The sequence below is a fragment of the Cuculus canorus genome, chromosome 20 (genome assembly GCF_017976375.1).
Source record: "Cuculus canorus isolate bCucCan1 chromosome 20, bCucCan1.pri, whole genome shotgun sequence".
Classification (NCBI taxonomy): Eukaryota; Metazoa; Chordata; class Aves; order Cuculiformes; family Cuculidae; genus Cuculus; species Cuculus canorus.
In genome coordinates this window covers 12,406,723-12,545,521 of record NC_071420.1, presented here as the reverse complement: position 1 = coordinate 12,545,521, position 138,799 = coordinate 12,406,723, and the positions used below count along the sequence as shown (strand labels likewise).

General features: G+C 57.3%; 3 protein-coding genes across 21 annotated transcripts; all 3 read right to left on the bottom strand.

Moving 5' to 3' along the window:
* Positions 1-26,639: 26,639 nt before the first annotated feature.
* Positions 26,640-41,078, bottom strand: SEPTIN4 (septin 4). Of its 6 annotated transcripts, XM_054085157.1 has the most exons (14): positions 40,990-41,062; positions 36,976-37,064; positions 35,031-35,162; positions 34,490-34,789; positions 34,164-34,257; positions 33,966-34,052; positions 32,989-33,112; positions 32,663-32,797; positions 32,457-32,574; positions 31,998-32,099; positions 31,449-31,545; positions 31,154-31,316; positions 28,734-28,833; positions 26,640-28,464 (listed from the first exon to the last, which is right to left on the bottom strand). In XM_054085157.1, the coding sequence occupies exons 2-14, from the start codon at positions 37,009-37,011 to the stop codon at positions 28,405-28,407; spliced, it is 1,548 nt and encodes a 515-aa protein (XP_053941132.1). In that variant the 5' UTR covers positions 37,012-37,064; positions 40,990-41,062; the 3' UTR covers positions 26,640-28,404. The 6 variants fall into 6 exon arrangements, with proteins under 6 accessions (XP_053941132.1, XP_053941134.1, XP_053941136.1 ...); XM_054085159.1 differs by lacking the exon at positions 36,976-37,064 and having other exon boundaries at positions 26,642-28,464; positions 40,990-41,060; XM_054085161.1 differs by lacking the exon at positions 35,031-35,162 and having other exon boundaries at positions 26,643-28,464.
* A 3,974-nt stretch (positions 41,079-45,052) lies between these two features.
* LIMK1 (LIM domain kinase 1) lies at positions 45,053-59,299 on the bottom strand. Its single transcript, XM_054085303.1, has 16 exons — positions 59,141-59,299; positions 56,661-56,757; positions 54,455-54,593; positions 53,948-54,057; positions 53,679-53,870; positions 52,855-52,960; positions 52,613-52,779; positions 52,344-52,527; positions 52,122-52,208; positions 51,797-51,928; positions 51,630-51,689; positions 51,466-51,531; positions 51,212-51,368; positions 50,689-50,744; positions 50,386-50,543; positions 45,053-50,273 (listed from the first exon to the last, which is right to left on the bottom strand). Exons 1-16 carry the CDS (start codon positions 59,196-59,198, stop codon positions 50,120-50,122), a joined length of 1,923 nt encoding a protein of 640 aa, XP_053941278.1. The 5' UTR covers positions 59,199-59,299; the 3' UTR covers positions 45,053-50,119.
* Positions 59,300-61,370: 2,071 nt separating this feature from the next.
* Positions 61,371-86,661, bottom strand: ELN (elastin). Of its 14 annotated transcripts, XM_054085039.1 has the most exons (34): positions 86,473-86,660; positions 79,965-80,018; positions 79,488-79,514; positions 79,326-79,358; positions 77,844-77,888; positions 77,149-77,241; positions 76,488-76,553; positions 76,355-76,402; positions 75,226-75,297; positions 74,986-75,012; positions 74,707-74,778; positions 71,765-71,791; positions 71,220-71,288; positions 70,155-70,199; positions 69,900-70,019; positions 69,740-69,811; positions 68,509-68,613; positions 68,368-68,418; positions 66,454-66,594; positions 66,315-66,374; positions 66,063-66,182; positions 65,913-65,954; positions 65,215-65,358; positions 64,952-65,002; positions 64,598-64,744; positions 64,366-64,413; positions 63,731-63,772; positions 63,430-63,489; positions 62,994-63,032; positions 62,868-62,894; positions 62,426-62,467; positions 62,218-62,247; positions 62,064-62,114; positions 61,371-61,955 (listed from the first exon to the last, which is right to left on the bottom strand). In XM_054085039.1, the coding sequence occupies exons 1-34, from the start codon at positions 86,549-86,551 to the stop codon at positions 61,906-61,908; spliced, it is 2,199 nt and encodes a 732-aa protein (XP_053941014.1). In that variant the 5' UTR covers positions 86,552-86,660; the 3' UTR covers positions 61,371-61,905. The 14 variants fall into 14 exon arrangements, with proteins under 14 accessions (XP_053941014.1, XP_053941025.1, XP_053941016.1 ...); XM_054085050.1 differs by lacking the exon at positions 66,063-66,182 and having other exon boundaries at positions 86,473-86,661; XM_054085041.1 differs by lacking the exon at positions 62,426-62,467.
* Between the last annotated feature and the right edge of the window lie 52,138 nt (positions 86,662-138,799).

The window sequence follows — 138,799 nt, the reverse complement described above, 5'->3', positions numbered from 1 at the left end:
CCTTCCTAGGCTGTGCCGAGGGAGTGTCCCAAGAGGAGGCGGAAAGTCTGGAACAAACCCCCTGCTGTACGGTGCCGCTGCTGCTGGGGGAAATGCAGATGCACACATCAGAGCATCCCTTTTTCTGCTGCCTGTGTGCTCCTGCAGCAGGGTCGTCCCTAACCTCCCAGTGAAAACGGGCCTTAACCCAGCTGCCTGTCCCATGCTGTCCACCCTCCTCGTGCTCCTGGTACCACCCCAGTTCAGAGAGCTCATCTGAGCTCTTTCTGAGGACGGGGAGGCCAACTCACAGCTGAGGTTTACGTACTGGAAACTAAAATAACCCCTAGAAACACCACGATCTTCCCAGTGCAGCTGCCCCCCCAGGCTGTCCCATCCCACAGCAGCATACAGGAAGCCTTACACAGCGTGGAGAGGCCTTTCACAGGGGCACTGAGGTCCTGCTCTGTGGTAAGCAGCATCGCGGGGTTGCTGGGCAGCTCCTCACATAGCTTTTGGAGCTGTTGCCTCTGGTAAGCCATGCTCAGCCAGCCCTGCCCCATCCCCAGGAGAAAGGAGAGAGAGAAGCTCTTGGCAAAGGTTCAGGTCCTTGGCACGGTGGCCCCAGGCCAAGATCGGCAGGTGAGGGGGTATTTGCCTCATGCAGATGCTGCTCCTGCTGCTTCAAGTACTGCTGCACGACCTCCAGCCTGCTCTGCTGCTCCGACTCCATCCTGCATGCTTCCTGCATGCTTCTCCCCCTTCATCATACTTCTGGGGTGAGAGCTGCAAGGCAGAGCGGCTGGGGATGGAGACCCTCACTGCAGCAGGTTAAGAGGATGCTCCTTTGTGCATCCTCTTAACCCCATCCTGGGACAGGATTAGGATTCACAACTTTGGGAGGGGTGCAAAACCCTAGTTTTGCTGCCAGCCTGTGTACAGCTGTGAACTACAAGCACAGATGCTGCACTTACGTTGGTCATGCTTTTATTCTTCTCTTCCTGCCGCTGGATGCACAGTGCAGACCTGTTCACCTTCTCCTTCTCCAGCCTCAGCTCCCACCAGGCCTCATCCAGCACCTCCCTGTCCCTTGCCAGCTGCTCCTCCTTGGCTTTCAGCTCATGGCTCCAGATCTTCAGGTCTGCCTGCTCCTAGGATTGGTATTGGGGAAACTAAGGCATTACCTGCACACACCATCCAGCGTTTTGCCAAGTGATGGCAGAGATCTGCCCTCGTTGAGCTTCTAGCGTGTGCCAGTTCAGAGTCAGAGCAAAACCACCAAGCAGTGCCCTCACTCACCCACGAGGAGGTTTTACTGAACCCACCATGGGGGTTTCCTCCCTCCAGACTTTCAACAGAAAGCAGCTCAGCCTGGTCTGGCTGCCCAAACTCCTCCCAGGCAAAGGTGGGGGACAGAGATGACTGATGCTTCAGTCAGCAGCAAAAACAGTCTGGCGGAGGCTGTTCCTGGAGCAGCCCGATTCTCACCACCTCTGTCCCACGCATTCCCAGCAGATCAAAGCACTCATGGACAGCAAAAGAGAAGCATGCAAGTGTACACACCGCCAAAACCTCTCTTGGGTTTTGCAGCCTATGGAGAAAGACAAATTCCCTCGTTAGAAAACAAAGCAAGTCTGACCTGGACTTTCTCAAAACACTAATGCCAGAGGAAGGTTCCTCCAGAGAACCCCACAAGGAACCACAAAGCCACGCTGTTCAGAAAGTGGTCTGTGAGACACAGAGGAACCACTGAGATCCATACAACTTGAGAGACACTGGTGAGCACAGCCCGTCCAACTTCCCAACAGAGGTGCCAGAGCATCACATTGGGATTTCACAAGTGCTTTATCACACTTTATCACACTTACCATCACAGGATCCCAGCCTCCTCTTGCTCCAGCAAGTCCATTTACAGATTCTCCCCACGTCCAGTTTGCAGGGGACTAACACCGCAATCACACTCACGTCAACCTCCTACCTGCAGGGACAGGAGGAGTCCTCAATCTGCCGTTAACCAAACTTCCCTGTCCCGCCTGGGGCCGCTCTGCCGCTCTAACAAAAGGCTCTGTCTCCCGGTTCCCCAGAGCAGCCTCGAGCCCCTGCAGCGGTTCACGTGGGGATCGGCACCCCGACACTAAGGAACCACTCTGCAAAGCCCGGGAGGCAGCAAACCACCCGCCCCACGCCACGCCGGGAGCGGCTCCTGCCCTGCCCCGACCTGGAAAACGCCCGGGGGGAGGGGGCGGGGAGGGGGCGGAGGGGGAAGCAAGGAAAAGTCCGGAGCGCGCAGGGAATCGCGAACACGGGGAGCGAAACCAAAGCGGAGCCGGCGGCGAGCGTTGTCCGCAGCTCGCGGGTTACCGCGGCAACCGGCGCGTCCCGGACCCCGCGCGCAGCGACCGGTACCGCGGGCTCCCCCCGCCCCTGACCCGGCCCATGCTCCTGCCCCCGCCCCCATCCCTTAAAACAGTAAAGAACCCAATGCCAGGTGATAATTTAAAAAATCCAGATATCTTGCTTCCATTTAGGAACATCACCTCTATTTCACACTACAGCCAGGCAGAAAAAAACCACAATCCAAGCCAAAGGGTATCCCGCACATGACAGAACTAAGGTACTTGGCATTCAGACTGCTCTATCACCACTCCAGTAGTTTCTCCCAGGCAGCTTTGCTCATCCCTTCTGTGGCTTTACAACCACGGACAACAGTCGCTCCTCGCCTGCTGCATCTATGGCTGCTTGTTCTACCGTGCACTGTATGCCCCTGGCCTACAAGGTCTGGGCACATCAGGCGCCAAGGACCAGGGATGAGTGTTTCTTTCAAGTGTTCCTGTTGTTTGGGGAGTTGCTATTGTTTGTGGGGAATGAGTGGGGGGTGGGTGTTGAGGAGGGAGCAGTTTTAGCGACCTTTTTGTTCTTGTTATGTCATTAAAATCTGTTGTTTCTCCAGAGCCTTTCCGTGTCTGCATGGGGTGGGCAGGGAGTGCAGGGGCACCAGGACACAGCTCCCCAGAGGGCCAAAAGCATCGCCCAGCCCCACATCACATCCCGCCAAGTCCTGAAGGGCACGGAGCTGCCCCCAGGGCTCAGCCAGCAGCAGCCGGGCAGGCAATCCTGGAGGGGACGGGGACTCCCCTGGCCCCTGCCCCAGGCCGAGCAACCCTTTGGCAGGGGAGCCAGGACAGACGCGGCCCTGCAGGACTCACGGACATGGCCCCACGCCCAAAGCACTGCTGACCCCCGCCACCCTGGCCATCCATCCTCCCACCCCGGGCTCTGGCAGGGGGCTCTGGCTGCTCCCCACCACCCCACCGCGGCCCCACGGCAGCCCCTCAGACAGCTCCCCCAGGCTGCCCCACAGCAGGAGGGCACGGGCCTCAGGGAACGACGGGGGCACCACAGCAGAGGCCTCCCCCCAGCCCAGGCAGATGACAGCGCAGATCTGCCCTCGCCTGCTTCTGGCCCTGCTCTCAATGGCACTGTTCCCACCAACGTCCAAGTGCCCTTTTCCCTGCAATCCCTTTGCAATTCCATCCCTACAAGAACACCACTAGCGGAGTCGCCACCCACCACATCTCCTCCACCATCTCACAGAAGATCCTCTACGCTTGCTCTTTGCCAATGGGCCCAGCTTCTCAGCTGAGCTCTCCCTGTGTCCCGTGCTCTGCAGCAGCACCCCTGCGGCCCGGGCCCACTTTTCCTCTCCTCTCCACCCACTCCACTCCCTCTGCTCCCAACGGTTCTTTCCAGCACGGCTGATGGTGCTGGAGTCCCCCCAGACCCCAGCAGGCACGGCAGCACTTGCTTTCCCACGCTGTCTGCCCAGCGCAGGCCAGCCACTCACAGAATCACAGAATCACAGAATCACAGAATCACCAGGTTGGAAAGGACCCACTGGATCGAGTCCAACCATTCCTAACACTCCCTAAACCATGTCCCTAAGCACTTCATCCACCCGTTCCTTAAACACCTCCAGGGAAGGCAACTCGACCACCTCCCTGGGCAGCCTGTTCCAGTGCCCAGTGACTCTTTCTGTGAAGAATTTTTTTCTGATATCCAACCTGAACCTCCCCTGGCGGAGTTTCAGGCCATTCCCCCTTGTCCTGTCCCCTGTCACTTGGGAGAAGAGCCCAGCTCCCTCCTCTCCACAACCTCCTTTCAGGTAGTTGTAGAGAGTAATAAGGTCTCCCCTCAGCCTCCTCTTCTCCAGGCTAAACAACCCCTGCTCTCTCAGCCGCTCCTCGTAAGACTTGTTCTCCAGCCTCCCCACCAGCTTCGTTGCTCTTCTCTGGACACTCTCCAGAGCCTCAACATCCTTCTTGTGGTGAGGGGCCCAGAACTGAACACAGTATTCGAGGTGCAGTCTCACCAGTGCCGAGTACAGAGGGAGAATCACCTCCCTGGACCTGCTGGTGACCCCATTTCTGATCCAAGCCAAGATGCCATGGGCCTTTTTGGCCACCTGGGCACACTGCTGGCTCATGTTCAGTCGGCTGTCAACCAGCACCCCCAGGTTCTTCTCTTCCGTGCAGCTCTCCAGCCACTCTTCCCCCAGTCTGTAGCACTGCATAGGGTTGTTGTGCCCCAAGTGCAGGACCCGGCATTTGGTCTTGTTAAACCTCATGCCATTGGTCTCGGCCCAGCAGTCCAGCCTGTTCAGATCCCTTTGCAGAGCCTCCCTACCCTCCAGCAGATCCACACTTCCTCCCAGCTTAGTGTCATCTGCAAACTTGCTGAGGGTGCATTCAATGCCTTCATCCAGGTCATTGATAAAGACATTGAACAGAGCTGGACCCAGTACTGAGCCCTGAGGAACTCCACTTGTAACTGGCCTCCAGCTGGAGTTAACTCCATTGACCATCACTCTCTGGGCCTGGCCATCCAACCAGTTTTCAACCCAGGAGAGTGTGCACCTGTCCAGGCCAGAGGCTGACAGTTTCTGCAGCAGAATGCTGTGAGAAACTGTGTCAAAGGCTTTACTGAAGTCCAAGAAGACTACATCCACAGCCTTTCCCCCATCCAGTAGTCGAGTGATTTTGTCATAGAAGGTGATCAGGTTAGTTTGGCAAGATCTGCCTTTTGTAAACCCATGTTGACTGGGTCAGATCACCCAGTTCTCTTGCATGTGCTTCATGATAGCACTCAAGATTACCTGTTCCGGCACTCAGGTGAGACTGACAGGCCTGTAGTTCCCCGGATCCTCTCTGCAACCCTTCTTGTAGATGGGCACAACATTAGCCAGCCTCCAGTCTAGTGGAACTTCCCCTGTCAGCCAGGACCGCTGGAAGATGATGGATAGGGGTTTGGAAAGGACATCCGCCAGATCCTTCAATACTCTTGGGTGGGTCCCATCCGGCCCCATAGACTTGTGGGAGTCTAGCTGGGCAAGTCTCTAACCACCTCCTCTTGGATCATGGGAGCCTCATTCTGCTCCTCTAACTCTTGGGTTTGTAAACAGAAGGAACAACTTTCTTTGCTATTAAAGACTGAGGCGAAGAAGGCATTAAGTACCTCAGCCTTGTCCTTATCCCCTGTCACCATTATTCCTTCTGCATCCAATAGGCACTGGATATTCTCCCTCGTCCTCCTTTTCCTGTTAATCTATTTGTAGAAAGACTTTTTGTTGTCTTTCACAGACTTAGCCAGTTTGATTTCTAGTTGGGCCTTGGCCCTCCTGATTTTTTCCCTGCACGATCTCACTTCCTCCCTGTAGTCCACCCAAGATGCCTGTCCTTTCCTCCAAAGCACATACAACTTCTTATTATTGACACATCTTGAGATCTCCCTGCTCCACCAAGCTGGCTTTTCCCCCCGCCGGCTCCTTTTCCGGAACACAGGGATGGCTTGCTCTTGAGCTGCTAGGATTTCATTTTTCAAGAGCACCCAGCCCTCATGGGTTCCCTTGCCCTGAAGGACTGTTTCCCATGGGACTTTGCTAACCAACCTTCTGAACAGGCCAAAGTCTGCCCTCTGGAATTTTAATGTGATAGTTTTGCTAGTCCCCTTCTTTATCCTACCTAGAACTGAAAACCCTAGCATCTCATGATCGCTTAGTCCCAGGCGTCCTCCAACCATCAAATCCCCAACAAGACCTTCTCTATTCACAAACAGCAGGTCTAGGAAGGCACCCTCCCTTGTTGGTTCACTAACCAGTTGTGCGAGGAAGTTGTCTTCCATGCACTCCAGGAACCTGGCTAGCCTGTTTCCTTTCTGCTGTATTGTACTCCCAGCAGACATCCAGAAAATTAAAGTCACCCACAAGGACAAGAGGCAGAGATTTAGAGACTATCCCCAGCTGTTTATAGAAGAGCTCATCAGCTGCTTCTTCTTGGCTGGGTGGTCTGTAACAGACTCCTATCACAAAGTCTGCCTTCTTGTGGGCTCCTCTGATTTTAACCCATAGGCACTCGGTCCCATCCTCACCGTAATCCAGTTCAAGAGTATCAAAGCACTCTTTAACATAGAGGGCTACCCCGCCTCCTTTCCTACCCTTCCTGTCCCGCCTGAAGAGTTTATATCCCAACATAGCTGTACTCCAGTTATGTGAGTCATCCCACCACGTTTCTGTGATGGCAATGACATCGTAGTCACCTTGCCCTACAACAGCTTCCAGCTCCTCCTTCTTATTGCCCATGCTGCGTGCATTGGTGTATATGCACTTCAGCTGGGCTGATGAACCTTCAGCCCTTGTAAAGGGAAGAGAGTTCATTCTCAATTGACTGGTCCTTGGAATAACTAATTCCACAGACCCAGTTTCATCCTTACTGTCCCCACTTGTACTCGCCCTCACTTGCCCTGTGGTGGTGTACTGGTGGTCCTCTTCCAGCACACCATTTCTCAGTCAACGGTGTCCCACTTCCAGGCTCATTCCCAACTAGCCTGGTCTCCTCCCCTTCCCCCTTCACATCTAGTTTAAAGCTTTATTTAAGAGCCTAACTAGATTTGTAGAGATTACTTTAGTCCCCCTTGGGGACAAGCATGACCCATCCCTAGTAAGAAAACCTGGGGGTGGGTGGGTCACCCCATGATCAAAGAAGCCAAAGCCTCTCTCCTCACACCAGGCTCAGAGCCAGGCATTAATCAGTTGTTTGTCCCTGACCTCCTGTTCCATATTCCTTAGTACTGGGATAGAACTAAACACCACTTGTGCTCCAGAGCCCTCCATCATCCTCCCTAAAGCCCTGAAGTCTCTTTTGATGGCTTTCAGCTTTCTGCGCTGTAAGTCATCATTGCCTATTTGAAATACTAGCAGGGGATAGTAATCCATTTCCTTCACCAAGGAAGGGAGTTTTCTATTGATGTCCCTCACTGATGCCCCTGGTAAGCAGCAGACCTCCCTGTGGAGCGGGTCCGGTCTGCAGATGGGTCCCTCCACTCCTTTTAGAAGGGAATCCCCTAAGACGATCACTCTCCTCTTTTTATTGACAGAGGATGTTTTTAGGGCCCTCTGAGGATGCTGGAGCCTAGGGAATGTTTCTAGTCTGTGGGGACCATCTTCTTCTTCCTGGGGGATAGGTTCCTCCTGCAGCGCTTCATATTGATTTCTGAGGGCTATCTGTGGGTTAGTTGTCCGGGTGGAGGGAGCAGGTTTCCTGCGCTGGACAGGAACTTGCTGCCATCCCCCATCTCTTGTTCCCCCTGCCTCACAGATTGTAGGATCGAGCTGCTCTACCGCACTGGCTCCAGCAGCCTGCTGGGTTTGTGCGAGGGCACTGCTCCAAAGATCTATGTCCCTCTCACATTCCCTGATGGTCCTTAATCTGTTCACCTCCTCCCTCAGCTCTGCCACCATGTGAAAGAGTTCTCCGACTTGCGCACAGCTCCCACAAGTGTAGCCGGTACCAGAGGCACGGGCTGGTGTGGGAGGGGGGCACTGCCTACAGCCCAGGGTCTCCGTGGCTGCATGGACCCACTGAGGCTCTGTCTGGGTGGCAACATCCATCCTGTTCGCTGCTGCTCCTGGAGCAGTTTTAATCTTCTGCCTGGTAGCCACCATGGTCCACTGCCCCGTCTGATCCGCCACCAGCCTCTCCCTGAGCCCTTCCTGCTCGCCCTGTCCGCTTGAACTGCCGCTCAAACTGCCCCTTTGTAATAACGTGCTGCGCTCCTCTTCGCTGCGCTCCCGGTCGCCGTGCTCCCAAGAGACCGTTTAAATCTCCCGTTGTAGACGCCGGGACCACCTCCTCCCATCAGGCACCGTGCGGGACCGTCCGCTGCCGTGTGTCAGGAGCTGAGCGCCACCCGTCCTGCTCCCGCTTAGGTTTTCCTAGGCTTTTCCCATCTCAGGGAAGTGCCCCACCACCTCAGATGGCCACCCCACCGCAGTACTCACTGTCCTGCTGCTGGATGTCGCCAAAAAAAGCCACTTGCACTCCTCCTGCCCAGGACGGGACGAGCCAAAGGGGGTGAAGCCCCCGCACCCCAACTACACAATTCAAGCCAGTGCACAACTCTGAGTACACCAAAGCCAACCAGCGCTCGGGCGGTTCCAGGCCTTTATTCTCTTCTCTCACTCCCCAACAGCTCAGCCCTGGGGGCTCTTGCCCAGCCGCCTCCTCCCCTTGAAGGCACTGAGAGAAGCTACCAAGGCAGCAGCTTCCACCCTGGAGGCACTTGAGGACCAAGCGGGCAAGGAGAACGTGGCCAGCGCTCGACTCCAGGCCCTGCTCCCTGATCTCCTGCCCTGCTGCCGACTCTTCTGGAAAGGGGGCAGCACTGCTGGCAAAGAACTCCCCGCGCCTCACACGTAGATAGGCTTTGACCTGGAACAGGAGCTGCTTCAAGCTGAAGGCAAAACCAGAGACATGGTGGGCTGAGCCCTGTGACGGCCAGGCTGCTGTGCAGGCTGTGAGCTCTTCCAAAGGGATCGGCAGGGAAGGGGAGGCGAGGGGGCTGTGTGTGTTGGGGAGGGGTTTGGTTGGACACACCTCCATGGTTGTGATGCTGAGGTCGAGAGCTTATGGGTGAGGATGAGGGTGAAGGCCAAAGAGACAGATGTCCTGCTGGGGGTCTGTATTGGCCACCCAACCAGCAGGAAGAGCATTGCCCAAGGGACTGGGGACTAGGGATATCAGGTGGAAATACAACACTGCAGAGAGGAACGGGTCCAGGAGGTTCCTAGAGGGCATGGAAGAGAACTTCCCAACAGAGCCAGTAAGCGAGCCGACCAGGGGAGGGGCCTCGCCTGACCTGTTGACCTGAGAAGGACTGGTGCGAGATGTGGTGGTCGGAGGCCATCTTGGACTTAGCGAGAAACTGTGATGAGCCGAGCCCAGCCTCTGGCTGCCACCTTCACCATGGGCCACAACCTCACTGCTTTGGACATCTCCGTCACGCATTGATGTCACATCCCGCCCTTGCACATCTCTGTGGGCACAGACATCCCAATGGAAGATGACATCCAGTCCTGGACATCAGCGTTGCCACTGACGTGCCCATGGAACAGAACACCACCCCAGACGATACCAACTCTCTAGGCACTGGTGTCCCTGTGGGACAAGCACAGCCTCCCGGCCTAGAATAGTCCTCCAACACTGGGATGTTCAAGGGAGGCACGCGCAGGGCTCTGGAAGGCGCAGGAGCTGGGCCAGGAAGGGGGATCAGAGTCTGGGGGCCAGGGATCTGATTGTTTTGGCAGTGGGAGAGGGATAGGCGGTGAGAGACAGGGGTGGAGGTTTGTCGAGTGGGGGTTGGAGGTTGAGGGATAGTTTTAGCAGCCCTGCAGGATGCACAGACACGGCCGCCACACTCAAAGCACCGATGACCCCCTGCCACCCTGGCAACCATCCTCCCACCTCCTTGGAAAAGCAAGGCTGGGGGATTTTAAGGCCCATCCGCTCCAAAGCCCCCTGCTAGCGGGCGCGGACAGCTTCCACCACACCGGCTTGCTCAGAGCCACCATCCTACCAGGCTCTGAACAACCTCCAAGGGATGGGGCAGCCGCAGCTTCTCTGAATATCCTGAAGAGCCTCCCTAACCTCAGCAGAGAAAAGAATTCTTCCTTAGAACTTGGCTGAATCTCCCCTCTTCCACTTGAAAACTGTTGGCCCTTTTCCTGTCCCTACAGGCCCCTGCTCAGAAGTCTTTCTCTATCTTCTTAAAGCCTCTCTTTTTAGTACAGAAAAGACTCGAGTAAGGTTTCCCAGAGCTTTCTCCGCTCCAGGAGTTGCCCTGTCCAAGGAGGCAGGAGCCTCACACTTGTCCTTCCCCAACCACACGACGTTCCCTTGCTCCCACTCCTCCAGTGTGTAATGTCCCCCGGATCGCGTCCCCCTCCCCAGGGGATTGAATCCACTGTACCAACTCAGCTTGGAGCACCCGCCAACTGGCTGAGGGGTCCTGCTCCATCCACCATACCCACCAGTGATGAGGCCATTAGACAGCTCTGGTCCCAGAACAGATCCTTGAGGGACACCACTCAAATCACAACAGTTTTAAGAAGACACCATTAACTGGGAGTTGCTTCTCTAAAGCCAGGTTCAACCCTGGGGTGGAAAGAGATCCTCACCAACAGGGAGTCGCCCCGAAGCTGCCTGCCCCATGCTGACCCAGTGTGGCCGCAGCAAGGCCAGAGCACACGGAAAGCCTTTCAACTTCCCACCCTGGGGCTGAGCTGCCACTAAAAGCCTCCCGTCCCCCGGGCTGAGCAGCATTGCAGCACCAGCGCAGCCATGGAGTATTTGTCAGATGTGAGCGGAGCCAGCGAGCGCCTGCTCTAACGAAGGAGAAAGCCCCTGTTCCCTGGCAAAGTCCAGAGGGAAGAACGGGGCAGGTGGACAAGGTCTCTCAGCTGGAAGTGGAAGCAAACAGATGAAGAGCAGCCAGCCCCTGCCATTTCATACCGAATAAAATCTTTGCATCCAAGGCCACAGCGGTGAGAAATCAGCATTAACAACCCCTGGAGGCAAGACCGTTGAGAAACTTTCTACCACCTTTTTTTGAAGGATGATTTCACAGCGCCAGGGAAGGCCCTGTGCATCCTTGGCTCATTCCAGTGTAACAACCCAGATTTGAGAGCTCATTTCCGGTTCAGTCAGACCTCTGTGGTAGCAGGAGGGAGCCCCAGGCAGTACCATCTTGTCACCTCACAGTAAGATTGTGTTCAAGAACAGGAAATACCTCATTACGGACAAAACTTTTCTTTGGGCAAACCCTGGTCTGACACCCGGTTGTGTGCAGAGGAAACAACCCCCAGCAGGAGATGAGCATCTCGGGTGCTCAGCATCCTCATCTGCAGAGGGGAGGACAGAGAGCAGCACAGCACTACAACAGAAGGCAGCAGCTTCTCAGACTGGGCTGAGCAACTTGGCTAGCAAGAGCCTTCATGCCTGACTGCGAGGAAGGAAGGGAAGGGGAGAGATCTGCTGCTCCAGGGCAGACTGAAACCCCAAGAAAAGGGGCTGACCAGCAGCAGAACTGCAGGAAACAGCTGCCCCTGAAGGGGAAAGCTCTCGGAGGCCAGAGCTGTGGGGGCAAGAGGGATTTCCCCCCTTGTGCATACAGAGCGCATGGGGTGTGAGAACTCACCCCTTGAGGGAAATGAGCCTTGCGTGGCTCTTGCCAGGCATCAGCTGCTCCTTGGATCCTTTCTCAAGGCTCCAGATGTCAGATCTGGTTTTTTGCTTTGGAGAGTCCCCACGCAGCCACAGAACCCACAGTTCCCAGGATGCTCAGGAGCGCTGGGAGAGGAGAGTGCACAAGCAGAGAACCACTCAGTGTGCCGGGTCTGGAGCCCAAGACTGGGCACGGCCACTCCCCAGCGTTAGCCAACAAGTGAGAGATCAGCAGCTTCCCTCAACGACTAGGGACAAGAGGGAGGAGGGAGTTAGTGCCAGATCGCAGGGAATGGGCCTTATCCCAAAGGACACACACGCATCCAAGGCAGAGGAAAGAAGGAGCTGCGGGTAAGGCCTCCCCCCAGCCCTCCCTATCCAAAAAGATCGGCCTCTGACACAGCTCTGTAATGAACTCCGTTGAACGTCCTCAATTTAGAGCCCAAGCTGGGACCGAGACCCCACGAGCAGCGCTCGCCAGGCTCACCTGCAAGGATCAAGATCCACGTGCGGCCTTGACTCCTCGAGGCGCAGAGCCCTCCAGCACAGGTCTTGCTGAGGCCCCTGGGAGGAAAGAGCTCCCAATTTCCATCAGGCTCCCCAATTTCAGCTGTGGGGAAGTGTTCAAAGCAGGTCTCCAACCCCAAGCTGCAGGAGTTCCCAGTTAACCTCAAGAGTGCCAGAGGCCTCTCTCAGTTGATGCAAAACCTTATCAGAGCACCTCTGGTAGCCAGGAGGGCAACTGTGCCCTGTGCTGGAGAAGAGGAGACTGAGGGAAACTTCATAGCAGTTCTCTGCTTCCTCACAAGGCAGGAGGGAGGAGCAGGCACTGAGCTCTTCTCTCTGGTGAACAACACAGGACAGGAAAGGAATGGCAGGAAGATGCCAGGGGGAGGGTTAGGTCGGACACTAGGAAAGCTTCTTCACCCAGCCGGTGGTGGAGCCCTGGAAGAGCTCCCGCGGAAGCAGTCACGGCACCAAGCCTGACAATATTCCAGAAGCCTTTGGCCAACACCCTCAGACACATGGGTGTGAATGTTGGTGTGTCCCGTGGCAGGGACGGAGCTGAGACTCGATGATCTGGGAACTGCAGCTCAAGGGGAAAATCAGGCAATGTTATGAACACTCCAAGCCTAGACTGCTAGGAGGAGCTTATGCCACTCCTACAAATTGAGATTGTCCTATAATCTGCCAGGTACATCCAGGTATTCCGGCAGCAGGCACGTGACAGACAAGCATGGAGAAGGTGCATTATGAATACCAGAGGCCAGAAAGGACATGCAAAGTCCCATGCATGATGAAGTTATTTCTAAAGCTAGTTTTCTTTTGAGGAAAGAAACTGTGATAAAAATCTAAGGAAAAAGTCAACACAACTCAGGTAATTGCAACCAAACTGCAGCTCATCTCCTCACCTCGCAGCTGAGCTGGTGCAGGTGTAGATTGAAATAAGAGGGTCTCTCACGACCTGCAGCAACCACCCTCCTCTCCACATCCATGGTGCCCACAGACAACTTCAGGGTAAGGGAAGCTGGAACAGCACTTTCAAGGACCTCAGACAGACAACAGGGCTGTGTCAAAGGATAGATCCAGAGCACATGGAGCGGAGCCCACACCTGCGCCTCCAACAGACAGCACAGCCCCGCTCCATAGCGGGGTGACCTGGGTGCCCTCAGGGCTCCACTCCTCAGGCATCACTTAGGTGTCCTTGAAGCTCGGCTCCTCAGGGGTCACCTGGGTGTCCTCAGGGCTTGGCTTCTCGGGGGTCACCCGGGTGTCCTCAGGGCTCGGCTCTGCTGAGGTCGCCGTCCCACAGCCACACACGTCCTCGCCACCAGCGCAGTCGGGATGCCCATTGCAGAGCCACTGCCGGTGGAAGCAGGGAGCGCTGGGCTCGCACTGGAGCTGGTTTGGGCGGCAGCGGGACAGGGTCACTGCGGGCAGAGAGGGGAAAGAGGAATGAGGGGAAAGAAAGGGAATGACGGGGGAGAGGAGGGCAAGAAAGGGAATGCCAGGGGAGAAAGACAGGTGAGGGGTGAGAAACGGGAGTGAAGGGTGAGAAAGGGAATTAAAGAGAACACGGGAGGGTATGAGAGAGAATGAGAGGGGGATGAAGAGGGTGATGGGGGAAGAGTGGAATGAAGGGTGGACGGGGATGAGGGAGCACAAAGGGAACGGGGGGGAAATGAGGGAGATGCCAGGGGATGAGTGGGACGAGGGGGAACTGAGGGATGTGGAGAGGAAGGACCCAGAGGGGAGCAGGGCTGGGGGGTGAGTGATTCCACGGGGTGTGTGAGGGCGCAGCCAATCGGGCCGCAGGGCGAGCAGGGGCAGCCATTGAGCTCCCAGGGCACCCGGCAGCCATGCTCCCTGCCTACCGGTGGCGGGCGGCGGGACTGGGGGCAGCGCCAGCACCATGTCCACCGCGGTGCGCTACGGACCGAGGGGCACCCGCTGCCGTCGTGCATGCGCACTGCGCAGCCTCAGGCAATGGCCATGGCGGGCCGGGGCATGGCCTCCATTAGACCCTGCCCACCCCATCGGCCCAGGAGGGGGCGGGCCTACATGTGACATCCACGAGGGAGGGGGCGGGGCCTCGTGATAAGAAGGAATGGTCTCGAGGAGAGCGCGGGGCCTAGATGTGACTGAGTCAGTAGGGAGTGGGCGGGGCCTCATGGAGGGGGTGGAGCCTCGTATGGGGAGGGGGCTCAGGGCGGAGCCTTGGAATGAGTAGCGGGGGCTCGGGGGCAGGGCCTAAAGGTGGCTGAAGCTCGAGGGAAGGGAGAAGCCTCGGCATGGGGCGGGGGCGGGGCCGTGTGGAGGGGGCAGGGCCTGAAGAGGACTGAGCCACGAGGGAGGGGTGTGACCTACAAGGAGGGGCGGAACCTTGGGATGAGGTGGGGCCTTGGGGGCGGGGCCGTGGGGGGGCAGAGCCTCGATATGAGGAGGGGCGGGGCCTCAGAGAGGGGTCGGAGTCTCGGGATTGGGGAGCATAGAGGAGAGTGTGGAGCCTGAAGGTGACTGAACAACAAGGAAAGGGGTCGGGCCTCGATGGAGGGGGCATAGTCTCTGATGGGGAGGTGGCTCAGGGGCGTGGCCATGAGGAAGGGGCGCTGTCTGAAGATGACAGCATCTTGAGGGAGGTTCCCTTGGGAGGAGTGGAAGGGGGCACAGGATTTGTGGCTGCCACTTTAACAGGGACAGAGATGCAGCCATCAGGGGAATAAGAGAAGCCGTAGCTGGGGGACGGAATGCCAGTGAGGTATTTGACAGTTGACAGAATAAGGAGGAGACTCCAACAGAATGGTTGGAGAGAGTGAAACATAACATGCAAAAATATTCGTGGATTGACCCAGAGTCAAAGGCAGGGGGAGAAGTGAAGCACATCATGAAGCACATGCAAGAGAACCGGGTGATCAGGCCCAGTCAACATGAGTTTACAAAAGGCAGATCTTGCCAAACTAACCTGATCACCTTCTATGACAAAATCACTCGACTACTGGATGGGGGAAAGGCTGTGGATGTAGTCTTCTTGGACTTCAGTAAAGCCTTTGACACAGTTTCTCACAGCATTCTGCTGCAGAAACTGTCAGCCTCTGGCCTGGACAGGCGCACACTCTCCTGGGTTGAAAACTGGTTGGAAGGCCGGGCCCAGAGAGTGGTGGTCAACGGAGTTAACTCCAGCTGGAGGCCAGTCACAAGTGGAGTTCCTCAGGGCTCAGTACTGGGTCCAGCTCTGTTCAATGTCTTTATCAATGACCTGGATGAAGGCATCGAGTGCACCCTTAGCAAGTTTGCAGATGACACTAAGCTGGGAGGAAGTGTGGATCTGCTGGAGGGTAGGGAGGCTCTGCAAAGGGATCTGAACAGGCTGGACTGCTGGGCCGAGACCAATGGGATGAGGTTTAACAAGGCCAAATGCCGGGTCCTGCACTTGGGGCACAACAACCCTATGCAGCGCTACAGAATGGGGGAGGAGTGGCTGGAGAGCTGCACGGAAGAGAAGGACCTGGGAGTGCTGGTTGACAGCCGACTGAACATGAGCCAGCAGTGTGCCCAGGTGGCCAAGAAGGCCAACGGCATCTTGGCTTGTATCAGAAATGGGGTCACCAGCAGGTCCAGGGAGGTGATTCTCCCTCTGTACTCAGCACTGGTGAGACCACACCTTGAGTACTGTGTTCAGTTCTGGACCCCTCACCACAAGAAGGATGTTGAGGCTCTGGAGCGTGTCCAGAGAAGAGCAACAAAGCTGGTGAGGGGGCTGGAGAACAAGTCTTATGAGGAGCGGCTGAGAGAGCTGGGGTTGTTTAGCCTGGAGAAGAGGAGGCTGAGGGGAGACCTTATTACTCTCTACAACTACCTGAAAGGAGGTTGTGGAGAGGAGGGAGCTGGCCTCTTCTCCCAGGTGACAGGGGACAGGACAAGAGGGAATGGCCTGAAGCTCCGTCAGGGGAGGTTCAGGTTGGATATCAGAAAAAAATTCTTCACAGTAAGAGTCATTGGGTACTGGAACAGGCTGCCCAGGGAGGTGGTCGAGTCGCCTTCCCTGGAGGTGTTTAAGGAACGGGTGGATGAAGTGCTTAGGGACATGGTTTAGGGAGTGTTAGGAATGGTTGGACTCAATGATCCAATGGGTCCTTTCCAACCTTGTGATTCTGTGATTCTGTGAAGTGCTTCAAGTCACTTTTGTGACTTGGTCATGGCTACTGTCCAGGCAGCAAGAAAACGGGGAAAGATTCCACCTCTGGGGCCGCTCTGGGTGCAAATGCAGTATTTAAGTTTTATTTCGGCATTGCTCTGGCCCTGCAGTCTTAGCGTTTGTCCTACAGGAAAGCTAAGCTGCAGTGGTAGAAATCTCCCAACACATGAACCCCTGTGAGCACTTCATGTGTTTGAAGCAGACTTTCACAAGTTCGACAGTTGTTTGACTACAGATTTATTTGACTGTTTAACAACTATTAAGCCTGAAACCTAGAAGGTACAGGGCAGGAATTTGACTGTGCACATTAACATCTTAAGCAAGTTCTTCAGCAAATGAAAATCAGGGAGTTTGCCTGAAGTTAAGGGTGTAAATCATCTTGCACAGCCATATATGTCCATTGGGTTTGGTTGCTTCCCATTTTATATGAAGTACACCAAGGATCTGGAAACTCCAGATACTGCAAGAGACTGCTCTGATTATTAACATAATTAAAATTCTTTGACTTTGAACAAAATGATAAAGGCACAGTTGAGGAGCAGAGGGAACCTACAGGAGAAGTGGAAGACGCCTTAAGTTTTTCAGTATCTGGGCTATAAGGAGCCCCCGAGGGGCAAAGACCCCTGAGGGCACTAGGTTTGGTTGTGACATGTTTTGCCTTTTTCCTTCTCTTTGCAGTGCCAGAATCAGCCTCAGGTTGGACAGAGAGGAAACAAAAATGCAGCTAGCAATTGGGAGCTGATTTGATGAGGATGGCAGAAGCTCTGTGCCAAGATGGGCACTGGGCAGGGACAGGCAGATGGGGAAGGGGACGTGAGCCCCAGGGGTGGTGGTGACCCAGCGAGGACACACATGCACACACACACACACGTGCGCGACTTGCTGGGTGAAGCAGGTGCTGGGGTAGGTTTGGGTGGCCTGGCCTTGGAACACTTCCAGGGATGGGGTAGCCACTCTGGGCAACCTGGGCCAGGGCCTCCCCACCCTCATTGTGAAGAATTTCTTTCTAATGTCTAATCTAAATCTTCCGTCTTCCAATATAAAGACATTCCTCCTCATCCTATCACTCCATGTCCACAACCCCAACTCTCCCAGTCTGTACTTGTATGGGAGGTGCTCCAGCCCTTGGATCATCTCTCTGGACCCGTTCCAACAGTTTGATAACATTCTTATGTTGAGGAATCCAGAACTGAACACAAGACTCCAAGTTGAGTCTCATGAGAGTAGAGCAGAGAGGCAGAATCCCCTCCCTCGCCCTGCTGGTCACGCTTCTGTGGATGCAGCCCAGGACATGATTGGCCAGCAGGGCTGCAAGCGCACATTGGTGCGTTATGTCAAGCTTCTCACCCACGAGCACCCCAAGTTGTAGAGATGTGAATGTGTATGGCTCCAAGGCAGTGGAGGAGGAGTTGAGGATGAGCTTGCAGAAGGAGCGGGCTCGACTGGAGGAGATGCGAGCTCAGATGCTGAGGAAACAGGAGCTCCTGCTCAAGTTTGAAAATGCCATTGACAACCTCTTCTTCCATCTGCACGGCATCACCATGCCCAAACAGGTACCGGCACAGCACTGAGATGAGCACAGGCACAGCCACTGCTCTCCCCCCACCCCCCACCCCCAAGGGGCTCATTTTCTCCACCGAGGTTGTTGTTCTCTCTCTGACTGCAGGAAGACTCGGTCAAGGCTGGGACAGTGGACGACAAGCTCCAGCACTGTACACTGATGCTGCTGTACCTGATGCAGCAGGTGGCTGACTTGCCCCCCCGACAGGCAAAGCCCTGAAAAGGACAAGACGGTGGGCAGAGTCTCCATCCCTGCTGCGGTCTTTGGGGACCCACAGGGGGCTCTCCTGCCTGGCCCATCTCAAGCTGTCCTCCCAGCTGGGAGGATGGAGGTGGCCACCAGGAAGAGCCACACAGCAGCTCAGCCCCGGTGGCCCTGGACACTGTGGGGTGTCCTGCCCAGGGGGACATGGAGGTGGGGTACCCCACCCGCCTCTCCTTCAGCGATTCACCCAGGGCTTCTTCCACAGGGTTTTGCAAAGCTCAGGGATTTCCTGGAGCAAACGACTGCAAACAATCTGCAGAACCTGAAGATTTCCTTGGAGGATGTAGACAGTGAGGACCAAGGTAGGAGAGCCAAGTGGAGACACGTCCCACAGTAACTGCCCTAAGCCCCTGCTTGCTGGGTTGTCTGGGTCTCCTGTCCTGTCTCCCGCTCTACCAACAAATCCCAAACTACAAGCTGTCTCTAGACCTTGGGGCTGACCTTGGCTGTCTCCAAGTCTTTGAGCATTTTAGGTGCGGCCATGAATGAACAATGGCAATCGGTGGGGTGCTGAGCGTCAAAGCACAGCAGGAAGAAGAGATGCTGTGGGGCAAGGAGGAGCCCACAGCCTCTCTTCAGCTTGCTCCTCCCTTCTCTCTCCTCCAGATCCCATTGATTTTGATGATGATGGCCATGTCCTCACACGGGAAGACATCAAGAAGCAGGGACTGCACCTGATCAAAACCAAGAAAAAAAGCAAAAAGAAGTAGCAGTGGTCACTCCATGAGAGTTTTGGATGTCCCAGACCACAGCTTGTGCTTTGAGAAACTCAGACCTATTGCACCCTTTTTCATAGAATCATAGAATAAAAGGACCTCAAAGCTGATGCAGTTCCACACCCCTTCCACGATGCAGGGACATTCCCACTGGATCAGGGGCTCCAAGCCCCATCCAGCCCAGCCGTGAACCCCTCCAGGGATGGGGCAGCCACCACTGCTCTGGGCAACCTGGGCCAGGGCCTCTCCACCCTCACAACAAAACATTTCTCCGGAAAATCTCATCTTAATCTCCCTTCTTGCAGCTCAAAACCATTCCCCTCATCCTACCCCTGCCCTCCCTGATCAAGAGCCTCTCCCCTCCTTTTCTGGAGCCCCTTTCAGTACTGGAATCTGCACTAAGATCTCCCCGGAGCCTTCTCCAGGCTGAACAACCCCAACTCCCTCAGCCTTTCCAGACTGTTTGACAGAGCGGATAATTTTCATTCCTCCCAAGCCTGCGGTGAAGCCGATGGTCCTGGGTCACATCTGCCACCCGGGATGTGCTGGAGACAAGTCCTGGGGGGAGCTGATCTGGATTTGAAGGCAGTGCCATCACCATGCCTCGTCCCCCAGGCCAGAGCAAAACTGGGGGCAGGCTGGCTTTGTCCCCCTTGATTCTGTGGGGCCAATACCTTCCCAGGACCTCTGCCCCCTGGCAGCTCTGGGACCCCAATGGGCTGTCACATGTTCGAGGCAGCTACGGGGAAATGTGAGGCAGGGTTTGAGACCCACTCGGCTATCGGACCTCGGCGTGGCTGTCTTTGTGTCCGTGTGTGGGTGCGCATGGGCAGACCCTTCAAATCGAAAATGAAACCCCCTGGCCTGGGTCTGTCTGACCTATCCGTGGGGACCTCGTGTCACTCCCCTCCCCTGGTCCCCGTGCACACGTGCAACTCATTATCATAACCTGAGACTCGGCGCAAATGTCTTGCCCTACCTCTGGCCTGCAGGGAGGTGCCTGGAGGTGAGGTCTAACCCAGCGCGACCTGGGGCAGCAGAGCACGCTACACCAAGCCCGTGGCTTGGGGATGGATCCTCAGCCCTGCTACTGGGCCATGGACATCCACCCGTGGATGCCACAGGATCTTCTCTACAAAGGTAGTCATGAAATAATTCTGCAAATAGATGGTGCTGTTTGCCCAAGTACAGCAAACGCTGAGAGCTTCTGCCAGGACCCGCAGTCCTGGCTGATGACCCAGACAGTCTTTGAAGGAAGCAGAAATCATAGAATCATAAAATCATAGAGGTTGGAAAGGCTCTGCAGTCTGTCAGCCCAACCCAACTGTGCCCAATGTCCCAAAGAGTCAAATCAATACATATTTTGAGTCCCTCCAGGGATGTAGACCCCACCACTGCCCTGGGCAGCCTCTGTCAGTGCTTCACCACTCTTCTCATAAAGAAATTTTTCCAGTGTCCCATCTAAACCTCCCCTGGTGCAACTCGAGGCCATTTCCTCTCATTCTATCACTTGTTACTTGGGAGAAGAGACCAATACAATTCCCTCAGGAACGGGAAATAGCACAATGTTCCAGCGAACTCATCTGATGGAGCTTCCCAGAATCAGGTTTTCTGCAAGTGAATACCACACTATACACACATCCATCCATCTCCTGCCCCATTCTTATGTGCCCACCACAGCTAGAATGTGGGCTGGAGTCTGGGCCAGGGAGTCCTCTAATGTGCGGAGCTACCTGGCTGTGGCAGCAGCAATCTGAAAACACTCTGCCAATCAGAGGGCCAAGTGGACAGCATGAATTATACTGGGCCACTGAAACTGTCCATGGCCAACACACCTACGGTCTGCAGAAACTTAGCCCCATTGAGTAGGCTGTCTTTGAAAAGCTGTCATTATGGAAAAAAATACGAGCGCACCAGCATCTAAAGTCACTCTGAACCTTCTCGTGCTGTCTTGAGCAGAAGCCAGCTTTGCTTTTGGTGCAGAGGTCACCAGGCTGATGTTTGCATTAGTGCATCCCCAGCTCTTGATGACCCCTTGGCACCCTGGAGCAACACAGTTGCAGGGATGTCAATATTGACCAGAAATCATGGAATATTTGCCTGCCCACAGGCTTTTGGGCAAACGATCGATCCTTTCTCTCTTTGAAGGCTGTCCGCAGCTGCTGCAAAAACAGTTTTAACTCCAATGAGGTTGTAGGAGCCAGCATGAGCTCCAGTGTTTTCCTCTACAAGGTCTTGTGCAGCAGAACTGTGGAGCAGCAATTTTGTCTCAATTTGCTTGGAAGCATCAGCTCCAGGACCTGTCTGTTAGGCAGCATCACCACACCAGGGAATTAATATGAGAGGTTTGAAGTCAGCTGACAAAACAGAGACACTCGAGCTCTGTACACGTGGCTGTGTGTGGGGTGGCTTCCTCTTGTGATGGCCTCAGCACCTTCCGAATGGCTTTGCTTCCTCTCTTGGTGATGCAGAAACAACTCTGAGGGTGCTGCAAGGTGGAGCAAAGGTTTCCATCTCTGCTTTTTAGAAAGAATGCCAGCTCAGGTGGAGGGCAGCCCACAAATATCTGCCGATGCCTCAAGTGGCCCAGAGAACCACTGCAAGATCCAACATCTGTTCCTCAACAATGAATAATGCCCTAGTTCCATGTATTCTGGCCGCCTGAAAGCTGAGGAGAAAAGAAAGAGCAAACAATGAGCATTTTGTGGCTGGTAGAAATGAAGGGCAACTTTTTAGAGTGTGATGGTGGTCCTTTGTTTATTCCCTGCCCTGCTGTATAGAGGAGCAAGACACTGGAAAATTTGGAGAAGACTTCCGTATGCTGGGCTGTTTCCTTCCTCTTCAGCCTCTCAAAGGTGTTTGGTGAAGAGCAGAACCACTGTCCTTCAGCCACACTGAGGGTTCTCATCGTTAGAATGAACCCTGAAAATATGTTTCAGGCTCTTGGTCCGATCTTTCCTCTTTGGCTGTGTTGAAGGCTTCTGCCTGCTAGAGCTGGATGGACAGTCGGGTCTGGGGCCCATCTGCCAGGTAATTCTGGGATGGTTTAGCTGCCTTTAAAAGATGGGAAGAGCAACAGCGTGCAGCAACTTAGGGGTTTCCAGGTCTACTGCAATCATCAAGTTGTGAGCAGGGGATGCAAAGGCTGTCTGCTTCATCATGAGCATTCGCTGAAGGCATTCAGACACAGTGCCCCAGATCCTCATCACATCGGGAAGGTGAGTGCCAGGCATGTCATCCCGATAGCTTGCAGCTCACAGCCATGCCATGGGCTCCTGCCTAGGCAGAGAAGCTGCGTGTAATCGGACTGACTGCTGCTGCCTTACCAGGATGCAGGAGAGGTGGTGGTGGAAATGGATGTGACAAGTGGTGAAGAGGTACAAGAGATGGTGGGGAGAAACCAGAGGCAGTGCCTTGGTTCCTGGATTTTATAAAAACATCAATCAGGTGCTCCAGGCAGGCAGCAGCAGCGTTAGGAACCCAACCCAGGCATCCTCCTGCCCAAGTGACACCTGAGCCCTATGGGACCTCCCTGTCCAGGGCAAGCTGCCCGCAACCGGGGCATGGTAGTGCACTGTCCGTACTGCTCAGGAGGGGCAGGAGGACTCCCCGGGCTGAGCCTCACCCCATGCACACAGCCTCATTGGCTGGAAAAAGAGATGAGGCTGCATGGGGCTCTCCAGTATGGGGAAAGATAACAGACAATGTGAGGAATAAATGAACAAACACAGGGAAGGGAAGGCTGATGCCAGCTGGGCTTTTATCAGGTGAGAGGCATGGGGTGGCACGGCCCAAGGAAGGAGGGGAGCGATTTCCTTCTCTGCCCTGGGAAATCCTCATTTCCTTGCCCTGTGAGTGTTGCCAAAGTCTCAGCAGGAGCTCTAGTGTGGATGTCTGCAGGCAGAGCCAGCGCTGGTGAGAAACCCAGAACAGGACATCGGAGAATTTGTGTGGGAGCTTTTGTCATGCGGAAATGTCTCTGCCCTCAGAAGGCTGGATTTGAGTGGGTTTGGGATGTTTTATTTTTGAAGATGTGATCAAAATCACGTGGAATGAAGCACAGGAATGGTAGGCATGGGCTGGGACTGCCAGCAGAGCCTCAGCACTGGGTTTGATCCTCCAGGAAGAAGGGGAACCAGGCTAAATCATCTCATTTGGGGCTGAAACAAGAGGCTCTGTTGGCTGTTCTGGGAAGGGAGATGCAGGCAGGGCCACCACCATGTGTGTCTGTATTGGAGTGCCAGGACCTGCAAGGGGAGGCCGCAGGAGAAGGCAGGTTCACACACCCCAGCCTTTGGGGTGAGAGCTGCTTCCACCCAAGGAAGCACAAGCATTTTCCATCTCCTTGTTTTAGTGGGTTTTGGCTGGATAAACCACCTGAATTGGCATTACCGGCCGCAGATGAGGCTCAACTTCTTAGTAAAACGAAGGAGGGAGCAAGGTGGGACTGAGGCAACTTTGGTAAAGGATGGAAGGACCCCATGGAGGTGGTTTCCTGCCCCAGCTCTGACCCACAGGAAGAGGAGGAGGTGCAGCGGGTGGTGGATGGGGCTGGCAGCTCCTCCCTAGCAGAGAGGTTCCAGCCCTCAGACTACTGTGGTGGCCTCCTCTGAATCCACTCTCTCAGGCCTGTGACTTGTGCTGCGGACCCCTGAGCTGGGCGCAAAGCTAGGGGGTGTGAGGAGAGTCAGGCAGCGGGGGAGCATTTCCTCCCTCCAGCTTCTGGCCATGCTGCTGGTGATGCAGCCCAGGAAATGCTTGATTGATGTCCCATTTGTCACGCACCAGTATCCCCCAGTCCTTCTCTGCACAGCTGCTCTCCATCCATCCATCCATCCATCCATCCATCCATCCCCCAGTCTGTGCTGATAATTGCCCTGACCCAGGGGCAGGACCTTGCCCTTGACCTGGTTGAACTTCTGGAGGTTTACAGAGACCCACACCTCCAGCCTGTCCAGATCCCTCTGGATGCCACCCCTTCCCTCCAGAATATCAACAGTACCACTCATCTTGACCGAAAACCAAAATCAGCATGTCTGGGGTGATGCAGAGACCAGAGAAACACAGCATGTCCTTAGCTCTCTGCTGAGGACATCTGGAGAATCGTTTTGGAATGCTTGAGCTGCTTTAGCAGAGAAAAATCATACAACTATAGAACAACGGAATGGTTTGGGTCAGAAGAGACCTTAAAGCCATGGGCAGGGACATCTCCCACTGGATCTGGTTGCTCAAAGCCCCATCCAACCTGGCCTTGAACCTCTCCAAGGATGGGGCAGCCACTACTTTCCTGGGCAATCTTGGCCAGGGTCTCCCCACCCCCACAGGAAAACATTTCTTCCTTAGATCTCATCTCAATCTCCCTTCTTTCAGCTCAAAACCGTTTCCCCTAATCTGTTCCTACCCTCTCTGATCAAGAACCCTTCCTTTACACCAGTGCCAGTTTGGGAGACGTATTGATGGGAAATAGTCTGTGCTTTGTGATGAAGAACACAAGTAATGAACAGAGCGACTGCTGAAACTTCTGCGCTAGCCTGACTGGCTCAACCTTACCTTGGGAAGGAGGCAGCTGGCACTCAGCCTAGCCTGGCCATGCCACTGCCAAGGGAGCAGCCAAAAGCAGAGCCCCTTTCTGGGCTCCTTTCCCTAAACCTATGGGGCAGAGTCCCACCTGTGAAAATGCAGAGGAAAGGGCAGAGTAGCCTGGAGGCCCCAGAGGGGCTTGGAGCAGACCACAAGAAAGGCATAGAAACCCAAGGAGGGTTGGGGAGGCAGCAAGCACATGAATTCAAGAGGATTCAGACATAAACGGAGAGGGGGAAGGGGATAGGGCATACAAGAAAGCTGGGGAGGGACTTTTCACAAAGGTGTGTAGTGATAGGATGAAGGGGAATGGCTTTAAATTGGAGAGGGGCAGACTTAGACCATCCATCCGTAGATCCTCCTTTCCATAAGGAGGAAATTCGTCACAATGAGGATGGTGAGGAACTGAAACAGGTTGCCCAAGGAAGCTGTGACTGCCTTATCCCTGGAAGTGTTCCAGGCCAGGTTGGATGGGGCTTGGAGCACCCTGATCCAGTGGGAGGTGTCCCTGCCCATGGCAGGGGGGTTAGAACTGGATGGACTTTAAGGTCCCTTCCAACTCAAACCATTCTATGATTCTATGATTCTATGATTCTATGATTCTATGATTCTATGATCCTGTGACAGGAGCATACATGGGGTGTCACGCAAGGGTGCAAGTGGTCGTGGAGAAGACCAGTGCCAAGCTGAAGGGGCTTCATGGGGAGCAGAGGTGCTTGAGCACAATGAAGGACCTGATGGGAGCAAAGTCCTGCAGAGAGGACCAGAGCTGACTGGGGTGAGTGGGTACACAGGAATGGGGGGACCTGGGCAGAGGAAGGCAGGTATGTAAGTGAGGGGTGAGTGCCAGCAGAGGGGAGCAGAGGAGCTGATGGTGTATAGGTTCCGAGGGACTGGACAGAGAAAGTGGAGAAGAAGGGGTGAGGGGGCATGGAGGGGGGACAGAGAGGGGGAAGGCTGTTTTTTCCAGCCATCCCACAGCCACAGGCTTCCTACCTGTGGGGCACCGGGGGTGCTCTGCACAGCAAACGCCCTGGGGGCTGTGGGTGGCCCCACAGTCACCACCCCAGGGCAGCAAGTGGGGCTGGGGCAGCAGCAGGTCCTGCTGCCCATCCAGGGACCATCGGATGCTAGTAGAACAACACCTAAGGGGAAGTCAGAAAACCGAACAAGCAAGAGAGTGGGCACAGAGGACAGGGCTAGGCCATGGCCCAGTTGCTGGTGAGTTTAAATGGGTGCCAAGAGTGCAGGTAGGGGCCAGGCAAGTGTGCTCAGAGTGGCTGAGGTATTGGAGCAGAGATGCCCGTGGGGCAGGGGATGTGGTGGTGGACTCAGGGATGCCTGGGCATGTGCTTCCCCCAGCACCCCATAGCCCAGCCTCACAGGGTGCTGGGGGACAGGTCCAGCCCTGTGCTATCTGCATGATGGGTGCTGCTGAGTGTCATGGTGGGAGACCCTGGGTCACCCCAACAAGCTGCCCTGGGCTGGGGCCAGAGCTGCACGAGTGCAGCTGCCCTCCCAGACTCCTGTTCTCCACTCCTGTGCACCCCCTTGCTCATTGCCACCCTCCAGCTAGGCACAGTAGGGCTGGAGGGGCCAGGACCTGTTGGGTCCTGGCAGGACTGTGGAGATGGGGGCGGTAGGGTGAGCCAGCAGGGACCCCACTGGGCTGGGTTGGATCAGTCCAGCACGGTGCAGAGGGTGCTGGGGAGCTGCAGGGGGGCAGAAAGGGTAGTAGGGTGCAGGAGCAATACAGTGGGGTGCAGGACAGGACAGCAGGGTGTAGGGAGGGAGAATGGGGTGCCAGTGGATGAGGACCACTGGAAGGCAGGTAGAGACACATCCTGGTACCACTCTTTCCACCCTTCCTTCCCCTTCACCCTGACAGCTCCTGGTGAAGCCAAGATGGGGGAATACTGAGCACACAAGTGCCTGGTGCCTGCCAGGTGCCCGTGGCGCCTCCCAGCAGGGCTCACCCCACTGCGGGGTTGTGAGGATGCCCAGGGACAGCATGTGGAGGGCAATTCCATCCCCTGGCTCAAGTTCCCGGCTCTAGCCCCAGTTCCCATCACAGCCCCAAACTCAGCAGCACTCGGGGCCAAGGCAGCACGAGAGGTGGACAAGCCAGGAGCTGGCAGGGGAAACTCATCCTCATGTCCCCTCCATCCCCAGAGCTGGGTCCCATGGAACTCTCCAGCCCCACACAGAGGTGGGTGCCCCTGTGGGTGCAGCACAACCCCCCGAACATCCATTTGGAGCCTTTGCCAGTGAAATAGGAGGCAAGAGCAAGAGGCTGGAGTGCCCACACCCACGAGGAAGCTACGCGGGGTTGCGAACAAGCTGGGTCAGCCATATTTATTGAGAATGGTTGTGGAGGGATAAAAATATTTCCACGAGCTCTATAAGAATTATAAACCTATACTCTACTTATCCGTTAATAAATGCCTCTACGACCGCCATGCGAAGGGAGGTACCTCTGTAAGAAAATAGCAAGATTTAAAAAAGGAAAGCTCTAACGCACCCTGCCCACAGGGGTCAAAGGACCCTTCGGGTGGCCCAGGCCAGACCCTGCCCCACACCAACGCTGCCCACCCTCCTCTGAGCCACATGGAGCCCTCACCAGCCGAGTTGCCTGGATGCAAACCCCTCTTCCAGGGATGAAGCCACCAGTGGCTCAGACAGCCCCACTGGGGAGGGAACACATCGCCCTGCCAACAAGCTCCTGCTGATCCCAGTGCTCTCAGTTCTGCCTCCACCCTGCAGCTGCATCTTTCTCCGTGCCCGAGGGGAGCAGGGAGCTGGCAGGGTCCATCTCCCCAGGGTGCCCTGTGGCCACTGGCCGGGAGGGGCAGGGCAGGACTTGCCTCAGGGACATGCAGTGGTGCTTTTGCCAGGAAGCAACATGGATAGGGACATCCTAGAGAGACACCGGGACGTGACATAATGCTCTGTGGGAAAGCAGCAGTCCTCTGAGGAAGGGGGAGGGGGGGCACAGCATAGTAACACAGGTGGGGACACTCTGCGGGGGGACAGGCTGTAGTGCTCTGCAGGGCAGCAACACCGATGGGGACCTCACAGAGCAGGATGGGGACACACAACGGTGCTTTGCTGGGAAGCAACATGGGTGGGGACATCCGTGAGGGACACACAGGGATGCTCTTCCAGGAAGCAACATGGGAATCTTGGGGACATACAGGGACACCATAGACAAACAAGTGGCACCAAGGGCCAAAACAGCAGTGAAGGCTGATGCTGATGCTGCACGTCAGAAAACACTGGTGGTCCGGGGACAGTCAGTGTTGCTTTACAGGGCCAGCATCAAGGGGTGACCAGGCTGGTGACCTAGCCTCTGATTTGGGGTTCAGGGGACTTGCTTTGGACACTGTTGTTCCCCAGTGCTCCAACCGCCCCGGGACCCAAGAGACTTCCAAGTGGACACACTCAGTGGGGACAGGGTCCCTGCTGAGGGCAGAGCTGGACACCATGGAGTTCAGACCCTCCTCAGAGCAGGGCTGGCACGGAGGCAGCCAAGAAGGGGCTGAGCTCCAGCTGCCATCACAGCCAGGCTGATGGCTGCCCCTCCACCCCCTGCAGTCACCAGGAGCCGCTGTCCCTCTGTGCCAGCCAAGACCAGAGGGGAGCAGATCTGTCCCCCTCAGCGGGGAGTCCAGCCCTCCTTTTCCTCTTCCCTTAAGCCAGGGCCAAGCTGAGCACAAAGGTGGCTTGAGGGGGTGCAGGGACAAGAGCCACACTGTGGGGAGCAGGCGGGCTGGGGTCCCTCCCCGAGCTGCAAGGGGCACAGGGAAAGTCAAAGCTCAGGGGACAAAGCTGTCCCCAGCCTGGAGGGTGGCAGGGCAGCAACCTGGGTGCTGAGGCTGGGTGCCCTGGTCCCTTGCTCTCCCTGGGTATTGGCCGATCGGATAAGGCGGAACCGCAGCAGCTTAAGGTGCAGGTGTGGTGTTGGTAACAGAGTCTGACGGCGAGGCTGGCGCAGGATGGAATATGGTGTAAACAGTTCTGGTCTAGGGCCGGGGAGCAGCGAGGAGGAGGAGGGGGCTAGTGCGAGTCCTTCATCTGCTTCTGGATCTTCTGGAGCATTTCCTGCATTCGTCGCAGCTAGAAAGGAGTAGAGCAGGGACCATGGAGGGCAGCAGGGGGCCTCGACCCCCCCCAGTCACACCAGCTCCCTTGCAGGTGTACTGGGGTCAAGCATCCCAAGCAGCTGGGGGGTGGGGGGGGAAGCTCTGCTGCCCCTCCAACACCTCCCCACCCTGGCTAGAGGAGAAGCCGCCACTGGGACACTGCAAGAAGGGTGGCCCCTGAGGGCTACATCATTGCCAGGGTTGGGAGGGTACATGGTGGGGCTCAGTTCTCCCCGCACTCACCTCCTCATCCTTCTCCCGGATGAGCTTCTCCGTTTCCGCATCTGACACCGAGGGGATGACAGGGATGGGGAAATCCGTCCCGCTCTCCCGTGTCAGCTTGCTGCAGGCAGAGAGAGGAGGTGAGGATGCTGCCACAGCCCTACCGCCCTCCACAGGGGTCGCTCCCCTGGGCACCCCAAACCCTGCAGGTACCCAGTACCCATCTGTACAGACCCTGAGCCCTCCTGCCAGCATCATCCTGGGCCTTTCTGCAAGAAGGGGGTTAGAAGTGGCTCCAGGCACCCCCCGAAGTCCTCAGCCACCCCATCCCAACCTGCCACACAATAGTTTGGGAGATCCAAGCAGATGCACCATCATAGCAAGGGATGCAGGGACCCCTCCAGGGCACAAAGCCCTGCATGGCTCTCTCTATGCACTCCCACTTTGGGAAGCATCCTGCTGGGTGCTTTGACCTGGGGTTGGGCTCTCCTCACCAGTATTTTCTCTGCTGCTCTAAAATATCTTAAACTCGGCATGTTTCTCTCTCCCCCACCCACAGCCCCCCTGCAGGACAGGCTTCCTGAGCACCCTGCTGTTCAGCCAGCCCCGGGGAATGCTCTGCACCCCTTTTTCCTGAGGAGCAGCTCCTGTCCAAAGCCCATCCATGCCAGAGGGACCCATGGGTGTCCCCCCCAGGGCCACCCCATTGTGTGGGACCACAGCCAGCTTCTCCCATGCCAACAGCAATGGGGAGGGACCAGGTCTCCTGGCCAGGGAGGCCACGTGTCTGGGACACACTCACTGCGGCTGGCAGAGGTCACGCATGTTGCCACGTGCCACTGCTGGCACAGCCCCACTGAAGGCCAAGGGGTGATGGACACAGCGGATGTCACACAGGCAGGCTGGGCCACTCCTGCCCTGCAGGGTCCTGGAGGGCATACCAGTGTGCCACAGCAAGGGATGGAGTTTGTCCACATCTTGAGCTGCTTTGGAAGTCATTGCCCATTGTCAAGACTACTTGCCATGGGGGGACCCAGTGGGGAGCGCATTGAGCTCCTTCCAACCCTGGCAGCAAGCAAGGCTTGAGCCAGGCATCGGCAACAGGCCAAGCAGTGTCACCAGCCTAGGCAAAGCTGCCTGCCCAGCAAAGGCCACAGGGCTTGCATATTGCTGCCTCCTGTGCCTCAAAATCATGCTCCCACACCCCATCCCCCCAGGGAGGGCAGCAGGATGGGGGTGCCTGCCCTGCAGCCCTTCCCTTGGGCAGCATTTGGCTGGGAACAGCCTGGTGCCACCAAACAGTGACACCCCCCCCCCCACTCCCACCTTGTCTGGGTGAGCCAGGGTGATGCTGCTGGTGCACAGCATACTCCCGGCACCACCGCTTGTGCCAGCACCCCAAGGGCACCTTGTGTGGACAACAGGCAGGTGGCCACAGGGTTTGCTCTCCATGAGACTGGCTGCCTGGCCTTTGTGTGGGCACAGAAGGACCAAGAAAGCATTGGGTACCAGCAAGAACTTTATCTTGAGGCCAGGCCGGGGAGAAGGGCAGTGGGAGCCCAGCACACCCCGGCCATGTCCTGGCTCAGTCGGCACAGCAGTCGGCACAGCACAACCTCAGCGTAGAAGGATGTTGCCTTCTCCGGCCACAAGTATGGAGAGACCAGCTTAGAGGCACCTCTCGTGGCCACCAGCCCCCAGGCACCGCTTCTTCAGCTCCCCATGACCCACAGTGCCTTGGCTCGCTCCCACGCCACGCCAGCCCTACAGCTGGAGGGTCCCACCAGGGACCCCGATTTGGGTCCCCCACAGCATCTTGGGATGAGTAAAGGTGATGGAAGGGCAGGGAATCTGGCTGCTACCAGCAGCAGAGCCCCTGCACCAGTAGCTTGCTTGGCCCCAGAGCCTGCAGGGATGCAGGGACTCCTCCCTGACAGAGCCCCCCCTGACAGACCCAGCCCAGGCAACACACTGGGACCCAGCCCAGGGGACACAGGGACCCCTCCCTGACAGAGTATCCCCAACAGACCCAGCCCAGGGGACAAAGGGACCCCTCCCTGCTGGAGCACCCCCTGTGACAGATGCAGCCCAGGGGACACAGGGACCCCCTTGCTTTTGGAACAGTCCCTCCAGCCAGGGGCCAGGGGGACAAAAGGTCCCCCCTCTCTGCTAGAGCATCCCCCTAAGTCCTTGGGAGGATGTGGGGTTCCCCTGACTGTCAGAACATCACCCCAACACTAGTCCCCACCCAATGGCATGGGAAGGGCCCCCCACTGCACTGCCAAGGCTTCCTTGCCCAGCCCACCACAATGCCTGGCACAGACACTCACACAACCCCAATCCCCTGAGCTCACCGCTCACAAAGTGCTGGAGTCGCCCTAAAGAAAGAAAATGCTCCCCCACCGCACCCTAAGGCTGTCACCCCACTCCCAGCCCCATACTTGCGGTTCCTCTCTTTCACCACCATGCGGGTCATGCTCTGGATGCATTGTGTGCGGTAGTTCTCATAGTGGGTTTCCCGGGTCACGTCCTTGAGGTCCTGCATGTGGGTCCTCACCAGCATCGTCCGCAGCTTCACGAAGTCACAGTGGGATGGGTTCTCTACTGCAGGGGAGCCTGGGGTCAGGGGGCCACCACAGCCCTCCGCATCCCCCAGGCTGAGCAATGTGGAGATGAGGCACGCGATGTCCCCATCCTCCAGGCTGGTAGGACGCCAGTGACACAGCCCAGCATTACCTTCCACAATGCCCCAGGGGTAGAGGCGCCCGCGGATGCGCCGGCCTTTGGCTTCCACGATCGTGTTGCTGCCGATGACAGCAAAGGGGATGCTCTCCTGCCAGACGACAGCAGGGGTTAGCAGGGCTCGGTCCTGACCACTGTGGCCCACGTCCCTCATGTACATCTCCTCCTCAGCCATATCCAGCACCCATTTACCAGGATACCTGGAAGCTTTGGCTTTGGAGAGCCCCAGGCAGGATGGCAGCGGCGATGGCATGGGTTTCTCCAGCCTAGCCCCATTCCATCAAGGGGGCACCTGTGAGGTCTTGGTGACACACCCAGGTAGTGTGATAGTAGTGACTGACCCCACCATGCTGGGGCTGCCAGAGGGCTTATGTGGCCCCAGATTGTCCCACGGATATCCCAGCAAGATATGTCCTCCTGGCCATGGGGCTCTGTCACCCCAGTGGTCAAGCTGAAGGAGCCAAACCCTTTGCATGGGGGTTGTGCTTGATGATCTTGAGAGGTACCTTCCAACCCAACCCATTCTATGATTCTATGACCCACCTTCAGTGCCTGGTCCTGCAGCTTGAACTCCTCATCCTCATCAGAATCACACTCAGGGAACTGGTAGATGCGGATGCCATACTGGTCGATCTCCTCACGGATCTGGAGGCAAATAGCCCTGCTGAGAGTAGGGCTCTGGCCCTTGGAGATGGGGTGGGAAAAGACATACAGTCCCAGTGTTCCCCCAAGGACCCACAAACCCTGTCCCTGGCAGGAAAGCCCAGACTAGATGTCACAGATAGCCCCCTGCACCCTTCCAGACTCTTGCTGAGCACCAGGGAGACACGTCCTTGATGGCCACGTGGGCAACACGATCCTTTACATGTCCTTTGCATGAAGGATGACCCACAGCAAATTACAGACAGGACCCCGGAGAGAGCTCCCAGACAAACAGGGACCCGATCCCCTGGGCACTCACACCCACTGGGATGGCTCCAGGCTGGGTAAACCTCCCTTTACCTTGTTCTTCATGCGCTCCACCTCAGCGGGTGTCAGGGTGTCAGCCTTGGCTAGCACAGGTACGATGTTCACCCGCTGGTGCAGGGCTCTCATGAACTCCACGTCCAGGGGCCGGAGTCTGTGGAGGGAGCCCGATGAGCACCGTCCCACCAAGCCCCTTCCCAGCCCCCCTTGCTCCTGACAGCACAGGCAGAGCCTGCCTGTACCCATGGCCGAAGGGTGAGATGAAGTAGATGCAGCAGTGGACTCGGTTGTCCTGGATGTTTTTCCGGTTGAGGCCACTTTCATCACGGAAATACTGCTCGAACTGCTGGTCAATGTAGTCTGCCACTGGCTTCCAGCTGTGGAGACAGGAGGTGGCCATCGGTGTCCCCCGCGGGACCCCTGGGCTTTTCTTGCATCCCCAGTCCAAGAGCTCCTATGGTTCAGCATCACAGGCTGAGGAGCAGCAGGCACTCCACCCTTGGAGTCACCAGCACCCCTGCTGGCACTTCCAAGCCCTGGGGAGACCCCACCCCCCAACAGGACGCACCACTCGGTGTTGTTGACAGCATCACCAAAGCCTGGCGTGTCTACGATGGTCAGGCGCAGCTTGACACCCTTCTCCTCAATATCCACCACGTGCTTGGTGATCTCCACTGTCTGCGTGATGCGCTCTGCAGTGGCAGGAGGCACAGAGACAAGGCAGGGGACACCCCAGGCAAGGGGTGACAGAGAGATATTGGCAGCCCCAAGTGTCACCCTCTCCCCAGGATGCTGGAGGAGCCGTGGTACATCATCAAGATGAGACACTCCACACCGCAGCCTCTCACATCTCAGCATGAATGTGCAGCCACCCCTTGGTGGCACATGCCACCAGCACCCCGTGGCAGCCTGGGTCCAGCAGCACAGGGGTTTGCTGAGACCAGGCATCACCGCAGGAGCATTTGCAGCTCCCTGTACTCCATGTATGACCCCACAGCTCAGGGACCGCGTGTGCCCCTTTTGTCCCCAACCCCTTCATCCCCCCAGGACACGATGCCTTTGTATCGTGTGCACGTTGCCACGCGCGGTTTGGCTTTTGCTCTGGGCAACGGAAACAAATCAAACAAAACGCCTCAAAACAAATCAACTGGCCTCGAAACCCTGGGGATTTGGGCAAGTTCAGGCAATTTGAATTAAAAAACTGGCCACAGATGACCTGGCACTGTGCCCTGGGGCCTGAGTGGCTCCAGCCTCCCGGGTTTGTTGCTGCTCTAGCCGATCCCCAACAAGCTGGGACTTATTTTCCAAGCAGGGACAAAGCCCCCACGGTGGCAGGGGGGTCCCCGTGCCAGACAGGGGGGGGGCCTGCTGCCTTGGAGTGGCCCCCAGTACCGGCAGGCAGCTGGCAACGTGCCCACAGCCTCAGAGAGCTGGAGGAGCCTAGGGGGCAGGGAGTGGGTCTGCAGCCCCCCAGGAGTGGCATAGGGCTCTGTCCCTCCCCAAGACACCAGGAACACCCCAGCACTGTGGCTGTGCCCCCCTCACCTTCAGCGTTCAGCAGCTTGCGGTCTCTGTACATGTCAGTCAGGAAGAGGCTGTTGACCAAGGTGGATTTGCCCAGCCCCGATTCACCTGGGACAGGGAGACCCGTGTCACCGGAAGCAGCTGGTGCCCTGCCCCTACTCCACGGCTTTTGGATCCAGAGTAGGGTCAGTGTGTGCCAGGCTCGCCCCTGCCCCATACCTGCCACCATGAGGGTGAAGTCGAAGCCCTTCTTCACTGACTTCCGATGGACCTGGTTGGGCAGCGTGGCGAAGCCCACGTACTCTTTGTCATCCTGTTATCAAAGGGTATGTGGGACAGGGAATGCCACCATCCCACCCCCTCTATCCTGGCAGGTCACCCCTTTCCCCCCCTCCCTTAGATGGGTTCCCCAGGGTTGGAGCACCACAGGATGTGGCCATGCCTACCCAAACCCTTTGGGTTCAGAGGCTGGGAACATCCTCCACCGTGGTTCCTGCAGCTCCTGCCCTATGTCCATCCCAGACCCCTGTGGATGCATCCTGTACCTCTGAGGAGTCATAGGGGTCCAGCTGCCCCCAGGGGCTCCGCGGGCGACTGGGGCTCGGGGGCAGGGGGGCGGCGATGTGCTGCTGAAAATCCAAGGGCCGAGACCGGGAGAAGGTCCTGGAGTCCCTCTCATCGTCAGGTTCATCAGGGGGGACCCTGCCCACGCTGCAGAGTGAGTGGACAGGCTCCTGCCGGCTCTCTGGGGTTTCCACCTTCCTGGGGCTGTCAGTGGTTGGGCAATCCTGCAAGAGCTGGGTGAGCTCAGCCTCCTCCGAGTCCTGCTTCAGGAAATGCTTTATCTGGGGACCAAGGGAGGAGGTGACAGCAACTGTGGTAGTGCCAGCCCAAGGTGGCATCACCCAACTTGGCATCACGAGCTCCCATGCCACAGCAGCCAGACATGCATCCCAAAAAGAGCAGGGACAGGAGATGGGTTACACAGCCACTGCAGGGGACCAGCCACCACCCTAGGGACACCATGGGGACACCATGGGGATGGCAGAAGGGATGGCTATGGTCCCGTGCACCCTGGGCGCTTACAGCTTGCAGTGTGGGGACAGCAGCCAGCTCCTGGCACTCCAGGGCACAGGGATGGGGACCATCCCCCTGGACAACCCATTGCTCCTTGGGGTCTTCTGGGGTAGCCAGGACCGCCACACATCCCATGGCCTGCTGGGAGGATGGGGAGGGGACATCATGGAGGGAGGAGAGACATCAAGAGGAGTTGAACAGCAGTGTTGGAGGAGTTGGCAGTGGGGCAGGACCCAGGGAGGAGGCAGATGGGGGGAGAGATCTCCCTGTGCCCCCGTGCCTGACCACTTGCCAGGTCTCAGCACAATCAGTGGCACGAGGGGCTCCATTCCTGCAGTTGCAGGGAATCACAGAACCATAGGATGGTTTGGGCTGGAAGGGACCTTAAAGCCCATCCAGTTCCAACGCCCCTGCAATGGGCAGGGACACCTCCCACTGGATCAGGGCCTCAAAGCCCCATCCAACCTGGCCTGGAACACCTCCAGGGATGGGTCAGCCACCACTGCTCTGGGCAACCTGGGCCAGGGCCTCATTACCTTCATCATGAAGAATTTCTTCCTAATATCTAATCTAAATCTTCCCCCTTCTAATTTAAAGCTGTTCCCCCTCAACCTATCACTCCAGGCCCTTCTAAAAAGTCCCTCCCCACCCTTCCTGGAGCCCCTTTCAGCACTGGAAGCTGCTCTAAGGTCTCCCCACAGCCTTCTCTTCTCCAGACTGAACAACTCAAGCTTCAAGCCCCATCCAACCTGTCCTTGAACCCCTCCAGGGATGGGGCAGCCACCACTGCTCTGGGCAACCTGGGCCAGGGCCTCCCCACCCTCACAGCAAAACATTTCTCCCCAAGATCTCATCTCAGTCTCCAGCCAGGGCAAAGGACCGACTCCCACATGCAGAGGGTCAGGGCCACAGAATCTGCCAGGCAAAAGGGCTACAACCCCCGTGGCAACGCTCTGGCAGCATCCTCGTCCACACCAGGACCCCAGCAGCCCCCCACCCTAGCTCTGCTCTGGCTCTGCGGGTGCAGAGTGGCCCCCAACCGGGGCTGGGATGTGGGGACAGGGACAGGTCCACATTCTGTTTACAAGCACTGGTGGGAGGAGACGCATTCTCAAGGACATCAGGCAGCAACTCCCACCTGCGCGAGGCACTAGGGTCCCCAGTGCCTCAAAACAGCAACTGCCATGGGCAGGAAGAACCTCAAGTGGGGGGCACCCAGGGTGCAGGGGAGCCCTCGATCCTGCAGGTCACACCTGGAGGGGGGCAATGCCTCCCCCTGGATCAGGGCCTAGAGGTCAGAGCTCTCCATCGGGACACGTGTCCTCCCCATCCCATGTCCCTGCTCCATCGGCAGGGAGGGCAGCTGTGCCGGAGGCAAGATGAGATACACAGAATTAGTGGGCTGGAAACAAGGTCACAGCGCTGTTGGGGCTGTGCGCTTACACGCCTGCTCCCCGCTGCCCAGGGCCCCCAGTGCCACCGGCATGGGGGCCACGGAGCCCAGCTTGGGGGGCAGCAGGTGCCCCCATGGTGGGGTCTGTGGGGCCCCCACACCCCTTCTCCAGCAGCTCAGTAGCACTCAGCAAGTCCGTGTGACTGCAAACTCCTCTTCCTCACCGACCTCAACCTGGGGGGGCTCAGCACCAGCCCCCACCGTGGCACAGCCCATCCGGGGGCCACACAGGGCTGGGAGATGATGCCAGAACCTCCATGTCTCCTGTCTCTGCTGCCACTCCATCCTCAGGGACATCGATGGCCTCAGCAATGCTGTGGCACGGGTGGGTTTTCCACCACAACCTCAAGGGTTCCTGTGGCAAGCACAGCCCCAGCAAGGCTGTCCCAGGGATGGAGTGTTGGCTTTGGCATCTCCCTACAGCACTGGGGCCTCCGGGACCCCCCCCTCATCCCCATCTGCCCCTCTCTGGCCCATCGGGGAAGGATGCAGCATCCATACCTCTTGCCCAGGCTGCAGCTCGGGGCAGGATGCCATGGCAGAACCAGTGTCGCCCGTGGCTGGAAAAGGATGCGAGTGAGCGGCACCAGCTGCGTGAAGGGATGGGGAGTGGCATTAGCATAAACTCCACCCTGGGCAGGCCCTGTGGTCCAGCACCCACAGCACCCAGGCACAGCTCCTGCCGGTGAAGGGGGCAGGAACAGTGAGGGCGGCACAGAGCGGAACAGGGAGCCCTGAGCAGAGCCAAAACCAGCTCCTGTCCACTCAGCAAGATGCCAAAATGCTGTTGGCCAAGAAGGTGGCAAGGCAGGTCCCAGCGAGCTTCATCACCATCACCACCACGGCCACCCCCACCTTGGACTAAGCGCACAGCTCGGCTCCAGCCCAGGAGGACATTCAGCCCTGGCAAACCCTTCTATCCCAGGACAAAGGCCTGCTCTGTCCCAGCGCACGCTAGGTCCTCTCCCACTCACTACCCAAAGGATCCTCCAGCCACCCCGGCATTGCCCCTCAGCCTCTTCAAGGGGAGAAATTCAGTTTCCCATGAAAGGCTCTTTGAAAACTCAATACTTTTGCACCAACAATTAAAGATTCCCAACACAGCTTCAAAGTCACTTCTCTGGCTGGGTCTGATGTGTTCTGCTAGGAAGGACCCAGCTCTGGGCTGGGAGAACCAAGGAAGATGCCCACAACAGAGATCTCTGGCAGGAGCTGCAGCTTCCCTGGCTCATCCCTGCAGAGGCAAAGGGTTAACAGTGCCTCAGGAGGAGCCTCAGGAGGGCACCTGAGCTGTCAAAGTGCAGGGCGGCCCAAACCATGATTCACCTTGAATGCACGTCAAAATGCACCAGAGCAGCTCAGCCACAGAGCCAAGATCCAGTGGAAGGGCTGTCTCCCCCAGGTAAGCCCTAAAAAGCCCTCAAGCACCGGCTGGTGCCAGGACAGGTCCCAGGAACCACAAGCCTGCCAGACACGGAGGGGCTTGGATACTTCTGTGCGGGTCCACAGCAACCCTGGTCCCAACCACGCTCCTAACCCAGTGCTGGATCTGCCCACTCCCAGCTTCAGCACTGGTGGCAGAGCCCCTGGCATCCTCCTCAGCCATCGCCGCTCAGGGCCCAGGGAGCAATGCCACTACCCTTGGCTGAGCTGCACCTCTCTAAAGGAGCTCCCCAATGACTTTGAGCCCCTTTCCCCACTACAATCCCAGGCTGCAGCACCCACCAGCCTGGCCAAGGTCTGCACTCCACCAGCAGTGCCCCCTCACGCCCCAAATCCCCATCATCTGGTGCAGGCATTGCTCCCTACAACACACATCACTTCCCTACCCCACAATTCTGTCAGGAACAAGGATTTATGGCACCGAGAGCCCCGGGCAGCATGGGTGCCCCCATAAGCAGATTACACGCCCAGCTGCATGTGAGCCAGCACTCAGCACCAGGACTGCCATCAGCCTGGCAGCTCCAGTGAGGTGACATGCATGCTGCCTCCTCCCTGCCTGTCACCCTGCATCGCTCCTTCCCCGCACGGTGACAGCCCAGGGACTGGGGCAGTGCAGGGCACAGGGGCAATGAGCAAAGGCTGAGCTGGGAAAACCCCTGCCTGCCCTGTAGCACCTTTCTGCCTGGCACCACTTTTCCATGGGATGTGTTTTCCCAGACCAGTTCTGCAAGGAAAATGAAGGGAGCATTCCAGTGAGTTCCTGTCCTTAGCCAGGTTGGCCAAGGCATCTCCAGTCCACCCAAAGGTGACATCCAGATGAGTGACACATGACACAGCACGCACTGCTGCACAATAACTGGGCATCCCAGATACAAAACTCAGGCAGGACAAGACACAGGCAGGGACTCCACAGGGGACAAGGGTACAGTGGCCCCCACCAAAGTGCCGCTCTGCTGGGACCAGTCGGACTCTTTCCAGTACAGCCGGCACTTGTGCTGCTCCAAGCTGGCTCCAGATGCGTGCCACTTTCCCATTGCCTGCTGCAATCTGGTTCTTATCCTCAGCTGCCTCCTCACACCTCACCAGCACCATCCCAGTTGGAAAACTGAGCTGAATCATAGAATGGTTTGTATGAGAAGGGACCTCAAAGCTCATCCAGTTCAAAACCCCTGCCATGGGCAGGGACAACTCCCACCGGAAGAGGTTGCTCAAAGCCCCATCCAGTCTGGCCTTCAACACCTCCAGGGATGGGGCAGCCACCACTGCTCTGGATGGCCAGGGTCTCCCCACCTTCACAACAAACATTTCTTCTTAAGTTCTCATCTCAATCTCCCCTCTTGCAGTTCAAAACTGTTCCCCCTCATCCTCTCCCTGCACTCCCCGATCCAGAGCCCCTCCCCAGCTCTCCTGGAGCCTCTTTCAGCACTGGAAGCCGCTCTAAGGTGTCCCCGCAGCCTTCTCTTCTCCAGACTGAACAACCCCAACTCTCTCAGCCTGTCCTCGTATGGGAGGCGCTCCAGCCCTCGCATTGTCTCCATGGCCTCCTCTGGACTCACTATAACAGATCCATGTTCTACAAACAGCTTTAAAAGGAGCAGGTGTGGGGCATCCTATGGCAGTGGCACAGGTCCCTGCTCCGGACACGGTGTCAGCACCAAGTGGGCAAGCATGCAGTACAAGACCCTTCCTGACACATTCCCCGGCACAAGCTGCAGGGGATCCTCCAGCTTTCAGGACCTGCAAGTGCTGGTGCAGGGACTCCGGGATGTGAACACACATGGTGGCTTCCTGCAAGCTGGGAAGTGACAAAGTGACAGCAGGGCCTGTCCAGGCTGCAAACAAGGTGGCATCTCAGCAGGTGGGGATCAGTGAGAAGATTCAGCCCACTATGAAGCAGAAGCAGAGATTGAGGGGGACCACTGCTCATCCTGCTTCTCAGGGCGAACCATGGACCACTGTGGAGACAGAGGGATGGGGTACTGGTGTTGGAGGGCATTGGCTCCACCTCTGCTGGTCCTTCTGGATGCATCCACGTGCACCTCCAGCCCCGGCTCACCCCACGTCCACAGCCAAGGGAGCTCCCCTCCCTTCTGGTTCCCAGCTACTCCTGTCATCACCCCCCACTCCCCCCTCGCCCCCCACAGATGCTTCCAAGCCTGGATCTGTCCATCCCCAAAGGCATGGTTTTGAGCTTTTGGAGAAGGCGCTCGCTGGAGCCGGTTGAGACACACTTCACCAGCCACCCTCCTGCCTGGTTTCCCTGTTCCGGAGGAATGTGCCGGTTCTGTTCACACGGTGGCGGCCAGGGAGGGACAGCCACGACGGTCCCCAAGGACAGGCATCCCAGCGGCCGCAGCCCCTGTGCCACATAGCCCCATGTCCCCGTCCCCACCGCGGGCACGGCGAGCGCCCCGGGGTCCCCTCGGGGATGCGACCGGGATCCGGGGGACCTGCCTCCCCCGAGGAGGGATGAGGGAGGACGAGCGCTGCAGGACGGGCCGCTGCGGAGCCGGGGAGGCCCTCTGCCAGCTCCGAACCTCGCAGGTGACTGCAGAGCCGGCTCCCAGGCTCAGCCCCGCACCGGGCGTGCGCAGCTGCTCCGGAGCGCCCGCACCCCGGCACCGAGGGCACCGCGTCCCGAGCACCGGCCGGCCGAGCGGTGCCCCGGGAGCAGCAGCTACACGATAAAACCTACAACTCCACCCACGCCAGGGTCCCGCGGGGCGCGAAGACGCGCAGGTGCCCTTGCGGGAAGCGCCCGCCCCGATGTCACGGTGAGGGGCGGCGGACGGGCGGGAGGGACCGGCATCCTCATATCCCCCCCCACCCGGGACTGGAACCGGGATGCCCCCGCATCCCCGGGGCCGGAACCGGCGCCCCCCTCCCCTTCTACCCCGGGGAGGCAACCGGGATCCCCCACATCTCCCCGGGGCTGCGACCGGGACCGCTGCCCGCCTTCCGCCGCTCCGCCCCCGCCGCGCCGTCTCCTTCCCGCAGGACACGGAGGCCCCGGGAGCGACTGCAGCCCCCGGTGCCGCCGCCCCGCCCCGCCCCCCCCCTTCCCGGCCCTACCATGTCTGAGGGGCGCCGGCCGGGAACGGCGCCTGCGAGCGGCACGGCCGGGCCCGCGGGAGGCAGAAATAGCGGCGGGGGCGGGGCGGGGCGGGGCGGGGCGGGGCGGGGGCGGCACCGGCTCCGGCATCACCGTCAGGGACCGGCACCGGCACCGGCACCGGCATCACCGCCAGGGACCAGCATCACCACCAGGCATCAGCATCACCACTCACACCGGCACCAGAATCACCACCAGGCATCAGCATCACCACTCGCACCAGTACTGGCATCACCGCCAGGGACCGGCACCAGCACCGGCTCCCGGCACCAGCATCACCACCAGGCATCAGCATCACCTCTCACTCCAGTACCAGCATCACCGCCAGGCATCAGCATCACCACTCACACCGGTACCGGCATCACCACCAGGCATCAGCATCACCACTCACACCGGTACTGGCATCACTGCCAGGCATCAGCATTCACCACTGAGACCGGTACCAGTATAACTGCCAGGCATCAGCATCACCACTCGTACCAGTACCAGCATCACCGCCAGGGACCGGCACCAGCACTGGCACCGGCATCACCACCAGGGACCAGCATCACCGCCAGGCATCAGCATCACCACTCACACCAGCACCAGCATCACCTCCAGTCACCGGCATCAGCACCAGGTATTGGGCACGGGCATCACCACCCAGCACCAGGCACCAGCACCGCGCACTGGGACCAGACTCTGGCACTGGAGTCAGCACTGGGCACCAGCACCAGCAGCCACCACTGGCCCTGGGGTACTGGTATCATCACCGTCACTGGGTACCAGCCATGGCACCCCACGCTGCGCACCAGGCACCAGCGTCATGCATCGTCTTGTGGGCACTGGGACTGCCCACAGGATGCAGGGTAGCAGGATAAGGCAGCAGCACCAGGCACGGGGCACCAGCCTCCACCTGTGCCCCCAGTACAGGGTGCTAGGGACCGGGAATGGGGGCACCTGCTGTGCGGTCCGGTGCAGGTAGCGGGTACACAGCCCCAGGATTGGGTGCTGGTACAGCCGAGAGGGACCAACTCCAGCACCAGAGCCACCTCCTGGCAGTGGTCATTGCTAACAGGTGTTGCTTGGCAGTACTGGGCACTGGGCAGGAGGCACTGGACACCAGTTACTGCACACCAGCCACTGCCTACTGGGAGCTCTGGGCACCAGTTACCAATTAGTGAGCTCTGGGTACTGGGAATCACATACCAGGCAAATATGCTGGTACCACATACCAAACACTGGGCGCCGTGTGCCATGAACCAGGGACAGAACCAGGTTTAGGGCACCAGATCTCAGTCTTTTCCAGTGCTTTCTCTGCAAAATCCCAAATTGCTTCTGCTCAACGAGCCTTTCCCAGCACTGGTATCATCTGGGCAACCCTGCTTGCAGCCCTGTGAGCCGTGTCCCCAGCCCTGGCCTCATCCTGTGCCAGGAGTTGTAGCTGCTTCCTGGGACCTGCACGCCCCAGACCCACACTTCCAGAGGCAGCAGGCACTAATGGCACGGGGCCGTATCCTGTCCCCTCCTGTCCCTGCTGAGAGCAGGGGAAGGCGCTGGCATGGCTGGCCAGGGCAGCACGCAGGGCTTGTGTTCCCACTGATGAAAGAAGTCAGGGGGGTCCTGGCCAGCCACAGCCATTCCCGGTGGTGAGTGGTTGGCAGAGGCTCAGCCACCCACTGATTTCAGCCTCCGGTTCAGCCAGGGCTGCTCTTGTCCCCCCCAAACACACTCTGCTGCCAGAGGACTCAATGCCATGTGCACTCCCAGAGCACCCGCTCACAGGCAGCTCCCTGTGCCTCAGTTTCCCTACTCACAAGACAAAGCCAGTAGTAATGTTGTAGCAGGAAAAAACAGATCCAGACCCACACAGCACAGACTCTCCCGCAGTGGCTGGGTGACTCCACAGGGACCATCTCAGCCTTGTGCCCAACCTTGCCACTGCCAAGGGCCTTGTGCAAGCACCCAGGATTGCTCCACATTCATAGAATCATGGAATGGTTTGGGCTGCAAGGGACCTTAAAGCCCATCCAGTTCCAATGCCCCTGCAATGGGCAGGGACACCTCCCACTGGATCAGGGCCTCAAAGCCCCATCTAACCTGGCCTGGAACACCTCCAGGGATGGGTCAGCCACCACTGCTCTGGGCAACCTGGGCCAGGGCCTCATTACCTTCATCGTGAAGAATTTCTTCCTAATATCTAATCTAAATCTTCCCCCTTCTAATTTAAAGCTGTTCCCCCTCAACCTATCACTCCAGGCCCTTCTAAAAAGTCCCTCCCCACCCTTCCTGGAGCCCCTTTCAGCACTGGAAGCTGCTCTAAGGTCTCCCCACAGCCTTCTCTTCTCCAGACTGAACAACTCCAACTCTCTCAGCCTGTCCTCAAATGGGAGGTGCTCCAGCCCTCGGATCATCTCCGTGGCCTCCTCTAGACCTGTTCCAACAGACCCCTGTCCTTCTTACGTTTTAGATTCCAAAACTGGACACAGGGCTCCAGGTGAGGTCTCTCCAGAGCAGAGCAGAGGGGCAGAATCCCCTCCTTCATCCTGCTGGCCACACTTTTTGTGATGCAGCCGGGGACATGGTTGGTTTCTGGGTTGTGAGTGTGTGTTGCTGCTTGTATAAATAACCACCCTGCATAACTGGTGTGGGGAGAGCCCCGATGCCCTCCAGGTCCCATCTGTCTGGGGTGGCCAGGAGTGAGCCTGGCAGCCTGACCTCCCCTGCCGCAGGGGAGCAGGCAGGGGCAGGTAGGTGCTGGTGGCCATTCGCATCCCTAATCCCCACAGCAAGCGCTTTCCTCCGAGATTAGTGGGGATTACAGTCTCAGGGGCTCCAGGAGCTCAGCCCCGTCTCCCCCTGCCCTTCAAGGAGCAGCGCTGAGCCCCGCAGCGGGCAGGAGGGCAGGCCAGGTGCTGCTGGGATGACCTGGGCATTCTCAGCCGTGCATCCGGACACAGCGTGGAGCTGCTGCTGGCTTGCCATGGCCTCACTCCAGTAGCCCAGCGCCCATCGAGGCCAGTGAGCTGCAGCCTGGGCTTTAAGTAGAGCATTAAAAGCTGAAGGGATCAGCTGCAGAGTGGGAGGGGTGATGCACAGGCTGTATTTTTCTTGCCCGAGGTGACATGAAGGGAGCGACAGTGACACCAAGGAAGGGCGGCGCTGAGGCATTCTGGTCCCCTCGGCCCTGGCTGGCAGCAGCGTTACTGGGTCCCAGCCTGGTAGGGCCAGGAAGCCACCAGTAGCCACTGCCCGGGACCAGAGCTCTGTAATTACCATGGGAGGCTGAGTTATTTTGGGAAGCTGCTACAACACTGCCAAATCTTTTATTCCTACAAACCAAAACAAGACAGAAAGAACCCAGCCCAGGATGCTGCATCAGGCGGGCGTGGGGAGATTAACCTCTTGCCTCCTCACTGCCTGTACCCAGGGGGCTTCATGTAATCATGGAATGTTTTGGGCTGGAAGGACCTCAAAGCCCACCCAGTCCCACCCTGTGCCACGGACAGGGACACCTCCCACTGGATCAGGGGCTCCAAGTCCCATCCAACCTGGCCTGGGACCCCTCCAGGGCTGGGGCAGCCACCACTGCTCTGGGCAACCTGAGCCAGGGCCTCCCCACCCTCACAGCAAAACGTTTCTCCCTAAGATCTCATCTCCATCTCCCCTCTTGCAGTTCTTTCCTCTTTCAGCCTCCCCTTGCCTGCACCCAACATGCCCCCAGTGGTGGGGCAGGTGCTGGTGGCTTTGGTTACACCGGTGGGGCTTCCAAGGGGGAAGCGGGTTCAGAGCCTGCCTGTTCGACTGCTTCTCTGCATCTGTCTTGAAAACATCCCAAAAGCCACCCCAAAGTACAAGTAGAGGTGGTAGCCAGGCAGAGGTTGTGTTTTCCAGGCTTTGAAGCAGAACTAAGCAGATTCCAAGCTGGGAATAAACTCATTTTTTCCCAGCCCAGAGAGAATGAGCCACACAGTGTGCCCCCACTCCCTCCCCCCCCACCCAGTGCCCCCCAAGCACAGGGTCCGGGAAAGCTGAGGATCTGTTCTCAGGGTGGTACCCCAAAAGGAGGGATTGCCCCCTGTCTTTTGCCTTCTTTCCTGGACCTGAGCCTGGAAAAGGTGCCTGAGCCTGGGTCAATCTGCGTGCTGCAGGGCAGCAAACAGACCCAAACTCATGGGCTGGAGCCCCATATCCTGACCCCCCACACCAGGGGCTCCCAGCCCACCAGACCCATGCCCTGGGCTCTCCCAAGCCCTAAACCCCTGCACCAGGGTCCCTCGAGCCCCCACACCAGTGGGTTCCATCCCCACGTGCCAGGATTTCCCCCTACTTGCGTTGTCTCTGCAGGTGGATCCAATCCTCTGTGAGGGTTGAGGGGATTTGGGGGCTGTCAGGGGCCTCTCTATCTCCATAGCCGGCTGCTGCCAGCCCTTGGGGGGGGGGCTCTGGTGTGGGGAGAGCACTGTGGGGTGGTGGCAGTGCAGCAGGGATGGAGAGGCTCAGCCACCCAAACCTGCAAGCCCAGTTGATCCCATCCTAAGCCCTGGCCTGACACTACCACCCCAACTCCCCCCTTGTCCCTCCAGTAAAATCTTCACAAAGGTTCCCCTGGCCAGTGCTGCCCATCTCTGGTGGCACTGGTGTCACCCCCAGCTCCCACCCATCGCTAACCTCCTTCTCCAGAGCAGTGGCCAGGAAGGGGCTTGCGCTGGAGCCGGGGAAGGGTGGCAGTGGGACTGAGGAGAAACAAGTTTTCCCATCAGAAGTGGCCAAGGTTCTCCAGGTCCCCTCAAGCCCTGGCTGTCCCTCCCCAGGTCCCTGTGTCCCCCCCTCCCTATGGCCACCAGCTGGGTCAGGGATGGACCTCCACGTCCTGGCTGGCAGGAGCAAAGGGATGGGGGTGAGGAGGGAAGGCAAGGATGCTGTGGGGAAGCCGAGGAGCCACATCCCCAGAGCTGTGTTTATGCAGTCGCTGGCAGACCAGGCAGTGGCCTACGGGATGTCCCTGCCCAGCTTTGCAGGGTGAGCCTCATCTTTTGAGGACCAGAGGATATCATTGTATCTCTCGACGGCCCCGGCTACTGGGGACAGGGAGCTGGAGCAATGGCTCCTTCTTCCCATCCTCACACCCAGTACCCCTGTCCCACAGCCCAGCAAGAGGGGAAACTGAGGCAGGCGGATGCCAACCCACCAGTGTTGGTCTCAGCACCCTGCGAGGCTTGCTGGGGTCTGGATCCACCCCATAGAGCCACCACATTCTCGTGGCCCAGTGACATGCATGACCCAAGGAGGTGGCTCCTGTCCCAGCCCAGGTTGCTGCGGGACATGGGGCTGTGACAGTGACACTTCTCTGCCCAAATCATGGAGGGAGGGCTCAAGGTGCTCATTGACCACGCAAAGTGCCCAGGCCTGAGCTGGAAGTGTGGACACTGTGCCCAGGGGACTCTGGGGATGGTGCCATCTGTGGAGAGAGTCCTCACAGAGGGAGGCACCAGGTGTGAGATGGTGGATCAGAGAGGTATAGGACAGGAGAGATCCTGGGGCATCTCTAGTCCAGCCTCCAGCTCAAAGCAGGGACGGACAGAGCCACAGAAATACCGGTGCAAAGGGCTCTAGAGGTCCCTGGTGCCACATCCTACTCACCACCAGAAAAGCATGGGCAAACCCTTCTACAGCCAAGGATGGGGACCTCTCCTCATGGAACTGGATGGCCTGGCTGGACCCCAGTGACCCCTCTCCAGGTCCCCACATCCCCATGGAGCAGGGCACGCTAGTGAGACCTCAGTAACCATTCTCCAGCTCCCCACATCCCTATGGAGCTGGGTACACTGGAGGGACTCCAGCAACCCTTCTCAGGCTCCTCACATCCCTATGGAGATGGTCATCCTCATGGGACCTCAGCAACCCTTCTCAAGTTCCCCATGTCCCTATGAAGTTGAATGCCCTCCTGGACCACAACAACCCTTTGACAGGTCCCCATGTCCCTGTGGAGCTGATCATCTGCGCGGGACCCCAGCATCCCTTCTCTCCACCTCCAGACATCCCTATGGAGCTGGGTGCCCCAGACAGACTCTAGCATCTCCACTCTGTGCATCTCCTCAAGCCTTATGAGGACCCCACTCACTCCCCTGCCCGCAGGCAGCTGCTGTCCCCCTGGGAAGGACCCCCACCACTGGTGTCCACCCTGCTGAGATGCTGGGGAAAGCAATGCTATCCATTCCACCTGGCTGACCAAACTCACCCATGAAGAAGGTTATAAACCTGTCAGCTGATGGCTCATCCTCATCATAGCTGCTGGAGCCCTTGGTCTGGGTCTCGTGGACGACAGTGAGGGAGGTTCTACCAAGCAGAGCCTTGACAGAGCCATTGCTGCCTTTGGTCACCACCTTGGTGGCACTTGGCTGCTGGTCCATCAGCAGGGATGTGGCACATGGGGACACCTGGTTCTCTGCCTGCACAACGGCCACCGTGCTGAGCCAGAGCAGAGCTTGGGCAGAGCCCTGCCAGGGATGTCCCTGGGGGTCACCATGGGTGGGGACAGTGTGGGACCCTGGGGGGTGCAGGGGCAGCTCTCGGTGGCCTGCAGCTTGGTAAGGGTGCTCTTCTCCCTCCTGGGAGGTGACAGCTCATGGGGACAGCTGGGTGCTGGACACAGGTGTGCAGAGTCCCTCATGCCAATGGTGGGACTGGTTGCAGGGGACAAGGAGCCCTGCCAGGATGCCACCTGCTGGCTCAGGGCCCGGGGGGCTGTTGGGGTGCCGCCTGCACCGGTAGCCAGATTTTAGCACAGGGTGCAGCACCCACCTTGGGGATACGGGGGCCTTGAGTGGAGGACAGTCACAGCGTGGGGCCACCAGGGCTGTGCCAGGGCCACCTCCCTGCCTGGGGACGTGGGACTCCTGGATGATGGCTGGGGCTGGGACAAATTGCTGGTCACAGGGGCGCTGGAGCAGCCACCACTTGGGCTGTGCTTGACCAGCATTCCCCCTGCCCAGCACCCAGGGTCCCCTGCAGGGGGGAACCTGCACCCAGCAGCTCAGTGGCACCGGCAGCCCCATCCAGGGGGGTGAGTGGTCCCGTGGGGCTGGGGGGCTCCCGCTGCCAGGTCAGGGTTCCCCCAAGCTCCAGCACTACTTGGGCGCGGAGGCCATGGCACTTCCCTAGGGTGGCAGCTGCTGCAGGTCCCTTGCCACCCCCATGTTCCAGGGAGCACGGGTGTCACCTGGAACAAAAAGCCGTGATATCACCAAGGGCACTGTGACAGCTGGGAGAGGGTGTGCCATGGTTGTCCCTCCACTGGGGTGACATGGGACAGGCATTCAGATAAAAGAGTCGCCCCAGGAGGGGACAGAGCCACCATGACCGCCCCAACCCTCGGTCCTTCCTGGGCTGAGCAATAAAACATGAGATTTTTTCCAACAGGGATGTCCAGCCTGGATCCTGAAACCCCTCCAGGCCGTGCTGTTCCCCTGTTCTCACCCAGCTGCAGCAGCCCTGATGACATCCTCAGGGACATCCTGTACCTTCCCTGTCACCCCTCCATGAGCTCCCGGGGGCCCAGGTTTTCTCCAGCCCCTGAGGACAGAGATGCCCCAAGTTGGGGACCTTAATTTGGGTTAGGAAGGTAATGAGGCGAGAGAGACAGCATGGGACAGCCACGGGCACCACCATGTGGGGTGCAGGACACCTCTTTGTCCCCTGGGGCTTATTTTACCTTCTCAGCAAAGCTGCTCCACAGCACCCACAGTCACACCGCCCCTGCTTGTCACCGCCATGGGCTCTGCCATCTCACGAGGTGACAGCGGGCACAGCCGGGCAAGCAGGAGATACAGGACCTGGGGTAATGCTGGCAGGGGTGGCATCAGCCTCAGGGCTAAGGGGGGACCCACAATGGGGTGGGAACAGCACCAAATGGCACTGGGGACGCCACCGGTTCCAGTGCCACCGTGCTGCCCCGAGTGGAGCATCCAGCCCCTTGTGCCTCAGTTTCCCCATGAGCTCCCAGCCCCCCGCAGGAGGCGAGCAATTGCCAAGCAGGCCGGGCAGCGAGAGGGGAAGGATTTATTGACTCACGGCTTGGGGTACATCACAGTTTGAGCTCCCTTCCCACCTCCAGAGAGGACGTCGCCTTGGACTTCCTGGGCAAAAGTGCGCGGCGAGGCTTCACAGTTTCATCCCTTTGGGAAAGCAGAACCGAGGCAGTGACAAATGGCAAACGCTACGTCGTATGAAAAATAATACAAACTCTTCTCTTTAAATATCTTACAGAAAAATGAACCTGAATAAAGAGCATGAAAAGCACCGCGCAGTGCAGTCCCCCTGCACCCACCCCGGGTCAAGGGGACTGAGAAGAGCTGCATCCCTGCATCCCTCAGGACCAGCCGGATCATTGCATCCTTCTGCATCAGCTGCATCCCTCTGGACCAGCTGCAGCCCCACATCCCTCGGGACCATGCGCTGTCCCAAGGGATGCATGGTCACAGATGAGCACAGGCAGCAGGGATGTGGGGACAGCAGGGACTGCTACGTGCCCATCCCCACGCCCCGGAGGTGACCCCCATGGATCCCACACTTGGCTGGGGGTTCCGGCAGCCCCCCAAGTGTCGGGCGCAGCAGGGGCAGCGTGAGAGGGGCCAGCTGAGGCCATTGCTACAAGGCTGCTCCAGGACTTGCTCTCCCCTGGTGGGGCTGGGGGTCTCCGAAATCCCAAGTGCCCTCGCTGTGGCGCAGTGCAAGTTCATGGAAAGCCAAGGCACCGCCGCGAGGCTGCGGCTCTGGACAGGGAAGCCCACAGGGCTGGTGCGGGAGCCAGGCAGCCCCTGGGCGTGCAAAGGCAAAGCAAGCCAGAGTGGATTGTGGTGGCGAGGGATCAACACGGGTACAGTCCCCGTGGGGCAGCCAGCCAGGTGTGTCCAGTGGGCGACAGCTACTGCATGGGGAGGGCGCAGCCCCGGGGGAGAGCCGGCTCTCCGGGACGGGGTGGAGACAGTGTGGGGTGCGTCTGCGGAGCCCCAGGATCCAGCCCTGGGGGTGGTGGCAGCCAGAGGAGACGTTGGCGTCGGGTGCAGCTCCTTCTCCCACAGTTTCAGAGAGGGTGCAGGGTGGGGGTCTCTATCGGGGGGGTGCAGGCAGCCCACCCTCGCCCCACCGGTGCATCTCCCTGAAGGCTCGGTCCAGCTGCTCCAGCTGAGAGCTGAGCGGCAGGTGGATTTCCAGGTGCATGCGGAGTGTTTCCAGCCACTGCTCCAGCTTGCTGAAGGACGGCCTGAGCAAGAGGGGGGGACACATGGCAGCTCTGCTCATCCTGTGTCTCCCCTACCCCACAGCAGCCCCCCCAGCCCCAGTGGTGCCCCAGGGCAGGGGTCCCAACCACTCACCGCTTCTCAGGGTCCAGGTCACAGCAGCAGGCGGCAATGGGGAAGAAACTAGGGGGGCAGGAGGGAGGGCAGTAGCGCTCCAGGAAGCCCCTGACGTTGAGGCCAAAGTCAGTGGTGCGGGGCAGGTAGTCAGGGTCAGCGCTGACCCGGCCGATGATCTGGGCGAGAGCAGTGGGAGGAGCAGGTTCAGCCCCAAAAGCGGAACTGAAACCCCAGGAGGACCTCAGCTCCAAGGAGACACCTCAACCCAACAGGAAGATCCCAACCCCAATGGGAAGACTCCCAAGCCCCAAAGGTACTTGCCTCGCATAGGACAATGCCAAAAGAGAAGATGTCCACCTTCTCATCATAGCTCCTCCCTGCGAGGAGAGATCATAGAATCATGGAATGGTTTGGGTTGGAAGGGACCTCAAAGCCCACCCAGTTCCACCTCCCTGCCATGGGCAGGGACACCTATTGGATCAGGGCTCCAAGCTCCATCCAACCTGGCCTTGAACACCTCCAGGGATGGGGCAGCCACCACTTTTCTAGGCAGCCTGGACCAGGGCCTCCCCACCCTCATCGTGAAGAATTTCTTCCCTATGTCTAGTCTAAATCTTCTTTCCAATTTAAAGCCACCCCCGCTCATCCAATCACTCCAGACCCTTGCAAAAAGTCCCTCCCCAGCTTTCTTGTAGCCCCCTTCAGGTACTGGGAGGCCACTATAAAGTCTCCTTCGAGACGGCTGGTGTTGCACATCCAGTCCCTGCCCTATCAAGGGCCCCGTGCTTGGGGACAGAGCCCTGGCTGGCCATGTCCCCCCTCCTGGCACTGCAGCCAGGCTCACCATTGATCATCTCGGGGGCCATCCAGTATGGGTTCCCCACCACTGTGTACCGCTTCTTGCGGTCCGGTTTCTTCAGGTTCTTGAGATGTTCGGGCTGGTTCTTCTCATCCACCATCAGCCGTGCCAGCCCAAAATCAGCCACCACCACGCTGTTGTTCTGGGGGGATGGAGAGGAGTGAGACACAGAAGGAGCCACACGGGGTCTATGGTCCCCACCCAGGCTGGCAGAGGGACATCACTGAGGTGGGACTCACCTCCCGCACCAGGCAGTTGTGAGAGTTGAGGTCTCGGTGGATGATGTTCATAGAGTGGAGGTAGGCCTGAGGGAGGGACGGATTGAGAGCAGGAGGCACCCTCACACTGCAGACCCCTATCCACCAGCACCCATCCCACCCACCCATCCCTCAGCAGCACCCACCATGCCAGCGGCGATGTCCTTGGCAAAGCTGACCCGCTGGCTCCAGGGGTAGTGGCTGTCCTGAGGGCAGGAGGGGGGATTTGCCAGAGAGGAGGAGAGAGGAGTCACCCAACCCCACCGTGGCTGTGGAGTGGTGAGGGGCCCACCTGCCCACCCCCAGCGCTCACCATGCTCTTGATGAGGCCCCTCAAGGTGCCCCCTTTGATGTACTCCGTGATGAAGTTGAGCCTCTTCTCCTTATAAAGCACTCCGATAAACTTGAGCACATTGGGATGCTCCAGACAGCGCATCACCTTCACCTGTGGGGCCCCACCATGCCCATGACACCCCAAGTCACCCAGCACCCACCCAGACAGGCCCACAAGTGTCCTCCATCAAAGAGGCAGGGCTGCCTGGCCACCCCCACCATGCCTAGCACTCCACGTCAGGGTCGAGGACAGGATGGGGCAGCCCCATCCCAAACCAGGGGTATTAAAGAAAGGGGACGCTCGCCTCTTTGAGGAAGGTCCTCTGCGTCTCCTCATCAAAGCGGATCAGCTCCTTCATGACCATCACCTCGCCTGTCTCCCGATGCGTCACCTGGCAGGGAGGATGGGCTGAACTACCAGCTCCCTGCTCCCACCCCAGGGGGGACAATGACAATGTCTCCCGCTTCCTCCATCCTGAGAAGCCGAGACGCTCCTGCCTGTGCCGCTGGTGGCCCCCCAACCCCACCTTGATGGCCTGGCCGAAGCAGCCCTTGCCCAGCACCTCGCCGTGGATCAGGTCAGAGGGGCGGAAGATGCGATGGGCACGGGAGACGACGCGCAGCGACTCGGAGCGCCCAATGTCCTTGCGCAGGGATGCAGGTGAGCCCACGGAACCTGAGCCTGGGGACTTGTCCGTGCTGCAGCTCCTCCTGCGGGACAGACAGACACATGGACAAGAAGGTCAACCCCAAGGAGGGGCACCAGGTGGAGCTGGGTGCATGCCGGTGGCCTTACGTGACGGCACGCTGGCGCATGGCACTGGGCTCAGGGGAGTGCAATGGGCTGCACAGGGCAGGCAGGGGGCTACAGACGGGGCCCGACTCCACGGTGAGGGGCTCATGGGGGTCGTGCTCGATGGTCAGCTGGAGCAGGCGGCTGGTCTCCTGGATCAGCAGGTCAATCTGGGGGCAGAAAAGGATGAAGGGTGGGTTTGGAGTCACAGGGGTGGGACAGGGGACACCCTTGGCACAGCATACCTCATCCAGTGGGACATGACTGATGGGTGTCCCGTTGATCTCCAGGATGCGGTCACCAACGTGGATGGAGTTCTTCATGTCAGGGCTGATGCAGTCTGGGTCCACCCTGCAAGGTAGAGCAGGGCTCAGACCCACCACCCGAACACTGTCAAGCAGGGGAGGTTCTGGGACACTGCCCATGAGCCACCCACAATGGGGACAAGGGTGTCATGTCCCTGCGAGTCAGCCTGCGAGGTGGTGACATGCTTTCATGGCACCAACAAGTCACCCCCGTGAGGTGGGGACACAGGAACGCTGCCATGGGCCCTTTGTGAGATGAGGACACAGAAACACTGCCACGGGTCCCCTGCAAGGTGGTGACACAGGAATGCTGCCCACAAGCCACCCTTGTCTGATGGGGATGCGCTGTCACGGTACCCATGAGTTGGCCCTCTGGGGAACACAGGAACACCCTGCACATTGCGGACACGCTGTGATGGTACCCACGAGTCACTTCCTGGCTGGGGACATGCTGCCACAGCAGCCATGAGCCACCTCATGCAGGGACAGCCTGGGACCCATAGCCCTCTCTGGCAGACGAAGTGATGTCAACGTACCACCCCTAAGCCACCCCCGATGGCCAGGGACACACCAAGACAGTCCCCACAAACCAGCTCAGCAGCCGGGAACGTGCCACCATGGTCCCCACTGCCCAACAACAGCTGATGGGGACACTGCAGCCTCATCTCACACCTTCCCACCTCAAACCACCTCAGTGGGGTGGGTGCCACCAGCAGATGGGGAGTAGGGATGTCCCCAGCCCTGGGGAGGGGACACAGACTCACTCTCGGACACGAACGGTGCGGGAGTGCTCAGTGCCGCAGCCCTGGTCAACGGAGACGGAGAAGCCACGTTTGCCATCAGAGCAGGCAGGGATGGAGACGAGGGTGACGGTGTGCGGGATGCGGGGAGCCGGCGACTCTGGGAGGATCTGCTCGATGACTGGGGTCACCACCATCTGGTAATAACAGTGCCCGCTGCACGGCCAGAGCGGTGTGTGGGTGGTGCTGCCAGGGGACGCACCCCCACCACCACCCTTGAGGCTGGCACCTACCAGTAGAGCTTGGAGCGCTCCACCAGCGCGTAGGTGTCCCCATCCCCGATGAACGCATGGCAGTTGAGGCAGCTGAAGCACTCAGGGTGGTACTTGTGCTCCCCTGCCACCTGCGGGCAGATGCCATCAGCCCTGGGCACCCAGGGGTACCAAGTGTGGGGGCCAGGGCTCGGGTGGTGCTAGAAGCATCCACTGGGGCACCAAGAATGGATGCCAAGGCATGGGTGGTGCCAGAAGCACCCGTGGGGCACGAAGCATGGGTGCCAGGGTTCGGGTGGTGCCAAGAGCCAACGGAAAGGCAGGCTGAGCCACGGTGCAGGGCAGACAGCCATGCCACCAGGCTGGGAACAGCAGTAGGGACATCTCCCTACTACCCTGAGCCCCCCTCAGCCCCTGTCCCTTGTCATCTCCCAAAACCAGAGAGGAGCCCTCAGCTAGCCCTGCAACCCAACCCACACTGGGGGTCTGCACCCCCTCGCCCGCCATGGTCCCTGCCCATGTGCTCACCATGATGAGCCCTGTGGTGATGTGCTCAGCGCAGCCGTGGCAGAGCTCGCCAAAGCGCGCCCAGTAATCGTGCCGGCAGAACAGGCGCCCATCCCGCTCATAGTACTGGTGCGACAGGGATGCCCCGCACTCGCAGCACCTGCGGCCGAAAACAGGGACCCTTGTCACCCTGTCCCCTTGTCCCTACGTCCCCTTGGCACCCTCAGGGACAGCTGGTGCTGTGCTGTCCTCTGCTGCCTGTGCTCGCTGCTGCCACTGGTTGCCCCCTGCTGTGGGGCCACCACATCCATGTGTCACCATCCGCAGGTGTGCCAGCACAGGCTGGCAGTGCAGGTGCAAATGGGGACACCAGGATGGACAGGGTAAGGGACAGGAGATAGAGACAGGAAGAGGGTGATGCCAGCCTGGTCATGGACACACGGAGAGATGTGCCACCCTGGTCATGGACAGAGGGACATGTCAGCCTGGTTGTGGACACACCGAGGGACGTGCCAGCGTGGTCACACATGTGCCACTGTAATCATGGACAGGAGGACGTGCCACCCTGCTCACAGACACATAGAGGGACATGCCAGTCTGGTCATGTGCCTGAGGGATGTGCCACTCTGGTCACAGAAAAACAGAGGGATGTGCCAGCGTGGTCATGGACACCTAGAGGGATGTTGCCAGCCTGGTCACAGTCACACATATGCCACCCGAATCACGGACAGAGGGACGTGCCAGCCTGGTCACAGAGACACGTTCCACCCTGGCCATACACACACAGACTCAGCCACCCAGGGGTGCCAAACGCCGGGTGACACAGGCCGGGGGTGCCAGGGGGCAGAGGAGGCTGTGGATTTGGGGTGCACAGGCAGGGACAGGGGGTGCTGAGCAATGTGCGGGGGTGGGGAAGAGGGAGGTGGGAGTTGAGGTCCTAAGGGGGTTGGTGGGTGCAGGAGGGTGGAAGCATGGGAGTCCTATGGTGTAGGGGGGTGGGAGTAGGGGTCTTATAAGGGGTGGGGAGTGCAGACGGTGGAAGCAGGGGGTCCTACAGGTGTTTGGGGGTGCAGGGGGTAGAAGCAGGGGGTCCTATAGGGGTTGGGGGGTGCCATAGGGGGTCTGCAGGTGCTGTGAGGGGCACAGTCACCACCGTCATCCCCCTCCTGCTCCCACTGTCCCACACCGCAGGTGGGCACCAACACCATGAAGTCACGGCACGGAATTTCCCACTACATGACATCACCGTGCGAGGGCTCCACAGCTTGGGGGTGCAGGGAAGGATGGACCCATGGGGGCAAGGTGGGACACAGTGGCCATTGGGGTAAATGGGGGGGACACGGTGGCCAATAGCGGGGACACGGTGGCCAATGGGGGCCCAGCTGTGGCGCTGCCATGGCTTATAGCCCACGGCAGAAGGGCAACTGAGGTTTGGGGGCCCTGGGGGGGGCATAGGTAGAGCAGCTCGGGGTCAGGGGATGAAGAGATGGGGCGTACAGGGATGGGGGGGGTGCCAGAGCCAGGGAGTGCAGGGGCTGGGGGTGCAGGAATGGGGGTGCAAAGGCCAGGGAGGTGCAGGCCCCCCCACACTCACTTGGCTCCGGTGCTCAGGACGTGGTTCTTGCTCAGCACTGCTGCCAGCATCGTGTCCGGGCAGGGGGGTCACCTCGCTGAGCTCAGCGCCCCAGTCCCACCAACACCCCCCTGGCCACCCCTGCACCCCCTGGCCCCGCACCTTCCTCCTCCTCCTGGGTCTCAGCTGACGGGAGGTCTCCAGCGAAAGAGGAAATGGGGAGGGAGGGGGCGGGTGACATCAGCCTTGTGCGCCTGTCACGGGGGACATGGAGGGGGGGCAGGAGGGGACACGGGGGGGGGGGGGGGGGGGAAACAGAGCACAGGGGGACAGTGGGGGGCAGGTGGCAGGAGGGCACATGGAGGGGACAGCACAGGAGGGCACGCAGCAGGACGGGACATCAGAGGGGGCAGGCAGCAGGAGCGGACAGCACAGGGACCTGGGAGACAGCTGCCGGGAGGGGGCAGCACGAGGGAACACTGGGGGAGGGGGGGCAGCAGGGGCCAGGTGGCAGGAGGGGCACCGTAGGGGGACAGGAAGACCTCTGCCCCTGCCACCAGTGCGAGGGCCTCACATAGGTTCCAGCCATAGCCGGAGCAGGGGTTCTGCTGTCCCTGTCCTTGTGTCCCTGTCCCTGCCGTCCCCAGGTCCTACCTGAAGCAGTCAGTGTGCCAGTCGGTGTTCAGTGCCTGCAGGTATCGCCCGTCGTAGATTCCCTGCCCGCAGCTCGCACACACTGGCAGGTCGCTCCCTGTGGGGGTACACGAGGGGACAGGGCTGTCACCCTGCTCGCTGTCCCCAAGATCCTCAGCAGCCACCCCCCCACACCCGGGGCACAGATCCTCCCCACCACGCTCATCGCCCGAGGGCACAGCGGGGACAAGTGGAAGGTTTAGGGGTGCAGGCTGGAAGTGGGGTACCAGTGGAGATTTCAGGGTGCATGTGTGGCAGGCTCGAAGGGGTTGCAGGGGGAGATTTGGGGGTGCAGGCTGGAAGTGGGGTACAGGTGGAGATTTGGAGGTGCATGAGTGGCAGGCTCGAAGGGGTTGCAGGGGGAGATTTGGGGGTGCAGGCTGAAAGGGGGGAACAGGCCGGAAGGGGGTGCTGGGGGACATTTGGGAGTGCAAGGGGGGCTCAGGCTGGAAGGGGGTGCAGGGAGAGATTTGGGGGTGTAGGGAATGCACTCTGGAAGGGAGCTGCAGGGGAGATTTGGGGGTGCAGGGGTTGCAGGCTAGAAGGGGGAAGCAGAGGAGATTTTGGGGTGCAGGGATTGCAGGCTAGAAAGCGTTTGCAGGGGAGATTTGAGGGTGTAGGAGGTTCAGGCTGGAAAGGGGTGCAGGGAGAGATTTGGTGGTGCAGCCTCCCACGTTCATTCCTTTTCCTGGGGCATGAAGTCCCCCGGCCCATGGAGCCTGTAACGGAGACAAGGTTGTGGCGCTGGGGCCAGGGTGGGGGCTCAGCACCAGGGTGCCCCCCAGAGCCTCTGGCCCTGAGCCACTGTGGGGACGACGATGGGCAGAGCGGGGCAGGGGACAGTGCTGGGGACCCAAGGGGTGCTGGAAGGGCTGCAGGACACGGCCAGCGCAGGGGACAGCAGGTGGGGGGCTGCAGGGGTGATGGGGAAACAGCAGGGAGCTGAGCAGAGGGACAGGCTGGGGAGACGCATGGAGGCAGGAGGGGCGCAGGAAGGGGTGGGATGGGGGCACCCGGCATGGGGGGGGGGTGACAGGGGGCAGGAAAGATGCGAGAGCGCAGGATGGGGATGAAGGGAGGGATATGGGGGTGCAGGATGGAGGCAGAGTGATGCAGGGAGGATGAAGGGGCGCAGGACGGATGTGGGAGCATGGGCGCAGGGGGAGCCAAAGGGGTGCAGCATGGAAGGGGTGTAAAGGAGGGAACCAGTGGGACACAAAGTGCAAGGCAGGGCTTAGACGGGTGCAGGATGGGTGCTGGGGAGACATGGAGGTGTGTAAGATGGGTGCTGAGGGATTCAGGATGATGGGAGGACACGGAAGGGTGCAGGATGGGTGCTGGGAGACACAGAAGAGTACAGGGAGATGCAGGGTACTGGGAGGGCATGGAGGGGTGCAGGATGGGTGCTGGATGGGGCAGTGCAAGATGGCAGGGGGTGCAAGGGCACACAGGGAGTGCAGGAAGGATGCGGGGGTGCAGGGGCAGTAAATGATGGTTGCAGTGGCATCTGGGGCACAGATGTGATGGGGGTGCAGGGGTGCAGAATGGCTGGGAGGCCCAGTAGGGATGGTGAGGCAGGGATGGAGGCAGGAGGAACTAGGGCGAATCAGGGGGCAGGGAAGGAGGGGGGCTGTAGGGTGCAGGGAGGGGCACTCAGGGGGTGCAGCAGGTGGATGTGGGGTGCAGGGGGAGGTGTGGGAGTGGGGGAGGTACAGAAGGGAGATGTGGGGGTGCAGCAGGGATGCAGGCTGGATGGAGGGAGCAGGGAGAGATTTGAGGGTGCAGGGGGGACGCAGGCTGGAAGGGGGCTGCAGGGGGTGATACAGGCCGGATGGGGAGACCAAAGTGGAGATGTTGGTTGGAGAGAGGGTGCAGGGCGTGCAAGGAGGATACACGCTGGAAGGGGGGTGCTAGAGATTTGGGGGTGCAGGCTGAAAGTGGGGAGCAGGAGGAAATTTGGGGATGCAGGGGAGGAACGCAGGCTGGCAGGGGGATACAGGGGGTGCAAGGAGTGTGCAGGCAAGGATGTGGGCTGGACAGGGGTGCAGGGGGGGATGTAGACGGGGACACAGGCTGGACAGGGGTGCAGAGGGAGATTTGGGGGTGCATGTGGATGCAGGCTACAAGAAGGGTGCGGGGATAGGATGCGGGGAGTGATGAGGGCTGGATGAGGGGTGCAGGGGGAGATTTGGGAGCGCAGGGGGGATGCAGGCTGGAAGAGGGGAGCGAGGGGGATGTGCGGGGCGATGTGGCCTGGTGTGGATGCGGGGGTGCAGGAGGGATGCGGGAAGGATGCAGGCGGGGTGAGGGTGCAGGGGTGACTCAAGGAGGGATGCCGAGATACCGGAGGGATGCTGGGGTGCGGGGGGCGCGGGAGGGGCTGCAGCTACCGGGCGGAAGCGCTGAGTCAGGCGAGGGGGGGGGTGGGGGGTGTTACGCACCTTCGTCCTCTCCCATAGGTTCGTCCCTCCAGGTGCAGCACAGCAGCATCAACCTCATGCGGCCGCGCTGCCCGGCGCCGCGCCAGGCCCGGCCCCGCCGCAGCAACCCCGGCCCGGCCCCGCGCTGCGGCTCCGCGGGCGGCGGAGGGGGCGGAGCTTCGGGGCGTGGGCGGGGTCTAGAGGGGGCCTGGTCTGGAGGGGGCGCGGTCTAGATGGTCGGGGGATGGGGCCCGCAGAGGGGTTTGGGAGGGGCGGGCCGGGCCTAGAGGGGTGGGGGCTAAAGGGGCGGGGGCTGGGGGGGGCAGTGGGGCTGCGGTCCCCACCCGTCCGGCGCTGTGGCTGTGGGACAGGGACCGGGGGTCTAAGTGACCAGGGGCAGGATGAGAGGAAATGGCCTCAAGTTGCACCAGGGAGGTTTGGATGCGGTATCAGGAACAACCCTGTTCAATGTCTTTATCAATGACCTGGATGAAGGCATTGAGTGCACCCTCAGCAAGTTTGCAGATGACACTAAGCTGGGAGGAAGTGTGGATCTGCTGGAGGGTAGGGAGGTTCCAAAGGGATCTGAACAGGCTGGACCGATGGGCTGAGGCCAATGGCATGAGGTTTAACAAGACCAAATGCCGGGTCCTGCACTTGGGGCACAACAACCCCATGCAGTGCCACAGACTGGGGGAAGAGTGGCTGGAGACCTGCATGGAAGAGAAGGACCTGGGGGTAATAGTTGACAACTGACTGAACATGAGCCAGCAGTGTGCCCAGGTGGCCAAGAAGGCCAATGGCATCTTGGCTTGGAACAGAAACAGTGTGACCAACAGGTCCAGAGAGGTTATTCTTCTGTACTCGGCACTGGTGAGACTGCACCTTGAGTACTGTGTTCAGTTCTGGGCCCCTCACCACAAGAAGGATGTTGAGGCTCTGGAGAGTGTCCAGAGAAGAGCAACAAAGCTGGTGAGGGGGCTGGAGAACAAGCCTTACGAGGAGCTGCTGAGAGAGCTGGGGTTGTTTAGCCTGGAGAAGAGGAGGCTGAGGGGAGACCTTATTACTCTCTACAACTACCTGAAAGGAGGTTGTGGAGAGGAGGGAGCTGGGCTCTTCTCCCAAGTGACTGAGGACAGGACAAGGGGGAATGGCCTGAAGCTCCGCCAGGGGAGGTTCAGGCTGGATATCAGAAAAAAATTCTTCACAGAAAGAGTCATCAGGCACTGGCAGAAGCTGCCCAGGGAGGGGGTCGAGTCACCTTCCCTGGAGGTGTTTAAGGAATGGGTTGGCGAATTAGGGACATGGTTTAAGGGTGTGTTAGGAATGGTTGGACTCGATGATCCAGTGGGTCCTTTCCAACCTGGTAATTCTATGATTCTATGATTCTAATTCCGTCACTGACAGAGCGGTAAAGCCCTGTCAGAGGCTGCCCAGGGGCAGCGGGGGAGGCTTCAACCCTGGAGGGGTTCAAAGACCCTATGGATGTGGCACCTAGGGACATGTTTTCACAGGCATGGTGGGGCTGGGCAGCCGGTTGGACTGGACGAGCTTAGAGGGCTTTTCCAACCTCAATGATACCATAATTCTCTGTTTCTAAGATCCCCCTCATTCCCCAGGCTGTCACAGCAGGACAGGGCATGGATGTCCCACTGGATCTCTGGGCTGTCACTGCAGGACAGGGCACAGACCTCCCCCTGGGTCCCCAAGTTGTCACAGTGGGACAGGACATGACCATTCCCATCATTCCCTGGTCTATCACCATGGGATAGGGCATAGATGTCCCAGTTGCTCCCTGGGCTGTTGCTGCAGCACAAGGCATGGACACCCTTGTCATCCTTTTGTTTGTCACCATGGGAAAGGGATGTATCCCTTGTCACCTGTCACCAAGGACAGGGAACAGACCTCCCCCTGCGTCCCTGAGTTGTCACTGTGGGACATGTCCACCTCCATCACCCCCTGCTCTGTCAGGCCAGGGTGCTGCACAGATGTCCACCTCATCCTCTGGGCTGTCCCCATGAGGCAGAACAAGGATGTCCCCCCATCCTGGGTCTCTGTCTGTGGGACAGGGCACAGACGTCCCCCTGGTCCCCAGCCTGTCCCCTCATCCACCCCACGTTCCGGCGCTGTCACTGCACAGTGGGGCACATGGTATCCCCAGACCAAGGACCACCCATCACCACCACCAACATGAGAGGGGGACAGGGACATGGGAAGGGGAAATGGACACGGGATGGAGCCAGAGTCCTTTAAAAACTTGTCCTTTATTTGTCTGTTGGAAGCGAGGCCCTCGCAACAGGGCGTCCCACACAGCAAAGTGAGAAATATGAGGAGACCAAGCCCCTCTGCCCGCGTCCCACCGGACTGGGGCAGCACAGGGAGCTGGGGGGGTAGGGGGTCCAGGGTGATGGGGACAGCCCCCTCGCACAGCCCCCCACTGCCAGGACACACCTCCTTCCAACACAGGGTGCGCCTCACCTGCACCACCCCCCCCGGGTCAGCTCTGGGGCTGGGGTGGGGGTGACACCCCAAGGACCCCCCTGGTCCCCCAGGGAGCGATAGCACCAAGCAGGGCAGCTGCTCCCCACCGTTTATTCTGCGCTCCCTGATGGGACGGAGAGGCTGGGAGGGGAACGGGCCCTCCTGGGAATGTGGAGCTGGGAATGGCCCCGGGATGGGGAGGTCCGGGCTTTTTGGGAAGGGGGCTCTCTCAGCTTTGCTTGGGTTTTTACATTCTGGACCATGCAGTAGCACCAAAGTTCATGAGGTCATCGGTGATGGCAGGATTACTTCCGCTTCCTCCCGCAGTATTTCCCTTGTGCGCAGCCCACACCGCCTGCAAGGGCAGAAGGGATACAGGGGGTGAGCCCCCTCCTGCACCCCCGACCCCTGGTGAGGGGCTGTGAGAAAGGTGCAGGAGCTGGGTTTCCTCAGCAGAGCTCACCTCTAAAGCCCAGGGCACCAAGGGCTCCTCCGAAGGTCTTGGGGGGCTTCCCTGCAAGGAGGGAGGCAAAGAGAGGTGAGCGGGACCCCCACCCCGCTTGAGGTCACCTCACCCCAAAAAATACCACCCCCCTCTGTGGGGAATGGACACTCACCACCGAATCCCAGCTGGCCGGCAACCCCACCTGCAAGGAGAGTGAAGCTCTCAGAATCCACAGGCACTCACACTGCTCTACCCTGAACTCCCGGGCTCAGCCCCATCCCCTGAGTCCCCGCCCAGGCCGTGTCCCCATGCTCCGTGGGCTGCGCGTGTCCCCATGAGCCACCCCCGGGACTTGCCCAGGAGCCGAGCTGGGATGGTACCTGGAAATATTGGTGACACGCCGAAACCGGGAACACCGACACCTGGGAAAAAAGTGACAGCCAGTGACAGCCAGTGACAGCCAGTGACAGCAGTGCCACCCTGCCCAGCTGGGGACACCCTGCCTGGGGATCCTTGATTGCTGCAGGGACAGGAAATGCTGCAAAAGCCCTGTCCCCACCGTGGCACCCGCCCGGCTTTGGGGTGCTCTCACAGGCAGTGGGGTGCCCAGTGGGGACAGCTGGGAGACAGTGGGGACAGTGGCTGAGTGGGGACAGGAGGGTGTCAGTGGGGACAGCGGGGTGCCAGCAGGGACAGCGGCTGTATGGGGACAGCAGGGTGCCCAGCAAGGACAGCTGCCAAGCAGGGACAGCAGCTGGGTGGAGACAGCAAGCAGGGATACACATGGAGCAGTAGGGGACACCATCCCACTCCAGCACTCACCTGGCTGCAGCCCCCCAACACCAAAACCTGCAGGATGGGAGATCTCTGGTGAGAAGGGGTGTACGGATGGGGATGGGGGTGGGTGTTCTCCCCTTCCCCCAGACAGAGCAGCCCCCGGCTCCTTACCTGGCTTTGGAGGTTTCCCAGCTCCTGGAAACAAGGCTCCTGTGTCAGAGAGGGGCGTCAGTGCAGCCCTCACTGCCCCCACAGCTGTAGCCTGAGCCTGCTCTGAATCCCCAAGCAGGGACTTGCAGCTCCCGTGTATTGGGGACGCGGCATAGCACTGTCCCCTGTCCCCTGTCTCCTGTCCCCATGGCACCGCTGATGCCATGACCCTCAGGAGCTGTTCAGTGCTGGCACTCCTTTCTGATCCCACCCCAGGAGCTGGGCAGGTGTCAGACACAGGGCACAGGGCACGGTGACAGTGCGGGAGGGGACAAAATTGACCCTGCATCCCATAAATGCCCTTGCCCTTCTGGTACTCTGCCAGCATTCTGCTGCTGCTCTGCTTCCTGCACTCCAGCCCTGGGGAGCCCCGATGCTGGGGGCAAACATCACTCACCAGCACCAAGGCCACCAACTCCAAGGCCACCAACTCCAAGACCACCGACTCCAAGGCCACCTAGGATGCAGAGCCCAGGTAAGCACAAGCAGGAACAGGCAGCAGGGCAGTGTCTAATCCGCTCCTCACCCAGCCAGATGCGTGTCCGTCCTTCCACGGGCAGCCCCCACTCCTTCCACACCCTGGGAAAGCATCCCTCTGCCTCATTCCTCTGCTCTCATCCCTCAGCTCCTATCTCTCTGCCACCACCCCTCCTCCCCAACATCCCCATCGCTGGGACTCAGCTCCTGCCAGCACCTACCTGGGACACCGCCGACCCCTGGGAGTCCAACCCCAGGAACACCTGCCAGAGAAAATCCATCAACCCATGTCCCCAGCAGCTCAGCACCCACAGCTTGGGGTACTGTCAGCCAGACTTCGACCCACTGAAGTGGCCCTGACCCCCATCTGGGGGGTTTCCAGCCCCATCTGAAAGCACCCACAGCAAGAGGCCCTGGCCCAGGTTGCCCAGAAAAGTGGTGGCTGCTCCATCCCAGGAGGTGTTCAAGGCCAGGTTGGATGGGGCTTGGAGCCCCTGATCCAGTGGGAGGTGTCCCTGCCCGTGGCAGAGGGGATGGAACTGGATGCTCTTTAAGGTCCCTTCCAACTCAAACCATTCTAAGACCTGGAGAATGCTCACCCTCTGCATGACGCATCGCTCCAGGCACGTGCAGCACAGGAGACAAAAGTCCCGAGTGAGTCAAGGGGAGGGGACATTGGTGGCACTTTACACCTACAGGGGACAGCATGCCACCTCCCATGCCTGGGCCACCCTCTGCAAGAGCACCAGGGATCACACAGGGGACACGAAGCAAGACCAGTCCCCCAATGGCCACGTGTGGAGGGTACCCAGTGATAGTCCACGATGGACTAGGGCAGGAAGACAGGTGCACGTACCAAATTTGGGAGGTTTGGCACCAGGCTGCACCCCTACTTGGGGGATGCCTGCAAAGTGAATGAGGACACCATGGTTAGGATGGTCACCCCCCCACCAACATCCCATGTTCGGTCTGTATCCCCCCCACCACCCCTCTATGTGTCTCAGTGGCTTTGGGCATCCCTGGCCCCCACTGTCCCCAAGCTGTTGTCCCCAGGCCGGTACCCGACCGGGCTGTGATGGAGCACGTACCTGCCCCAGGGAGGATGCCGGTCCCTGGTACCCCCACGCCTGGCACCACTCCGGGCACAGCACCAACACCAGGTGTCACTCCTGGCACTCCAGCAACACCAGGCACCGCGCCAGGCACTGCACTGGGCACCCCTCCGACCCCGGCACCTATGGGAGAGAGTCAGTGAGCACCACAGAGGCAACTCTGGGTGATCTCCATGCTCTCACAGGTTGATGTCCCTGGTATAAAGTGGCCACCCCCAGCTCGCCCAGACCAGTCTGTGCCAGTCAGGGAGAGCCCTGATGCCCACTAGGTGGGCAGGGTTGCCTGCAGCACGCTGAGCTGCAAGCAATGGTCTTCTCCATCCAACTCACCGAATTTGGCTGCCTTTGCTGCTGCTTTGGCTGCTGCTGCAGCTCCAGCCCCTGAGTAGAGACAGCAGAGGGGAGCAGTGTCACCTGGGCGATCCTCTCCAGCAATGCTGGGCAAACCACATTCCTTCCACCTTGTCTGCATCCTCCAAGGGATGACCATGAGTTGATGGAGACCACTGAGGTCCTCCTTGTGCCTTGTCCTGCCCCCGACCCACCCCTCCACCAGCTAGGCTGCCAACACCACCTGCCTTCTTCCTCCTCACCTGGGACAGCTCCAACGCCAGGAGCCAGACCACCCACTCCAGGAGCCAGACCACCCACTCCAGGAACCAGGCCACCTACACCAGGAGCAAGGCCACCTACGCCAGGAGCCAGGCCACCTACGCCAGGAGCCAGGCCACCTGCTCCTGCAAGGAGAGAGGAAAGGGTTGAGGCTTCAGCTCAAGAAGAGTGTTGGTAGAAGGAGCTGGGTGGAAAGGCATGGAAGGCTGGGGTGGGCAGGTGGATAGTAGGGTGGATGGATGGACAGACGGAAGGATGGACAGATGGATGGATGGATGGATGGTGGGATGGATGCATGGATGGATGTGAAATGGTTGGATGGATGGTGGAATTGATGGATGGATGGATGGTGAGATGGATGGATGGAGATGCAAATGGATGGACAGATAGATATTGAGGTAGCTGGCTGGCTGGTGGTGTGGATGGCAGAGTGGATGGACCAACATATGAGAAGTTTTACGGATGAACCTCAGACTCTCCATGCAGACCAGTTCTCTAGAGAGCATATTCCCTGACACAGCCAGGACCTCATCACATGTAGAGCCCCATGGAGAGCTCATCCCTTGCTCTGACCCACAAGGACCCTGCACAGTGCCAGGCTTCACCGCAAGATGAGGAGCGGTCTGGGGTGGGGAGGAGGCAGGACATGCAGGATAGTGCTGGAGAGATCCCAGCTTACCATACTTGGCTGCTTTGGCGGCAGCTGCTGGAACTCCAACTCCTGGGGAAGAGGGAAAGTGTGAGGGGCAGCGATGGCCATGGTGGTGACACCAGCACCCTGAGCTGGCACCACCAGAGACATCTCAAGCATCCCTAGAGATCAGCTCACCAGGTACCAGGCCGGGCACGCCAGCACCGGGCACACCAACTCCAGGCACGCCAACGCCAGGAACACCAACTCCTGGCACACTGACACCAGGCATACCAACACCAGGCACGCGCCCAGCTCCTACAGAGAGATCCAAGGCTGGGGCTGAGCAGGCAGGGGTCCCACCAACCTCCCCATCACGGACAGAGCCAGGGGTCCCCCACCCTGCCCTCCTTCCCCCTCCCTCCCCAGGCAAGGTTGATGGTGACTCACCGAACGCTGCGGCTTTCGCTGCAGCCTTCGCTGCTGCTGCAGCAGCATCTGGTGCACCCACTGCAGGGACGGACGGGACAGTCAGGGGAGCCACAAGACCAGCACCACCCAATCAGCTCGCACCAGCCCATCCGCTCACCTCCAACGCCGGGCACCACGCCAGGAACCCCAGCAACACCGGGCACACCGGGCACGCCGGGGACTCCAGGCACACCAGGGACACCGGGAACACCAGGAACACCAGGAACACCAGCAATGCCTGGAACGCCAACGCCAGCTCCTGCAGGCAACAAGAAAGGAGAAGTCAGGCCTTGTTGCAGCAACAGTTGAAAGGTGGGACCATATCCTAGGTCTGCACTCGCTATTAGGCTGTGATAAGGAGAGCATCCCACTGCCTCATTCCAGGAGAAATGAAATTCCTTTACTGACAGAGTGGTGAAGCCCTGGCAGAGGTTGCCCAGGACAATAGTGGAGTCTCCATCCCTGGAGGGGCTAAAGAAACGTGGCCATGGCACTTGCAGACAGGCTTTAGCAGGCATGGTAAGGTTGGGCTGCCGGTTGGACTGGATGAGCTTAGAGGGCTTTTCCAGCCTCAATGATTCCATGATTCTATGCACAGCAACACAAGGGAGAGATCAGTCCTTTGCATCCCAAGAGGCTCCAGTGAGGGTAGTAAATCTGCTGTTCCAAAAGAGAGGCCAGGAAGTCACCAGCACAGGGGACCATGATGAGCCTTATCATCATGGGGGCTTCAGATCATCCTCATCATGGAGAGACAGAGCCTTGCAGCCAAACAAAGCAGGCAGAAGTGGCTGGTGGCCCCCAGTGACTACCTCGAAGGGCTGAGTGCCTTGGACACTGGCCAGACTGGGAAGGTGCCCAGAGCAGTGACAGCACTTGTTAGTGGCACAAGGACAAGCACAAGGTCACTTCTGGAAGGGCTAATGCCAGCGTGGTTGTCCTCAGCAGGTCTCAGCAGGCCCCTTGCACCCCAGCACAGAGCACACTGCGATTAACATGTCATTGCCAAGTTTCTCCCTAAATCCCATCCTTCCCAGGGCACGTGGTGGGATTTTTTTGCTTCCTGATGTGAAAGAAAAATGGAACACATGGCCAGCAATGCTTTAGCCCTCAAAGGAAAGCTGCCACCCATCAGAGCCACTTCCAGGGGACTCCCAGGGCTCTGCAGTGATAGCATGGGAGAAGGTTCTGGGACCTGGCCATGTCACCCCTGGAACTGCCTCTTGAAGCAGCACACAGACCCCCGAGTCCCAGAGGGCACCTCAGGGCCACTTCTGCCTCATTTCTAAGTCCAGGCACCAGCTTCCCTGCTGCTTGGCCATGTCCCTCATCATAGAATAATGGAGCAGTTTGAGTTGGAAGGGGTCTTTAAGCCCATCCAGTTCCACCCCTCTGCCATGGACAGGGACACCTCCCACTGGATCAGGTTGCTCAAAGCCCCATCCAGACAGGCCTTCAACACCTCCAGGCCTGGGGCAGCCACCACTGCTCTGGGCAACCTGGGCTCCTCCTTGCTGGAACTCCCTTAGGGGAGATTTTCCCTGCTGGGCACCTGGATCTTGCTAGACCAAGTCAGATACACTTACTGAATCCCATCAGGTTTCCGTAAAGCGGTGACCCTGGGCAGAGGTTCCTTTTCCAGGGATCTCTGCCCACCTGGGCAGTGAGACTGAGCCCGTGGGCACTAGACCCTGGGTCAGGTCTGCTGCTGGAAAAATGGATTTGGAACAAAACCCAAGAAGTCAAACAAGGTCAAAAGACATGAGTTCGGTTTCATCCATTCAGCTCCTTGAAGCAGCCTGCAGGGACCCAGGGAGGGAGAGGGTCCTGCCCTGAGGATGAAGCCAAGTCCAGAAGGTGGAGCTGGGAGCTGGGCTGGGCTCATCCCATCTGCTTCTCCATAATGAGTCCTCAGGAGTGATCCTCAGGGAAAACCCTCCTGCCTGGGGGCACCCTGAGTGCCGCAGGTGGGGAGGGTCAGCAGGGCTCCCTGGGAAGCTGCTGGGGAGTCCTTGCACCATGCAGCACGTACCATATTTAGCTGCCTTTGCTGCTGCCGCCGCTGCTGCTGGCCCACCAACTCCTGGGGACAGGGGAAAGAGGGACGTGAGACACCAGTCCCCACACCCTGCACAGAGCAGGGCAGTGGGGACAGGGCTCCTGGGAAAGTCACCTGCCACCCCGGGGACGCCTCCAACACCAGGCACCAAACCAGGGACACCGCCAACACCGGGCACGAAGCCTGGGACACCGCCGACCCCGGGCACTGCCCCTGGAGCTGGAGGGAAGCAGAGCAGAAAGACCCCCGTGAGAACATCCTGTGCCGCTGGTGGGATGGGGTCTCCCCCTTGTCATGGGAGGCTTTGGGCCACCCAGCTTTGAGCTGTGCTCTCCACACCTCCTGAACCTGCTGCTCAGGCAGGGCATCCCCAGCTCCCCACATTAAATACAAGGTTCTGGAAATCACACGGTAACTCAGGAGCTTGGGGACCCCCAAGGTACCCTAAGGAGGTGGTGGAACATGCCAGCTGCTCCCAGGGCTGACACCTTTCCTCTGGATGCTCCAACGAGTGATTGCTCACTGCTCACATTTCTCCCATGAAACAGCCAACAAGAGGAGCAGCAAACATGAAGTCTGCATCATGAGGGGATCCCTTCACTAACAAATGGCAGCTCATTAGAGGCACCATCTCCCTGGGCTCCCTGCTGGAACCCCGTGCAGCTCAATCACTTCCCTGATGGAGGAGCCGCTCATAGTGGGGCTGTACAGACCTGTGCGAGGCTGTGCTGTCGCAAGGCAGCTCACAAGCCCTCCAGACACTGCCAAAAAAGCTGCTTTGTGCAAACCAGGCTTTGCTTTGGCCGAAGTGGCTGTGGGAAACCGCTCCCCATCCAGGGGTTGAAGCTCCTCTGCAGCCCCAGGGGAGGTTTTGCAAGTCACTGCCCTTCACCAGCAAAAGCTGCCGGCTGAGCAGAGTGGCATCATCTCACCTTGAGCTTTGGGCAAGCACTTGCTGGAGCTGGGACAGGGGGTTCGGAGAGCACCCCAGGAGCTGGGGCAGGTGACTGGGAGACCACCCCAGGAGCTGAGGCAGAGGGTTCACAGAGCACCCCAGGAGCTGAGGCAGGGGTTTGGAGAGCTCCCCAGGAGCTGGGGCAGGGGTTTGGAGAGCACCCCAGGAGCTGGGGCACGGGGTTTGGAGAGCACCCCAGGAGCTGGGGCACGGGGTTTGGAGAGCTGCCCAGGAGCTGCAGCAGGGGGTTTGGAGAGTACCCCAGGAGCTGGGACAGGGGGCAATGTGGCAGGCAGGAAAGCCACAAAACCCCTGTCACTGAAGCACAGCTCAGCCACAGCCTGAGAATGAACCAAGCCCAGGGAGCTGCCAAGAGAGCCAGCAACTCACCAAAAGCTCCTGCCTTCGCTGCCGCCTTCGCTGCCGCCTTTGCCGCTGCTGCTGCTGCCGCCGGCCCTCCAACTGTCAGGATAGCCGGAGAGAGTGAGGAGGAGGGAGGCACGAGGTGACCCTCCCCAGGCCCCAGAGCTGAACCCTGACACCCCCTCACCTCCAGCTCCTGGCACAACACCAACACCGGGTACCACTCCAGCTCCTGGCACGACACCCACACCGGGTACCACTCCACCGACTCCCGGGATGCCACCAGCCCCAGGCAGGACACCGGCTCCTGCCACAGGGGAGAAAGGGATCATCAGCTTGGCAATGCAGGGGTACAGTCAGCGTGTCCCAGCCTGGGATGGAGGGAAGGAGCAGCTGCCCGCTGGGAGGCGGGTGACGGCTGTGCCCGCAGAAGGCAACTCACCATATTTGGCTGCTGCTTTTGCTGCTGCTGCCTGGGCTCCAACTCCTGGAGAAGGACACGAGCAGCCGCTGAGGTCCTGAGGCCATTCCTGCCTCAGCTCCCCCACCCCACAGGGACTCAGGGGACTAGTCCCCTCCTGCCAGTATCCACCCCTCTCTCTTCTGGGAGGAGATCATAGAATCATAGAATTGCTAGCTTGGAAGAGACCTATGAGATCACCAAGTTAAATTGTACCTGTCCACCACTAAAACACATTCCTAAGCATTTCATCTGTCCATCTTTTAAGCCCCTCCAGGCATGGGGACTACACTACCTCCATGTACAGCCTTTGCCAGTGCCTGAGAACCCTTGTGGTGAAGAAATTTTTCCTGATGTCCAATCTGAACCTGCCCTGGCACAACTTGAGTCAGTTTCCTCTTGTCCTATTGCCTGTCACTTGGAAGAAGAGACCAGCACACACCCCACCACAACCTCCTTTCAGGCAGTTGTAGACAGTGATGAGGTCTCCCCTCAGCCTCCTCTTCTCGAGGCTGAACAGCCCCAGGTCCCTCAGCTGCTCCCAGAACCCCTGGGCTCCAGACCCTTCCTCAGCTCCGTTCCCTTCTCCAGACACACTCCAGCCCCTCAAGGTCTTTCTTGGAGTGAAGGGGCCCAAACCTGAACCCAGGATTCGAGGTGCAGCCTCACCAATGCCGAGCCCAGGGGCATAATCACTTCCTTGCTCCTGCTGGCCACGCTGTTTCTGATTCAGCCACTGTCAACCAACACTCCCAGGTCCTTCTCCACCAGTCACCTTTCCAGCTGCTCTTCCCCAAGCCCAGAGCATTGATGGGGCTGTTGTGTCCCAAGTGCAGAACCTGGCACCTGGCCTTGTTGAACCCCAACCCGTTAAACGATGCGCCCCTCCAGGCTGCTCCCGGGGTGACACTGCCACCCTGGGGCCACCGGACAGCCAGGTAGTGCCCAAAACCCCATGTGAAGACTGGCAAAGCGACCAAGGTGCCTGGTCCACCCAACATGCCCATGCCAGTCCCTGTCCTTGGGCTGCCTGGGAAGGGGGCGTACCTGTCCCAGTGGGGTACCCTGCCTTTCCTCCTGCTCCCAGCCCGGCTCCTATCCCACCGGGGCCGAAGCCTGCAATCACAAACAGAAAGGCAAAGCCAGGTCAGGCACCGGCCCTAGGAAGGGGGATGGGGCAGATGGAGCAACTCCCTCAGCCCAAAGGATTTCCCACAACCGGTGGTGAGGAATTGTTGTAGGTGCCAGAGCCAGCTCCCCCCAGCTGAGATGCCAGCTCAAGCATCACTGAGATGCCAGCTCAAACACCACTGCCCGGAGCTAGCGGCGATGTAGGATGTACCCCAGCAGAGAGCAGCCAGCCGGAGTGCCTGCAGATCCACAGCTCCCAGCTCCATGGGATGTCAGGTGAGCTGGGTTGCTTCCAGCCAGGTCCACAACGCAGGGCAAGGTCCCACCTCACCCTGGGAGCACGACCGCCTCACTCCACCCGAGGGGTCAGTGAACGCAAAGTCACAACAGCAGCCAGCAGAGCCACAAGGAGCTACGACCACGGAGCAAGGGCTACGAGCACTCACCATAGGGCAACTTACCCGTGCTGTAGGGCAATCCATAGCCACCTGGAGAGGAGAGAAGGTGGCGGGTTAGCACCTGGCTGATGGTGGCCGTGCCCCTTCTGCCTCGTGGTGTAGCCCCTCTCTGCCAGCCAGCTCTGCAGCAGCAGCTCCTTCCACTGGGACAGTCGATCCTCCAGCACAACCCCTATCACATTGCCAGGCCAGGGGATGCTCTTCTCCATCACCTCAGAAGCAGCAGCTCCAAAAAGAGCCGCTTGCTCTCAGACCTGCACCCAGGGCTGCAATGCCCAAAGTCAGTTTTCCAGGAGCCTCCAATGATCCTGCCTCAGTGGGGCTCCCGCGGGAGCCCTGCGGCAAGAGCTGTACCCAGCTGGCTGCACCACAGACAGCTTCAAATGGAAGGTTTTAATTAGAATCAGGGCTCAGGAGCTTCTGCTGGAGTGTGACCTTGTTAGAAGGTCAGCACAACGGGAGGGGGAGGGATTACAAGCAGGAACATGAACATTGCAGGTAGGGAAATGTCTCTCCTTGCAAAAGAGCAGGATCCCACCACTTGGGATGGCACAGGGACACCTGTGACTCATCGGAGACCACCCGCTTGGGAGCCTGCAACACTGAGCTCCCATTACTGTTGGCAGCGGACTGAGGAGGGGTGATGGGCTGCCACATCCCCACCAGAGCCACCTTGAGCAGCGCATAGGGTGGAAGGGGTCTTGCAACTTAGTGATGAGAGTGGGATGCTGTCCTGCAGCCAGGACAGCATTGCTCATGACAAAGCATCTCCTTGAGCCTGGGACACCATCCCCTCCCACCAGCCAGCATGTGGGGACCAGATTTCCCTCCGCCCTGCCAGGCTGTCCCATTATGTTCCACGCCAGCACAGCATTGCTGGAAGGTGGAGACTCTCCAAGCTGCGGTGTCTGTGAGCTGTGCCAGGTGTCCTGCACTTTGGTGACCTCCCTTGCCCATCCTGGCGCACCTCATCAGTGCCTCGCTCACCCCAAAGCTGCAGAAGGGTCCAGCACTGGGTGACATGCGGGGAGGTGATTCCAAGGGTTGAGAGTCCAAGCTCTTGGGTCTCCAAGGATTTTGTTGGGTCCAAGCCCAGCTTCCCACCAACCCCACGGTGTGATATCAGCCCCCAGCCCGGGCTGTGTGCATCCATCCTGGAGTGGAGATGCCACCAGTGCCACCAGGGCACTCAGGACTGATGGGGACACTGGCTGGCATGGAAACGGCTTCGCACAGACTGATGCCACATGGCTAGGCAGTGGGGAGCAGTCCTCATCCCTACAGCATTGGGTGGGATCCCCATTTCAGCCACGGCTTCAGGCTGAGCCTTCGGTGAGTGGGGTGGCCCTGGGGCCACCTCCTGAGCAGGGACAGCACAGAGCAGGAGCTGGCTGGGGCATTGGGAGCAAAGCGTCTAAAAAATGATACTTTCTACTGAACACACGATTTTCCCTGCTGTCCCCTCTTGAGCTAAACCCACTCGGACGCAGTGCAGGTGGCACGGGGATGTGTGGGCCACCCGGGGCTGTCTGCAGCATCACACCAAAAGCCTCAACAGCCAGCCCAGTGTGTCCCCACGCTGCTGGCCTCAAGCCCTCAGAGGTGACAAGCTGGCATCCCCGAGCACTCTGGCTGCCAGGCAGCACCCAGCAGCTGAAATCCCAGCTGAGAACACCATCACTGTCCTGCTGCTCCCCTTGACAGAGGTAATGCATTGATGGGGTCCTTGGCCAAGGGCACGGGTGTCCTACCTTGATTTATGTAACAAAGACTCCTCAAAAAAAGTGGGTCAGACGGTAGCGGAGCCCCACCTGGCCCCACTAGTGGGGCTGCTGGGGGATGGAGCCAGGCGCAGTGGTTTGCTTCCACATTGGGCACCCCATGAAAGGCGGCTGGGGAGGCCAGACAGTATCCGATGGCAGCAGAGCTGAGGCACCCTAATGAGTGTAACTCTGCCTCGGCGGGAGGAAACCAGATCAGGCCAAGAATTTCAGCTGCCGTTTGTGGCCATGGGCCCCAGTGGGGGGGAAACTGGCAGAGCTGCTGGGGCTGGCGCCCGTGCTGGGATGTGAGTTCCTCCCGCCACCAAGGCTTTGCTGCCCACAGCAACCTGTTCCAGCAAGTGGGAAAATACCTGTGGATCTTCCCTCTCCCCAGCACCCCAGAGATGCCGGTCCCTACCCAGACAGAGCTGCCCTCCTCCAGAGATGCTCTTGGAACCAGCAAGCTGATGTGTGGACCTTTGGAAGGCACAGTACTCAGTCCTGGCTGCCAGGCACTGCCTGTCCTGCCACTGTCCTTGCGTGGACACAGTTGGCTGGAGACAGGCAGAGCTGGCACTTCCTCAGGGCTGGGAGGTGGAGGTCCTGGAGCAACCCAGCCTGGGAAAAAGGGATGCTGAGCACCCCCATGCTTCCCTGGGCTGGGGCTGAGCTTCATCTGGGTGGGCAGTGAGGAGAGATACCTGCCTGGTGCTCCATTCTCACTGCTTGCCTGTGGTTGGTGGCCTTGGCCAGAGCTTCCTGAGCCAGGACATCTGCCCCAGGCGGCTGGCCAGCAATGCCCAGCGCAGCCCCAGGACCCTCAGAAAGCAGACAGTCCCCATAAGAGCTGTGCTGCATGCCAGAAGGAGCCTGCAGGGATGGCCTGGGGTGGCCTGTCCTAAAGTGGGTACCCAGAACATGCTCGTTCCTACCTTATGCCAACTGAAGAGAAGCACTGTATTATCCTCATGGGTTGGGGACAAGACCAGCTGCCTGCACAGCTGTGCTGGGCTCACTTGCCAAGCACCCCTTGCTCTGCCCTGCAGTCCCAGGGCCAGCACTGGCACTGCCAGGTCCAGGGGACCCAGGGCCACCACAGCCCAGCCTTGGGGAACGGCGGGTCCTTCTTCTGGAACTGCCAGAGGTCCTGCACCCCTAGCCCCGCTGGCTGTGGCAGCTTACCTGGGAGCTTAGGAGCTTTGATGGGATACCCCAGAGGGACACCGGGCTGCTGACCTCCAAAACCTCCTAGTCCTGCAAAGCCAACAGCAGACTCTCACCTGGAGCCTGCGCCCAGGCTGCCACCAGTCCTTACCAGAGGGGAGTGCCTCAGGGCACCCCAGGAGAGGAAAGCAGGAGGCTTCGAAGCCCTGAGGCATCTTCAGGCATGAGGAGGCCACAGCTGTGATGAAAAGGCTTGGGAAGGAAAGGAATGGTGGGCGAGAGAGATGAGACACTCACCCGGAATTCCTGCAAAGGCTCCTGCTCCTAGGCAGAAACACAAAAGCACCCATGTGAGCCTCGGGGCTGGTCCTCAGGGCCCAAACTAGTCTGCATTTGGACTAGTTTGGACCCTGGGCACAGCCCAAGGTCAGCTTCACTTGCCCACATGCCTCGTGCGGCTGTGACCCCAAAAGATGGGATGGAGCCAGCCCTGGACCTGCCCTCACCCCGGCATCCCTAGGGATTGAGGATACTTACCTGGACCTTTTGGCTTGACTCCAGCACCAGTGGGCACCCCAGGCAGCACCCCTATGCCAGGGAAGCGGGCACCTGTGGCAGAGACCAGACGGGCAAAGTGAGCATGGTGGGGCATCATGGCATTGCTGGTAGCCAGCTCCCAAATCCTTGTCCCCCAACAGCTCCAACCCTTGCATCCCAGGACAGGGTACCCCCATCCTACAGCGGCTACCTGGGACCCCCCATGACAGCCTCCCCACACCCCCCAGGCAGAGCTGCTGGGGAAGATCTGGCTCCAGCCCTGAAGCTGCTTCTGCTTGGAGGCCCACGCAGGAGTTCGGGGTGCCTGCATGGTGCACGGCACCCCTGAAGGGGTCCCACCTGGGACAGCAAAGCACCAGCCTCGGCCATTGGCACAGCCAAGCCCAGGCATTGCTCTCTGCTCTGGTGATGTGCAGCAGCTTCATGTGAGCTGGGGCTCTCTGGGGAGTGAGAGAAGGGGGTCCTGCAGGAGCAGCAGGCAGTGCTTTGTCCTTGTAGTCATTTGGGTTGGGGTTTTGGTATCGGGGCGCTTTTTTTTTTTTCCTTCTTTTGGTTTGTTTGTTCTCCCTTTTACAACTGTCTTTCATTATAACTCACACGTTTTCAGACATAGAAAAGACATTCCTGACCAGCAACATACTTCTCCTTCTGACAATGTTGAAACAGCTTGTTTTCACAAGTTTTCCTCCCCCAGGTTACTTTGCAGTGAGGAATTCCTCTCCTCCTGCCACCTCCTCCCCCTCCTTCCCATGCTGCCTTTGGCTGGGCAAACTGGCCCTGGCGTGGCCCCTGCCAGCTCCTCTCCTGGCGCTGATGCCGCCCACTCCAGCAGAGCTTGGCTCGAGACCTCTGGAGACAATGGGTCCCTCGCCTTCGGTCTGGTGGAAACATCCCTATGGCCCCAGCTTGGAAACTGCAGGCAGCAGCTATAGGGTGGGCAGAGATGCAAACAGGCCGGATGCAGACTCTACAAGACAGGGTACTCTGCCTGTGTGGGCTGAAGAGGTGGCACTGTGCCCAGGGTGCTGCTGGCCACGAAGCTATCAGCTCAATCCAGGCACCTCTAGGAGGTCAGGGTGCTGTTGTTGGGGTGGGGACTGCAGCTCACCTGCGCCAGGTAGCACGCCACCTGGGAAAGCTCCAGGAATCCCAGCACCTGCCAGGCAAAAGAAAGGCAAGCGTGAGTGTCTGGATGGAGCCGTTCCCCATCCTGGCCCCCTGCTTTGGGGCCGTGCACCTACCTGGTACTTTGGGGGGTTTCGCTGCTGCACCAGCTCCGGGCTGCACCCCGCCCGGTACCACCGCACCTGCAGGCAGCAGAAACCCCCTGAGCCCCGGCACGCCAGCTCCTGCCCACCCTGGCAGGCATGGGGACGCATCTGCCCTGGGCTCGACTCTGCTGGGGATGAAAGGTATTTCCTACCTGGGGAGACCCCGAGGCTGCCAGGACCACTGCTTCTACTCACACCACCAATGCCAGCACTTCGGGCATTGGGAAAAGTGGACCAGTGCGAGATGCCACTACGGGTGACCAGAGCAGCACCAAAGGGACAAGCCCAGGACAAGGACAGCTCTTGAGGGGCAAATTAGGCACCTCGAGGCAGCACTGGGGATGGATCCCTCAGACCTGGGCACAGGGATATGGCAGCTTGGTGACCTCCACTCCTGGAGGCTTAGGCTTGGCCAATGTCCCTTTCTCAGTACACCAAGATGTGCAAAGGCCCCTCTGCATCGGTGAAGATCCATGCGACAGCAGCACCTTCTGCTTGCAGTTACCCAGCAAAAGGTGTCCATGCAGCCCGGAGGACACTCGGAACTCCTGGGGACTGCCCAGGCCCTGGAATTGCCTTGACTGGCATCATTGCCTGGCCCAGCATCACACCAGCCACCCCCAGCACTAACCAGCTTTGGCAGCAGCCTTGAGCGCAGCAGCAGACGCAGCACCAGGGAAGGCGCCTCCTGGGAAGACGCCTCCAGGAAAGAGACCTGCAGCACCTGAGGGGAGGAGAACAACCAGCATGAGCATACTCAAAAAGTGGCCAGCAAGAAGGTGTCCCGCCATCCATAGAGGCTGCGGTGGGTGCAGGGGGTGGGAGCCGTGTGGGCTGCGCAGGGGCGAGGGACTGGTGTTAGGCTGCGCAAGGCGGTGGTTAGCAGGCGCCGACCTGTCCTGCACTGGCATCCCTCCCTGAAAATAACTGCTCCCATCCACAGCCCACCCATCACCAGTCACGGCTAGGCCACCCTGAGGTGTCACCATCTGCTGCACATGACAGTCCGCTGTCACCCTGGGCAGAAGTTCAGGCCACATGCAGGCACTGTCCCCCCACTGCAGACCCCGTGGGGACCCTGTGCCCCTCCTCGCCTATTGCTACATGTGGTCACCCAACTGTGGGTGATGTTGTGGTGTTGGGACCACCAGGCTGCCTGCTGATGAGTGTGGGTCCCTCAGGTCTAGGAAGGATGCCCAGCCCAGATGGGGCACACCACACAGGAGAGCACCTGATGGGGACAAGCCACATGCTGTCCTCAAGGTGACTGCCTGGTGTCTGGGGACACTGCCCTGGTCACAGCCTGCAGCAGGGATCCATGCTCACCTGGTGGCAGCCCAAGTGGGCCGAGTCCCCCAAGGCCTCCAACCCCTGGAAAGAGAAGTGGGGTGAGGGGAGGACATCCGGAGCCAGAGGAGTGCGAGTGTCCCACCCACACCATCGTGGAGGAGCAGAAGCCTGGCCCCGGGGTGGGCACGGGAGCAAGGAACAAATGAGCCCACCAGCATCTAGGACCCCATCCCATCCCTTTCTGCCTCACCCACCCTCCAGCCCATGAGGGGACAGAGCTGAAATGTTTATGGCTGAGGAATGAATCCCTCTGGCTCTGGCCAGCTCTGTCTTCCAACATCTGGGGCCAATCAGCCCTTGCTCCCTCCAGGCGCAAATTCCACTGCCTTTGGCTCAGGGTTCGGACACCGCTCCGGCTGGGGCTTCGCGCCCGCGTTTGGTTTTAATTACGCCAAAATAAAGGGCCTTGTTTTTCTTTCCACGAGCTGAAATCTGAGTAAAAGGAGGTTGCGGGCCCCCACCTCAGGCTGGTTCTCCTGCTGCGCAGACAGGCTGGCTCAGGGGCAGCAGGGTGCCCTTGCCCACCGAGCACCCCTGCGATGGTCAGGGAGGGGACACCAGGATCTCGGTCTAAAAGAGCATTTCTCTCTTGGGCCTCGATGGGTACCAGGCATCTCCTTCAACACCACTTTTGGCCCCTGCAGAGTCGGTCCCTGCTGTCCCAGCACCTCCCAGCCATGCCTGGCACTTCACCACGCGCCACGCTTGGTGTCCTTGGGCTGTGCATCGTGGAATCATGGAATGGGTTGGGTTAGAAGGGACTTCAAAGCCCATCCAGTTCCAACCCCCTGCCATGGACAGGGACACGTCCCTCTGGATCAGGTTGCTGAAAGCCCCATCTTTCCTCACCTTGAGCACCTCCAGGGATGGGGCAGCCCGGCACTCAGAGCACCATCCTGCCAGCATTTCCCCTCTCTCCCGTGATGCCCCCTCTTGCTCTCTCACGTATAGGCCAGATAAACCCCAGCACAGGCAGAAGCTGCTTGGCCATGAATGTGGGCAGGCAGAGGTGCTGCCAGTTTCCCACAGGCATCAGCTCCCAGCAGGGTTGAGCGAGCGTTAGCCAGCTTTGCAGCTTCCCGAGGAGTTTTGGCACAGGTCTACGGGCAGCAAGCACCCCAAAGGGGGCTGGGGGGAGAGGGCAGAGCACCCCAAAAGTGGCTGGAAGGAAGAAGCACAGCGCACCTTCTTCTGGGAGGAAGAAGGGCAGTGAACCCAAAAAGACACTGGGGCGGTGGAGAGGGCAGCGCACCAAAGTGGGCCACGAGGGCAGAAGGATCCTGTGAAGCTGTGAGAACTTGGCAGGAATTAGCGTGGCAGGGCTGTGCCAGCTGCTGTGGGTCCAGGGTGGGGTGTACCCTTGGTCACAGGGGAGAAACATGAAGGCAACGGGGGTTCAGAAATATCCTGGCCACTGGCACGGCCAGAGATGGCAGGAGAGCCATGGAAACTGCTTACCTGGTTTGGGAGGTTTAGCTCCAGCCCCAAGCCCTAGGGAAGGGCAAGTGCAGAGGTGTCAGAACTATCCTTCCCCTGAGCACCCCCACAGGGTGTACATCGTGCAGGATGGGGGCAGCAGAACCCCGTGTCCCCACAAGGCAGAGGGTTCTCAGCACTTACCTGCTCCCAAACCTCCAACCCCAGCACCTGTGAGCAATGGCACAGCATTAGCACCCACCCCTGGGCACCCCCCCACCCCCACTCAGGCCCCTGGGGTCCATGGGGACATAGAGAGGGTCACAAGAGTGCAAGGGGGTAAGGCATTCCCCCTGAGATGTCCCCAAGCTTTTGGCTGAAACACTGGGGACAGGCAGTGACCTCTGAGCAGCTCCTGTGGTCAAGACTGGGCAGAGCGTAGGTGCCAGCCCTGGGCTAGTGACCCCCAGCCTAAGCCTGCCCTTGCCACCCAGTCCTGTCCCCATGCCATAGGGCTGGCACAGCCACCCAAGGCTGAGCAGCCAGAGAGGTTGTCCCCTTGTCCCCTGACCAGAGTTGGCAGGTCCCAAGCCCTCTGTACTGGCTCAGAGGTAACCGGGGACCTGCCCCATCCCTGCGAGCAGGGTGATGTTCCCAGCAACAATGCCTGGACCCTCTTACCTGGGAAAAAGCCTGCTCCTGGGACTCCCCCTCCTGGAATAGCACCAGGGACCCCTGTGAGAGAAGAGACCCTCATTAAAATCCTCCCGGTGATCCCAGTGTGTCCGGCAGGTTGGGGTGGGGGCACCCCCTGGGATGGGAGCTGCTCCCTGCAGAGTGGAATGCAGAGCCCTGGCAAGGGAGCTCAAGGGCAGGTCCTTGCCTTTCCTTGCACACCTCAGTTCCCCTAGTGTGACAGTGGCGACAGGGTTTGGAGGTGTCCCTGCCAGGACCCCAGGAGGGTGTATTGGCAGAGGTGTCAGCAAGACCTGGCTCTGCATTAGAGGGAGGGACACAGGGCTGGCACGGAGCAGGGCTGGCTGGGGTCCAGCTCTGCTTCTCAAAATCTGTCCTGTACCACAGCCAACACCATTTCCATCGCCTCCAGCTTCAGGTGTCTCTGCGGAGACAAGTCCAGGTGTGGTCATGCATGGGAGGTGACGCCATCCCAGTTCATCCCCCATGCTGGTCCCAGCCAAGCATGGGCACACTTGGCCGTGGTTGCCCCATGCCCCCCCCCGCCCCAACCTGCTGAGCTGTCAGTGGGAAAAGCCAGCCCAGGCCAGCGGGACTGAGGTGCTGGACTGCAGGGACAGTGCTCAGACCCCTTGGAAACACCTGCACATCTCTATTTATCTCTGAGAAACTCAGATAAGTACCCAGGTCCCATCACTTTCCAGGGCATCCAGAGCTCATGCTCAGAGGCTTGCTCAGACACCATGGCAACGTTTTTGGCTGTTTAAGACCCTGGCAAAGCTCTGTCTCCTGTAGACCACCACGCAGCCACCCCCTGCTCCAGCAGGGCCAGGCACAGGATAGAGGCTGGCAGATGGATTAGCGCTGCAAAGCAGTTGCAGTGCAGAGGAGCGTGGTTTGGAGCATGGGTTTGGCACTGGGCAATGCGTTTGCTGTGGGGTTTGCAGTGGGATTGCAGGGTAGTTTGCAGGGCTTGCAGAGAGGCTAGCAGGAGGATATGGAGGTGGCTGGAGGCATGGGCAGGGCTGCTTGAGCCAGCACTCCTATGGCAGAGCTACACCCAGTGGTCCTACCTGTTCTGGGCAGAGGGGATGGACCTCAGGGTGGATGGGCACTGGGGACCCTGTGGTGGCAAGGCTGGGACTTGAGCACCTGCTGTCCTGCTCCAAGGTGGTAGTGGTCTCCCCAGAGCCCTGTCCCAGGTGGGGGTCTCAGCACCCTCAAAGATCTGCGTGCTTGCAGTGCTACAGCCCTGGCAGCATCACCACAAGCTATGTGGTACCCAGGGGCTGGGCAGGACAAGCAGGCAGCAACATGGGCACATTGGACTGCACATCATCTCCATCTCTGATGTGGTGCAAACTCTGGGGTTCCCCTCTTGCTCTGCCTCACACCCCCTGCTTCTTCACCCCAACAGTTGCCTGCCGCAATGTCGCAGGGACAAGGGTGTCCCCTGCTCACGTGTCTTCCATCCCCCAGGGATCCTGGGATGCACCCCCAGCCCAGCTGCACAGAGGGACTGGGCACTGGGACACATCCACATGCATGTCAGGACACACATGTGTGCAAGAGGCTGTGCATGCCCAGGAAATGTTTGGACATGCTCCCTGGCAGGATACGCACCCACAAACCTGCCGGGATGCACATGCAGGTGGAGAACCCCTGCCACGACCCAGCCCCTGTATGCACCAGCGATGCCAAAGGGCACGGCTCAGCCCTGCACACCCCAATACCACCTCTCAGGGCCCTGTTGGGTCTCAATCTGGCTCCGGAGCAGCCGCTGGCCCTCGGAGTGGAGGGGATACATGCTTGGTCATGGCTCCGGCTGGCCAGCTCACCCCTCCGGCACTCCACAGCCTGGCCCGGCTGCAGGCCAGGGGTTTATGGAGCAGCTCCTCTTCCCGGCACATTCCCCCGCCCACACCCCCCAGCCTGGAAAAACAAATCCCAGCTTCTTGCCTGTTTCCAAACAAACTTGGAGCATCCATGCATCGCCCGTCCTCCCCCACTCACTCTGCTGGGAGGGGATGCCCCGCAGCTGTTGGAAATGAAAGCAAGCAGGATGGGCAGGATCTGGCCAGGGACCCCCGCACCCAGGGCTAATGACCATCCCCAGCCACCAGCCGGGGGCCCTGGCCTCAGCCCCCATGTCCAGGCAAGGCCCCTGGTGGTGCGGTGATGCTGGGCACCCCAGGACTGGGGCTGAGCCGCTCTGCCCCCTGCACAACTGCTGCCTGGTAGAGACTCGCAGGAAGTTGGGATGAGGCAGGATGGTTCCCGATCTTCCTGGGGTGCATGGGGACCCTGGAAAACTCCAGGTGATGCCTGCCTGCAGCCACAAGTGCCACATTCAGCCCTTCTTCGGTGTCACCCTCCTGGGTGCTGTGGAGCCTATCAGGGGTTCCCACTGCGGTGCCACTATCGCTGCCCCCCCCCCCCCCCCCAAGTTGCTGTTGAAGATGTTTTCCAGGCTGCATTGACCCTGCCAGAGCCAGGCTTGTCCTGGTGGGGAGGCAGTGCCTGCTGCGGGCACTGCGAAGGAGCACCGGGAGCTCTGACCTGTTCGGCTCTCCCTCTGAGGATCAGCCCCAAGCAGCCCAGTTCATCCCAGCAACACCTGTCCCACCCCTCGGCTGCGCCACTGTAGGTGTTGACATCAGCCCACGCGCTTGGCACTGAGGCCACACCAGGCTGCAGCAATCACTCTCTGGCCAGGCTCTGTCCTTCCCCAGCTCTCTCCTTCCCCAGGAGCCCCTAGCCCAGCTCAGGCTCTGCTCCCCAGCTCAGCATGCTCCTCCTTGGCCTCTCTATCCTGCATTCCCTTGATGCATTGGGGAAGGGGAAACTGAGTCACACATCTCCCAGCTCTGCAGGAGCTCTGGACTGCCCCTGCTCCAAGCATGCTGGGACTCTGGGAAGGGTTTTCTTTTTCTTACCTCCCACCTTGGTCCCAGGGCCAGGGCTGGCTATAAGACTGCAGAGCAGGGGCTGGTGCCCAGCACCCCAGCACCCACCCCGAGGCCGCCTTCGCAAGAGGCACGAGAATTTACATTCACACATGCAGCCCCCACTGCAGTCAGGTTTAACCCCTGGAGGTGCTCAGGATCTGGTGTGGAACCTTATTTATAGAAACTGGACTTCCTTCTCCACAGTTCTGTCCCCCAGGTCACTGCAGTACCCACACTATTCCACCACCTGCACTGTTTCCGATCGTTCACTCTTTGTATCAGCTGCACCATTCCCACCTGCACTACTGCCTGCAGCTCTCTTTACAAGCCAGAAATACAGGTGTTTTCTCTATTCAGCAGCTTATTTTCCCTTCCTTTCCAGGCTGAGACCGGGATCCACGGCAGGACATGAGCACACCCCCTCACCAAGCAGCCAAACCTCAGACCCGCCAGCGGACCTCGCTGCTGTCCCTGCACCTGTGGGCCACTGCTCCCGCAGGAGGCTCAGCCTGGAACAGCAGCAGGTATTTCCTCTATTCCCTCACACTGCTGTTTTCCTTTTCTTGGGAGAATTGGTTTTGGAAACATGCGGTCTCCAAGCCACTCTGAAGCTGCACAGCATCCTGGCCCGAGGTTGCTACTAGCGTGTCAGGGGCAGCCGCGCTCGGGAGCCTGGCCTCTCTCCAGCCCCCTGGAGGCTGCAGCTTTCATCTCGGAGCACTGCTGGACAAGCTGCACCCCACAAGTTGTTTGCAGAGGCAGCAGTCCCAGCAGGTTGGTGCCTTGGGGAGGTGCCTGGCTGGGATGGGGAGATGCCAACCCAGACCCTGGTGGCACCTTGGAGACCCAGGGTGTCCTTGGAGGTTCTCTGTATGGTATGCAGGCTGGGACGCCAGCACGCCTAGTCCCAACCTACCTGCACCCACTTGGAGTCCCTCTTGTTCCCCCTGGGGGTGTCGCTCCTGAGGGTTCTCTGTGCTCAGATGCCCTGCTCCAAATGATGCGACACGCTGCACTTGACACCGTTTAGGAAAACATACGGCAGCTTGCCCATGCAGCAGCCTGGATCTAACCGTACATGTCCCCACAGTGCCCCTCCACTCTGCTGGGGGGAGCGGAGCATCCAGGACCAATCGACCCACTGCTGGGAGCTCCCCGAGTACCACCAGCTGCTGCAAGCCCAGGGATCAGTGCCTTGGCAGGGTCACTGCTCTGAGGGTGACAGTCTGCGTGCAGGGGTGCTTCTCCCTTTCCTCTCTCCACCCTAGGGTCTCTCAAGGCTGGTTTGCAGCTGCATAGGCAGTGTGGGCTGGGGGATGCTGCCCTGAGCCCTCTCCAGGCAGGTGCACCCTGGTCACCAGCCGTGCCTCTGTCCCAGAACAGTTTCCCTGCCGGCAGGGGCACGGCTGAGCCTCCTGGTGTCACACAGCACGCCAGGCTGCAGAGCCCCGAGTCACTTCTCCACAGGGAGGTGTTCCGCGGTGTCCCTATCAGCACTGGGACCATCTCCACAGCCACCTCCTCTGCGAGTTCCTTCCTAAACCAGCAAACACCCCTGGAGACTGAGCCAGGGACTGGAGCGGGGCCAACAGCCCCAAACTGCTCAGAAACTGTTGCAGGATTGCACCCTAAAGTCCTCCTGAGCCTTTCCCAGCTGGCCACCGCTCGAGAACTGAGGAGAAAAGCAACTACGTTTCAGCAAGCCTGTGCAGAGCATCACTGCCAGGGAGGGAGAGCACCCTGAGCTACATCCCATCAAGGGTGGTACCTTGACCCCAAGCTGCAGCTGCCCATGGTCAGGCACTGCCAGCAGCGTGGCTGTGTGGGCAGCTGCCTGACTCAGTGCCACTCTGGGGTCACTGCCCACGCGGTTGGGGCCAGCCCAGCCCATGGTCGGGATGTTGGGAGTCCAGCACACCCAGGCAGAGTGGGGAGCAGCGGGGCACTGGCAGATGCTGCAGGGAGCGGCTCCGAGGACCCTGCCCTGAGCAAGGGGTGGCCCAGCCTGTAGCTGCTGGCTGCCACGCACAGCACTGGCGCTGCCCTCCCCTGCGCATGAGCTCCTGCCCTCTCCCCTCCTCTGGTCCTCAGTGCTCTGGCGCCAAGCCCCACGCCATGGATCTGGCCCTGACCCCACTGCTGATGCTGTCTCGGCCCAACGCACCCTTCCCATGGCATCACAGGGTGTGACCCACCGTCTGGCTCTCCTGAGATCCTGTCCCATCCCTGACCCCGCTGTCCCCACCTTGCAGAGTTTTGCCCAATTTGGTCCTTGTACCGGGCTATAAATCTGTGTTCAGAGCTGCTCTTTCCACCATGAAACACGAGCCGTCCAGCAGGCAGGCACCTGCTGTGCTGGACACTCCAGCTCCATCACGCTGCACCGTGGGACAACGATGCTGCTCTGGATTTTGCCTGCCAGCCCCTACAGCAAGGCTGCTGCGCATGTGTGTGCATGTGCTGGGGGTGTCACACAGCCCTGGCCACCACCATTGCCAGGCTGGGTGCAGCCTGGGAGCCAGGACTGGGGCAGGCACCAGTGGATGGACCCGATGCTGGTGACACATGTGCAAGTGGGACAACACGACTCCAGGCACCCAGAGCCTGTGATTCGTGTGGGTAGAGTTGCTCTGCATCTGTGCCAGCCTGGCAGCCTTGTGTCGCGGCCACACTGCGCAGCAGCTCACATGCACCGTCTACATGATGCACACACGCACGTACAGAGACTGCCTCTGCCCCTCCAACTCCCACCACCATCACACAGGGCGGGGGTGTGCCAGCTCCCCCTGTCCCACACCATCGCACTCCCTAAGGCAGCTTGGTCGTCACCCTGCCCTGGCCCTGCCTGCACCTCCCTGAGTTTTGCGTATCGCAAAGTCTCCGGTGCCCCTGAGCCTCCGGTGTCCCCGAGCCTCTGATGCCCCTGAGTCTTCAGTGCCCACGAGCCTCTGATGCCCCTGAGCCTTTGGTGCCCCCAAGCCTCCAGTGCCCCTGAGCCTCCAGTGCCTACAAGCCTCTGGTGCCCCCAAGCCTCCGGTACCCCTGAGCCTCCAGTGCCCCCGAGGCTCTGGTGCCCCTGAGCTTCCGGTGCCTACCAAGTGTCCAGTGCCCCCAAGTCTCCAGTGTGCCTGAGCCTCCTGCATCCCCAAGCCTCTTCTGCCCCAAGTCTCTTACCAGGATTCAGACAACTGCTTTGCACAGCGGTGCTATTCCAGGACTGCCCCGTGTCAGTGCCCTCGATGACACCCCACACCAGGTGACACCCCACGCTGGGTGACATCCCAGGACGGGTGACATCCCAGGACGTGTGACATCCCACCCCACCCAGGCATGGCACACACCGCCCCCCGGGGCAGAGAGCCCCCCAGGGAGGCGCTGCCCTCCCACCCTCGAGGATGACCCCGCGGCAGGGCAGGGGGACACCGAGCCGGGGCAGGCGGGGGATTCCCGGGGGGCTGCAGGGGGGGCAGCAGCCGAGCCCCGGGGCCCATGCAGGGTCCCTGCAGAGCCGGGGGAGAGGAAGAAGGAGCCTTTGCTTTCCTTACCTCCTTGCTGAGAAGCCGGGAGGATGGAGAAGAGGAGGAGAACTCCGGGAAGGAGGGGTGCAGCTGCCTGCCTTGCCATCTCTTGAAGCAATGCCCCCGTGCTCTCGCAGGCAGTGTGTTTTATCCTAGAGCTGCTTAATTGTTGCTTCCAAGGATGCGAGGAGAAGGAGGGGGGGAGAAGGGGGGGGAGGGGGGGGCTGGAACGAGGGAGGGGAAAAGAAGAGGGAGAAGAGGCACAGGACACTACGTCATGAGGAAAGGGCAAACACACACGAGCCTCTCCAGCCGATTGGGTTGGCTGCTTCCCCCCCTCATTTCCTTATTTTTTTAATTCCTCTCCCTCGCTGCTCGCTCCAACCGAATCCAAGGCAGCTGCCAAACGCCGGGGAGCGGGGGGGGGGGGGGGGGGGGGGCACGGGGGGGCTGCGCCCACCGCCACGGGGCCACCGGAGTGGCACCGGGGGGGCTCGTGGCACCGGAGGGCACTGGGGGGGAGGGGTGGGGAACCTGGTGTTACCGGCGGGAACCGGGGGGATCTGGTGTCCCGGGGGGCACTGGGAGGGGGGAAGGGGGGGGGCTCCGTGGGGCACCGCGTGGAACCGGGCAGAGGGGGGGCCAGGGGGGTCGAGGGGGAGTCGGAGTGGGGCGCGGGTCGGGGGGGTTCGGGGGGAGTCGGAGAGGGGCGCGGGGCGGGGGGGACCGGAGGGGGTCGGGGGGGTTCAGGGGGTTCAGAGAGGGGCGCGGGGCGGGGTGTTGGGGGGGTCAGTGGGGTCGGAGGGGGTCGGGGCGAGAGTCGAGGGTGTCAGGGGGTTCGGGGGGGTCGGAGAGGGGCGCGGGGCGGGGGGGTTGGAGGGGGCCGGGGGGGGGGGTCAGGGGGGTCGGGGCGAGGGTCGGAGTCCAGGGGGGGTCGGGGCGCGGAGCGAGGCGCGGGTCGGGGGGATCGGGGGACGGTCGGGGCGCTGCCGGCAGCGGCCGGGAGGGGGCGGGCACGAGGTGTCCGGGGGAAGCCGCCGTTCCCGGCCGCTCCGAGGGAGCAGCCCCCGTAGCCCCGGCGGCCCTGAGGGCACCGAGCGCCGCCGCCACCTCCTGAGGCCGCGGCCTTCGCGCAGCCGAGCTGGGCTGCTCCCTCTCTCCGGCCCCGGCTCGTTCGGGGCTACCAGGGCTCCGAGCCCCCCCTCCAGCCCTCCTTCAGCCCCCCCCTGCTCTGGGTCGAGGCCGGTGCAAAGCCAGGCACCGCTTTCCCGGCAGGCCGCCTCGTCCCCTTCCCACGGGGCGACTCCGATCGGGCGACGGGGAGCGAGGAGGGGCGGGAGCGGTGTGAACAGGGAGGAAGAGGAGAGGGGGACCAAAGAAATCCCCCACCCTGCACGCACGGTGTGCCGGCACTACCGCCCTGGCATGTGGGCTGCCTTTTGCCAGGAGCTGAGATGCTCCTCATCCTTGTGCCTGACTCCTCATCCCAGTACCTGACTTCTCACCCCAGTTCCTGACTCCTTATCCCAGTGTCTGACTCCTCACCCCAGTTCCTGACTCTTCATCCCAGTGCCTGACTCCTCACCCCAGTACCTGACTCCTCACCCCAGTTCCTGACTCTTCATCCCAGTACCTGACTCCTCACCCCAGTTCCGGACTCTTCGTCCCAGTACCTGACTCCTCACCCCAGTACCTGACTCCTCACCCCAGTTCCCGACTCCTCACCCCAGTTCCTGACTCTTCATCCCAGTACACGACTTCTCATCCCAGTTCCTGACTCCTCATCCCAGTACCTGATTCCCCATGAACCCCACTTTGCTGTCTGGGGAGTGCAAGCCTGTGCAAGGCAAAGCCCTGTTCCACAGGGGTCCTCAGGATCAGCCCCCCCGCCCCATTCCCCACACTCCGCCCGTGGCTATAGAAACTGGCAGCAAATTATCAGCAAATCCACCTGCAAGAGGTGTGAAGTCCCAAACCTGGCCACCCACTTAAAGAAGTGTGAGCTAAACTGTGCTCTGGACAATCCCTCCAGAGCCCAGCTGTCTGCCTTATCTCAGCTCCCACTTTATTTTAGCGAAAGCACTGATGGGTAAAACTGGAGGAAATCCAGGAGGTGGAAGTTATGGAGCGTTTTGCCTTCCACACCTGGTGCTGGGACACACTGAGGAGATGGGGGGACTGTGTGGGAGCTACTGGCCCCATGGTGGACTTTGCATGGATGCTAATTTCTGTTCACCTGCGTTGTTGTGGGGCTGAGGCAGTGGGTGCATTTCTGGGCTGTGAGCTCATGTTACCAGCTCATGTGGAACTTCTCATCCCCCAGCACTCCAAGTCGTTCTCCTCAGAGCTGTTTCCAATTCATTTTCTGCCTGGGATTTGTGTTTGGGATTGCACGGAGAACCCCAAACACAGAGTGGGAACGAGCATCGGTGGGGCAGAGCAGCTGGGTTGGCCCATCTGTCCACCCGGCTGATGTTGCTGAGTGATGTAAAGCTTGAGCGAAAACACACGTGGGCACGTGTGGAGGCAGGGATGAGAAGCTCTGCAGCGTTCCAGTGGCCTCAAGGCTGTGATGTGGCCAGCGCGGGTGCAGATCACCCTTCAGGACTGGCTGGGGGTCTGACCGATACATCCTCAATGCGTTTGGCTGCAAGACATACAGAGAGCAGAGCTGGGAAAGTGGCCTTGCTGAGAATCGTAACTGGGGCAGCTGGCTGTCTCCAGCAGCTTCCAGCTCTTGCCAGTGAAATGACTCTGACTTTTGAAAGCATGTTTTGTACCTAGAAAGAATAGATGCAAAGTGAGATCTCCCCACCCCTGGCACTGATGCTGGAGAACGAGATCCAAGCCCTTTCTAATTTGGCCAGGGCAGAGGCGAGTGCTTCACAAGCTGCCCACGGGGAAGGGCTGGGAGCGTTCCCCGAGGTTTGCAAAGTGTCAGGGAAAAGCTGTGCTATTTGGCCAGTGCCAGGAAGGCACGGATATGGGTACAGACTGACGGGAAAGGGGGAAGGCAGGAAATATTTCTTGCTAGGGGGAGCTGCATGGAAAAGAGGGTTGCTGCATAGTGTGGTATCTGGGAGAGAAAATGTGTTGGAGCTGTTGTACGTGGGACCACATCCAGGACCTCTCTGTACCAGTGTGGGGGTGGGTGAAGGACTAGAGCCTTTGCTGGGAGCTCTGGCAGCTCCAGAGAGGATGCTTCGTGTGGCCGGTCCCCAGCGCGGGTCCCTTCACAGGGAGTGGCAGGTGTAGGGCCCACATGGTTCCCCTCAATGCTGACATTGTTGCTGGGGGAGATGCCAAAAGAGTCTTGCCTTGCTGTTGCACACACAGAGCTGTCCCAGGGGGTCGAACTGACCTGCAAAACAAAGAAGTAAACATCCCTTTGCCATAGCTACAGAGGAGCCCCGCACCTGCCCCCTCTCAGGACCCAGATCCTGCTCCATGTGCTGTTGACAGAGTTGTCATAGGAAACGACGCTCACCAAAGGGGTGTGATGGGGCTTTATGGTGCTTGCACAGGAGCACAGGGGATGTGCTCAAAGGAAAGGTATGTGCGAGGGGCAGATCACAGACACATTAGTGGAAGAGGCGCTCTGAGCGCTGGCTCCTGGCAGCACCATCACCAGTCAGAGCAGTCTGGGCTGCAAATCCTCCAGGAATGGAGATCCCTCACTGCTCTAGGGGCCTGTTCTGGAGCTACACCACCCTTCTGGGGAAGGAATCCTGATCTGGACATAAGTGTTTGCAGCCGGAGATACCTTTGGGCAATCCCAAGCACAAATCCAGGCTGGGTGGAGAATGGATTGGGAGCAGCCCCAAGGAGAAGGACTTGGGGGAGGACAAATTCAGCATGAGCCGGCAATGAGTGCTTGCAACCCAGAAAACCAAACTGTGTCCTGGGCTGCATCCAAATCAGTGGGACCAGCAGGGTGAGGGAATTCTGCCCCTCTGCTCCGCTCTGGTGAGAACTTACCTGGAGCCCTGTGTCCAGTTCTGGAGTCCTCAGCACAGGAAGGACATGGAGCTGTTGGAGCAAGGCCAGAGGAGGCCATGGAGATGATCCGAAGGCTGAAGCACCTCCTGTACGAGGACAGGCTGTGAGAGTTGCTGTTGTTCAGCCTGGAGAAGAGAAGGCTGTGGGGAGACCTTAGAGCAGCTTCCAGTGCTGAAAGGGGCTTCAGGAAAACTGGGGAGGGGCTCTTGATCAGGGGGATTGCGGGGATAGGATGAGGGGGAATGGTTGCAGGCCTCCCTGCAGCCTTGTCTTCTCCAGGCGAACAATGCCAACTGTCTTGGGAATATCTGTCACTGGAATCCCTTGGGTGAGAGGAGACACCATCCCCAAGCCCCTTGGCTGGACACTTAACCCAGGACCCTGTTTTCTGCCATACATGAATTCCAAGGTGATTTTTGTGATGGTGTCTTCTCTGCAGGCTTTGCCTCTCTTTCTCATCCTCTCCTCTTCCCTTCCCCTGTGGGTAACGTGCTCTCCTTTTGCTGAGAAGACGTAGATGTGTAGGACCTGTGAGGCTTGGGATGTGTTGTGAGTGATGCAGCCCTGGGACAACAATGGTGGGATCTTCATCCTTGGACATGTTCAAAACATGCCTGGACAAGGCCCTGAGCAGCCTGATCTGGCTTTGGAGCACTCATTTGCTCAGTGGCTGGGCTGGAGACCTCCAGACTTCCCTCCCAACCCAAATCCTTCCATGATTTATATCAAATTCTCTTGGTATTTATGTAGTTCTGGGAAGCCTTCAGTGATGTATCATTGAACAGTTCTAATCTGATGCTGGCCAAGGAGGGATTTAGTGGTCCTGGCTTCACACATCTCATTCACATTGTCCTTCACAAGGACAGCTGAACATCTGCTGCTGATAGGTAACTCCAGGCCGTGGAGTAGCCCCACTCCCAGCTTGGGTGTGAAACCTCTGCTCTGCCTGCCTCCATCCCCACTGCTGGGGACACAGAGAGATCTTTGGGGTTTTTTTTTGTCCTTCTCTGGGCTGCTTGCAAGCTTTCCAAGTGTTGATTAAAAGGTACCATCACTGTGAAACGTGCTGTGGCTGGGTGGATAGAGCTTTCAGCAACTGAAACACAGTGTTTACTGGAATGCACTCCAGTCATTCTCGGTCAGGACTGATTCACTGCCAGATGTCAGCACTGACCCCCAGCAGTTTTGCAGTGGAGCTGCTTAAAAATTGGAAGATTGTTTTGTATTCTCAAAAGAAGAAAGTGTGTGTTTATTACGGAGATATTGGTTTTCACTGCCTGCGCCCTCTGAAATGCCCAAAGTGTGTTCAAAGAGACTTTCATTTCAAATTGCCTTTGTGGAGAAACCAAGGCTGGAAAATATCAACCCAGAAGAGGAAAACTGAAGCAAGTTGTGGGCAACTGAGCGCAGAGATGGAACTGGTAACACTCAGACAGAACATGAACTTTACATACTGCCTGCAGTCCAGTTTGTGTCTGCAGCGCAGAGGGGCCCTAAGGAAAAGGCGGTGGAGCTCTATTATCTCGCAGCCAGATCCTTGTGGTGTTGAGGGGAAACATGCAGCAGGCAGGGCTGGGCTGCCTCCCTCCCCTCCCAGTGCACCCTGCAAATGCCAGGCGATGGCTCCCAGAACCCTGATAAACCCCAGTGTGAGTCAGAGTCCAAAAATCAAGAGCAGAGCTTCAAATTAAGTCTTATTGGAAAAAAAACCCAAAACATGTTTTCTTGTGTTCTGCTTTTTAAGCCATAAAGTTTATGCCTCCAGCTTTTCTATGTATCCAAAAGGGCTTAGCATTTTCCTTTCAGCACAGTGAAATCTGAGTCTCCCCCAGGCACATGACTCTGGGAGATGGGGATTAAACAACCTGCAAAGCAAGTGATGCATTCACTAACGGCTACAAGGCTGTGGATGCATTAAGGCAGTGTCCTGGAGGTGACCTTTCCTGAAAAGTCCTTTAACCTTGCCCCAAAAGTCCCTTACAGGGAGATGTGCCTCCCCCCAGAGCCTGAAGGACCCCAGCTGTTCCTCATTTGGGGTCTCCTGGAGGCTAGCAGCGACTGGTGCAGACGTGGACCAACCTTGAGATAAGCTCCCTGTGCCAAAACCCTTGTCAAGGGGCAAAATTGGTTCAGCAGCAATCTCCAGTCTGACTCCCAAAGAGAAACTGCATGTGTGATTAAGAGGCTCACACTCCTGAAATCTGGTATTTCATGGTCTCCTTGTTGGGAAATGACAGAAATCCTCCAAAAAGCCAAAACCAAGCTTTCAAACAGGGCTGCACGCGGCTACATACCTGCACAATGCTGCCTCGGCCCCTTTGCACCTCCCTGGGCTGCCCAGGGACCTGCATCTCCCTCTGTGGAAGGTTTCCATATTATAGCAAGTCCAGAGGAAGCCACAGAGATGAGGTGAGGTCTGGAGCACCTTCTGTATGAGGACAGGATGAGAGAGTTGGGGTTGTTCATCCTGGAGAAGAGAAGGCTGCAGAGAGACCTTAGAGCAGCTTCCAGTGCTGAAAGGGTCTCCAGGAAAGCTGTGGAGGGGCTCTGGATCAGGGAGTGCAGGGAGAGGATGAGGGGGATGGTTTTGAGCTGCAAAAGGGGAGATTGAGATGAGGTCTTAGGCAGAAATGTTTTGTTGTGAGGGTGGGGAGGCCCTGTCCCAGGTTGCCCAGAGCAGTGGTGGCTGCCCCATCCCTGGAGGGGTTCAAGACCAGGTTGGATGGGGCTTGGAGCCCCTGATCCAGTGGGAGATGTCCCTGCCCATGGCAGGGGGTTGGAACTGGATGGGTTTTGAGGTCCCTTCCAACCCAAAACATTCCATGATTCTATGATTTTTCTGCTCAAGGTGCAGGGTGGTCACCCAACACTGTCCTGGCCCTGTCCAGGCAACTGGAAACATGACTGGGGGTTTACCAGCTCTAGCGAAATAACATGGTGAGGGACCTGGAAAGGTGATGGAGAAGGTCGTGGGTCTGTGGTACAGCCATGTCAGGGGTGTTCCAGAGCAGGTGTGGGCATAGGAAGAGAGGTCAGAGGGGACTGGGATGGGCTGAGAAGGACACTGAAGCAAGGCAGAGAGAGCTGGAGTAGTCCTTGTGGTAACCTTGTGGGGACCCATCTAGCACTTCCAGCTTGGAGGTCTGCAGCAGCAAATTGGTCATTGATGCAGGAGAGATTTAGGAGGACAAGGAGAGTGGGGGGACCAGGTCCCAAAATCAAGGGAAAGACAGAAAAGGAGAGCACCATAAGGAGAGGGACGAGTAGCCCAGTACTGCAGAAGACTGACCAAGGAGCAGATACCAGCCTGCTCCAGGCTGGGAGACTGAAGAGGTCAAACACCACACAGGATGAAAGGTTCCAGGTCTCAGAGCTGGGAACTGAGAGAATGAGCAGGGCTGAGACCTTGTGAGAGGGAGCCAGCATGCCAGGGATAGCTGAGAGGTCAGGGTCTGAGCAAGGGCTGGTGGCACCAAGACAGAGGTGATGGTGGGAAAGGGGCCAAGAATTTCCAGTGTGAGCTGAGCTGGGTTTGGAGACATCAGGGATGAAAGAAGCGCTGAGCCAGAGTTAATATGGAGGTCCTTGGGGGGATAAGGAGCGCATAGCATCCCAGCACCAGCCAGGACTCCTTCACACCTCCTGGAGCTCCTCCAGAGCTACGTCCCTACAAGAGGCTTCCAGTGTGCTTTCAGTCATCTCTGTCTAATTCTCCTTGAGTCGATCCTGTCCTTCAGCACTTCTCCCTGAGCAGCAGCACCCAGATCCTCCTGCAGATGGGCTCTGCCCAGCTCAGCCTTTCGTCTTTGCTGAGGAACAGCTGGCCAGCAATGGTCCTGCTCTTCTCCAGCCAGTGCACATGCCAGAAACATTCCTCAAAACAAATCTCCAGTCCATGTTTCCCTCTCAGTGTCTGCTCTGTGGGACAGGACAAGAGTGGGGAGCTCAGCCAGTTTGCCATCAGCATGCTGACCCTCATGTCTCTGGACCAGCGCTGATGATGGTCACAATCAGGAGGGATCACGGTGAGGAGCCTACCCTGCATCATAGAATCATAGAATAATTTGGGTTGGAAGGGGCCTTAAAACCCATCCAGCCCAACCACCTGCCATGAGCAGGGACACCTCCCACTGGATCAGGCTGCTCCAAGCCCCACCCAACCTGGCTTTGAACCCCTCCAGGGATGGGGCAGCCACCACTGCTCTGGGCAACCTGGGACAGGGCCTCCCCACCCTCACAGCAAAATATTTCTTCCTAAGATCTCATCTCAATCTCCCCTCTCAAAATAATTCCCCTGATCCTATCCCTGCACTCCCTGATCAGGAGTCCCTCCCCAGCTTTCTTGGAGCCCCTTTCAGCACTGGAAGCTGCTCTAAGGTCTCCCTGCAGCCTTCTCTTCTCCAGGCTGAACACCACCAACTCTCTCTGTGTGGCATCATAAAGGAGATGCTCCAGCCCTCAGATCATCTTCGTGGCCTCCTCTGGCCTCGCTCCAACAGTTCCATGTCCTTCGTGTGCTGAGCACTCCAGAACTGGGTTCAGGGCTGCAGGTGGGGTCTCACCAGAGCAGAGCAGAGGGGCAGAATCCTGTCCCTCACCTGCTAGTATCTCTTCCAGGAATGTGTGAGGGCCCATCCAGAACTTTTTCTTGCTACCTGCCCCTGGAGAAGAAGGTGAGAAACACTGCCGGATCCCAGGTTTAGGGTGACAGGCAGGTTGCTAAGAGCCCCTGGGCACCATGCATTGCACTTTGGGGACTGTTTGACAGAGTTGCTCCTCTGTTTCCACCAAGCCCCACTATAGGTGTCGGCTTCCCAGGGGAAGCCGTGACTTTGTCTGCCTGTTGGAGTTTGGCTCCCCTCCTGAAAATCCCTGCAAGCCGCTGCCCAGACCTGGCAGATCTCAATGTCCTTCAGTTCCATCAGCCTGTCTGGGCTGAGGAGCAAGCCCCAAAACACAGCCCCCCAGGAGGGATCAGCCGTTTGCCGTGCCGTCTGGCAGCGAGCTGCAGCACAAGTGAAGCCCTGGCCCTCCACCAGCACACACTGTTTCCTCCCAGCAGGCTGGCCAAAAGGAGTCAGATGAGGACAACAGAGGAGCTGGGAGTGCAGGCAGGCGTAGAGAAAGCAGGAGGTAGTGGAGGGCACCAGGCTGGGTTCAGTAGCTGTATGGTGCTGGAGATAAGGAGAAGGAACTGATGGTGGTGGGTCCTGCTGTCAGCCACGCAGCTCATCTTCTCCTCCAAGTTTTGGTCTCTCTCCGATTCTGCCCATCAGCAGCCCCTGGTGTTTGAGACGTTTCTCCAGGATCAGAACTTCCTCACTTCCTCACCACCCCTTCTCTCCACAGTCTCTTTTCGCTCAGGGTCACAGCCAGCACCAAGTTCTCCTCCCAGTCTCATGGTTTCACCTGTCAGTTCAAGCAACGATGTCTCCATGCCACAAGTTCTTGATTCCTGCTGGGGTAACAGAGGCTGCACTCTCCTCATCTCTCATGCCCAGGAGCAGGGTCTGAACAGAAGCAATTCTTCCTGACAGCTGTTTGAAACACCTGCTCCCCTTGGTGTGAGTGCCCTGGCATCAGCCGTGTGCCCAAAACTGGGGCTGTTTGCCTCGGGGGTGTGCATGGATGAAGCTCTTGGATGGCTTTCATGCTCCTCTCTGCTCTGTCACCCAGATCCCATTGACCACAGCAATGCATTGATGAAACTCAGCCAGTGAAGATGTCGTCTGTAACCAGCATGTGCATAATATTTCAATTTAATTAATACTTCTTTTACTGCAGAGCGTTGCTACGGGCCAGGTGAGCTGTGAGCTGCAGGGGCTTCAGACAAAATAAATAGAATCAGAGAATCAGAGAATCATTGAGGTTGGAAAAGCCATCTCAGCTCATCCAGCCTGTGCCTACTAAACCATGTCCCCAGGTGCCAAATCTACATAGCTTTTTAATCCCTCCAGGGATGGAGACTCCACCACTGCCCTGGGCAACCTCTGCCAGGGCTTCATCACTTTGTCAGTGAAGGAATTGTTCCTGATACCAAATCTAAACCTCCTCTGGCACAACTTGAGGCCATTTCCTCTCATCCTGCCCCTTGTTCCTTTGGAGAAGAGACCAGCACCCATCTCACTACAACATATTTTGCTCTTTCCAGGTGAAATTTGGAAGACTTTTCATTCCAGCATGGAATTGGGTGCTATTTCATGTCTTGAAAAAATAAAGCAAACCCAGCCATTGCGTTTCAGACTGGCACAAGTATTTCATGTTGAATTCAAATTATTAGGGATTTAGTTTTGTTTTCAGGGATAGAAATCACAGAAATACTCATTTTAGGTAAAACAGATAAACATCAGGCTTTTAGCTCTGTTGGAAATTTTCAAGGAATTTCCCAGTCCCAGTGGTGCCCAGGGTCCGGGTCTGGGGGTCCCCAGCCTGGTACCCACGAGCCCCATGCATGTGGGTACGATGAGTGAGAGGCCACCCAGATGAGACACTGTAGGGCCAAAGTCACCCTGTTGCGGTGGCATATTAATCCAACTGGATGAGAAGAGCAGCCAAATATGAACACTAAGAGCAAAGTCCCAGCAAAATGAGAGTAAAAAATATAGAATGGTTTGGAAGGGAACTTCGAGATCACTCAGTCCCACCCCCCTGCCATGGGCAGGGACACCTCCCACTGGATCAGGTGGCTCCAAGCCCCATCCAACTGGTCTTGAACATCTCCAGGGATGGGGCAGCCACAACTTCCCTGGGCAACCTGGACCAGAGCCTCCCCACCCTCGTTGTGAAGAATTTCCTTCTTATGTCCCGTCTAAATCTTTGCCTCTCCTATTTATAGCCATTATCCCTAGTCCTATCGCTACATGCATCATCTGGAAGAAGAAACAGCCATGCTGTGATCTTCCCTCGGGTCCATTACATCAGAGCGTCCTCTGCATCAACGTCGTTGTCACCAGACAGAGGGTTTCAGGTGGTACTTTCCAGGGCAAATATCTCAGCTGGGGACTGGCTGGCCAAGCCCCTCCAGGCGTGCAGTGCTGGGAGCAGGCAGTGCCTGCAGGCAGAAGCCCCTTCCCCTCAGAGCGGAGCGGGGGCTGCTTGGCAGAGGGAACAGGCTGCGCTGCTGACACACTCTGCCATCTCCACTGTAGCTGCTTTTTCTCGCAGCACTTCACAACTCAGCACTCTTGAGTTAATTAGAGAACCACATGCCCCTTTCTCACATCATAAAAGCGCCTGTTTAAAGCCGGGTGATAAAAGGGAACATTAGTCTGGGTCACTGCAAGGCTCTGATCTCAGCTCAGCTCCGCACACTGCCTCGCTCTTCTGGACCACTCTCAGAGCAGGTGGAAATGATGTTTGAGTCCATCTGAACTTGCTTTCCTGCCAGCTTGCTTGAGAGACTACCAAGTATTTTACAGTTTTCTCCCAGGCACGGTTTGTTCTCTAACAGCGTCCTACAGCCTTCCTGGCCTTGCTTAACTCTTCTGTCTCCCTCCTGCACCAGGTGCTGAGTTTTTGTCTCCCAAAGGAATCTTGGGACCTTGCCTGATGTCAGCTCACAGCAGTGGTCTGCAAACCTGTCCCTAGTTCTGGTCTTCAGGTGGCTTCAGGCTCTTCCAGATGGCCAGGGACCCCGCAGGCTGATTGCTCTCCCTCAGAGCACACAAGGTGCAGGGCATGCCCCCAAGCCACAGCTTGGAGTGCATCCCTGGGGAACGCAGGGATGTGGGGCAGAAAGCACGTGGACACAGCCGGTCTAGTCTTTTGTGCCAGTCCATCTACATATACAGAGATCTCCTCCTTTCTCCCCTCTGGCCGGAGGACAGACACGTTTCTCTCCCATCCTAGTGTGCAAGGCAGAAAATCATGCCAGATGTTTTATGTTAAATTCCCCCTTTTCCTCCTTTCCACTTTCTTTAAAGAGTCTCACACAGGGAGGTGAAGACCCTGTCTGCTCTGGTGAGGATCACCTAATCTGATCAGGTCCCTTTTGGCACAAAGCACATCCAGGCTGCCATCAACCTCGGATTTGAATGTGAGATGGAGTACAGCCCTCAGCCCTCAGCAAGGAACCCTAGAGGCTGTGCGTGCCTGATGAGTGGAAGAGTTATGGAGCTGCAGCAAGAGTGCCTGGGGCATCCTGTGTGGCAATGGGGCTGCATTGTGGAGAAACACTGGCATTATAAGGTTGGGTGGCCCAGGTAGGTCAAGAGGGATGCGGACCTCACAGCCACCTGCACAGGGATCTGAACTGGGAAAAATCCTCCCAGTGGAGCATTTGCTGCTCCTCAAGGACACTTGTGTGCCAGCCCAGCTGCTCCTTGCAGGGCTGCCTTGGACAAAGTGCCCATTACTTGGAACGCATCCAGGTCTCATTGAAAAGATGGGTGCTGGAGAGGATCTGTACCCTGGGACTCTTCAGAAAGGGCAAGGACAGGACAACATCCCCCGTGGAGCTGATTCTCCTCATCCTGTGTGGGGCTTCCAACAGTTTTCTTGCCTGAAAGCCCATGGCACCATGGCTTCCGTTTGCACTGGGACCACGATCAGTGTCCGGAAGAAGGTCCCCAGTACTGATCTGCGGCGGGAGACTCTAGACAGAGGGGACCTCACTCTTTATCCTCCTCCGGGGACAGGGTCAGTGACAGTACCAGTCTTACTGGGAAGATGTGCAGCGAGCTGAGGAGTCCCAGCGTGCTCCTGGTGCTTGTTGCACTTTCGATGTAGATTTCTGAATCTCTGGGGCTAGTGGCGTTCCCAGCCCCAGCACAGCAGAGGAGGCTTGGAGAAAGCTGTACTCTATGTCCTTTGTCCAGCCAGGGACCAGACGTGCTCCTTGGCTCTGGGACAGCTCTGGCTTGCACTGCCTGCCCATCATCCCTGGGACCTGGCTGCAGCAAGTGCAAGGAGGCTGAGCTGTAAGCGGCGAGCTCCGTGTTATTTTTGCTGTGCTCAGAGCTTTGCCCCGCGTTCCTGTTTCCTTGTACTATGTTTAGACAACTTTGCTGGACACACTTGTTCCCATTCCAGAAGCATCTTTTTTTTCTGCATGACTCTGAAGAGAGGGGCAGGCGAAAGCCAAGTGAGGTCCCGGGCTCTGTGTGCCTGGGCTGGGTGGGCGGTACGAGCAGTGTTGTGTTGGGCTTCCCCAGGCTCAGCAGGTTCAGCTTGATCCTCTCACAGTGGGTTAGGGTGGATAATCTTCATCTTGCACATGGCATTGACAGGTCTTGGGACATCCTATAGTGATCTGCTGGGTGGAGTTCTGCAGGAAGACAGGGAGGCTGTGGACACCCCTTGTCCGTTGGTCTTGAGGCACCGTTGGAACAGTGAGATGGGGAGCTCAGGGATGCCTCTCTCTCAAGTCTTTGCATGGGGCCTCTGCCAAAGTGCATGTCAGCTCCTTGAACATCATCATGGCTTCGCAGCCAGTGTCTGACTCTCCTTGCTTGTTGAAGCCTGGGAAAGTGGTGTCATCTTTCAGGGAGACAAGTGTTAATTGTTCCCCTTCCTCCCCTGGCTCTGGCAGCTGAGCACTCATCTCTGCAGTGCCTAAGTGGAGGGATTATTAAGTGAATATGAACATCCTTGAGTCTAATCCACACGCAAATGCAAAGTTAAATTGAAACCAGAAGATGGCTTTAGCAGCACAGTTTATAGCCATTAACCCTTGGGCCACATGAACTGGACTTCCTCTGTAGTGCCAGAATACGGTGGCCCACCTGAAACTCCAAGCATGGCCTGGGGAGAAGGAAGCCCAGAGGATGTCTGTGTCCACAGCTGCCATCTCTGTTTCATCTCCACCAGCCAAGCCCCATGCCTGGACCTAGGCATGCACGAGGACAAGGTCATGTCACTGGTGTGGACAGTTTAGAATCTCCCAGCCCAGGAGGGCTCCCAGTTCTGTGTGTGCCCTAGGATGGTCTTACTGGGCACGTAGAAGGGCTCTCTGCTGCCCTGCACCCACTGGAGCCTTTTGAAGACCCACAGAACTCTCCAGAGGAACTGGAACAGATAGAAGTCCCAACACACCTTCCTACAAATGCTTTTGAGGGACCCAAAGACCCTGCTCCTCTCTCCACCCTGCCCGTATCTCATGCTGACCTCGGAGGAGGCACTTGGCATTGGTGCCATGTTTGACCCTAAGGGTGCAGAGCCCTGGCAGGGGAGCTGAGGAAGACAGAGAAAGCAAATTGCAAAGAGGGCCTGGCCATGATGCAAGGGAAGAGGGTCGGGGTGAGGAAGGGAGATGGAGCAGTGGTGTGGCTGGGTCACGGTGAGTGAGGATAGAGCAGTATGGAGCCATGGGACAACCATGTCTTAGCACTTCGAAGGTAGAGCTACATCAGCCTGTGTTCCTCTTCCTGCTGCCATGGGCACATCTGCCTGCCCCAGTCCCTCTGTCCCTCTCCCCTTCCCTTGCCTCCTTCTCCCCTACAATTCCCTGCACTATTCTTTTCTACTTGCTTCGTCATACACTTCTCCACACCTCCTTCCTGGCCACCACCCACCATCACTCCGGTGCCCTGTCACTCAAGCCAAGGTGGGACCACACAGGGGGGTTTCCCCTCTCCCAGGCTGTGCAAACCCCTCTTTGAATCCCCAGAAGCTACTTGGGGCAGGGATTTCTCCAAGCCTCCCATTTCCTCGTGCTTTCCCTGCCGTGCTGGTGCCTGCAGCCCATGGTGCCTGCACGGATGCTGTTGGGGTGACCCAAGGGACGTGGAGCCTGGCTGAGCATGCAGGTCTCAGGGCAGCGCATTCCAGGGAGTGCAGGCAGCTGCCAGAGGGAGTGAAGGTGCACAAGGGGAAGGCTTAGGACATGGTTGGCAGAGCCACAGCAGCCCCTGCTCCAACAACCACAGAAATATGTAAATGAGAAACTCGGCCCCTTATTTATGAGACTTCAAGATTAATTTTTCATTTGGGGAATGTGGACAAATGAAAATATGAAATATTTCTCCAATGACACAGTTTCCACCCAGAAAGTACATTCCTTGGAGGCAATGTGCATGTGCATGAAGGCCACAAGGGACTGAACCTGGACCCTGGTGCAAGCTCTGCATTGCAATGGGGTGGAGGCTGTGGGGCAGTGCCGGGATCAGAGAGCAACGAGGGTCTTGATAAACTGAAAAGCCTCTCTGGGGTGCTGCAATGGACAGAGCTGAGAGCAGGGGACAGGGCGAAGCCAAGCCTGGTGCAAGGAGAGAGGAGGCAGATTGCACATCCTGGTCCTCCTCCTCTACAGCCAGAGCAAGGATTCAGCCTCCCATTGCACAATGAAATGAGGTTTCCTCCTCCCAGCATCTACAAACCACGCAATCCTGTCAGTGCCTGAATTTCCCAAGGATGCATCCCTGTTCATTGCCTGAACAGTTAAAATTCATTACCAGCTGGCTCCTTCAGAATGACTCCTACAGGTCAGTGTGTCCATGTCTTCCATAAGCTCCATAGGTAAAATCCACACCACTACAGTAATTATGGATTTATTATCCACACTGTAAAGACCATCATCTCATGGGCCTGACCTTGCTGCCTCCCAGCAACATCAGTATGTCATAAACAAAGAATGCTCCATCTTATTATCCTCCCTGTTCCCACCACTCTCCTGGAAGGCGTGTTCCAACCCCTACTTTCGTCTGGCCCTGAGGCAGCAGAGAGGTGTCTTCCACCAGCTTGAACCCTTCTGTGCCCCTTCCAGCAGCTTCATCCAGCTGCCGCAGAGCCCATCCACCTGCTGCCATGCAGAGCAGACATACCAGAGCCTCTACAATCATAGAATCGCAGAATCACGGAATGGTTTGGTTCAGAAGGGACCTCTAAGCCCATTCAGTTCCAACTCCCTGCCATGGGCAGGGATACCTCCCACTGGATCAGGGGCTCCAAGCCCCATCCAACCTGGCCTGGAACCCCTCCAGGGATGGGGCAGCCACCACTGCTCTGGGCAACCTGGGCCAGGGCCTCCCTACCCTCACAGCAAAATATTTCTGCCTAAGATCTCATCTGAATCTCCCCTCTTGCAGCTGAAAAACGTTCCCCCTCGTCCTATCCCTGCACTCCTTGATCAAGAGCCCCTCCTCAGTTTTCCTGTAGACCCCCTGTAGGTGAGAATAAGCCATGCTCCTCCAGCCCCCTGACTTCAGAAGAGGAGTGATCTCTTTCCTGGTGCCCATCATCCGTATCTCCAGGACTGTTGTCTTAACTCACGCCTTCCATGTGGAGCTCACACAAACCCCTGGTAAAATTCAAAGCTGTCCTGACTCTTCCTGTACCTCCTTGTGTCTCACGGCCATGTGCAATGAGCCAACATTCCACTATGCTCCTCCCCTGCCCTAACCTTTCCTCTGACTGACCTTATACCTGAAAAAAATGACCTGTGTTCAATGTCCTTCCTGCCAGTCACACGGTGCAGGGATTTGTCCTCTGCACTGCGTAGTGCCACCCCATTGCCAGAAGCTGCTGTCCTGAGAAAGCCTCCTCCCAGAGACAAGGTCAGAAGGCTCACAGGGCTCCAGAGAGACCCTCCTCAGGGCTGGGGATGCCTGATGATCTCCTCACCCTTGCTGGCCCGCCCCAGCCCACCTTGACCTATTCCCATGAGTGCTGCGCTGAGTTGAAGCCAGTCCTTCTTGGACTAAGAAGGTGGGACTTTCTGGACTAAAGCAGGTGGCTTTCTCTGGGCTGAGACCACCACTGGGTTTGTTTTCCTGGGGACATCGCCATGAGTCAGACTATGATAGGTGCACCACTGACCTCACAAGAAATGCATTTTGGATGGGGACCATCGTGGGATTACCTTTAATCTCCACCCTTCCCCCCACATACTGATCCCTTCTCTTTATTGACTTAGCTGGGGTGTCTTTCGCTATTTGTTTGAACTGCGTTTGCAAAGTCCAGCTCGGCTTGACTTCTAGCAAGTCTCGTTTACACTGGGCGCTTCCTGGTCCTCAGACGTCTCAGACCTGCAGGTCTGTGCAGTCTCTGTAAGCTCTGTTGTTCTCACTGTCATTTCTGGTAGACAAAGCACTCTTCTTGCAAGGGGCACCAAATAGATTTATACCTTTGTCTTGAAACCCCTGTTGTCCTCTGGGACATTCAGCCTCTGAGCTCTTTGGTTCAGTTGGCTTCAGTGACTGGGTCCCTAACACAGGGAAGAGAAACTCCCCACCTGAACCACTCACCTAGCAGAATCTGTTCTTCACTATGATTTAGGGAAAACGTATATGCTCAATGTGCACATTCTGCAACCGACTTTTCTATCATGTCTCTGCAACAGCTAAGACCAACTCTAAAACAGTAAATTCTGGAGCCATTGCTGAGCTGCCACATCCCAGAATAGTCAGTAGCATTTGCTCTCCAATCTATATCTGGAAGTGAAAAGCTCCCACTGTGACAGCAAGATTTATGACCAGTCATGATTAAAGGACATACCCAGACTTCTTGCTCCTGTGCCTAAAAAGGAGCACAACCAACAGGAGTAGCCCCCGAGGCCATGCAGGGCTCCTGTTCCACAGGACCATGCTAGGAAAAGCACAGCTGAGCCAGCACATCCCTCCAGAGGGCCTCTATGCTCCACCTCCCCAGGGGACAGAGATAAGGACCCCATGCTACTCATCATGTTGCCTCCATGGTGCCTGCAGCCACTCCAGCATAGGAAGCATCTGAGTTGACACAGAAATACTTGAATCATAGAATCATTAAGGTTGGAAAATCTGTCTCAGGTCATCCAGTCCAACCGTCAGCCCAATCCCACCATGCCTGCTAAACCATGTCCCCAAGTGCCATGGCCACACAATTTTTGAACCCCTCGAGGGATGTAGACTCCACCACTGCCCCGGGCAGCCCTTGCCAGGGCTTTACCACTCTATTAGTAAAGAAATTGTTCCTAATACCTAATCTGAACCTCCCTTGGCACATCTTGAGGCCATTTCCTCTCATCTTATGACTTGTTACTTGGGAGAAGGGACCAGCACCCACCTCACCACAACCTCCTTTCTGGGAGCTGCAGCGATGAGGTCTCCCCTCAGCCTCCTCTTCTCCAGACTAAACAGCCCCAGGTCCCTCAGCTATTCGCAGAACCCCTGGGTTCCAGACCCTGTCCCAGCTCCATTCCCTTCTCCAGACGTGCTCCAGCCCCTCCTTCTTGTAGTGAGGGGCCCAAAGCAATTCAACGTGCAGCCTCACCAGCACTGAGTGCAGGGGCATGAGCCTCCTTTTTGTGAGCTGCAGATAGCAGTCTGGACACAGCCACAGTACTCTGGAGTTGCCTTTTTCTCCACAAAGTTCTAAATATATTTCTCCTTCTCCCAAAGAAGAGCCTGCAGCCAAAGTCAAACCTCAACAACATCAGCCCTCAAAGCCCTTCCATCTGAGCACGTTTCTGGCACTTCCACATTGATGTATTATGCTTCTGAATGGCACTCTGCATCATTGGGGTCATCCCACACCCCTAACTCATCTCCTCGGAGTCAGGGCACCTCCCTTCACCACACCAGATATACTGGGATGTGCTACATGGGCTCCTGCAAGAACACGCAACCACGTCTCCATGTTTTTGGCCTCACTCATATTGCTTGATGGGCCTACCATCATTTTCTGCTGAACCTGAGTGCTTCTCATCCTCCTGAGCTGGGTGCTTGGTTGGTCACTCTTACTGTGAGCAGAAATCTGTGGGCACCAGGTGGTGACACCGGTGAGGCAGTCACAGCAACTTGTAACTTCCCTAATTTGTGTCGTGCCCAGATGGGCTCTTGGTGGGACTTTGTGTTGTATTTGCGAATTACTATAGTGAAGTGATGTGCTGGGGTGAGTCTAGTGCTCACCAACATCATAAGGGGCAGGAGCATGCAATGCATGAGAAGAGGCTGAGGGAGGTGGGTGAAGGGACTACCTAATTGCTGTCTTCAACTACCTCATGAGTTATTAACTCAGAGCCAGATTCTCAGAGAAGTGCAGCGAAAAATCCGGGGGCAACTGACACAAGTTGTGACAAGGGAAAATCCAGCATGATGTGAAGAAAAAGATTTTCACAGTGAGGGTGAAAATCCTCCTTGGAGATGTTCACAGCTGACCTGGACAAAGCCCAAAGCCACCTGGACTCTCCTTGGAGCTAGCACTGCTCTGAGGAGGAGGTTGGATGGAAGGCACCAGAGGTCCCACCCAGCCTGCAGCTCTGTGCCATACTACGATGTCCCGCAGACTTTGGTGAGCAACATGCAGTCTTGGCTTTCGTTGCCATTAATGGAGCTTTCTTCTCCAAATATAAACAGTCTGCTCTTTTCAGGAAAATCTGCCGGCCTCTCTCCAGCGCCAGCGAGCCACATTGCTGGTTACAGCCTGGCCATTGATTTACTGGTGTGACTACGGCCAAGTTGGACGACATCTCCGTGCCGAGATCCAGCATCCTCAAAATGCAGGAGAAGCCCAGTCTATCAGCTGGTCCATTTCATCCACATCCAGCGCGGGGCCTTCGAGACAAGCAGTGTAATAAGTTTTCAGATAAAAGCCACTGTGGGAGTGCATCCATCATCGTTATCCTGATTAGAGCTAATTCACAACACGTCAGATTTCTAGAGACTGTGTCTTTTCCTCTGTCTCACTTCCTGTTTGTAAGCACATTGCATCAGTCTTTAATTAATTGTGGTTTGAAATTATTCAGACACTTCACAGGGAATAAATCTTCCCGGACCAAACGGGACATATTGCAGCGAAGGGGAGAGAGAGACGTCCCCCTGGGCAGGGCTGTGGCTTTGTCCGAAGCACTTGCCATGCTCTCTGTCAGTGCCAAGGCCCAGGGCTGACCTCCATCCTCTGCGTTTTGGAGCTGAGCACTTCTGTTCCCTTGCCGTTCCAAGGGCTGAACTCCCTCCCGCTCGTCAACGGCCAGTACAAAGCGTCTACAGCCCAATCCCGATCCGCCCATGGAATCCAAGTGATTTTTCCTTGGGAACCACTTTCACTACTTGCTCTGATGCTGCTGTCAGAGAGCCATGAGAAGTGATTGCCATAATAACGATTGAAATTCAGTTTCCCTTCTAAGCCTTTTTTAATGTTATTTAGAGCTCAAATAGACTCCTTTTTGGTTGAAAGTTTCCACTCTTGGGCTCAAGCCAAAAGCAGTTTTTTCAAGGAATTGGAGCAGGCTTGGTTCAGTCATTTCTGAGTCACACATGGAAAAATACACATTTCCCCCTTGTGCTCCATGGAGACACTTTGGACATGTACGACTCAAAACCAGCTGGAGCAAGAGACTTTAGACTTGGCTTGTTTGAGAGTCCACACCGAGGTGTAAAAACCAAGCCAGTTTTGAAGAAGTTCTTATTGGCTTTTTCACACTTCCATCCCTAAAAGAACCATCAGCTGGTGTGCAAGGGGGGGAGAAGGTGCACTGTTCACCCCCCTCCTCCATTGCTTTATATCACTTTCTCCAATGGGATAATCCTGAGGGATTAGCATTTAAAGTAATGAATGTTTAAAGTTAGTGAGAGAAGAATTCCAGCAATGTTCGATTCTTCCTAAGCCCCTTAAATGGAGCCGGGCTGAGGGGGCCTCAAGCAGGGAGAATCAGCCAGCTTCAGGAGCTGAACAGAGTAAACACAGGCAACAGTCCCGTCCTTGGTCAAGAACAAGCGCAGGGGGGACTCTGTCACCCCAGACAACCCGGTGATTTGGATGGTGCTGGTCAAACCATCCCTGCTGCAGACTGAGGCAGTGGAGAGTGGTTTGCTCCATGGCATTTGGTCCAGAGCAGCCCAAGGTATGTGTGGGTGTTTCTCAGTGCTGAAGGGTGGTAAAGGCAGGGACAAAACCAATGTCTCAGACACCAAACTTTTAACCACAAATCCCTTCTTTCTTCCCTCCATGAATTGTGTCATGACCACACAAATGACAATTCTGCCTTCCTGTAAATTGGAGAGGGGCAGATTTAGACTAGACATAAAGAAGAATTTCTTCAGGATGAGTATGATGAGGCACTGGACCACGTTGCCCAGGGATGTTGTGGCTGCCCCATCCCTGGAGGTGTTCAAGGCCATGTTGGATGAGGCCTTGGGCAGCCTGATCCAGTGGGATGTCCCTGCCCATGGCAGGGGTGTTGGAATTAGATGATCTTAAAGTCCCTTCCAACTCAAACCATTCTTTGATTCTATGATTCTATGATTCTATGATTCTATGATTCCCTTCCTTGGCTCCTTGCAGCAGCTGCTGGGCATGGAAGGAGCAGTCATCATGAGACACCTGAAGTAGCTCCCAGGAAAAGGGAACTTGTGTCCTGATGGGTGGTGTGTGGTTGCCATCAGACCTGCCTGAGATGCTGGCTGGGGATGGGACACCTCCAGGTGTGAGGCTGCGGTAGTGGGTTTTATCTAAGGAGTTGGCCAAAGTGATTCTAGGTTTGAGGACTTCCCAAGAGGCCATCTTCTGTAGGCAAGTGTCTGTGCTCAGGGTACTCAGGATGCTCAGGGTGCTCACGTGCTCACATGGGGCTCAGGGAGCAGCAGGATGGCTGTGGTCAGACTAGACCTGCTCTGGTCCCGGTGGGTCAGTGAGTGATGTGGAGCAGGGAGGTGCCTGCGCAAGAGAAGCACAGCAATCACTGGAGAGTGATAAGCTGAGTATTTCACACCCTTCATTGCCAAGGAAGGGTGGGAGTGGGCAGGAGAGGCCAAGAGGTACGAGGGACTGGGAGAGGAAATCAGCTGCATGAGTCACTGCGGCAGAGAGCAGCTGATGGGCAGGACACACACAGGAAGCATGTTTTCCCCTGGATAAGGTGCAGAGAACAAGCTGGCACCAGCCCAGGGGCACAGGTTTTCCCGAGCTCTGTTGCATGCCAGGCACGCATACAAGTGGCAGAGCTGGCTGGAGAAGGTGGCAGATTTTTGCCTAACACCATTGGTTCTGATGTGCTGCAGCAGAGGAGGTGGGTTCCCCTTCACCACAAGACCCCTCTTGCAGCAGAGAGCTTGCATTGGGCTGGGTTTGGTGCTCAGCTCTGAGACTTCTCAGTTGTCTGTGGTGGAAGGAATGCATCGCTGTGGTCAACTTGCAGCACAAGAAGGACATGGATTTGTTGGAGCGAGGCCAGAGGATGAGATGATGCGAGGGCTGAAGAACCTCCCACACGAGGACAGGCTGAAAGAGTTGGAGTTGTTCAGCCTGGAGAAGAGAAGGCCGAGGGGAGACCTTAGAGCAGCTTCCAGCACTGAGAAGGGCTGGGAAGGGGCTCTTGATCAGAGAGTGCAGGGACAGGACAAGGGGGACCAGTTTTGAGCTCAAAGAGGAGAGATTGAGATGAGATCTTAGGAAGAAATGTCCTTCCTATGCTAAGGACTAAAGAACTGGACACAGGGCTCCAGGGAGGTCTCACCAGAGTGGAGCAGAGAGGCAGAATCCCTTCCCCCCCTGCTGGTCCCACTGCTTTGGATGCAGCGCAGGACAAGGTTGGTTTCAAGGCTGTGAGCTCAAATTGCTGGTTCATGTTGAGCTTCTCATCTCCCAGCAACCCAAATCCTCCTCTTCTCAATCCGTTCTCCACTCAGCTTGTAATTACTGCATGTTCATCTAGATGTTGGTTTGGGCAGGTAGAAAGGCTATGGTGATAACCCAGGAGAAAGGACAGTGTCTTCTGGCTTCCAGAAAACATCTTTTATGAAATGACAGAGGTGGTGGCTCAGGGCAGGTTGTGGAAATCCTTCCAGTGAGTCACTCCGAGCTTGTCCCTGAAGAAGTCCTGGAGAATAGCTCATGGGCAGTTCTTATGCCGGAGGAGAGCAGGCCATGCAGCCCAACAGGGCTTTTCAGCATCTCTGTCCTGGCCAGACACCTGCCCTGAGACCTGGGGGCACACGGGGACCTGCAGGCTGTGGGCACTGCCTGACCGAGGCCCTCCAGGTGGTGACAACTGCCCAAAGCAGGCAGATGTGGGAGGCATAGAAATGTCCGAGATGTTACAGCACATGGAGGGCTTCACCTCCCCAACAGCTCCCATGAGCTGGAGAGTGGCCTCAAGATGCTGCATAGGTGATTCCTGGGACCAGGATGGAGATGCAGGCTTTGGCATCAGCAGAGGGGTAAATCAGGCATCAGGGGAGCTGGGAGTCATGTGTGATGCCAGCACAGCAACCGTTGCTGCCACTGCTTGTCTGGCCGTGGGACTTCTCTGTGTCCCCAACCTCCTCTCATCCCACACCACCATCACCTCCCATGTGCAATGGGATCCTCCTGCCATCTCCAGTAGCTTCCTGGCCAGGACAGGGACGTCGCTGCAATTGCTGGGGTAAGAGAAAGGGGTGACAGAAGAGAAATGTGGGCAGAAGAGAGGGGATAGAGGCGGAACAGGCATCCTGATCCAGGCTGGGAGCCAGGCAGAGCCTGGTGCCTATGCCAATGCACAGGGATGTCCACAGGATCTGAGAGGGATGACCTGGGGTCCAGTAGGGCTCCTGGATGTTCTGTCATCCTGCCCTGCCCCAGCCCTGGGGCTGGATGCCTTCACATCACAGGGCTGTGCCTGCCTCTTTGCTCAGAGAGCTTTTCCTGGTGTATAACCTGACTTTCCCCGTCGGTTAACGTAAGCCCATTTGATATCCTGTCTGCCACGAGTGGGGAGAACAGACTGTTCCCTCCCTCGCTGGAGCTGTTTTATGTCTTTGAAAGGACCAACACGTCTGCCCTTGCCAAGACTGTGTGAGCCCCATCCTGATCCCCAGAGCTGCTCACCCCGTGCACCGATGCTCTCTCCCCTCTCTTCCTCACCACCACGGGCAAAGAGCAGTGGGCAGTGCAGGCAGCATGGGCAGCACTCTGGCAGCTGCAGCCGTGCAGTCTCATCAGCAGACACCCAAGCCCACGTGGCAGAGCCTGGTGGGGGCCCTCACAGATGCACGTGCTCACCAGGGAGGGCACGGAGGGCTTTGGCTGGAGAACACCCCAAAGCACATCATCATCTACTGCACTGAAATGGTTTGAATTCCCCGCAGCTCCAAGGTGGGGAACATGCGTGCCTTGAGAAGCCGAAATCCCTGGCCCTGACACCCTCAGTCAGTCTCAGAGCATTGTCCGGCAGTGTCAGACAGACACACCTCAGTGGGATGCGGGGAAGGATGCTCGGGAGCAATGGTAAACCAAACAGCCACGTAGGAATGGAAGCTAAATAAACCAGGTAGCCTGAAACTCCGGTGTTAAAACTGTCCCAGCTGTCTCAGCTTCAGGCAAGCGATGGAGCACGGTGGCAGGGATGTACTGGCTGCCCCCCTGCACACTGGCCTCCCTGCCACAGGGCCAGGGGAGAGGGTTTGTGCAGAGGTGACATGGGGCCAGGCTGGGGCCAGGCAGGGGAGCCATGCAGACTTGGTCCTTACAGCTTTTGGTCTTTTTCCACCAAAGGGGTTTGGGGTGGGGGGTGTTTTATATCTCGATTTTTTTGGAAGGGTTTTGGTTTGATTTCCTCCTCCGCCAAGCACTGAGTGATCGCTCTTTCCCCCCTTGGCAGGAGCTGCCTGTCTCGTGGTGTTGACCTTGGCTGGGCTTGCTCTGCGACTGGAGTGAACTCACATCATAAATTCCCTGTCTTCTAGGAATCTATCATGGGAAAGAAAAGAAACACGAAAGAGAAACGTGGATTAAAATATTTTGCATCTTAGCACATAACAAAGAGGGGTTGGCATTGAGCAGCCAGACGACTTCCCCGAGTAGAGAGGTGTTGCAGGCACAGATCAGGTACTGGCAGGTTGGGGTGCTGCGAGTGGTGGCACCTTGTGGCACCCATGCCTGTCTGCCAGGTGTGCGGTGACGGGAGCTGCCCATGTCAGGGGATGGTGCGAACCTCAAGCACACACAAAGATGTGTCTTGGGCACTGCTATCATGTCTGTGTTGCACTAGGGAAGCAGGACAAGCCACCTGTAGGATGGTGACCCAGGAGCAAGGCTGAAGATTTTGTAGAAGGGTGTGATGCTGGGGCAGGGCTGAGCCCTGGACACCACATGGGGTGTCCCGTTGTGCAGAGCAGACCCATCCCAAGTGCTGCGAGCTGTCCCTGGCGGTGCCCCGGCTGGGGTTCACCATGGCTGCATGGCTGCAAGAATGTTTTCAGCCACCTTGCCTGGCCCTGGTGCAGAAACCCTGGCAGCAAAGCACTGAAGCGAAGCAGCAGACAGAGTGGCCCAAGCCCTGGTTGCTTTCATAAGCAGGCGAGATGCAGCACAGCTCCTAATTGAATCCAGCGAGCTGCCTTGAACAGACAAAACACAGCAATGACTCAGAGCGCAGGGCTGAGCAGACACAACTGTCCTAGAGCCTGGGAAGATGGGCCAGCACGCTGGGGTGGGGTGGTTACCCAGTCCAACACGGTGATATAGCTCCCAGGATGTGCAGGTGAGGGGATCCCGATGTGTGAGAAGCAGTGGGACAAGCCCTGAGCCTGGAATGCCCAGCGTCCTCTTGGGCGTGGAGGACCCCAGGGGGGCTGGGGTTACAGAAGGCACTGGGCACCGGGTGCTGTGGAGTGGGACACCCACCAGCACTGCTGGAATCGTCCAAGCCAATCCGTGTGGCACACGGTGCTGCACAAAGCCAGGACAGGTTTGACGCGTGAAGCCGAGGATGCCTGAACAGCCTGGGGCGGGAGTGAGGGTGTCTGGGTACTCTCCAAGGGTGGCTGTGCCCCCCGTGTGTGGAGTCAAAACCCTTGAGCCCTGCTAGGGCTTGTGGAGCTTGCTGGCAGGATGGTGCTGGAGGCTAAAAAACCCTGCTGTGATCCTTTAGGACCCTGCTCTCTGCTGCCTGGGCTGGATCTTGACTGAAGTGTCCCATGCAGGCACGGGACAGGGACATCTGAAGGGCCCGAAGGGAAGGAAGGACATGGTCTCTTGAGTGCTGGTGGAAGATAAGAATCTTTCTTTGCTTCTAGATATAAAATCTTTCTGTGTATCCCAGTGCCTGGGAACTCTGCAGAGCAGTGAATCGAAGCCAGGCAAGGCCCATCCTAAAGAGGGGTCCCTGGGGGGTCTTCAAGCAATGACGTTATGGGGACAGGAGTGTGCCGTGCTCGGGCAGCAGCAGCCTTACATCTTCTGTGCTCTGGAAAAGCCAAAGTACTGCATATCTGACACTTTAAAAGGGCCCCATTTCCCAGCGCTGGAACCTCCTTTAAGCTCAAGCATCTGGAAGGAGGCCCTGAGCCTCCCAAGTGTAAGCGATATTGCAGATCACTTAAAACACTTTCCTGTGGCCATCGCTGCTGCCCAGCCAAGAGCACCAGCAGCAGGCGTTCCTGCTTCCCCTGGGCTTCCAGGGATGGGGAGTGGGTGAGCCGTTAAAATAAAACAGTATGTCCAAATCAGCTGGGAGGGAAAAGGAAATCGCTAAGGAATGTGAAGGGATAGGATCACATGGAGAAAGCGGTGAGTGGCAGAGCTGGGAGAGGATCCCCTCAGTGACACGTGGCAAGAAGGTACAAACAGGAGCACCTGAGAGTGCACAACTCCTTCCTCGAGGCTGGAGGGTGCAAGCTGGCTGCACCTGCACCAGGTGAGCGTGTAGTGTCACACATCGCATTACACACCATGTCACACATCGCATTACACACCATGTCATGCATCGCATGACACATCCCATCACACATCACCTTACACATCACTTGTGCTGGGCTTGCATTCCATGTTACACGTCAGGAATGTCACATTACACGTCGTGCATGTCACATCACACGTCATGCACGTCACATTACGCATCATGCATCAGCCATCGTGGGGGATAACACCCTGCTCTCTACTCCCACCATACATCTGGAGGGACTGAGCAGCGCGGACCAGAGCAGGACATCATCCCAAGAGGACCAGTTGGAAAAGTTTATTATGGGAAGATTGAGAAATATCAAAAAATGTGGAGGGGGGGTTATGATGGCCCAGAAGAAGTGAGGGGTAGCTCCACGAGCCTGACCCAACACAGGATCTGGTGCAGCGTCTCTGTCAGCGTGTGTGCCTATTGCCCCACCTCTCAGAATCACAGAATGGTTTAGGTTGGAAAAGACCCTTAAGAATATCAAGTCCAACCGCAAACCTCGCACTGCCAAGTCCACCACTAAACCATGTCCCTAAGTGCCACATCCACATATCTGAGTAAGAAAGACAGCAATGCTGGTACAGACCCCCTTGGGCTAAACCAGGACCCGGGACTCTAGTACTCCTGCTGGAAACCTGCTGGGAGCCATGGACACAGCACAACAGCCTCACGCCTGGACTTCACCAGAGGCAGGGATCAGCACGAGCCAGCCCAGCAGGAAGACAGTGGGTTTTCTGGGTGGCTGCCCTCACTGAGGCTTTTATGAGTGTCCCACAAGGACAGGGCTGTGGTGGGAGGAGAGGAAAGGAGCATGTGGGATGGGGAACACCAGTCCTGGGGAAAGGGTTTGAATGAGGATCTGGGAAGGAGATGATGAGGCAGCACCTTGCAGCCCCAGCAGCAGGACAGTGTCTGCTGCTAGGAGTATTGGGTGGGGAAAGGCTGTGGGAGCTGCCTGAGTCAACACAGCAGGGGAATGTGAAGTGAGATTTGGTAATAGACCACTTGGGCAAGGGAATGGAATAGCAAAGGTGCCAGGCACAGCAAAGCAGTGACGTAAGGAGGCAGCTGGAGGACAAAACAGGACCAAGGAAGGTGGAAGCGATGTGCAAGGTGACCTTGAATCATTACCTCAGCGTGGCTGTGCAGAGAACAGACCTGAGCCCCTCCTGAGCATCCTGTCTGTCAACTACAAGATGTTCCTGCACCATCACCTTCCTGGGCAGAAAGGTCAGGAGTCGCACACCTATTCTTTCCCTCACTGCTTTCTAAAGGCTGGTTTCCCTGGGGTGCTCTCTGCAGACAAGGAGGAGGGCTGGGCAGCACAGGAGGGAGGGAGGGCGATCCTGTAGGAGCGGAGCCAGGCCACTGCTCCCAGTCCAGCCGCAGCCGGGTGTTCATGTCCTCATGCCCTGGGCTGCAGCTGCAGGTCTAATGCTACCCCGGGAAGAGCTCCTTAGGGACCCATTGCCATCCTCTGCTACCACAGGCAACCGCTCAGGTAACCCTCCTCATAAATTTTTCAAGCTCCATCTTGAAACCAGGCGGGCTATTTGCAGTGCTGGCCGAGCTCCAGGGTTTCTAGTTCACCAGAAATGTTGTGTTTGTTTGTTTTTTGAATCTGGGCCAGGGCCAAACTGGATTTGCACCAACATTTTGGGTTGCTTCACTTTTTCTGAAGTTTCCGGTGAACCACAAGATTCCCAGCCTCACAGTGGCTCAGGGAATTGATGTGCCTGTCAGCTCACACCGCTTATGTGGTGGGATCTCAGCCATGATGGCATCAAGGGCTGAGTATCATCCCAGTGATGCTCTCATCAGGTGCTCACCCAGGCTGGTCCCACCAAGGGCTTCCCCTTTCATCACTGCCCTGAGGGTTCAAGGCTATGAAGATGCAATGTGATTTTGTACAAGGCTGTTGTACCCCATCCCTGGAGGTGTTCAAGGCCAGATTGCATGGGGCTTTGAGCAACCTGATTCAGTGAGAGGTGTTCCTGCCCATGGCAGTGGGGTGAAACTGGATGGGCTTCTATGTCCCTTCCAACCCAAACCATTCTCTGATTCTATGCTGGGCTGAAGATTTCTGCAGGTTTTGCACCTGTTTGACCCCGGGAGAGCCTGTCAGAGCCTTTGCAGGGAGGGGATTGTTCCTCTCTCTCAGTTCATAACCATGCTCTCAGCCAGATGATAGACGTCTGCTTCTCTGCCAACACTGTCCTCTAGCCTAAATAGCTCTCCTCCCTCCTGCTGTTTACTCCCAGATATATTTATAGACCAACTCGCTCCCGGCCTTCATTTTCCTAGACTAAACAAGACAAGCACTTTCAGGGTCCTCTCATAAAACCAGCTCTCCTTCCACCCGCCTGTCCGACCTCCTGCTGAGCTGAGCCCTACGCACACCTGTGGGGGAGCAGAGCTGGGACCAGAGCAGCTCTTGGCAGCATGGGTACAAACTAGTCCCCATGTCCTGTGCTCCCAAACTGCTCTTCTATTTCTGTTTTGATTTTCATGGACCCCTTTGGGGATGCTGTGTAGACATCTGACCTTGCCCAAGCACTTCTCCCAGCCGAGCCTTCCAGGAGGCTATGGTGCTCCTTCCCTCTCTCCAAAATGTAGGAAAGCATTTGACACACCAGCAAATCTCATTAGCAAGCCCATAGTCTCAGGACCAGCTCCAGCATCTGCCTTCAAGATATGGGTGTCTTTCAGCACACCCTCTTGCTGTCCTCCTGTGTTCAGTTCCTCACCATCTGACAGTCCAATCTCTGTGCCCATTTGCCCCTTTCTCCGCTCTGTTTCCATGTAGTGCTTTCTCAGGTGCTTCACCAAATGGAGGGCACGTGGACAAATCCTGGCAGCAACCCCAGTCAGATGCAACAAGCACATTGCTGCAGTGCTGCAGGGGAGGATGAGCAGCCTCCTGCACAAGGCTGTCCCAGAGGCTTGACAGAAGAGTGGGCATCTCCATTTCTTGCCTTGGAGATGAGCTGATAGAGGAGGTCTCGCTTCCAGTCACTAGTGCAGACATCAGTATCCCAACAGTGGAGGACTGATTTCCAGTTTCCACTGGCAAGTGTTGGCTGAAAGGAGTTTGATAGCTTCATTCCAACCTTCCATCACAGAAATCTCTGTCCTGGAGCATGGAAAGCACTGAGGGAAGAATAGGACCTGGACTGGTTTAGTGGGGTGAGGAGAAGACCAATGAAAGACGGCAATGAAACTGGGGATGGATCTGAAGAATGAGTCTTATGAGGAGCAGCTGAGGCAACTGTGGCTGTTTAGTCTGGAGAAAAGGAGGCAGAAGGGAGATCTCGTTACTCTCCACAGCTTCCTGAAAGGAGGTTGTGGTCAGGTGGGTGCTGGTCCCTTCTCCCAAGTAACGAGTGATAGGACGAGAGGAAATGGCCTCAAGTTGTGCCAGAGGAGGTTTAGACTGGATGTTGGGAAACATTTCTTTACTGACAGAGTAGTGAAGCCCTGGCAGAGGCTGCTCAGGGCAGGGGTGGAATCTTCATCCTTGAAGGGGTTTAAAACAGGTGTAGATGTGGCACTTCAGGACATGGTTTAGTAGGCATGGTGGGGTTGTGTTGGTGGTCTGTTGGTTTGGTGATCTTAGAGGTTTTTTCCAACCTTAGTGATTCTATGATCCTATGATTCTAAAGGATGCCACAGGGCTTAGGCAATGCATTTATTAGCTGTTTTAGCCCAGAACCTCTAGGCAGGTACTGGCATGCTGAGTTTTTTTAAAGGAAAGCTGCTCCTGATGTAATCAGAAACTGGGGAGCTCAGGGTATCACACACTGCTGCATCACTCTCCTGCTGGGGATGCCATGTGGCTGAGGTGTTTTGGTCACAGAATCACAGAATCACTAGGTTGGAAAAGACCTCCAGGATCATTGAGTCCAGCCATTCCTATCAACCACTAAATCACGCCCCTGAGTATCTCATCCACCCATCTTTTAAATCCCTCCAGGGATGGTGACTCCCCCCTTCCCTGGGCAGCTTCTGCCAGAATGCCAGGTGGACTCGTTCTGTGAAAAATTTTTTTCCTGATGTCCAATCTGGCCCTCCCCTGGTGCAGTTTCAGGCCATTCTCCCTTGTCCTGTCCTCTGTCACTTGGGAGAAGAGCCCAGCTCCCTCCTCTCCACAACCTCCTTTCAGGTAGTTGTAGAGAGCAATAAGGTTTCCCCTCAGCCTCCTCTTCTCCAGGCTAAACAACCCCAGCTCTCTCATAACCCTTGTTCTCCAGCCCCCTCACCAGCTTCGTTGCTCTTCTCTGGACACACTCCAGAGCCTCAACATCCTTCTTGTAGCAAAGAGTCAGAACTGAACCCAGGATTCGAGGTGCGGTCTCACCAGTGCTGAGTACAGTGGGAGAATCAACTCCCGCAGGGGAGAATAACCTAGAATTGTCCCTAGAGAGACGGACAGACAGACCCAAGGCACCCACAGGAACATCCTTGTGTTGCACAGGCTCTAAAGTGCACCTCACCACCATGAAATGCCTGTGGCTTTCCAAAAGCCAGAGCTGATTTCTGAAGCCAATATGCTACTGCCCAGCACAGGGTGGTGGTAGTGTGGACCTCACACTGACAGCAGGAAGGAGGTCACTGTCTGTCCTGCGAACTGCAGCAACCCAAGGCACAAACACTGTTCGAGGCTGCACATCTCTGAGTGAAAGTGATGCTGTCCCAACCAGCAACAATGCGTTTTGGGTCTCAGGAAGAGCCAGTTTCCTAAGTCTGAGAACAATTACAAGCAAGATTGTCTTGGAGGAAAAACTTAAACAGAACAAAACTGGAATGATGGCGAGGAACTGTTCGAAATACTTTTCCGAGAGCCCAAGTCTTGGCCGGGGGCAGCGGTGGCAGAGCTTCAATTGCGAAGACCCATCAGACCTCCCCGTACTACTGTGCAGCACATCCCTCTCCCAGGCCTCGGCAGAGACCTCGGCAGCTCTCCGGGAAGGGGCTCAGAGGAACCAGCAGCTGGCAGGTCCTTGTCCCAGGGCTCATCAAATTGTCATCTTGACCCCACCTCCAGCCTCCCCGCAGGAGGACCAGCTCTGTTCTCCCAGCAGAGCTTTTGCTCAGCCCTTCCTTCCATGCCCCTCCGGCTTGGGCAAAGCCCTGCTCTTCATTAGGACAGCAGCCACAGCAGGGGATGTTTTCTCTTGTGTTTTGCCATCCCTTTTCCCAGCCCCTGGCTCTGTCTGCACTCCCCTTTTCAATTCTCCTGCAGAGCTCCAAAAGACTCATACCCCACAGCAGGATAGCAAGGGACAGGTCTGGGCCAGCAAGGCACCAGACCAGAAGACTGCCTCGGGGTGTCCCACTTGGCCAAGCAGTCCCCAAGCAGAGCTGACCTGTCCCCAGGGACACTTAGCAGCCACCCAATGTCACCGTGGCTCGCAGACAACCTCATACCCCCCACCCCCCCCAGGATAATGCCAGACACTTGGTGGGATGGACATGCAGATGCAGCTTTACCCAAGAGGAACAGGCTGCTCTGTGAGCTGAAGACACAAAGAGAGCAAACAGAGCTCCTGCGCCAATGTGGAAGAGAGACATTATTAGCTCTCAGCACCTGTTCTTGAAGGGAAACAAGAAAAGCCACCAAAACTGGGGACAATGACAGGGAGTCAGGTCACCCAGAGCGAGCTGGGCTGTGGGAGCAGCACACGCGTGCCATCACGGAGAGGCTGGTGGTGGGCACCACGGAAGGTGAAACCACAGAAGGTGGCACCACGGAAGGTGAAACCACTCTGTGCTTTGTTTCTCTCCCTGATCCCTGTGTGACATGGCTCTGCGTGAGAGACTCTAGGGCATGGTTGAGACAGGGGCAACAGGATGCCAGTGGACACCCAACTGTAGTTCAGTATCTATTAACACATTAAAACAAAAGGAAGGAGTTGAGAAGAGTTCAGACCCCGAAGAGTTGCTGCCAGACTCTGATCTCTCCAAAAGCAAAACCTGTTTGTTTCAGGCCAGAATCATGCAAGCAATGAGAGGCCACTGAGGTGCCAGCGTGCGAATAGCCCTGCCTCTGCTCTTCTCCGTGGTGGCAGCTTCATCCTCACACCCAGCTCCTCCACACGCCACTGCTGCAAGCCCATGGAAGTGGCTGGGTTTGGATACAGCTGAATATCCCATCCAGGGAGAGGGAGCTGGACAAACCCAAGACAAAGGGCCAAGCATTTCCCTCCCAGCAATGGTGCCGTGGCACAAGGATGGGTACAGGGAGCTTTGGGTGCTGCACAGAGGCAGCGGATGGTGGGTGCCGGCACTGCAGCACCACCAGCCATCCCTGTACTTGGGTGCAGGAGCAGGGCTGGGGTGGGGGGTGCTTCTCAGCAAGCCATCAGCAATGATCCCTTCCCTGTGCTGCTCCCAGGAGGCCTCAGGGGAAACCTCCCTTCCCAAGGCTGATGGGATTTGGGTTGGGGTGCTGGAGGTCCCAACTCAGCTTTGCGCACCCAGCCTGGGGAGAGTAGCGAGGTGGAAGGCTTCAGAGTGTCCTTTTGCTACCTTTCCATGGAGACAGCAGTGCTGGCACCCACATCTGGAAATCTCTTGCCACAGGAGCTTGACCAGCTGTTGTGCAGCTGCAGCATTTGCTGCCCATATGTGCTCCTCCAGGGCTTGTCCTCACTCTGCAGAATTGGAGCAGACACTTGTAGGGAAGAGACCCCAGAACAGATGTAAACACGAAGAAAAGCTGCAAAGATGTGTCTTTCACTCAGCTGCTCTACAGGGATAGATTTATTTTGGGCACCTAAATGCAGGTTGACATTCTGATGACACAAGGTTAATCCCAGCTGGAGGCTTGTTGCGCTGGCGCCAAGCACTGCTGGTGTCCCAGAAGGTTGATGCAGTTATGCCAAAATCCAGCCCAACACAGTCCAGGGAAGTCTGAGCATCTGATCTAAGCCCCTCTCTATCACTCCCTCAGCACATCGTGCTTCAGGTCCTCATTCTTGGTTTGAATGCAAAACTCTGCTCCTCCTCAGTCAATGCCAGGCGTTGTGAGGCTGATCCCTTCTGCTCTCGGCAAGACACAGAATACTAGCTGTCTGCAGTGACAGGCTGTGTGCTAAAGTGAGTCAGAAGACAATTCTTCAAACCACGGCAGTGGTTTTCCTGATCTCCTCCGACACGTCCTTGTTACTTGCAGCGTGGAAGTTTCCAGCCAGGAACACCACCCCTTTTTCTTTCTTTCCTCTCCACTGCTTGTGGCCATAAAAACCCAGAGTGTCTAAGATCTGTATTCATTGCACTTTTCCATTTCCACCAGCAGTTTTTCCAAACCTATTTATCTCTGGAAGAGCTACAGAAGCAGCAAAAGGGAAACTGAAACCCAGAAAAGCACCACTGCGGCACAGTGCCAAGCACGAGGAGTTTCAAAGCGTCAGTGGAACTGAGGAAAAAAGCCCCTTTGGAGTTGTTTATTGAGAAGCCAATACTCTTCCCCACAAGAATAAGCTGTGTGGCTGACTTGCAGCCAGATCAAGCCCTTGGTCCCACAGCTCAGGGATGCTGACCCCTCTGCCCTTTGGGCAGCAGGAGGCCCCACAGTGGTGCCACCACTGGTTTTCAGAAGATGAAGAGGTGGCTGCTGACTCCATCCCAGGGCAGAGATTCCCAGCTATGCATCCATCAGGAACAGCACTGCCTGTGGAGAAGGAGCTGCTTGGAGGTGGACAAGATCCACCCCAGGCTGGCACTTGTAGTGTTGAAGGTGGACGGAGAGGCAGGGAGCCTCTCCGTGTGCCTGAAACTGCAGACTGAAAAGGTGAAGCAGACAGAGCATGCTGCCCAACTTCCCTCCACTCTGAGCTGGCACTGAGCACCACCTCTGTTCCTCCTGAATCTGTGCGCTGCCACCCCTCAAGCCCAGGCTCCATCAAGGGTATCCCTAGAGGAGCCTGTTCCCATGCGGAGCCAGGCCCTTCCATCCCCACAGTGCTTCTGCTCTCCCGAGGATGCCGGTGCCGTGCTACAGGGCAGAGACCGGATCAGTGCTGCACACGTGGGTCACTGCCTGTAGAGCTGGGGAGACCTGGAGGGTGCAGGCTGTGCTACGGGACTCAGCCCAGCAGGAGGTACATCAGGCCACATCTGTGTGTCAGAGAAGTACTGTGGGACTCCGGAGAGGGGATGGCACTTGTGTGCTGCTGAGTGTGGCCAAGCCAGGGCGAGAGAGCCACAGGAACTTCATGGCATGTATTAGAGATGGCCACAGCCCAGGTTAAACAGGCGCCATATGGGCTTGCATCAGCACTGTGGGCTTTTCAAAGAGAGTCCCATTTGCAGTAACCAGCCTGGAGGCTGATATTATCCAGATGATGCTGTTGACTTTGGAAAGGCTCCTAAACACTTGAAAAACACCTTCAGCTGTACTCCAACGCAGCAGAGCAAGACTGAGATTAGAAATCGCTCTTGACAGCGTTCAGTCTGTCCAATGGGATTAAAACCAGATCCACTTCACGTCTCTGCAATTTACAAATCTCCCTTCCATGGAAGAAATGCTTTCTCTTTCATCTTACATCATGGATATGCACTTTCTACTCCTGCTCACGCCTCAGCTGTAGGGCTCTTGAGAGCATTTCAGTGCAATTGCAAACTATTCTGGACAGATGTTGCACAAACTCATTTCAAAACAGTGGTGGTCCTGGTCATGACTAGCCCAGAGTTTAATACTGTTGGATTCTGGGAATCCCACTAGGACAGTGTGCAGATGTCTTGGACTAAGGAGAGTCACAAAGTTGGGGAAGGGTTTGTAGGGGAAGAGTGTGAGGAGTGGCTGAAGCCCCTGGGTCTGCTCAGCCTGGAGAAGAGGAGACTGAGGGGAGACCTCATGGCGCTCTGCAGCTTCCTCACACGGGGAGGAGGAGAAACAGGTGCTGAGCTCTTCTCTCTGGTGACCAAGGACAGGAGCTGATGGAATGGCAGGAAGCTGTGCCGGGGGAGGGTTAGGTTGGACATGAGGAGAATGTTCTTCCCACAGAGGGTGGTGGAGCCCTGGAACAGCTCCCAGGGAAGCAGTCACGGCACCAACGCTGACAATATTCCAGAAGTGTTTGTCCAATGCCCTCAGCCCCAGGGTGTGAATGTTGGGGTTGTCCTGTGCAGGGACAGGAGCTGGACCTGATGGTCCTTGTGGGTCCCTTCCAACTCAGGAAATGCAATGATTTCATGATTCTAAGGATTTTCAATTACACTGCACCAAACCCATGAAGGCAGCGCTGATGATGTCAGGTGCTTACATCAATACAGTAAGAGAAAGCACTTCACAGCACAAACAGGAGCACTGGTTTAGTTACGTATCAGTTACAGAAAGGTGGAGTGGTTGGACAGGTGGATAATACCTTTAGGATCATCCAATTGAGATGGGAACACAATACAAACCTCTGAGGACATCACTAGTGACCACAGCCCAGCCCACAGCAATGCAGCTGGGTGAGGATCAGCATGGTTATTTCTAGATCATAGCCCATATCCAAAGAAAACACAACGGAAAACACTTGTTTCTCTAATCTATTTTTCTCTGGATGCCTGCAGCGCTGTCACCAAACATCACAGCGCTTGGAGCCATTTTCTGGAGGGCTCTGATTCAGAAATGTCATTGGTTCTAAGGAGACATCCAGCAATAAGAGAGCCCAAGATTTCCGAGCACCTTAGAATCAGAGAATTGTTAAGGTTGGAAAAGCCCTCTAAGCTCTTCCAGTCCAACCATCAGACCATCCCCACAGTACCTGCTAAACCATGACCCAAAGTGAACCTTGTTCAGCTTCATCACTCTCTTCAGCCTGTGGCCTTAAAGGTACTCAGCAAGACTGAGTCATATTTGGACTTTAAAACTCTTTGAAGGACAGAAGCCTTAAGCAAGGATGATCCTCACACTGATCTTTAAGCAGAACTTCGTAAGAACTTGCTAACCTGCGAGTAAGAGCTCAGAAATTTCCACACAGACCCTGCCAACATCCAGATGTTCTTTCCAGGAGGGGCTGTGGGCTCCTCATCTGCCCTCTGGGCACAGAGGTGACTTTCCTTCTCAGCAAAGGGGACTGTCCCTTCCCACGGAGATGCCCCTGGTTCTACAGACCTCCTAGGACAGCCCGCAGAGGCCTGGGGCCAGACATCAGCTCTGGGCAGAGAGAGTGCCAGCTCCCTCCCAGCCTCTCCTCACTGGTGTTTCTCAGCTTCTTTGGTGTTTTATCAGAACTGTTAGTTCTGAGTCTGTCTCCTTCACTTCTGTGCACGCTGTGTGTGGGTAGAAAGAGGGATGAGTTCCGGAGATGGAGCAGGGACTGCAGCCACCAGGGAAGGTCCCCCCTTCTCCAGACACACACACAGGGGGTTCCTCACTGGTGTCTTTACCAGGTGAAACCGAGATGGAGACACAGAACTGTTTGCCTGCCTCTGCTGGAACTGGGGAGAGGGAAGAGGCTGAGGCACCACCTCAGGAATCCGGAGATAACTGGGGTGGCCAAAGGGAGGGAGAAGCAGCTTAGAGAGGAGAAAACTTCAGAGACACGTATAGCAAACTGGAGGGTGTCGAGTGAGTCCTGGAAAGTCTAAAGGTCTCTAAAGCTCAGAAATTAATCAGGATCCCAAACCCAAAACTGAGAGAGATGCTTGAAGAGTCCTAGCTTATGCTTACAAAACAGTCTGATTTTGCCAGCCTGGAGGATGCAACTGCATGCATGGCTGGTCTGAGGTGAAACACGACCGTGGCACAGCAGAGCAGCCTGTGAACACCAAGCAGCAGCACCAAGAGCACAGGCATCCAACAGAGGACGTTCATGCAGCAAATGCAGGATGCAGCATGTAGAGTTGTGTCTATCGAGGAGAGGAGAGGAGAGGAGAGGAGAGGAGAGGAGAGGAGAGGAGAGGAGAGGAGAGGAGAGGAGAGGAGAGGAGAGGAGAGGAGAGGAGAGGAGAGGAGAGGAGAGGAGAGGAGAGGAGAGGAGAGGAGAGGAGAGGAGAGGAGAGGAGAGGAGAGGAGAGGAGAGGAGAGGAGCTTGTTGAAAAAACCTCCACCATGTTGAGCACAACCACGTCACAGCTGGTTGGGGGGTGATCATTTCACCATTTTGTGAAACATTTTTTGGGGAATATGCCAGATTCCAGCATGGGACCGTGCTGACCTTCAGATGGGCACAGCAGAGCTCTGTGCATCTGTGCTGATGCACCCTGCTTCCCTGTTGGCCCCTGGGGAGAGGGGAGAGCTGGGGGCAATACCCGGACCTGTCTTCAGTGTCCTCAAAGGGAGGAGAGGTACAGGGCTGTAGAGGCTTAGGAAATCATCACAAATGTAATTTTAGAAAATAACATTGTCCTTTCATGACAGCGGCTAAAAATGTCCCTCTGGCAGAGCTGACAGAGCAACTGGCTGGCAAGAGAGAGGTGTCAGATAGCAAAGCACTGCAGATCGAGTCTGTGCAACACGGAGAAAGAAATGGCACTCTCTGCTGCTCCTGACAGGGGCAATGGCTTGGAGCAAGTGCCAGGGTCAGATGTTCTCATGTAGAGTGTTTCATCCGGATCCTCACTGGCTCCGCTGGCCAAAGCCCAAACCTTCCCATGTGTGTGCTCCTAATGCCATATCTGGGAGGTGCTTCCCGGGCTCCCTGGGGCTCTGCTGTGCATCCAAAGTATTTCACAGGGAGATACTACAAATATTTGAGATACTGAAGGCAGTGGAGTTCGCAAGGATCATATAATACTGTGGGGCAAGATGCCAGGAGAGCAGAACCACAGTCCTGAAAAGATCTGGGAAGGATTTGAAACAGGAAAATACTCCAGGTTAAAGAAATAACCTATGAGGAAAAAGTGGTTGAACAAAGAGTAAGCCCAGCCCCCCAGGAGCCACCCACGCTGAGCCTGGCAGAGCCATACCGTGCCCACTGCCCCAGCATTCATGCCTGTGGCGTTGCTTGGTCTCCCACTCATGCACCACTGGAAGTCAGCGGTACTTTCTGAACCAGCTGGCTCAGCCCATCCCAAAGCCGGCTCATTCCACTAGGAAATGTATAAAAACCCCAGCACAGTTCCAGGATGTCCCCCTGCCAGTAAGCCAGGGTTCTGCGCACAGAAAAACCATCCTTCCCACCCCTCCACCTGCATCAACACCGGGACCATTAAGATTTGGGCTACTTAAAGTGGCGAGAGGGCATGGACTGTCCTTCCGGGCTGAGAGAGAACCCAGAGACACTTCTCTGGCATGAGCCTCTCCGTGCTGGCTGAGCCTCAATTCAGAGTTGTAAGGAGAAGTGAGGGAGAAGGGAACTATAGACACAGAGGAGTTCTCTGGCATGGGCAGAGATGCCCTGTTGCAGCAGAGACCATGCATGAGAGTGATAGGATGAGAGGAGGTGGCGTCAGGTTGCACCAGGGAGGCTTACTTTGAATATCAGGGAAAAATTCTTTAACGACAGAGTGGTGAAGCCCTGGCAGAGGCTGCCCAGGGCAGTGGTGGAGTCTCCACCCCTTGAGGGGTTCAAAAACTGTGTGGCCATGGCACTTTGGGACATGGTTCAGTGGGCACAGTGGGTTTGGGCTGATGGTTGGACTGGATGAACTTTGGGGACTTGTCCAACCTTAATGATTCCAGGGTTTTGTGATACCAACCTGTTAATGCTGCATATCTTGGCAGCACGTGTACTGCAGCGGGGCAGGAGAACACATACCGGTATGAGTTCTTGCAGAGATCCCAGACTGTCTCTGCTTGGAAGTGAGATAAGCCTCAAGAAGGACAGGAGCATCCAAGGACCTCTTGGCCTTGGCTCACTGTGGCTGTAGAATAAAACACCAAATAATGCAAGACATCAAATGCTAGAAGCTGTCAAACAGAACAAATGAGGACAGCAGTTCCAGAAATTAGATACATGATGCAGCTCTGGCATTAAGTCATTTGTATAATTAATGACATACTAGTTCTCAATTATCATTACTGTAATCCAGAAATAGCATTATTAGAGACTACATCCCCCAGTCATGTAATGGCGTAGAGAAAGCTGCACTTGCTAGATGTACCATCCCTACTGTGCTGGTGACAGAGTGGACTGTAATTCCGTTAGGAGCTTGCGTTTCTGTAGAGATGAGGCTAATGATCTTCAGCCTAATGAGGCAATGGAAAATGCTGTCAAATGCTTGAGTAGAGGACTGACATACTTCCAGCTACCTGAGACATCCCGTCCAGATCCCATTTGGTGTTGATAAATTCCTGGAGAGCTGCCTCGAAACTGCAGCTGTCCCGACGGGGGGTTAGCAATCACAGCATGGTTTGGATTGGAAGGGAACTCAAAGCCTATCCAGTTCCAACCCCCTGCCATGGGCAGGGACACCTCCCACTGGATCAGGGGCTCCAAGCCCCATCCAACCTGGCCTGGAACACCTCCAGGGATGGGGCAGCCACCACTGCTCTGGGCAACCTGGGCCAGGGCCTCCCCACCCTCACAGCAAAATATTTCTTCCTAAGATCTCATCTCAATCTCCCCTCTCGCAGCTCAAAACCGTTCCCTTCATCTTATCCCTGCACTCCCTGATCAAGAACCCCTCCCCAGCTTTCCTGGAGCCCCTTCAGTACTGGAAGCTCCTCTAAGTTCTCCCTGGATCCTTCTCTTCTCCAGGCTGAACAACCCCAACTCTCTCAGCCTGTCCTCGTACAGGAGAGAGATGACCTGATTACAAAAACCTCGCAGCTGAAACCTGGGAAGCCTCACAAACCCCACAGGGAAAGCCACCAGAAGGCAGGTGCTGGTGGGAGACAGCTCCCCCAGGCTTTGCAGACAGTGTGCATGGGAAGCGCTCGGCAAGATGCTGAGGAGGTGACTCCCTGCAACATCTGGGAGATGTTGGTCCTCAAGGGTCAGGGTAGCCCAAACTTTCTGCTGCACCCCAGGAGTGGGATGGCCAGGAGGACGGACCAAACATGCAGTAGCTCTTGCAGTGTCCTCGTTCAAGGGATGCATTGCTATCAGAAACTGTCCTGGTGGCGTGGTGGATCTCCATCCAACATCTCCCAGCCTTTTCCTCTAATGTTTGCTGACTACTGTTAGATTAAAGGCTGCCCTACAAACTGGTGCAAGACATCTGATAATGAAGACATGTCTGCTCCTCTATAGAACTCCCTGGGCAATGTCCTACCCTCCCACCTCCTTGGACAGCCTGATCTCCAAACCCTTCATGAAAGAGAGCAATGAGCCCTCTCTGCCATGGGAGCCCTCCCTCTGCAGCACAGCATTCCCAGAGCACAGGGCATGCTGTGAGAAAGCAAGGAATAGCATCAATTGGTCTGATAAACAGGGGCAGTGGCAGCAGGGACCCGGCGAGGATGCAGCTGGGCAGCACTGGGGCTGCAAAGGCTTGGAGCATCATAGCACCATCGTGGCTCTGCTGGGAAGCCCAGCAGGAGCAGGGCAGGCTCCAGCCACCCCACCAGGATAGAGGCGTTGTGAAATGGCCCCATGCGGTGAGAAGCCGGAGGCAGCTGCCTTTCCTGGCCTCAGTCAGAGGCATCTGGGCTTGTCAGGGGTGAGACATATGGGCCGCGGAGGGTGGAGGAATCCTATCTGGTGCTGAAAGCCAGCCTGGACGAGACAGAAGCTGCACTATCAAGGTGCCTGGCAGCTCCCAGCTTCAGTACAAGAACTATGCACACCCTGCATGCGTTGGTATAGTGTGGGGCCAAGAGCAAGACCGGTGCCAGAGCACTGGGACAGTGATGCCCTCCCATTTCTCTGCAGAAGGGCAATGCTGGAGGGGAGGAAGAGTGCAGGCTGGGGCAGGAAAGCACATCGAGAACCCACGACCCCCCATCCTGAGGGCTGACGGGCACCTGAGCTGCATGAGAGTGGGGGTGCACATTGTGGGAGTAGAAAAGACATGCCCTCCATGGCTGGGGCTGGCCGCTTACCGCTGTCTGGGCGTGCCGAAACCCTGGGATCTGAAGAGGCTCTTGAGGCATGAGTGTCCTCGAGTGGCTCCACCAGTGCTGACCTGTGCCAGGTGGGTGTCTGAAACAGCTGTGTTAAGCCCTCATTATGTCTGCTTGTCTAAGTTTAATGGGTTGTGACAGAGTCCCTTGGAGATATCTAAATAATCCCTGCTAATGGATCCCATCTGTTCCTCCTCAAGCAACAGAGCTGATGCTCTCCAGCTGCCTGAACACCTGCCCAGTGGGCACTGGGTACCCCTTGTCAGAGAGGAGATCTGCAATGTGCCTCCTCCCTGTGCTTCCTTTTCCTCACAGCAAAGCCCAGATAGCAGCCAGCAGTCGCACATCCATGCTGAGAAGGGAAGAACACCTGGAAGGAGCCAAGGGGGAAGGCTGAAGGTTGCTCCATTCCCATGAGACTTTGGTCTCCTTTCTTTGCTTTTGCTTAGCCATGGTGGCATCTCTCCAGGGCTCATCAGTATGAGTGGGAACTCAAGTAAAGGTCCAGCACCCTTATCAAGGCTCTGAACACCTGGATAGGTCCAGACCAGGGTGTGCAAGGATGAGACCAGCCTGCAGAGGTTTCTCAGCCATGAACATGCAAGAAGGCTGGTGGGGAGCTGGTCAGAAAGACCACCTGAAATAGGGGAGATTGAGATGAGGTCTAAGGAAGAAATATTTTCCTGTGAGGTGGGGAGGCCCTGGCCCAGGTTCCCCAGAGCAGTGGTGGCTGCCCCATCCCTGGAGGTGTTCCAGGCCAGGTTGGATGGGGCTTGGAGCCCCCTAATGCAGTGGGGAGGTGTCCCTGCCCATGGCAGGGGGTTGGAACTGGATGGGCTTTAAGGTCCATTCTGACCCAAACCATTTCATGGTTCTATGATTCTATGGCACATGAGGTCTCATGCAAGTTCTGTAAAGGATGGCCCTTCCCTTCAGCAGAAGGTAGCAGGAGGTGAGTTTCAGAGCAGAAATACATTAAAAAGGATTTAACGGGACAAATGCAATGACTGGCTTTATAGACAAAGCCTCATGCTCCAAAGAGTTTGGTTAACAGATGGCAGAGCCTCCAGACAAACGTTGCTCCAAGCTGCTTTTATGAAGTCCACGTGGGATACAAGAAGGGACACAAACGAGGGGGCACATGTGTCAGAGCAGGAGGAAAGCAGCATGAGAAAATGCAACACAGCATGGCATGACTACCAGAGCTCAGTGTGGTGGGGCATGACCTATGGCCCCACTATGGCAAAGCAGCACGTGGTTTGCCTCCTGGCATGGCATGATGTTTACCTGCCTGTAACAGTGTGGGGTGTTCCATGGCTTCCTACATGGCATAGTGTAGGACGTGACTCCTGTATGGAGGTGGAGCAAGAGCTGTGTTCCTCTCAGCTGTCACGGCAGGGTTAACCACCAGATACTGCACAGAACTGTGGCAAGTGGTGATCTCTTGGTTTTCCATTATCCAGCAGGGCCTCTGTCACGCTGGAGCTATTTATCTTCCTAAATGAGTGCTTGCATGTTCCATCCATAAATCACCAGAGATGATAGCCAAGTATCATCACTATCCATGAGATTGCACCTCTGCCAAGTCCCAGCTGCCAGGAAGCCACTCTCCCCACTCCCACCCCCCGTACATCACTTGGCTGTTTGGATGTCTGGGGATCGGCTGCCCCAGTGCCTGCCAAGGCACCAGCCGATGGGTCAGTGGAGCTGTTGTCCAAGTCCCCACAGGCAACGTCCATCTCAAAGCACCACAGGAGCTCACAGAGCTCTTGTGGAGGAGCTCTCCATGGTCTCAGGTGCTCCTGCACCTCAGCAGGGACAACTCTGTCTGCCCGCACCGGGAGCGTGCGCCACTGGATACGGTGATGCTGACAGGCACAGCCCAACAAAGCGGCACATGGCACGTCCTGCGCATCTCCAGCCTTGACTATGGCAGTGGGTCTCCTGGCCCACATGGGTAGAGATGTGGTTCAGGACGAGGGTTACGTGGTGCTGTGCTCCCCGAACCCTCAAGGAGAAGCAGCACAAGGGCTGAGTTACCCTTGGTATCTCCAGCCTGCCATGGTGGTACCGTAAGGGAAAAAGTCGGGGGTCCAAGGCCATGGGGCAGACAAGGGATCTGGGGAGGGGGGCAAGGGAAAGGGTCTGGTGTTCTTGCCAGAATGGGCTCACAGCAGCTGCTGCCTTTGGTCCCCTGCAGTTGTAGGAGAGAAATGAGCACCCTGTCCCAGATCTGAAATTGTAAACAAGGGGTGCTGCTCCAAGTGCGTTTCCCGAGTCTCCAAGAAGCACTCTGGGTGCAGGGATGGAGTGACCTTCAAAGCACCCAAGGATACCCCAGCACCACCTCAGCAATCACTAGATTATCTTTCACCCTCGCTTAATGCACAGTGTCCCTTTTTCAAGGCCAGTAGTGCCTACTACTGCTATTACATTCCACTTGCTCAACTCCAGGTCTACCTCAAGACCACAGTCACTCGGAGATGTCCGCTACTGGGCATGGGGCACAGCCACATCCAAAGGTCAAGGGTACCCACAGCTTCTCAGCTCCATAGTACAGGCACTCACAGAGGTGGGGACCTAAACATGGCCCCACATCAAGACCATTTGACCATCAGCCTTCTTGCTGCGTTCTTTGCCACAGCATCCTGGCTATCTGTGACTCTCCCATCATACTCTCATTCTGCTCTGTTCTCATGAGACCTCATCTGGAGCCCTGCCTTCACTTCTGGAGTCCTCAGCACGGGAAAGACATGAACCTGTTGGAGCAAGTACAGAGGAGGCCACAGAGATGATCCGGGGGCTGGAGCATCTCCCGTATGTGTACAGGCTGAGAGAGTTGGAGTTGTTCAGCCTGGAGGGAGGATGTGGGGAGAACTTAGAGCAGCTTCTAGGACTGAAAGGGGCTCCAGGAAAGCTGGCTCTGATCAAGGAGTGCAGGGATAGGATGAGGGGGAATGGTTTTGAGCTGGAAGAGGGGAGATTGAGAATGAGATCTTAGGAAGAAATGTTTTGCTGTGAGAGAGGAGAGGCCCTGGCCCAGGTTGCCCAGAGAAGTGGTGGCTGCCCCGTCTCTGGAGTGGTTCAAGGCCAGGTTGAACCTGCCTACCTAAACCATTCCATGATTCTATGATTCATTGCTCCTCATACTGCCCTCGGTAGGACTGTCCCTGCTCTGCTGCGGGCAGGCACAGTTTCTGTATCATTCTGCCATCCTCATCTCTGTCATTTTAGACAATTCCCCCACGCCTTGCTTGTCACATCAGTCTTTCTTGAGCTCCTGGAAGGAGAAATTTCTCTGTGTGGAGAAATGCTTGACCTGCTTGACCATATTTGTGCTACCTGGGGGACAGCACAGAACCACAGACATGCTGGGAACCCCTAGCTGGGCTGTCCAAGCTGCTACCTCCAACCCCCGCCCTGCCTGGGGCTCCAAGGCTGTATGTGCACACTCTGCCTGCCCTTTTCTGTCTCCAGCCTGGAAATCCCAAGTATTGCAGCAAAGTGCTCTTTCCTGCCTGGCTCCACTTGGAGTTCAGCCCTTCCATCTCCTAGGGCCTTCATCCAGCAAAGCACTTAAGTGCACACTCCTCCCTGAGTGAAATCAGTGGGACCACTCATGCACCGAACTCCAACGCAGGGATCACCAGACCTACTGGCTTACTTAGCTCTGTGCCAGACTCCTAGTCCTACTCCCTCACTACAGGATCCTCAAAGTTCTGATTTCTTTATATTTTATTTTGGCTTTGGCCAGATCTGTGAAAACAAGGAAGGTGCAGGACCGGGACTGAGCGCCGAGAAACTCACTACAGCTTCCCTACCTGCTGCCACGTATTATAAACCCACCTCTAGGGAAGTCCCCCCCAGCAACAGTGCCAGGCAAGCAAACCAACTTGCTCACAAGGCTACTTTCTGCCTGTTTTTTTCTCCTTGAGGTGTCTGCAGCATTCCAGGACTCACACCTCTTCAGTTCCCAACGCAGCGTGCTCTGCCTGATCCTGGTTATGGGGAAGAGCTCAGCTTGTCCCCAGAGCTTCTCCCTCCCCATCTCTGCTGCTATTTGGACCTGGATGTTGTGCCCCAGCAGCATGTTTTTCACACAGGTCGCTGTTTCCCTAGAAGCCAGTGAAAGAGAATTGCCAAGATGCTGTAGTCACAGCATCACTGAAGCCCATAAATATCATGCTCACCCCATCCGCAACATGGACAAGAAAGGATCTGTGACTTGGTCCAGCCCCATTTATCCTTCAGACACTCTGATTGTGGAACACGCTCCCTCTTTCTGCCAGATGTTTAGAGGTCTGCTTCATTTATTGTTTATTTCTTGAGCTGATGAGCTGACAAGTCCACAGGCACCAGACTCTGGACATACGTCTTTGTACTCAGCACAGCTCCTTGAAACCCTTCTGTCAATGAGCATATTTGGAACATGTTGGGAAAGCAAGACAAAAGTCCTATCCTAGAGATTCCATTCTTCCTCAGAAACCCTGGCACGAGGTCACTGGAGCAGTAAACAGGGCCGATCGTTGTGTCTGCACAACGCTTTGAACACACATCGTGCTACAGCAACACAGCAGGGTTTGCTCTTGTTGCAGCGAAGGAAGTGATGCTGCACCCAACAAGAAGCATTCCTGCATCCCCGGGCTGGAACCTTCTCCCCTGCACTGTCTACGTGAAGAGCATTTCCAGCAAGCTTCAACAAGGCTGTGGCCAAAGTGGAAAGCTCTTTCCTTTCCAAGTGAAGATGGAGAAGTTCTGAATTAAAGGAGTTGGCACAACATTAGCCCTAAGGAGCTCAGCATCCTGGTGAGGAGAGGAGCCCAGCACTGGGCAGCAGCAGCCCCTCTTCCCCATGTTCCTTCTGCTCTCTTCATTCAGCCACTACCTCGTAGATGTCGCCAAGGCTGGTTTTATGCTCAGCCCCCGTCACTGCCTTGCTGTGCAAGGCAAGCAGGTGAATTAGAGCTGCAAGGACCATCCTGGGGGACTTCTGGTAGCCAATAAGTCCAAAGTAGCCTCATTCTTGTCCCTAATGACACCCCCCCATCCCCCGTTGATGTTTAGGGGTTTTCAAGTTTACCCACAGAGTAAAGTCAAGAGACTATGTGGAAATGGTGAGTCTTGGGGAGAAGGGACATCACCTGTGGGTGGGTGCTGCCAAACTGATGTGCGGGCATGAACCCCTGACCTGCCCAGAGGGAGAAGAGAGCCCTCTCCCTGCTTCTGGAAGGTGGGGAGCAAAACACATGAACAGAGGTCACACGGGGCCAAGCGCCGCATTACATGCAAACCCAAAATGTGGAGTTTTCCAGCCTGCATTGTCATCACTTCCAAATCACAGGGAGCAGGAATCATCCTGGCAGATCAGCTCCCTGAAGGCTCTCAAGGGCAAAAGCTCATGAAGTCTCACATTCACCAGCACGCCCTGTTCCTGCAAAACCTTCTGGTGTGTACAGTTAGTACAAACCTTTTGGGGAGGGCTCAGGCTGCAGCAAAGAGGGCAGGTCCCTCTGGAGCACACCATATTCGCTTTACGCAGCCTGGGTCATCTGCTGCAGGTGCCTCAACCCACCTGAGGTTCTCAGAAGCAGCTGCAGCAACCATGAATCCCACTGACTGGTTTTTTCCCATTCAGCCAGAAGCCACATTCATTCAGACCATTGTGCCAGAGCTTGCAATGCAAACAGGTGGAGGGGGATAATAGCTCATCAGGTGCAATGAAAGGGTCTGTTACTAAGTGAGGGCCTCTCCAAGCCACCGGGTCCAATCTCCTCCCCAGAGACCTACTGCTGAAATACAGCCACCAGACAGTGGGCGTTTCTCCAGATCCCTGTTGGTATGTTGTACTTTGAAAATATAAATGACGGATGACATTTACAGTTGAAGCCCGTTCTACCAGCTGGAGACTGCAGCCAGCTGCTCCAGGACCATCAGTTGACACCAACCAATGTCCCAGGACACCTTGGCCCTGCTGAGAATCAAACTCTGCCTGCTCCTCATACAGCCTTGAGGAGGCCAAAAGCACCTGGGGAGGAGAAGCTCTGTCTGCAGCCCTGGCTGCCGCTCAGGGCCCAGGACAGATGTTGTGGGGGGAGTCTGGCTCCCCCAACACTGTTAACTGGGCTTCTGCAGGCATGGGACTGCCTGCCTTCTCAAGGCTGTAGCACTGGTGTGGGTATGGGATGCACCAAAGGGTACTGGCATCTTTGACACTTGTACCCACCCCGCACCTCGCTGGGCAGCCAGCAGAGGAGGTCAGCAGTGCTGGGCATGGACAGGAGCACCTTGGGGGGCAAAACTTTTCCCCAAGACTAACTCTCCAGGAGCCTGTTGGCTGTGGGATTGGTGCAAGTCTGCATCTCCCCAGTTGCTGGGATTCCCTGGAGTCACACGGGAGCGGACTGGTCAGAGGGAAAGAGTGAGCAGGGAGAGCACCCCCATGCTGCTGGGCACCGGGGCAGGGAGCAAGATGAGCAGCAAGAGAGCCGTCACTGGGCTCAGCAGGGTTGTGGTACCACACAGCACAAATGGGAGCTCTCCAGAGACCGATTTACAACTCCTGAAAACGCAGGCTTGGCAGCAGAGATGCAAGTGGTGGAGACAAAGAGTTGACGCAGCGTGGGAGGAGCGTGTCCCACGGCTGCAACGTATGGCCACATGTGGGCTTCCCCAAAGAAGAGTGCCAGAAGCAGGAAGGTGGGTGCTGGATCCCAGATCCATCTGGGACTCCACAGGAGTAAAATCTGACTGGAGTCACCTGGGCAGATGATGCCGATGGGACTGGCAGATCACTCATCTGCACAGGTCCCCGGGCTGGCTGCAGGACCTGCCACGGCACAGCACGGCGTGGGGCCCAGCCTGCACGCAGCGTCTGATTGAGGTAATGACTGATTCATGTCCAGCCCTTCCCAAACTTGGAAACATTCTTGGCGTGTGGCAGCTCCCAGCTGCCCCACTGGTTAACCCTGGTTTAGCCATGCCTGGCAGGGGATGGGGCACAGGTAGCCCCATTCAGGCCTCTGTGATCAAGTCCAGATCCCACAGACTTGCCAAGATACAGAGCCCTGCAATGCTTCCCATAGCCCTCACCAGAGCCCCCCAGCTCTCCTCTGCCTCCCCAGGCATGAGCAGAAGCAAAGCAGAACTGGTACAGGTGGGAAGAAATAGGAAAAAAGGGACTTTCCACCTCTCGGACATCTCATTGAGCTGCAATGGGGACATTGTTGGTCAATTGCGGTTCGGATAGAGCAAGTCCTGGGAACGGGCTTTGGATGAGGCAAAGGGCCATGTGTTCAAGAGATGTTCAAGGCCAGGCTGGATGAGGCTTTGAGCAACCTGAATCTGGTGGAAGGTGTCCCTACTCCTGGCAGGTGGCTTGGGAACTGGATGGGCTTTGTAGGTCCCTACTAACCCAAACCATTCTACGATTCTATGTCCTGAGAGAAGGTGACATCCCATTTTGGCTGACTGCACTGGGGAAGGGCTACAAGACCAGCAGCCAGGCCCGTGTCTGGGTTCACAGCAGCATGTGGCCCCTCACCACAAGAAGGATGTTGAGGCTCTGGAGTGTGTCCAGAGAAGAGCAACGAAGCTGGTGAGGGGGCTGGAGAACAAGTCTTACGAGGAGCGGCTGAGAGAGCTGGGGTTGTTTAGCCTGGAGAAGAGGAGGCTGAGGGGAGACCTTATTGCTCTCTACAACCACCTGAAAGGAGGTTGTGGAGAGGAGGGAGCTGGGCTCTTCTCCCAGTGACTGAGGACAGGACAAGGGGGAATGGCCTCAAGCTAGCGCCAGGGGAGGTTCAGGCTGTATATCAGGAAAAAAATTTTTCACGGAAAGGGTCATTGGGTGCTGACAGAGGCTGCCCAGGGAGGGGGTTGACTCACCTTCCCTGGAGGTGTTTAAGGGACAGGTAGATGAGGTGCTGAGGGGCATGGTTTAGGGAGTGTTAGGAATGGTTGGGCTCGATGACCCAGTGGGTCCCTTCCAACCTGGTGATTCTATGATTGTATGATGCTATGATTCTATGTTGGGATGGGATAGGTAAATGGCCACATATTGCCAATGAATCCCAGCATGACCAGAGGAAACGCAAGGGCCAGGTATTCTGGATGCACAGGGTGCACTGCTCTGGCATGGGTGCATCAGCACCCACAGCTGAGCCTTCTTGACCCCCCACCAGTGCTGGCCAGGAGGAGAGAACAACTCCAGGGTGATCCACTGCAGCACCCATGTCTGGGCAGACCCTCTTGGGTGACGTGTCCGGCCTGGGGTGGCCCCTGAGCTGGGACCTGCTGACAGCTCCATGAACTCAGATCTGCGAGGCATTAGCTCATCTCCTTGCTGCTCACAAGACTTGGCAGGCACCTGCCTGTGCTCTTGCCTTTTTGGGGGATCCAAACGGATGACACCAAGCCCAAGCTGGTATTGCTCCACCTAGCATGGGAAGACAAGACACGCTTGGCACCCCACACTCCCCTGGCCCTATCAGACTGAAGGGCATGAGAATCCCCACCTGGAAGGCTGAGCTGTGCTGCTGGGACTCCCCCAGTCCAGTGTGCCTACCACCATGGGCCACAACAGCAGAGGGAAACACGCAGATGGTGAAGATCATCCCATCACTCCATGACACTCAAGGACTGAGAGACCAGCACCAGGACTGACACCTGCACATGGAGTGGAGCCAGACCATGAACAAGACAGCACATGGCCACATGCACCATGGCTGAGCCTGAGCTCCAGGGATGCTGGAAGCCAGAGCTTTCAAAACGGCTACAACATGGTCACGGCAGAAGGGTGCAGCCAGGCAGGAGGAATGTGCTGTTGCATGGGAGGGAGGAGATCACAGCAAAGGAATGTGCTGTGCCACGGCCAGGGCTGGGGGGAGGTGGGGATGGTGGGGAGCACGAGAGGAACCAGCAGGCAGGGAAAATAAACTCTATCTCTCTCAGGGTTACAGGGCTACAGTCCTTCTGGACTTTTTTTCCTTTTCCCTCTTAAATAAAACATGATGTCAGCCATTGTTCTGGCTGAAGAACAGCTGCCAAGAGCTCTGGCCCTTTCTCAGTCATCCTTTGAGCTCTGCTCACCACCTCCCCAGTACAGGACTGAGGGTATGAGACCTATTGGTTAGGGTCACACTGCCTTCTGGTCTCTGCAGGGTTCAGGGGACCAAGACTCACAGATGTGGTCATGGAGCCATCAGCCCACTGCTGTAGCTTCATCTGACCCATTACCATCTCCCCACCGTGGCACATCTTTTCACCACAAGCATCCTTGTCTGCTTCCTTCAAACTACTTGGAAACCTGAAGCCCCCTAACCCTCCCCAGGCTGTTGGCAAGCCTTGGGCACAGAGCTGGGAACATTGCCTACCACAGGACTCAGGGTGAAGCTTGCTGGGTCTGAAATGGTCCTTAGGAGGCTGGCCACAAAGTTCTGTCCCAACACAGCCTGCTTTCTCCTGCAGATGAGGAGTAGAGGCAGATCAACACTCCCTGCAAGAACATAGGTTCTCTGCGAGTGCCTCCCACCCACAGAGGTGAGCAGAGCTGGTGGGAGGGGGCCAAGGCAGGGAGACACTGTGACAAGCGCAGGATGGTGAAAGGGAGAAGAACATTGCGCTGCAGGAGGCACATCCCACCCCATCCCTGACTGCACTGGAGGTGGAAGGAAAAGTGTGAGGGCTGTTCAGAGACCCTCAACTCAGCCAGGCATGAGGCTCACCAGATCTCACAGAACTTTGGTTTCTGCTTGCAAGGACACCTCCTCTCTCTGCTCAAATGTAAACCTGTCCTGGGAGTGAGGGAGACGATATATCACACCTTATCAAGAGTCTGTGGACTGTCAGAACCTGGGGGACCAGTGCCCACCCGAAAGCATGAGGTCAGCAGCAGCAGATGCCTCCAGCCCTGCGAGGAGATGCCAGCTCTGCAGATGCAGCCCACTCATCCAGAAAACAACAAGGTGCACCCAAGGGGCTTGGCCCATCTTGGTCCACCCGAGGGGCTTGGTCCTCTCCATGTCCACCCTAGCTCATCTGCCAGCTCCAGGTGGATGTCAGGGAAAGAACATCCAGCTCTGCAGACCGCGATGGTATCCCAGGACCTTCTTCAGAACAACACATGGAGATGATGACCATTGTGCTGCTCAAGGCTTTGGAAGAGCCTGGCCCATGGCAGGAGAGCGTGCTTCAGGCTGAGACATCCTCCAGAAACAGGACTTCGAACACATCTCCAAAGAAGATCCACCACCCCCAGGAAGGCTGAATGCAGCCTGTGGACACGGAAACAAGACTGCTTGGGCAGTATACAGCCAGGGAGAATGGTCTGGGGTGCTGATGGAGGAGCTGGACCTCTCCTGCATGAACCGCACCAGGAGGGTGTGTGTGAAGGGAAGCAGGGGCAGGGACACTGCAGAGTGCTCTGCCTCTGGAGATCTTCGAAATCAAGAGGTGGATGGGAAACATCATGATACATGGGATGCAGGCAGGCGTTGCAGGGGCAGCAGAAGCCACTCTGTGCCTGGCGGTCAGGGCTCTGCTCTCCCCCCAGCCCTTTTCCTCCACTTGCATAACTGCAGTAAACAACACTCCACATGAAAAAAAATGCAGGAAGCATGGGAAGAGAGGGGACCTGTTTCCAATTCTGAGCCTCTTAAAAATCACCCTTCCTGGAATGAAGAGAAATGTGGTCTTGATCCTCAAGATAAGGCCAGCAACAGTCACGATGTCAGATGTCTACAGGGATTTGGAGCCATTCCAGACTCTAAATGGGGGTGAGGATGTTAAAACACAACCTGACTAGATCAACCAGCAGCTCTAATGCTGTAGTGGGTGTTCAGGGTGGCATCTACCCC

Bases quoted from the DNA above. Each gene is read 5' to 3' on its own strand.
- LIMK1 (XM_054085303.1), bottom strand. From the start codon at position 59,198: ATGAGGTTGATGCTGCTGTGCTGCACCTGGAGGGACGAACCTATGGGA. The intron at 51,532-51,629 runs GTGGGTGCTGCT...TCCCTCCCTCAG, and splicing joins AGGACATCGCCGCTGGCATG to GCCTACCTCCACTCTATGAA. The intron at 51,369-51,465 runs GTGAGTCCCACC...CCATCCCCCCAG, and splicing joins ACAACTGCCTGGTGCGGGAG to AACAACAGCGTGGTGGTGGC.
- ELN (XM_054085039.1), bottom strand. From the start codon at position 86,551: ATGGCAAGGCAGGCAGCTGCACCCCTCCTTCCCGGAGTTCTCCTCCTC. The intron at 62,248-62,425 runs GTACCATCCCAG...CTCTCCTTGCAG, and splicing joins CGTGTCACCAATATTTCCAG to GTGGGGTTGCCGGCCAGCTG. The intron at 61,956-62,063 runs GTGAGCTCTGCT...CTGCCCTTGCAG, and splicing joins TGGTGCCCTGGGCTTTAGAG to GCGGTGTGGGCTGCGCACAA.
- SEPTIN4 (XM_054085157.1), bottom strand. From the start codon at position 37,011: ATGGCATCCTGCCCCGAGCTGCAGCCTGGGCAAGAG. The intron at 32,100-32,456 runs GTAAAGGGAGGT...ATTTGCCTCCAG, and splicing joins TGGAGCGCATGAAGAACAAG to ATCCGTGAGGAGATCGACCA. The intron at 28,465-28,733 runs GTGAGTGCGGGG...ACTCCTTTCTAG, and splicing joins TCCGGGAGAAGGATGAGGAG to CTGCGACGAATGCAGGAAAT.